The 144179-nt window shown below is 38.4% G+C and overlaps 2 protein-coding genes across 5 annotated transcripts; both read left to right on the top strand.

The window, feature by feature from the left end:
• Positions 1 to 44883: 44883 nt before the first annotated feature.
• On the top strand, positions 44884 to 101298 carry MTCL3 (MTCL family member 3). Of its 3 annotated transcripts, none has more exons than XR_015251534.1 (8): positions 44884 to 45683; positions 47838 to 49033; positions 49493 to 49717; positions 51747 to 51905; positions 81713 to 81784; positions 87655 to 88830; positions 90258 to 90564; positions 99239 to 101298. XR_015251534.1 is itself a non-coding variant. In XM_086707788.1 (8 exons), exons 2-7 carry the CDS (start codon positions 47939 to 47941, stop codon positions 89602 to 89604), a joined length of 2739 nt encoding a protein of 912 aa, XP_086563914.1. In that variant the 5' UTR covers positions 44884 to 45683; positions 47838 to 47938; the 3' UTR covers positions 89605 to 89631; positions 90258 to 90348. The 3 variants fall into 3 exon arrangements, 2 of the variants coding, with proteins under 2 accessions (XP_086563914.1, XP_086563913.1); XM_086707788.1 differs by lacking the exon at positions 99239 to 101298 and adding an exon at positions 89593 to 89631 and having other exon boundaries at positions 90258 to 90348; XM_086707787.1 differs by lacking the exon at positions 99239 to 101298 and having other exon boundaries at positions 90258 to 90568.
• An 8262-nt stretch (positions 101299 to 109560) lies between these two features.
• KIAA0408 (KIAA0408 ortholog) lies at positions 109561 to 126688 on the top strand. Of its 2 annotated transcripts, none has more exons than XM_025925745.2 (5): positions 109561 to 109695; positions 114663 to 115025; positions 115115 to 115194; positions 117399 to 118719; positions 121498 to 126688. In XM_025925745.2, exons 1-5 carry the CDS (start codon positions 109561 to 109563, stop codon positions 121669 to 121671), a joined length of 2073 nt encoding a protein of 690 aa, XP_025781530.2. In that variant the 3' UTR covers positions 121672 to 126688. The 2 variants fall into 2 exon arrangements, with proteins under 2 accessions (XP_025781530.2, XP_086563915.1); XM_086707789.1 differs by lacking the exon at positions 121498 to 126688 and adding an exon at positions 119930 to 120152.
• Positions 126689 to 144179: the final 17491 nt, after the last annotated feature.

Raw genomic sequence — 144179 nt, 5'->3', positions numbered from 1 at the left:
ACTTAAGGAAGGATGTATACTACTGCTCTTTTTGTATAAATTTGCACACCCAGCAATTCTCAGCGATGCTATTATAAAGTGTTATAATCTTTGCCATTCTAACTGATGAAATAAAATTTTAATTGTTATATTTGTTAATTTTTTTTAGTAAGATCAACAACTTTGAAAATGATTTTTACCCATTTCCTCTCACTTGGATTAATTGCCCATTTGATTTCTTTACCTGTTTTCCTATTGGGTTATTTCTTTTCCTTAATGATTTATACAATCCACTTGTATACTATGGAATGGATATTAGATTTCTCTCTGTAAGTTTAAGAAAATATTTCAATTTTGATTATGCTGACTTAAATAAATGCAAAGATTATTAAGTTTTTCTGATACAATTATGTCTTCATTGAATCTAATATGAGTTGAGCATATAGTTTCTCCTTGAATTGAGATGGTAAGAAAATAACAGAAGAAATATTGCTATTCCTAAAATATCTAAAAAAAAAATTATAAGAATCAATCCCTTTTATAAAGAAACTGGCTATTATAATTTAAATTTCCCTTAAACACATATATTTATATGTTCCTAATCCTAATATTTGGTTGAAGTAAGGTTAGCCTATCTGTTCAGGTGTCTCTAATAATACAACTTTATGTCTTGTTTAAACTGTAGTATTATGTTAACATTATTTTACAACTATGAGAAAATCAAGAAGATAGTATCAACCCAATATGATTTTTAAATATTTACTAAATTTGGGGATATCACTTGAACTGCTTTTACATATGTACCCCATTCACCAAAACTTTAAGTTTTCTTTAAAGTTCTAGAGTTCTGTTAGCAAATATTTTTTCCTAGTGTGATATTAACTCTTGTACAGTAACATTTTAAACATGGCCACTAACTTGACTCAAAGTCCTTTTACTTGCAAAATAAATTTTAGAAGAAAAGATTTTTCTTAAGAGATCAACATATTTTTTAAATTGAGAGTAATATTTTTTCTTTAAAAATTTTTTTTTATGTTTATTTATTTTTTGAGAGACATAGAGAGACAGAGCACAAGTGGGGGAGGGACAGAGAGAACAGGAGACACAGAATCTGAAGCAGGCTCCAGGCTCCGAGCTGTCAGCACAGAGCCCAATGTGGGGCTTGAACTCACAAACCACAAGATCATGACCTGAGCTGAAGTTGGACACTTAACTGACTGAGCCACCCAGGTGCCCCAAGAGAGAGTAATATTTTTTCTAGAAATCCTTCAATTGCTCTTTTTCAAGATGAGTTCAGCAATATGTTAACCATTATAAGGCAATCAGCACAAAAATTAAAATACAGTGAATATACCTGTTAGAATTGGGATTCCCTTCCAGGGATTGTTGACTCTTTTGAATTCAGAGACACCCTCCCCTCCCCACCCCATTTATGAAGGTAATAGAAATGACGCAGATCAACAGACTTTTAGTCAATGTTTTGGCCAATTCTGGTCTGTATGTCTTGGGAGATGGGGAGACAATACAGAGGGCAAATAGACTAGTCACAAATCGAGTGAGTTGCCCACTAATGATGTGTTTCAAATCCTGGTGACACAGTGTTCTCCCCATAAAAATTTAATGTACAAACAGACCACAAGTCAAGGATGAGAGCTCCATCAACAAACGTAAGGTTGGGGCGCCTGAGTGGTTCAGTTGGTTAGCATCTGACTTCAGTTCAGGTCATGATCTCGCGGTTCATGGATTAGAGCCCTGCATCGGGCTCTGTGTTGACAGTTCAGAGCCTGGAGCATGCTTTGGATTCTGTGTCTCCCTCTCTCTATGCCCCTCTTTTGCTCGCACTCTGTCTCTCTCTCTCAAAAATAAACAGTGAAAGTAAATTTTAGGGGCGCCTGGGTGGCTCAGTTGGTTAAGCATCCGACTTCAGCTCAGGTCATGATCTCACAGTTCATGAGTTTGAGCCCCGCGTCAGGCTCTGTGCTCACAGCTCAGAGCCTGGAGCCTGCTTCAGATTCTGTGTCTCCCTCTCTCTCTACCCCATCCCCACTCATGCTCTGTCTCTCTCTCTGTCTTAAAAATAAATAAAACATTAAAAAAAATTTTTTTAAAGAAAGTTTATTGTGGTTAGTATAATTAAAGGATTGAAACTTGGACCCAGAAAAAGGTAGGTATCAGTATATAAATCTATACTTCATTGGTTAGAACACATCCTATTGTTCATTGGTCATGAGGGAGTCCCCCATTGAATCTAGTGAGGATCTACTATGTCATTGGCTCAGTATGCTCAAATTTGTAGATATTGATCAACTTTGGCTAATGTAACAATAAACGTACATTTGTTTTTCAGCTTTAGACTACTAGAACCCATTGTGGTTAGACACAGTATCTCATTTTCTTTTAAATACTTAGAATAGTTTCATATTTACATAAAGTAGAGGATGTATATAGAGCTCTTGTTAACATGTAATGCTAGTATAATGCATGTGTCACAATTAATGAGCCAACATTGATATGTCAGTATTAACAAAATATTAGGATTTTCTCAGTGTTCACCTTGTGTTCTTTTTTTTTGTTGTTACGGGATATCCTTTAGAATTACATTTACCTGGCATGTCTCTGTTAGATGCTCTTGACTGTAATAGTTTCTTAGGTTTTGGGATGCCTGGTTGCTCAGTCAGTTAAGCATCTGCCTTCAATTCAGGTCATGATCTCATGGCTTCTGCGTTCGAGCCCCAGGTCAGGCTCTGTGCTGACAACTCAGAGCCTGGAACCTGCTTCAGATTCTGTATCTCCCTCTCTCTCTGTCCCTTCCCCATTGGCACACTGTCTCTCTCTCTCTCTCTCTCTCTCTCTCAAATATGAATAAGAATTAAAAAATTATTTTAAAAAATAGTTTCTTAGGTTTTCACTAATTTTGAAGACTGCAAATGTTTTGAGGAATACTGGTCAGATATTTTGCAAAACGTCTTTCAATTGAGGTTTGTATTACATTTTTCTCATGGTTAGGATGAGATTTTGGGGTTGGGAGAAGACCACACAGGTAAAGTATCACTCTCATGACATCATATCAAGTGTGCATACTGTCAACATGACATCACTGTTGATGTTAACTTTGATCAGCTGGCTGAGGTAATATTTGTGAGGTTTCCTTCCCCATTGTGAACTTATTTCTTTTCTCCCTTCCCCCCCCTTCCATATTGTTCCCTTGGGAAGGAGTCACCCTGCACACTCCACACTTACGGTGTGTTGGGGGGAGAGTTATTTATTCAATCATCTATTTATGTCAGGATAAACTCATGAATATTTGTTTCACATTTTGGATTTAATCCAATACTGTGCTATTTTTCTTTTTTTGCTCAAATTGTTCCAGCCTTAATTATACGGAGCTCTTTCCATTGGTTCCTAGGCCTCTTTGATATATCTACATTATTGTTTTTCATGTTTCATGTAAATTTTTTTTCATTGTTTGTTTTGTTTCATTGGGGGTGGTGGTGGTGATTGGAGCACTTCTTGCTTTCTGGTACCATGTAATGCTCCAGGTTTACCAGGTGTGTTTCTTTCTCCAGTCTTAGAATCAGCCATTCCTCCAACAAGCCTCGGTTCCTTGTACTGATGAATAAAGTTAGAAACCAAGAAATAGGCACTCACTGGATCTGCTCTTTACTACCAGATGTCCTTTCTCCTAGGCCCTTGCCATTGACAGATCAGGAAAAACATATATATATATATATATATATATATATATATATATATATACTAACCCATGTTTCTCTAAATATTTCTATAAGTAGCCACCTGTATCTATATTAAACTAAACATAAATTCATACTGATGTCTCCAACTCTGATCTATTACAACATACACTATCCTAGCCTTCTCCCTTTGCTTGTCTGCAATCTCTTATCACAAAAGAGAGAAACCTCTTACTGTCCACCATGCATTTAATTAGTTATTCAATTTCAGCATATGTATAGTGATTTTAGAATTCCTAACCCATACTCCTATGGAAAGCAATGTTGCCAACTAGACTATAGTGTTGATATACTAGGGGAGACTAAAGGTCTCCGCTCATTTCCACAGTTACTTAGGTTAGCATCCTTTGTCCTCAAACCTTTTTGTGAGAGTATTCATAATTTTGTAACATCACAGTCTGCATTCCATCCAGGGGGCTCCCAAACTTCGAAGCAATTTTTTAAAAATTTAATATATTAAAGTTTATTCTTTGTGCTGTAAATTTCAATGCATAGTGTAATATATCCACCATGACATTATCATACATGATAGTTTAACCTAAAACATCCTCCTCCTTCATCTACCAATCCTCCCCCCCTTCATTGATCTGTTTACCATTTCTATAGTTTTGTCTTTCTGAGAATGTCACCTAAATGGGATCATACAATATATAATTATCAGTTATTATTAATTATTAATTTAAATTAGTAATTTAGTATTTATTAATAATAGCACAGATTGTCAATATTTACAAAAAGATTACTGAGATTTTCATTGTGAGTCTGCTTTGAATAAATAGTTCAAGTTGGGAAGAACTGACATTTGAACAATAATGAACCTACCAATGAATTACCATGGACTATCCATCCATATATTTTAATCATTTTGATTATTTTCATCATTTTATGTAGTTTTCCACCCACACATCCATACATGTTTTGTTAGATTTTTATACCCAAACATTTCAGGTTTTTGGTGCTATTATAAATGGTATTTTTTTCCATTTCTAATTCCAATTGTTTATTGTATAGGAAAGCAATTGACTTTTTTTTTTTTAGAGCAAGAATGCAAGTGGGAGAGGAGGGCAGAGGGGGAGAGAGAGAGAGAGAGAAAGAGAGAGAGTGAGAGAGAGAGAGAGAGAGAGAGAGAATCTCAAACAGGATCCACACTCAGCACGGAGCCCAACATGGGGCTTGATCCAACGACCCTGGGATCATGACCCAAGCCAAAATCAAGAGTTGGGCGTTCAACCGACAAAGCCACCTAGGCACCCCAGCAATTGACTTTTATATATTGACTTTGTATTGTACAACCTTAGTGTACTTGCTGAATTCTACATAGAGAATCATGTCATCTGCAGATTTTCCTTTACTGTCTGTATATATTTTATTTATTTACCTTGTTTCATTGCAGTGGCTAGGACTTCCAATAAAATGTTGAATGGTAGTGAAAGGACATCCTTACCTTCTACCATACCTTAAGAAGAAAATACCTAGTTTCTCACTATTATATATACTGTTAGCTGTACATTTTTTTGTAGATATCCTTTATTAAGTTGAGGTATTCCCCCTGTGTTCCTAGTTTGCTGAGAGGTTTTTTTTTTTTTTTTTATCATGAATGGGTATTGAATTTTATCAAATGCTTTTTCTGTATCTATTGATATGACATAAGATGTTTCTTGTTTAGCATATTGATGTGATGACTGCATTAATTGATTTTAGAATATTGAACCAGGTTTGTATTTCTGGAATGAACACCACTGGTAGTGATATATTAGTGATATATTAGTGTAGTGATATATTAGTAGTGATATATTAGTCTCTTTAATATATTAGTAGAGATATATTAGTCTCTTTACATATTCCTGGATTGTTACTATTTTGTTAAGGATTTTTGTATCTATGTTATTATTATATTATTCTGTAGGGTCCCCCCCCCCCCTTTTAATATCTCTATCTGGTTTTGGTATTAAGAAATGTTCCCTCTGGTACTGTTTTTGAGAAGAGATTGTGGAGAATTGTTGTTCTTTGTTAATTGTTCAGTAGAATTTGCCTGTAAAATCATCTGGATCTGAGTGTTTCTTTTTTGCAAGATTTTAAATTATGACGTTAATTTCTTTAATAGATACAGGGCTATTAAGGTTATTCTTTTCTCCTTGAGTAAGTTTTGGTTGCTTGTGTCTTTCAATAAATTGGTCTGTTTAATTTAGTTAATAATTTTGGGGGAAGAGTTATTCATACCATTCCCTCTTTGTTCTTTGAATGTCCATGGGAGCTGTGGCGATGATCCCTCTTTCATTTGTGCCATGGGAATTCATGTCTCCTCTCTCTCATTTTTTTATTTCTCTCTTCCTTCTTTTCTTTCCTTTTCTTTCTCCTTCCTTCCTTCCTTCCACTGTTTTGTCCTTGATTAACTTTGCTAGAGGTTTATCTATCTTTTTAATCTTGCCAAAAAGTTTCTGTTTATTTTCTGTATTTTCTTATTTTCAACTTTTTAAAGTTTTGCTTTCATTTTTATTATTTTCATACATAGAGAATTTAAAACACAAATTTCAGACAAACTGTGTTCTGAGACCACAATGGAATTAAACTAGAAATAATAACAGAAAACTGATTAGAAAACCCCAAACATTGAGAGATTAAAGAACACACATGGTATTCTAAATAACATGGAGTTCAAACGAAAAGTCTCAAAAGAAATTAAAATATATTTTGAGTAAAGTTGAAATAAAAATACAGCTAATGAAAATTAATAAGATATAGTAAAAATGGTCCTTAGAAGAAAATTTATAGCATTAAGTGTATATATTATAAAAAATTATATTAGAAAATATCCAAAATTAATAACCTACAATTCTACTTTAGGAAACTAGAGAGAGATGATGAAATTTAAGACACTAGGGGCGCCTGGGTGGCGCAGTTGGTTGAGCGTCCGACTTCAGCCAGGTCACGATCTCGCGGTCCGCGAGTTCGAGCCCCGCGTCAGGCTCTGGGCTGATGGCTTGGAGCCTGGAGCCTGCTTCCGATTCTGTGTCTCCCTCTCTCTCTGCCCCTCCCTCGTTCATACTCTGTCTCTCTCTGTCCCAAAAATAAATAAACGTTCAAAAAAAAAAAAAGGCACTAGAAGTAAAGAAATAATGAAACCTATAAACTTAAAGAGCTGAAAAAGCTCAAAAATAAGCAAAAAAAAATATAGCTAGTTCTCTGAAAACATACGTAAAATCCATAAACCTCTAGCAAGACTGGCCAAGACAAAATCAAAGGGTAAATTCCAAGCAATATCAACAACTTTTTAAAAGATCTTTATGTAATAACTTTTAAAAATGTTGTAATTCTAAGTTTTTAATTGAGATGAATTATATATGGAATTTAAGTGATTCCAAAAATGTTGGCCTGAATAATCACTTTTGGTTTCTAAATAAATGGGCTTTATTTAAAGTGGCCTAACAGCATCAGTTGAGCTCAAACAACAAGACTTGCTGAGAAGTGGCCCCTCCACTTCTGCATCCCCACCTTCACAAGATGTCTGAGTTCAGCTATTGTAACAATGTGGGTTCAGCTTTCGGCTTTGTCCAGCAAAGCTGAGGATGGCAGAAAAGATTACTCAACACTCCCTGCAAGTCAAGAATGGTGAGAGAGAGGCTAAGGAAGTCTCCCTGAGCTGCTCTCGAGCTCCTGTATTTATTAAGCATACATTCAGGGAAACATTACGCAAAACGTCAGTGGGCTACGTGCTAGTAAGAACGTATTGAAAACATACGGAGGAACAAGTTAAGAAAAGATAAAATATTCCATGCGATAACATGGTCCGAGGAATTTATGAGCATAAGCAGGACCTAACCGGAGATATATATTAACTAGATAAGCGAAGCACTGCCCGCTGTTTTCAGCAAGGCCAGAAAGCAGTGTTCTGTTTTGCAATGTGTTCCCTATAATCCCCATAACCCAGGACATAACTATTTGATTTCCCACATCCCCTTTTTTTTTTTTGTTTGAAGAATCTCCTTGTTCATGGAGTTTAGGAGGGTAATCACTCATTGTTCACGACATCTTGAGGGGGCCACTATGGTGTCGATCCTTCAGAGGGCTATGAGAAATACAAAAAATATTAACAAGCAGAGAACTCCAGTAATCCAAATACCTAAATTGAGACCATGGAACCAGTTGGTTGGATTCAACCATTTCTCATCGTCAGATAACTCCCGTTCAACTCGTATCTGTGTTCCCTGTTGAATATCTAAGAGTTGTTGATGCAGCTGCAAAGACAGAGCATCAATCTCAGATTGTAAATTGGTGGAAAAAGTTCCTTGTAGGTGTTTTTTTTACTAAATCCCAGGAGTGTTGAGACATGTTATATTGTAAGGGAGTGACACAGATTTTGTCCTGTTGCCAGTCACATTGAATATTTTGACAATCAACAAGTGCCTGTTGGTGGTCCCCCATCCGTTCAAGTGCTGTTCCTGCAGCTTGCAGTCTCTGCATGATACCATTATCAATCTGTACTTCAGTAATCATCGCTTCGGTGATATTAGTCATTATGTGACTGACTACGTTAGCAACATGGATAAGCTCTTTCAGGGAGACCGCTGTAACAGAGGCTGTGGCTAAGATGACAACCGCTGAGATAAGCAAGACAATGAGCCATCCAACAAATCTTGTAGGTCTCCACTTAGAAATGGCTTGGGTTAATTCAGTGACACCGTTGGACCCTTCCCAGGGCCATGTGAGATTTACTGGCAGCTATCGCTTCTCAGTCTTTTGGCTAAGATCAAGTGTAGATTTACTGGCGGCCAAATTTGAGGCTGTCTTTTTAAGATAAACATATATAAGATAGAAAGTTTCATAATATTATAATGGCTGATACAGGCCATGTACCAAGCTAGAGGAGGTACTTCAAAAACATAATATGGGTTGTCACATGTTATATTAACTGGCTTAGTGGAAATTATGAAAACATAGAGATGAGATGTACAGATCATGACACTGTCTGAGACATTCTGTGTGAGATTCATGTAAAAGGTACCACTATTATTAGCATAATACCCATGAGAGAGATTGTGTAACAAAAAGGGAAAGCTAAGACACCGTAAGTTGTAACTCCATGGGCTACGTGAATCTTTGTTTTCAATTCTTAATATTGGTCCTGAAAGTCCAAACGATGGAGGAGTTGCTAGGTTCTGAAAACCGAATAGGCTTGCCTGTTGAGGTTAAGTGTCCTTTAGGACCTGAGTTAATGAGAGTAAGATTTTGCATCAGTTCCTCTTTATTGGCAAGGGAGGTCTGGCAGGGCTGCCAGATGACTGAAGATCTAGGGGACCCTTTCTTCTTTATTTGGCAATGATCATGGGGGGAAGATAGGAATCATTGGTGGAGGTGGATGTAGCAAAGGAGGCTACTGAAACTAATGTCAGATTCGCTTTATGGTCTTTTTATTCAGGCACGTAGTGAAGATATGTCTGTGCTGTGACTTTTAAACATCCAGAAGTGTTCGTAGTGGTTACACAAATAGGAGGGAAAGGTGACACAAAAGGAACAGAAGTATTCAGATTCAGCCAATCTCTCCATTCAGTAAGAGGACCTCTTGGCTGAAGCCAGATGCCTCCAGTCCAAGGAGAATCACTACTGCTTAATGGTGGGTCTGCATCCCATCATGTACCTGGCCTAAAGAAAAGGGGGACCTATGACATGAGCCCAAGAGAGTGATGAAGAAACAATAGCAGTCTGTATTTAAAAAAAAAAAAAAAGGATTAAACAAATCATTATTTTAGCCAAGTTTTGAGAATCCACAGCTAAATATGCTAAAAACCTCTTTTCTGGGGTTGATGGCACTCTGACATGGCGCATGACTTCAGTGGCATGTTGATCAAGCTTCTTAAGTTGTCTCCAGGTGACATTATTTGCCTTGGTCATTCATGGGCATGGTCTCCCCTATTGTCCTTGTAGTGACAAATTGGCCATCTGTGGAAGAGGAGTGAAGGGCTGATCCATCCAACTCATGGTATGGTTGAATCAGATGGACAGGTGCCCAGTGTGGTCCTGATGGGAGAAGAACATGCGCACATCCCTTTCCCCATGTTATCAGTTCATAAGGTCCTTTCCATGAATGTCTTTGTATGTCTTTAAGTAGCACCTTGGCTCTGATATTTGAGCTCCAATATGGTGCAAAATGCCATTTGGCAGCTATGAGGCCATGGGAATCACAATTTTAAAAAATTTAGGTGTGTAAGTCTTTTTTAAAAATTTTTTTTAATGTTTATTTATTTTTGAGAGAGAGAGACAGAGTGCAAGTGGGGGAGGGGCAGAGAGAGGGAGACACAGGATCCGAAGTAGTCCCCAGGCTCTGAGGTGCCAGCACAGAGCTTGACCCAGGGCTTGAACTCACAGGCCACAAGATCATGACCTGAGCTAAAGTCAGCGCTTAACCAACTGAACCACCCAGGCACCCTAAGACTTTATATAGTGAATTCCTAGGGGAGGCATTATGTAAATTTCCCCTGTTTTGTTTGTGAAGCATTTGTTTTAAAGTAGCAAGTGTAGATTTTATAATAGCTTGTCTAGTAAGATTATTTGCTATACCCATAATGTGTCATATATTCCAGTTTTAGAGGAATTCCTTTACCATGGAGGAAAGATATCCAGGCCCATCGTCAGTTTTAATTTGTTGAGGTTTACGGCTAGTGAAAATGCAGGTAAAAAATGATGAATGATATAGTTTGTATTGTCTCCAGTGTGAAGAGAAGCCATTATAAATCCTGAAGAGGTGTCTACAGACATGTGGATATATTTGTGATACCCAAATGGTTCAGAGTGTGTAATATCAGTTTACCAAAGCTAATTTGCATTTAATCCCTGGGGTTTGTTCCCCATTGTTTTTGTCCTCCTGATTTCTATTGACAATCAGGGCAGGCAGCAACAATTTGTTTAGCTTGAGTAACTGTAAGAGGGAATTGTTTAATAAGAGACTTAAATTTTTGATGAAAAAAGTTGTGAGGTAATTAAGCAGTTTTAAAAGCCATATTGTTGGGGTGCCTGGGTGGCTCAGTCAGTTAAGTGTCCAACTTCAGCTCAGGTCATGATCTTACAGTTCATGGGTTCAAGCCCCACGTTGGGCTCTGTGCTGACAGCTCAGAACCTGGAGCCTGCTTCAGATTCTGCCTCCCTCTCTCTCTGCCCCTCCCCCCACTATGCTCACACACTCTCTCTCTCTCTCTCTCTCTCTCAAAAATAAATAAACATTAAAAAAAAAAACCATATTGTAGCCAACAAATTGGTCTGCGATCTCATTTCCTTCTATTAAAGGTTCAGGTAAGCCTGAATGTGATCTTACGTGAGTGATAAAAAGAGGGTGTGCTCATTTATCTAGTAAGGCTTGTAAAGTTAAAAATAACAACAGTAAGGAGGAATCCTTTAATTCCCTAACAGAAGCCTGTTCTATATTGTGTATCACATAAACTACATTTGAGAATTTGCTACAATATTAATAGGTTGGTCAGGAAATTGTTGTAAAGCCATAATAGTGGCCTTTAATTCTGCTCTTTGAGTAGATGTTTGTCCTTTAGAGATTACTTTATGCCATCATCGGTCAAACCAAACAATAGCAGATTTAGTAGTTTTCCCAGAGTCATCCATGAAAACAGTGATTGTGAAATTGGCTGTGTAGATACTTTTTTGAGTAAAGTTATGTTTAAAAGAGGTAATTGTTGTAATAATGTATCTGATCTCAGAGAGTATACAAGTTGGCCAACAAAGTCTGCCATAGCACTTTGGAGTTCTAAAGATTGAGTAAGAATCTGTTGAAAGCATTCATAAGACACCCCAGGGTATATGAAATCAGGATCATATCCTGTTGTTGGCAGCGGTATCTGCCCTTAAACAGTAATTCTGTCATTTGTTGTATATAGGAAGTGAGGGTTTTCTTAAATGAGTGGGAAAGAAAAAGCCATTCTAAACATTGAATTTCCTTTATAAGTTGGCCTAGAAGTCTGGTGGGCATATGAAGGGTAGGAAATATAAATAGATAAATGGGGTAACCTAACTATCAGTGACAGAGTTGCCTGTTTTTAAATGCCTGTTCAATAATAATTAATTCTTTTTCTGCTTTGGGAGTTAAACTACAAGGAGAGTCTAAAACAGTGTCCCCTTTTAAAATATTAAATAAATTAGAAAGTTGTCCTGTAGTAATTCCCAAAGTGGGACAAATCCAATAAATAGCTCCTAAGTTTTTTTGAAAATCATTTAAGGTATGTAAATTAGTAGTATCTAAGGAGAGGCATTGAGGCCGTATTGTCCGAGCAAAGACTATATGTCCTAGATATTGCCAAGGCTCCCACATTTGAAACGTTTTTCAGGAGCTGTTTGATGCCCCTGTTCTTCTCTGGAAAGTTGTAAGTGTTTATATATTGTGAGAAGTAAGGTCCGTGTAGGAGCAGCAAGGAGAATATCACCCGTATAATGATAAATTAGACAGATAGAGTGGGCAGTAAGGCGTGTTAAATGAAATATTGACATATAGTCGGGCTACTAATCATTCCTTGAGGTAATACTCTCCACTGATATCTAGACAAAGGCTCTTGATTGTTAGTTACAGGTAGAGAGAAGGCAAAACATTCCTTGTCTTGTTTTGTTAAAACAAGGCCATGTTGAAGGAATAATAGCAGGGTTGGGCAAGCCTGGCTGTAATGCCCCCATAGGTTGGATAATGGTGTTAATAGTTCTGAGGTCATGGAACAATCTCTAAAAAATCTTCCAAAAAAACAATACCTGATTTTTTTAGGAATTGTAAAAACGGATGTGTTCCAAGGATTAGTGGAAGGTGCAATTATGACCCGCCTCCAATTGCTGTAAAACTAAATTCTTAGCCTGTTTTAATCCCTCCCCTTTTAGGGGCCACTGTTGAATCCAATAGGTGTGGAAGATTTCCATACCAGTGGAAGGGGAGGAATTTTAACAGTGGCCCCTATTAAAAAGACTGAATGACTACTTTCCATTGTTTGTTTAAGTCCTTTCCCTATAAAGACATAGGAACAGGTAGAATAAAGGGTTGAACACAACCTGTTTATCCTTCTGGCCGGACATGTGAGGGGCCTTTTGCTTTATAATGGGATGTGGGTGACTCCCACTCCAGTAGCAATCAGGAGGGTAGGTCTTTTTTTCCCATTATTTAGGCCATTCATGAGAAGCTATGACGGAGGTATCAGCTCCAGTGGCAATTAATCCTGTAAATTGCTTTCCGTTCACAGTAATAGTTTAAAAAGGTTTGTCAGGGGGCGCCTGGGTGGCGCAGTCGGTTAAGCGTCTGACTTCAGCCAGGTCACGATCTCGCGGTCCGTGAGTTTGAGCCCTGCGTCAGGCTCTGGGCTGATGGCTCAGAGCCTGGAGCCTGTTTCCAATTCTGTGTCTCCCTCTCTCTCTGCCCCTCCCCCATTCATGCTCTGTCTCTCTCTGTCCCAAAAATAAATAAACGTTGAAAAAAAAAATTTAAAAAGGTTTGTCAGATTGAATGATCTGAATCCAATAGAATTCCTTGGATCCTATGCTGCCAAATCCTTTATTTCTTCTTTGTTGTGCTAAAGCTCCTGGAATTTTAAAAGAGATTAAAAGTAGTTGTGTTGATTGTGTTCCAGGGGGATAGTATGTAACCCATTAACCTTTATCATAACATGAATTTCCCTGTATAGTCTAAGTCAATGACTCCAGGTAGTACAAGAATTCCTTTTTTTGTCGGGCTAGATCTTCCTAGAATAATCCCCACCGCGTCAGGGGATAAGGGGCCATATAACCCAGTGGTTATTGTATAGACATGATCTTGTTCCTTTAAAAGTAATTCTGAGGTTGGGGCACCTGGGTGGCTCAGTTGGTCGAGTGTCTGACTTCAGCTCAGGTCATGATCTCACAGCTCCTGAGTTCGAGCCCTGCATCAAGCTCTGTGCTGGCACCTCGGAGCGTGGAGCTGCTTCAGATTCTGTGTCTCCCTCTCTCTTCCCCTAACCCACTCGCATTCTGTCTCTGTCTCTCTCCAAAATAAATAAACATTAAAAAAAATTTTTTTAAGTAATTCTGAGGTAGTGCATAAATCCAATCCTGCACTTCCTGTGGAGGCTGCTCAGAAGTCTATAACCCATCTTTGACAAATTCTCCACAAGAATTTGTGCTTTATGTGTTTCAGATCCCACACTTTGGCACGCCCTAACGAATTCAGCGATACCTCTGGCTTGAGTAAGAATGCCAGGGAGAGAAGCCTGACAGTCCACATCACCGTTTCGTTAGGCCAGTTGCTGCAGGAAAACTTGAGCAGCTTCCTCATTATCTATTTGCCTGAAAATACTCTGTTGTAACTTATTCACAAAATGAACATAAGGCTCAGTGGCTCCCTGACGTAGAGTGACAAAGGAACCTGTTTTTGTCTTTGTGTCAGGGACTCTGGACCAGGCAGCAATTGCAATAGTAGAACATTGTTGGAATAACTTGTGATCGTCCTGGAATTGGGCTTGAGCCCTGGTATAACAGCCGATGCCCTGCTGCGTTTCTACTCCTATCGGAGTACCCAATTCTCGATTTCCAATTGTCTGTGTGATGCAACCCTTTTGATATTCTAAAGTCCACACAGCATGCTGAGCAGGAGAAAGTATAGTTTTTGTTAATGCCTTTCAATCCCAAGGGGTCACTTCATATCCATTTCCTATTGCTTCAATTATCCCCTTAGTAAAGGAGCTTTGGACACTGTTCTCAGCAATGCATCGTTTCAATTCCTTAAAAGACAATAAAAGGGAGGGACTCATGCCTAGGTTGCTGTCCAGCAGTGGTAATGACCAGGGAATGCATGAAACTTTCCAACAGCATATTCTTCTAGTAAACATTGCTGCATAACTGATGGTTTATGTGCCTCCAATATAGGTATTGGCTCTAAGTGATGGGGAGGAATTGGGACAGGAGGCAGCGACAAGGAAGTCATCCTTCATGGTAGGAGGTGCCATAGGAAAGGGGGGTGTCAGGTTTTCTTTCTTAATTTGTTATTTCTCTGGAGATACATGTAATGAACATAAATGCCATACAGAATAAACTCCAGGTCACTAAAATGGAAGCAGGAACTCTCTCTCTTTGCATGTTTTCTTTGAAAATATCTTCCCACTTGTTCCCACAGATCTAAATCAACTGTACCATGGCCAAGGAACCAGGGAATCAATTGTTTGTAGCAATTCACTTAATTGATCTTTTGTAACAGTACAATGAGCCGCCTTTAAAGGCTGCTGTAAAGTTTTTAAATATAATAGCTGTTCCTTTGTCATTGTTCCTTTGGCCCGTGGTAAAGAACAGGAAAGAAATACTCTCACTGGATACTAGACACTTTGGCAACTATCCCAAATAGGTAATGCTGTCCCTTAGGGGGATGAGGTCTGTCTGAAGTCTGGACAATTTCACTTTCTTCTCTTGAACGTGTCTATTCTGCTGCCTGAAAGTCTTCCTCTCAAAGCTATCACTGTCACATCGGGGTCACCAGTTGTGGGTTCGGCTCTTAGCTTTGGCCAGCAAAGCTGAGGAGGGCAGAAAGGATTACTCAAGACTCCACGCAAGTCCAGAGAGGTGAGAGGGAGGCTAAGGAAGTCTTCCCGAGCTGCTCTCCAGCTTCCATTATTTATTAAGCATACATGCAGGGAAACATTGTGCAAAACGTCAGTGGGCTACGTGCCAGTAAGAACGAATTGGAAACATGCAGAAAAAAAAAGTTAAGACAGGATAAAATATTCCATGTGATAACACGGTCTAAGGAATTTATGAGCATAGGCAGGATCTAACCCCTAGACATACATTAACTAGATAAGCAAAGTGTGGCCCACTGTTTTCTGTAAGGCCAGAAAGCAGTGTTCTGCCCTGCAATGTGTTCCCTACAATCTTATCCAGAACAGAGCTATTTGATTTCCCACAAACAAGGTGCGTTTTTGTTTCAGAAGTCCCAGCAAGCCTCGGCTTCCCACCCCCTTATTTTACGCTCCTGCCCGTCCTTTCATACACCTCAACTTCTGAACTTCCCCACGGCTCTGTAACCAGCCTACGTGTCCAGTGACCCACAGGGGCAGCCTGGACAAATGAGAGAAAGGGGAAAAAATCAGAAACTCTATTCCACTGTTCAAGTACAATGAGTTCCAGACAATCAGAAATTTCAGTTTCATTTTGCACACACATTCAGATTTATAAATAAATAAACTTTGCTCTGTTTGTGTTTTAACTTCAATCAAATGACGTTTTTTTCATCGATGATACTATCTGAATATTGAGGAATTAGATAACTTCAAACCTTACTCATAGATTATTAAACTGAAACACAGCAGATATTTTAGTCTTCTAAGATATAAATTGGTCTTCATACAAGTTTCTAGAAAAATGGTGTCTTCCAATTATTTTTCTAATTTCCTGGCTTTCCTGACTTTCTAGTAACTCCAGGCCAGTCATTCCCATACTGGATCAATAAAAGGAGGTTCGTCCTTTGGTCAAAACATGCCAGCCACCATCTGGAATTTGATGTTAGGAAACAGACCCTAGATTGTGTGTCATTTTCCCTAAGGAAGTTTATCATTTCAGGTTGATAAAAAAAAAAATCCTCCTCTTGAAGGAAGTAGGGGTCACTTTTTTAACCTTTGATCATCAGGTAGATAAATTAAATGGTCTAGAAGTGTGAACCTGAACACAAGGTAGTGGAACTCCCCCAATCAGAGCAGAAGAAAGAAAAAAAAAAAAAGAATGAAAAAGTAAAGATAGCTTGAGGGTCTTGTGACACATCAAGTGAACTACTATTTGCATTATAAGCTCCTAGAAGGAGAAGAAAGAGAAATGGACAAAAAAAAATTATTTGAAGAAATAATTGCTGAAAACTTCCCTAACCTAGGGAAGAAAAGAAATATCCAGACCCAGGAATTCCAGAGAGTTACAAATAAGAGGAAACTGAAGAGACCTACACTAAGACACATTATAATTACAATGTCAAAATTTAAAGACAATGAGGGAATCCTCAGAGCAGCAAGAGAAAAACAACTTTTTGTATTGAAGCATAGTTGACACACAATGTTACATTAGTTTCAGGTGCACAACATAGTGATTTGACAAGTCTATACATTATGTTAGAGAAAAACAGCTTTTGGGGTATATGAGAATCCCCATATGACTAAAAGATTTTTCAGCGCAAACTTTGCAGGCCAGAAGGAAGTGGGATGATATATTCAAAATACTGAAAGGAAAAACTCCCAACCAAGAATACATTTAGAATTAGAGGAGAGAGAAAGAGTTTTCCAGACAAGAAAAGCTGGAGTTTATCACCACTAAACCAGCCTTACAAGAAATATTAAAGGGATCTTTTTTAAGTTGAAAAGAAAGGGTGCCAATTAACAAGAAAACATGTGAAAGAATAAATCTCACTAGAAAGATGAATATAGAGTAAACATCATAGATTAATCACTTTTAAAGCTAATATGAAGGCTGAAGGACAAAAGTAGTAAAAATAACTGTGATAACAACAATTGCAAAGGACACACAAGAAAATAAAAGATGCAAAATGGGGCTTCAAAAACATAAAGTGTGGAGGGAGAGTAAAAAAATTGAGTGTTAGAATAGGATCAAACTTAAGATGTAATCAACTTAAAATAGACTATTAGAGATGTAAGTTGTTATAGGTAAGCCTCATGCTAACCACAAAACAAAAACCTAAACCACAAAACAAGAACTGTTAGGTAGAAAGTTTAGACATGAGCAGGAAAGGACCTGGGGGGATGAGATGGGGCTGGTTTCCGCGGCAAACCACACCTCTGGTCAGAAGCTCACCTCAGAACTTGCCAAGGCTTTGGTCACCAACATCCTGATAGCCAGGATGTATGTATGTCCCCGAAGGAAGGACATGCTCACAGGAAAGAACATCCATGTGTCCTAGGGTGAGCTCTTGAATTAACTTTGCCATTTACATTGTGGTTTGCCCCTCTCCCCTGTGGCCTTTTCAGGAGGATCATGGGAAAATGGCTGGCTAGCACTTGCACCCTGGAAAAAGGAGGCCCTGTCAATCATGAAAGGGAGGAAACCTGAGAAACCTCCCCCCATCAAGAGTCTTTCAGGACTGGAAAACAAAACACAGTGCAATGCCGTGTATGGGACTTCCAGCTCTCCCTTCCTGAGAGTGTACTTCTGCTTCTGTCAATAAAGCTTCTTGCTGCTTCACTGTCGCTGCCTCTCAACTGAATTCTTTCCTTCGAGAAGACAAGAACGGAGGACTCTACTCAAACCTGTAACAGAACCATGCATTAAATGCAGATATTACAGTTCTTTCATCTGGCTCATTTGTTTGCAAGAAGAATGCCCTACTTTAATTTTTTTTTTCAACATTTATTTATTTTTGGGACAGAGAGAGACAGAGCATGAATGGGGGAGGAGGCAGAGAGAGAGGGAGACACAGAATCGGAAACAGGCTCCAGGCTCTGAGCCATCAGCCCAGCGCCTGACGTGGGGCTCGAACTCACGGACTGTGAGATCGTGACCTGGCTGAAGTCGGACGCTTAACCGATTGCGCCACCCAGGCGCCCCAGAATGCCCTACTTTAAAAAGCTGTAGTAATGGATCAATCAGGAGACCGACCTAGAGATGGTTCTGGCCTTATGGAAGAAGAAACAGTTGATGGGCCTTTCCACCAGCACAGTGGCCACACCAGAGAGGCAATCTGCCAGCAGGGGGCGCACTGCTCCCTTCCTGAAAAGAATTTCCAGGGATGCCTGGGTGACTCAGTGGGTTAAGCCCTGCACTTTGGCTCAGGTCATGATCTCGTGGTTTGTGAGTTGGAGCCCCTCATTGGGCTCTGCCATGGCAATGCAGAGCCTGCTTGGGATTCTTGCTCTCTTCTCTCTTTCTGCCCCTCCTTTGCTTTCATTCTCTCTCTCTAAAAATAAGCAAATAAACTTAAAAAATAATTATAAAACATATTCATTTTGTGTTTTAAACTAAGTTTTAAAGCATATAAACAACTGAGAAAAGAGATACTTGATATGTGGTATCCTTCTGCTGCAAGAAACTAAATTTTTTTATCGAGACTTTTGGAAATATTTTATGTCTCTGTCATGCCCAAGAGCAAATTTTCTACACATCAAAACAAAAATCCAAGCATAAGCTTCGTGAATAAGTTTATCGCTCTCATTTTTCAGCTTCCCACGATTCCCATGGAATGTAACAGCACCATCCTGCCAAAAATGTAATTCAAACAATGACGACATTTCACCGTGAAAGACACAGTGAGACTTAATGCTGCAAAACATAGATCAGAGTACAAATCTGTTGAAAAATCAGGCATTGATATGCACAAACCTACAGTGGCTCCCCTGGAAAAATACTTGTTATTCAGCGAGCATAATAAGAGAGGATTTTGTTCCCCCAATTACGATGCAATGTTGATTTAAAATTCAATGTTGTTCCTTAGGAAGGTTTTTTGCCAACATTAAAAAAAGGAAAATAATTCATAGACTAATTTGAATAAAAAGCACTCTTTCAACACACGTGTTCACTTAGTGTTCACTTTTTGGGCAAAGAAACAATCGATTTATATTCATATTTTCACTTTGGAATCACAGCTCCTAATTTAATGTTAATTAAGTTAAGCAGAATAACATTATAAAGCAAGCTACCACCACTGATGTGTGGCAGGAGCTGAGGTTTAATGTATTATTTCCGTCTGTCCTTATTACTTAAGAGAAGTTTCACTTATGCTTTGATACTCGAGAACTGAACATGATAGATTTTATTTTTTAAAAGAACCATTCACCATTTCAAGTTGGCTGAGCTGATTTGTTTACTTAATTTCCATTCACATTCGAAATAAATAATTTTATTAACAATTTAAGAGAAATCAGAGAAAGGTGACTGCAAGCAATTTCGGAAAGACTGATGAATTTGGTAAATGGCAAACCACCCAGCAGTTCACTAGCCCACCTGGAGAGCCAGTGGGCAGTTTTCAGAGAGATCTGAAAAGACAGGTAAGCTCCAAGGTGCAAGGAGTGCCGGCAAGCCTAACCTAAAGCAGGGCTTGTGATCAGTGATGAAAGGAAAGGGATTTCTCAACCTCACCCTCCATACATCTTACGGAAGTACGTGGAAATGGGTTGGTTCACAGGCTGTTACTTCTTTCTTGCACTTGGCCCAGACGGTACACTGGGAAGTGACCCCAACAGCAAATATTATGCTTTATTGAAAAACAAAGCCAAAACAAATCTAGCTAATCACACTAGAATCATGAAGATTATAAGTAAGATGAGGCTGCACCATTGTCTACTGTTGTTCAGCTTTGTTTAGAAAATTTTAACCAAGAAAGAAGGGAAGGAGAGAAGGAACGAACAAATGAATGAAGGAAAGAAGGAAGGAAGAGAAAGAAAAAGAGGGAGGGAATGAGGGAGGGAGAAAGGAAGAAAGAAATATGAAAGAAAGATAGGGAAGAAGGGGAAAAGGGAAGGAAAGAGGGAGGGATGAAAAAAGAAAGAACATCAATAAGGCATATATATATATATATACATATATATATATATGAAAAAAGAAGAGTCAAATTTATTAGTTACAAACAGTAAAATAATGTACCTATAAAATCAAATAAAGAACTGTCAGGGCAGGTGAGAAATTAGAATGGCAATGTGTTCCTGGGATAAAAATGGACAATTCAAGGCTTTCCTATATCTGAGAAAAATAAAAGAAATAAAATATAAAACAAAAGAATACAGAAAAGTAAATAAGACACTTGGTAATGGCTAAAGCAGATAAATGAGACAGAAAAGAAAGACCAGAAGTTGGCCCAAATATTGGAAGCAATTTGGTACCTGATGAAAAAGAACTTTCAAACCACTTTGGCTTTTGAATAATGTATTGGTCTAAGTAACTAAAAGTCAAGGTAGACCAGTACCTCAGAAAAATAAATTCTACATCAAAGCAAAAAAGAAAAAAGTTTTTCAAAAAAAATTTTTTAGGTGTATATATTTATTTTGAGAGCAAGAAAGAGAGTGCATGTACACACAAGTGAGGGAGGGGCAGAGAGAGAGGAAGAGAATCTGAAGCAGGCTCCTTGTTATCAGTGGGCTCTAACTCACCAACTTTGCCAAAATCAAGAGTGAGACGCTTAACCTACTGAGCCACCCAAGTGTCCCAGAAAAAAAGTCTTTTAAAGAGTTAATGAAAATGTAATTACAGGGGCGCCTGGGTGGCTCAGTCGGTTAAACGTCGAACTTCGGCTCAGGTCATGATCTCACAGTTTGTGGGTTCGGTCCCATGTCAGGCTCTGTGCTGACAGCTCAGAACCTGGAGCCTGTTTTGGATTCTGTGTCTCCCTCTCTCTCTGCCCCTCCTCTGCTCTCTCTCTCTCAAAAATAAATAAACATTTTAAAAATAAATAAAATAAAATTACTAACTAAAAAGCCAAATGGTTTCAATAATGTTCCAGACATACTAGTAAAATATATCACCCACAAATTTATCCTAAAGAAGTACGTTAATGATTAGAGGTATACATTTCATGTTTTGAGACTCCATTTGAAAAAAAAACAAACAAATTTCTGCTTCCATACAAATGTGATTAACACTTAAAGTGTATCTAGTTTTAAATCTTACTACTCAATCAATTGCTTCATTAGCACTTAGTTTCCCAATGACACTAAAAACTGCTCCCATGCTGGTGGTTGATACAGGAATTAAAAATTAAACTAATTAAGAAGTTGGAGTAGCAGTTTTTTTTGTTTTTGTTTTTGTTTTTTTTTTTTACCTGGGGGAAGGGTATGATAATATTTCCACATAGGATGAAATCTTGTCACCTCAAGGTAGGAAAACATCATGTTCAAGTTACATACTTTCTCATGATTTTTCCCCTTGTGGAGCATATCAAGATTTGAATGACCTCATCAAATAACTAGAAAGTCATGAATACTAGCTTGATTTCAGTCTTATAGAACTTATAGAGCTTGGTGAATCTCTAAAGATATGTAAAATCTTGGGGCGCCTGGGTGGCGCAGTCGGTTAAGCGTCCGACTTCAGCCAGGTCACGATCTCGCGGTCATGGAGTTCCAGCCACGCGTCAGGCTCTGGGCTGATGGCTCGGAGCCTGGAGCCTGTTTCCGATTCTGTGTCTCCCTCTCTCTCTGCCCCTCCCCCGTTCATGCTCTGTCTCTCTCTGTCCCACAAATAAACGTTGAAAAAAAAAAAAAAAAAAAAAAGATATGTAAAATCTCTTGTTACACTCCAGGAACAAATTCAGTGATCACATGCACTGTGAAATATCATTTCCACAATAGAAGTGTAAGTTTATACTAAAAAATAATCAAATGATAAACTAAATGTAATCTTAAAAATATTCAGTCAAATGGTCAATATGTTTACATCAGGCTATCAGGTTTCCCTTACCTTAAAATTGTGCTGTAATATGTAGAAATTTAAAATGCCAGGGCGTGCTTGGGTGGTTCAGTTGGTTAAGTGCCTGACTGATGATTTTGGCTCAGGTCATGATCTCATGGTTTATGGGATGGAGCCCTGCGTCAGGCTCTGCACTGACAGCGTGGAGTCTGTTTGGGATTCTCTGTCTCCTTCTCTCTGCCCCTCCCCATACACACTTGCATTCTCTCTCCCCCTCCCCTCTCTCTCTCTCTCTTTCAAAATAAATAAATAAACATTTAAAAAAGAGAAAGATTTTTTTAAATCCAGAACTATATTATTGAAAATCACACATTTATAAAAGAGAACAGTATGGCTGCATTGTATCAAAATTATTGGTAGGACCAGAGTGGACAGGTGGATTCACAAGCAGGTTGACTGTCCAGCTCTGTGCCCTGTGGCTCCCTCTCTCCTATCTTAGCAGCAAACTGCAGAGGAGTTCCAGTGCTGCCTGAGGGATAAGTGAACACGTCCTCAGGAAGGCCCCCAAGGAAGGCTTGTCTTTTTACTTCATTCTTGGTAGCAACTATTTACTTCCCAGAAAGAGGGTTCACATACCACACTGTCACAAACCTTGAAATCTGACTCATTTTATATTGCATCTGAGAGCAAATGCCCGTTTTCTGCAAGAAAATTTCTCCCAATTTTTTTAAATTTCAAAATAATTGTCAGCATCAGCGCTAGAAAGCTAGTTTCTTGAATATTAATTGGAAAAAAATCCTTTAAATGTATGTTGCTCTCTTACTGGGCCCACAAAATATGCAAATATTTGATTATAAATATATTGCCTATAGAGTGCCTTTTTAAAGATTACCTTAAGCAAAATACAATTTCCTCAGTTCGTAGTGTGAAATATGAACAATGATGAAATTCTCTAGATTACCACTAGATGGTACTAAAAAACCTAGTAAATGTAGTCTGCTCCCCCTTGGTTTTGCTGCTGTTTCAGCCTCTTTCAATATGGCTTTTTTTTCAATGATTGCAATTATAATTCATATGTATTTAATAACTTCTACAAACACTGATCAAATAATATTGTGCTAGCTGTGCTGCCTTGGACAAGTCCCTTATCCTTGTGCGTCATCTATGTTTCCTCATCTATGAAATAGCCAGAGGACTCTGGTTCTCTTGCAGAACCCCACATCATGGCCTCTTGGCCCTGGATGAGTACAGCAAGGGGAAGCCTAGAGCAATCAGAGAATAAAAGAGCAACTTAGAATCCTTTCCTGGGATTTTTTTTTTCAAACTAGAATTAGGAAAAGCCAGCTAGTGCTTCCCTGGTACAAGGAGCGCCAAGCAGTGGGATACAGGCGCTGGGGAAATGGGACAGGAAGCTGGTCCCAAATAGGAAAAAATGAAAAGCAGGGAAACAGAGCCAAGGGCCAAGACTGAGTCCTGGTAGTGTTTGTGTCCCCAGTTCCAGCTGTTCCTGGCGTCGGTGTCAGCCCTGCCCTCCCAGAGGTTGATTAGTCACACTGCTTTAACCACATTTGACCACAAAGTGTTCCTCCAATAAATACACCTTTTTGCCCCAGATAGTTTGAATTGAGTTATCGTCACTTTGACCAAAAGAATTCTTACTAATCAAGGTGGTGGCTTACTTTATCCACGCAAAAGTGTAGCCAAGTGGTTTAAGTCCTTACCCGCATATCTGTTCAAGTCTCACTCCCATGGTATGTAATAATACCAAAAGAGAAAAATGCAAAGAAAACAAAAGGTGAAATAAGGAGAGTAAGTTAAAACACTTATGATCCTTTAGGAGTAAGTAGAATCTTAAAGGGATATGCTCCCCCCCCCCCCAAGAAGTGCCAAGCACTTTGTGAATGGATGTTACCTCTTACAGCCATCACTTTGGTCTTACAAGACTAGATGGCTCAGTCCTTCCAGACATTATGCTACTGGGCATTTCAATAGTTTTGAAGGTTCAGTGAGTGGTATGCCTTTATTCCATTAATTTATAATGGTCTTGATTCCTCCCTTATAAACTAATAGAGTAGACATATATTTCTTACATTCTCAGATATTTAAGACTAAACAAAATAGCAAAAGTTATTAGGGTTTCAGTGCAAAGCAGTAAACAAATTGGGATCTCCCTCTCTCTCTTTCTATTTCTGTACCTCAGGGGGAAAAACGTGAGACCTTGAGAATCCATTATGCCAACGTGCTGTCTATAAAAGCAGAGTCCTAAAATGGGCACACTGGCAGGGTGGTAAGACCAGGGAGAACCTAAGGACTCATCTCTTAGTTTTATGACTCTTTCAGACCCAGCAGGAGCATACCCTAAATTAACTCGGAGCAGTACAGACTCACCCCTCTGGGAATTGGTATACGGGTCAAAGTACAGCTGTCTGATATGTGGAGGAGCAATATAAAACACAAAATAAAACATGGTTTGAAAAAGTCCTTTATGATGGTAAAATTTTGTTTTCATTCACTCTTCTCTAACTCATTGCAATAGAGAGTACTATGGGTTCAAAACGATTTTTAAAAAACTATCCGTAAGCCATAGACCTTCCTCCATAACAGCAACGCCATCGCCTCCAACTTCTCCTTGTGGGCAGTGGTACAACAGCTCTCTAAGGTCACAGCATTAGGCGTGTCTATGAAATGCTACGTCTAATCACCCCCTATAGTTAATTTAGCCAACTCACTTGTTGTTCCATTTGAATTCATTACTTTTTCTCCATTTCCATAACCATTCTCCTGAATCAGATTCCAGGGACCTCAGATTGGATGACAGCAACCCCTCCCTTATTCTCTGTCTTCCTGATTTGTTCTCTCTCTGACTGTAGGTAACCTCTACTTCCTTCCTCAAATATCCATAGTGTATCCCTGTTGCCAAAACTCTGTCCTGGCATTTGAAAGCTCCATCAGTCCTTTCTTTCTTATTCAAGCATCTATTTTTGTATTAATTCATTCATTTATTCCATAAGTAAAAACATTTTTGAATGCCTTACTATCATCCTCTGCCCTGGGTGGAAGTGGAAAAAGCCAAAACCCTATCATCTTGGAGCTCTCATTCTAGAGCAGGGAGGCAGACAGGGAACAAACAGATCAATTAATACAGAATCTGTTACATGGAAATAGTGTTGTGAAGAAAAAAACTAAAGCACAACAGAAAGGATCGAGATTGTTGAATAGGCATATATTTATTTGTATAAAGAAGTGAGAATATTGGGACAGTCAGAAAAGATGACATTTGAAAAAGACCAGAGGAGATACGGAGATGAAGCAAGAGACTATTTTGGGGAAGAGCTTTCTTGTTGGAGTGGAAACAATGCTTCAAAAATCATGAGTCTTGGGTGTGTTTTAGTGTCCAAGGAAGAGCAAGGAGGCCAGTGTAGAGGGAGAAGAGAGCAAGACAGAGAGAGCAAGGGATCCAGATCATGAAGGGCTGCCCAGGCCACATGTACGCCCTATATGCGTATTTTGCTCTGGGAGAGATAGCAAGCATTTTAAGGGCTGAGCAGAGGAGTGACATGGTCTGAATTATAACTGAAAAGGTTACTCTGGTCACCGAGTGGACATTACTCATATAAGCAAGAGAACAAAGGTAGAGGCAGGGAGATACTTTTGGGTAAGTTATGATTTTCCCTTGGACTGCAGTGGTAAGAAATGGGTCCATTTAGAATTTGTGTTGTATTTAGAGTTGACAGGACTACCTGATTGCTTGAGGTGGCATATGAGGAGACAGAGAACGGTCAAAGATTTGAACTAAATTACTGGAAAGATGGTGTTTCTCCTGATATTGGAGAACTGCTGAAGACACCAATTTCCCCTTAACAGGAAGATTCTACATCTTTCAGTTTGGCTCTTTTCCTGCTTTTGTCTGTATCTCCTACTTTCTTTGTTTTGATCCATCTGCCAAGCACAACACATTCATTCAATTGAGAATATTTATGAAGAATTCATAATTTGCAAAGCCCTGAGCTAGAAACTAGAAGAATAAAAATATGTAAGATTCCTCATACATTTCTAACAATCCATCTGAGAAAAATAATATATACATTTGGGATAATAAAACAATATAATTTCAACATGCAAATGTTTATGAATAAATTACCTTTGTGAGCAAGGAATATTGAATAGGTACAGAGGTACAGCAGGGATGTAACTATGAGCAAAACATGGCCCTGGTTCTCAAGAGACATTTGCTGAGAGTTCAGTGAGTGTTGTTACCCTTCCACAGCTGACATATAAGAAATTTGCAATAGGCGCTAAGTGGCAAAATGAAAAGAAGGACACATCAGGATTAAAGTGGAAAGAGATCGTGTCAGCCAGGGGAATTCAAGAAACAGGTCAAGCCTGCAGTTCTTTCCAGGCCAGCTTGAATTTTACTGATCCATGATACTGTGCCTAACCCAAGTGCCTTTCTGGCGAGCTTCCTCAGCACCTGCATAAAATCAGTACTAGCCTGATCTGCACTTAAATTGATGCTTTTTTTTTTTTAATGTTTATTATTGAGAAACAGAGAGAAACAGAGCACGAACAGGGGAGGGGCAGAAAGAAGGGGAGACACAGAATCTGAAACAGGCTCCAGGCTCTGAGCTGTCAGCACAGAGCCCAACAGGGGGCTCGAACTCACAAACCGCGAGATCATGACCTGAGCCGAAGTCGGACGCTTAACCGACTGAGCCACCCAGGCGCTGCACATTGATGCTTTCTGAGACGTGTACATTAGTTATATTCTGGAGTGTAAATTTAAAAGCAGGAGCTTCATCTTATTTACTTTTCTCTGAACTTTAGAAACACTACATAAATATTGTGAGAAAGTTATAAAATATGCTGAATATTATCAAATATCTTACAATACATTAAAATGATTCTAGAAAAGAAGTATGGGAGGGTAAGGGGTCTTCCAAAAAGTACAGAAAACTTCATCCTTTGGAGTGTGTGTGTGTGTGTGTATAATATATATATATAACATACATATGGTATGTGTATATAAATAAACTGTGTATATGTGTGTGTGTATACATGTGTGTCATATATCTATGTATCTATCATCTATCTATCTATCTAATTATCTATTTATCTATTATCTATCTATCTGTCAACTATCTATCTTAGCCCAAAATTGGAATCCACCAAATGTTCAAGAGACTTAGTCAAATACTTGTTCTAGAATTTTAGTTCTTAGACTTTAAATCAAGCAATTGTACTCTTTGCACATATTTTGTACAATTTCTATGAGTTATGAGATGTGTGAGGATCTGGGGTTTTTTGGGGGGGAAGTCAACACATTTCCCATTTTACTAAGCATACTTATATACACAACATATTCTTTATTTTTTTAAGTTTATTTATTTATTTTGAAGGGTGGTGGGAAGCAAGTGGGGAAGAGGCAGAGAGAGAGAGGGAGAGAGAATCCCAAGCAGGCCCCACATTGCCAGCACAGAGCTGGATGTGGGTCTCAAACTCATGAGCCCTGAGATCATGACTTGAGCTGAAGTTGGTTGCTTAACCGACTAAGCTACCCAGGGTCCCCAACATATTTTTTTTTTCAACGTTTATTTATTTTTGGGACAGAGAGAGACAGAGCATGAACGGGGGAGGGGCAGAGAGAGAGGGAGACACAGAATCGGAAACAGGCTCCAGGCTCTGAGCCATCAGCCCAGAGCCTGACGCGGGGCTCGAACTCACGGACCACGAGATCGTGACCTGGCTGAAGTCGGACGCTTAACCAACTGCGCCACCCAGGCGCCCCCCCAACATATTTTTTAAATGTGCTTCACAATACATAATTTTATCACCTGGTTTAAAACTAAATATTTTGTGAATATTGTCTCTTCTCCAACAGTTAAATTATCTTAAGCATAGTATGGAGAGAACATAATTTATTAAGCACTCTTGTTGGGGAAATTTAGAGCAAATTTTTTCCAATGAGACTTCATTCTCTTTACAGTCCTTTGAAAAAGAAACGGTATCCTTGACTTATGTAACTTTTTATAAGTGATAGAAACATGTCCTTCAACTTAGTTTTGAACTTCCTTCTCTGTGCCTGTCTAATCATCAATCAAGTAATCCATTTTATTTTTTCTGAGCTTTCTCTCCCATCTGCTTCCTCCTTTCTATCTGCACTTTCTTTCATACACACTCACACTTTCAATATTCCATCCTGTCCCTCACCTAGAATATCTGCCTCCTCCCTTTCAGTTGCTCCCCTTACAGATGCTTCCTTTCCTTTCCTTCTGAAGACACTGTCTTAATTGATTTTGATCAACTCTGCTCAAAACCGTATCATCAGTTCCACATTAACAATAGACTATAATAATCTGAACATAAAATTCAATTTTTTTACAGGAAAATATTAAGTAGCCCTTGGTAGTGTTCAGATGTAAAGATTCCTTTTATCCAGCACTGCATGTTGTGCTAAATTTTTTTCTCTGAAATATTTCTTTTTTTAGTGTTTATTTATTTGAAAGGGGGTGGGGCAGAGAGAGAAGGACATAGAGAATCCCAAGCAGGCTCCACAATGCCAGCACGGAGCCCAACATGGACTCCAGTTTACCAACTGTGAGATCATGACATGAGCCAAAATCAAGAGTAGAATACTTAACAGACTGAACCACCCAGACGCCCCTGAAATATTTCTAATTTAAACCACTATCACTTTGTGATAAAGATTTAAAAATAACAATGTATGAAAACACTGTCAAGTTTGAGGCATTCTGCAAAGGCAGCATATTTTTAGAAATCACTAAAACCTGCTGTTCTGCTAGTTGTCTTCTCCTGCAAAGATGCTCTTGGTTAAAATGGAGCATTTCATCTAAAATGAATGTCACCGGTTTACTGTTTTGCTGATTCTGCACTTCACACATCAGAGGTATAGGTTAATGTGGGATGTGTGTGTGTGTGTGTGTGTGTGTGTGTGTATTTCAAATGAAGTATTCATTAGGTTGTTCAGACCATCAATGACATTCATAGAGTGAAGTTTTTGCCTTTTAAAGAAGCTGAGATTCACAAATCATGAAGAAGTCATTGCACAATGTTGATGTTTTCACTTTGAGTAAGGCATACTTTAGTTGCTTAATCAAGATTTGAGATTACCATAATAATATAAATTGACATATAATTTTTTCTTACACTTTTTCATGCAAAAGAAAAAGAAAAAGCCAAAAAAGGACAGGAAAGAAAAAAATTAAAGTGAGGAAAATTGTTTTACACTCACATGGGCTAGCTCAAGATACATAAAATTTAGTCACTTTAATGGGTAGATTCAGGGAACATAATAGTTCCCTTTGCCCTTCTTTTTTAAATTATTCATTTGTGTAACAATTATATATTCTTCATTTCAAAAGGAAATCCAAAAGGCTTTCAGTCTTCATTTCTAAAAGAAACTTAAAGTAGTAAATGCAAAAACAAATAGAATTTACAAGATTATTCACCTGCATTGCAGAGACAAAAATCAAAAAATTGTAGTTTCCATACATAATAATACATAATTAGAAAGTATAGTTGAAAATTTGCTATTTCAACAGTTGAAATACCCGAAAAATAAAAGCAAATAAAAGTGCAAGACTATAACAAAAAAAAAAAAAAATAGAAAAGAAAAGAAACATTGTTAAGGATCAATTTTACTTATTTTTTATTTTTTTGACATTTATTTATTTTTGGGAGAGAGGGAGACAGAGCATGAGCAAGGGAGGGACAGAGAGGGAGACACAGAATTTGAAGCAGGCTCCATGCTCTGAGCTGTGAGCACAAGGCCCGATTCAGGGCTCCAACTCATGAACTATGTGTTCACCTGAGCCAAAGTCAGATGCTTAACTCACTGAGCCACCCAGGCACCCCTAGGATCAATTTTAAAAAGTCAAAATCAGTGGGTAGATTATGTTCTTATATAAAGATACTCTAATATTAGGGAGACTTTAATGATCTCAAATAAATGTATAAAGTCAGATAATCAAGAAAGTTTCCAAAAAACTTGATGAGCTAATTCTAAAAGTTGCCATGAAGGAGAAAATGGAAATAGACAAGAAAATATGTAAATAAATAAGAGGGGATATGCCCTACCATATATCAATGGTCTTGAATTCATAGTAATTAAAACAGCATAGAGATAATAGTAATACCTGCCTTTATAAAGAAAGTTGAGGGGGAGGAGCCAAGATGGCTGAACAGCTTGGAAACTTTTTGTGCGTCTCGCGTCTGTGGAATACAGCCAGACCAACACTAAACCATCCTACATACCTGGAAAACTTATTGGAAGATTAACACAACAATCTGCACAACCTGAACCACAGAATTCAGCAGGTACGTGACACAAAGAGCTGAACTTGGGGAGCAAGAAGCCATGAAAGGTAGGGAACCCCTTTTGTGGGCGAAGAGAGAACAGAGACTGGGGAGAGGGGAGCATACAGGAAAAACACCCCTCCCCAAAAGCAGCTGGAGAGAAAGTGGAAAATTGGAAACAGCCACTGGGACCAAACTAAAAAGGGAGAAAGGAGAAAGGAGAAGGTTTAAATTTCATTAAGACTGTAAACAAGGGGAGCACAAAGGCTGCAACTCCATAGCTCGATACCTGGCGGTGCTCTGGTGGGAAAGGTGAATCCCCAGGAACAGAGTTGGGTCCAGGAGGCTCTCAGGCCACACGGGGAAAAGGGGTTCCACTGCTGGCAGGATATTTGGTAGAGACTGTTGAAGCCACCTGGTCCCAGCAGACCCCTGAAGGCAGCCACATTCACCAGTGCTGGGGCAAGGTCATTGAGGGTGAAGCCTGGTGCCAGATGTGTGTTGTGATTTTCCATAATCGCTGAAACTGTGATGATACACTGTCTTGTGATCTTTTTGGGGGGCAGGCTGGCGCCTGGCCGCAGTCTCGGGGCACCGGCAACAGCAGGGTCCAGCAGGCGTACCTGGGTGCAGCCCATATTCAGCCATTGCTCATTCATCCATTGCTCAGTGAGACCCTCCCACAGAGGGGCGGACCAGATCAAAGCCGCAGTCTTTCGGAAGTAAGGGGCCGGGGAAAAAGTTGCATCTGAGACAAAACTTGGGAGAGCGGTACTGCCTGGGGCCTGGTCACAGAGAGTGGAAAAGCAGGGAGTGGACGAGAGCTGAAGACGGAGGACATGTGCACGATTGCTGATCTGGGAGAACAGACTGGGTAGGTGGGTGGCACCATTTTCACCACTGCCACACATGTGCATGCACACTTACCAGCCCCACAGCAATACACCCCAGTAGGCTAGCAGCTCCATCTAGTGGAGAGCAGAGCTGTTACACCAAGCCCCGCCCAACTGGGCCAACTTCGCTCTTCAAGAACACAAACGTCGCCATCCGCTTAATTTATGGACTATAAAGAGCTATGTGGACTGACCTCTAGGGGAAAACGAAGCAATTTCAGTCCTACTTCAATCTGTTAGCAGGTTCATCTATACAATTTTTTTTCTTTCTTTTTCTCTTTTACAATTCGTTTCTTTTTCTTGAATAGAGAAGGAGAAAGAACTCAATTTTATTTTCAATTTTTATTAAAAATATTGGTCTTTAATTTTTATTACTATATTTTTTATTTTTGTGTAATTTTTTTCAAATTCTACGTACTTACATCATTTTATTTTAGTCTACTTCAGTGTACTCACCTTTTCAAATTTTCAAACAATTTTCTTTTTTCTTTCTTTTTCTTTTCTTCTCTTTTTCATTTCTTTTCTTTTTCTTCAATGACAAAAGAGAAAAACTTCATTTTTACCCTCAATTTCCTTTAAAAACATTTTTATTTAGGGGCGCCTGGGTGGCGCAGTCGGTTAAGCGTCCGACTTCAGCCAGGTCACGATCTCGCGGTCCGTGAGTTCGAGCCCCGCGTCAGGCTCTGGACTGATGGCTCAGAGCCTGGAGCCTGTTTCCGATTCTGTGTCTCCCTCTCTCTCTGCCCCTCGCCCGTTCATGCTCTGTCTCTCTCTGTCCCAAAAATAAATAAACATTGAAAAAAAAAAAATTTAAAAACATTTTTATTTAATTTTTATTACTATATTTTTTGCTTTTATGTAAATTTTTTCAAATTCTATCTTACTCCCATCATTTTATTTCAGTGTAATACAGTGTATTCACTTTTAAATTTTTCAAACTATTTTTTTCTTTTCTTTTCTTCTTTTTTTACTTTTTTCTCTTTTTCATTTCTTTTCTTTTTTTCTTAAATACAGAAGATGGAAAAATTCATATTTCTTTCTAATTTTTATTAAAATATTTTTCTTTAATTTTTCTCTACTATATTCTCTACTTTTGTGTATATTTTTTCAAATTCTATTTTACCCACATCATCTCATTATAGTCTACTTTAGTGTATTCATTTTTTCAAATTCTCAAACGATTTCCTTTTAACCCTCCCTTTTTTTCTTTTTCGTTTCTCTAATCTGCCAAACCACTTTCAACACCCAGGCCAAACACACCTAGGATCTAGCATCATTTATTATATTTTTGTGTGTATGTGCTTTTAATTATTAATTTTGAATTTTAATATTTTTTTCAATTGTAGTTTTCTTTAATTTCAATTTTTCTACCTCATTAATTCCTTTTCTCCCTTCAAAATGAAAAAATGAAGGAATTCATCCCAAAAGAAAGAGCATAAGGAAACGACAGCCAGGGATTTAACCAACACAGATACAAGCAAGATGTATGAACCAGAATTTAGAATCACGATAATAAGAATACTAGCTGGAGTCGAAAATAAATTAGAATCCCTTTCTGCAGAGATAAAAAAAGTAAAAAATAGCCAGGATGAAATTAAAAATGCTATAATTGAGCTGCAATCACAGATGGATGCAGCCGTGGCAAGGATGGACAAGGCAGAACAGAGAATCCGCGATACAGAGGACAAACATATAGAGAATAATGAAGCAGAAAGAAAAAAGAGGGAGATTAAGGCAAAAGAGCACAATTTAAGAATTAGAGAAATCAGTGACTCATTAAAAAGGAACAACATCAGAATCATAGGGGTCCCAGAAGAGGAAGAGAGACAAATAGGGGAAGGAGGATTATGTGAGCAAATCATAGTTGAAAACTTTCCTAACCTGAGGAAAGACACAGACATCAAACTCCAGGAAGCACAGAGGACTCCCATTAGATTCAACAAAAACCGACCATCAACAAGGCATAGCATAGTCAAATTCACAAAATACTCAGGCAAGGAGAGAATCATAAAAGCAGCAAGGGAAAAAAGTCCCTAACCTACAAGGGAAGACAGATCAGGTTTGCAGCAGACCTATCCACAGAAACTTGGCAGGCCAGAAAGGAGTGGCAGGATATATTCAATGTGCTGAATCAGAAAAATATGCAGCCAAGAAGTCTTTATCCAGCAAGGCTGTCATTCAAAAAGAAGGAGAGATAAAAGGTTTCTCAGACAAACAAAAATTAAATGAGTTTCTGACCACTAAACCAGCCCTGCAAGAAATTATAAGGGGGACTCTCTTAGCGGAGAAAAGATTATATATATATATATATATATATATATATATATATATATATATAGTATAAAAGCAGCAAAGATTAAAAAGGACCAGAGAACACCACCAGAAACTCCAATTCTGGAAGCATCATAATGGCAATAAATTCATATCTTACAGTACTCACTCTAAACATCAATGGATAAAATGCGCCAATCAAAAGACATAGGGTGACAGAATGGATAAGAAAACAAGATCCATCTATATGATGTTTACAAGAGACACACTTTAGACCTAAAGACACCTTCAGATTGAAAATAAGGGGATGGAGAACCATCTATCATGCTAATGGTCAACAAAAGAAAGCCAGAGTACCCATACTTATATCAGACAATCTAGACTTTAAAATAAAGACTGTATCAAGAGATTCAGAGGGGCATTATATCATAATCAAGGGGTCTATCCACGAAGAAGACCTAACAATTGTAAACATTTATGCACCAAATGTGGGAGAGCCCAAATATATAAATCAACTAATCACAAACATAAAGAAACTCATCAATAGTAATACCATAATAGTAGGAGACTTCAACACCCCACTCACAGCAATGGACAGATCATCTAATCAAAAACTCAACAAGGAAACAATGGCTTTGAATGACACACTGGCCCAGATGGACTGAACAGATATATTCAGAACATTTCATCCTAAAGCAGCAGAATATACATTCTTCTCCAGTGCACATGGAACGTTCTCCAGAAGAGACCATATAGTGGGACACAAATCAGCCCTAAGTAAGTACAAAAAGATCAAGATCATACCGTGCATATTTTCAGACCACAACGCTATGAAACTCGAAATCAACCACAAGAAAAAAATTGGAAAGGTAACAAATACTTGGAGACTGAAGAACACCCTACTAAAGAATGAATGGGCTAACCAAGCAGTTAAAGAGGAAATTAAAAAGTGTGTGGAAGTCAATGAAAATGATAACACCACACCCCAAAATTCTGGGACGCAGGAAAGACGGTCATAAGAGGAAAGTATATAGCAATCCAGGCCTTCCTAAAGAAGGAAGAAAGATCTCAGATACACAACCTAACCTTACACCTTAAGGAACTGGAAAAAGAACAACAAATAAAACCCAAAAACAGCGGAAGACAGGAAATAATAAAGATTAGAGCAGAAATTAATGCTATCAAAACCAAAAAATACAGAACAAATCAATGAAACCAGAAGCTGGTTCTTTGAAAGAATTAACAAAATTGATAAACCACTAGCCAGTTTGATCAAGAAGAAAAAGGAAAGGACCCAAATAAGTAAAATCAAGAATGAAAGAGGAGAGATCACAACCAACACAACAGAAATAAAAACAATAGTAAGAGAATATTATGAGCAATTATATGAAATGGGCAATCTGGAAGAAATAGACAACTTCCTAGAAACATACACACTACCAAAACTGAAACAGGAAGAAATAGAAAATTTGAACAGGCCCATAACCAGTAAGGAAATCGAATTAGTAATCAAAAATGTGCCAAAAAACAAGAGCCCAGGACCAGATGGCTTTCCAGGGGAATTCTACCAAACATTTAAGGAAGAGTTAACACCTATTCTCTTGAAGCTGTTCCAAAAAATAGAAATGGAAGGAAAACTTCCAAACTCTTTCTAGCCAGCATTACCTTGATTCCAAAACCACACAGAGACCCCACAAAAAAGGAGAAGTATAGACCAATTTCCCTGATGAACATGGATGCAAAAATCCTCAACAAGATATTAGCCAACAGATCCAACAATACATTAAAAAAGTTATTCACGACTACCAAGTGGGATTTATACCTGGGATGCAGGGCTGGTTCAATATCCACAAAACAATTAAATTGATTCATCACATCAATAAAAGAAAGGACAAGAATCATATGATCTTCTCAATAGATGCAGAGAAAGCATTTGACAAAATACAGCATCCTTTCTTGATAAAAACCCTCAAGAAAGTAGGGATAGAAGGATCACACTTCGAGATCATAAAAGCCATATATGAACGACCCAATGCTAATATCATCCTCAATGGGGAAAAACTGAAAGCTTTCCCCCTAAGGTCAGGAACAAGACAGGGATGTCCACTCTTGCCACTGTTATTCAACATAGTATTGGAAGTTTTAGCCTCTGCAATCAGACAACACAAAAAATAAAAGGCATCCAAATCGTCCAGAGGGAGGTCAAACTTTCACTCTTCACAGATGACATGATACTCTATATGGAAAACCCAAAAGATTCCACCAAAAATCTGCTAGAACTGATTCACGAATTCAGCAAAGTTGCAGGATATAAAATCAATGCACAGAAATCGGTTTCATTCCTATACACCAACAATGAAGCAAGAGAAAGAGAAATCCAGGAATCAATCCATTTTCAGTTGCACCAAAAAGCATAAAATACCTAGGAATAAATATAACCAACGAGGTGAAAAATCTATACACTGAAAACTATAGAAAGCTTATCAAAGAAATTGAAGAAGACACAAAGAAATGGAAAAAGATTCCATGGCCCTGGGTAGGAAGAACAAATATTGCTAAAATGTCAATACTACCCAAGGCAATCTACATATTCTATGCAATACCTATAAAATAACACCAGCATTCTTCACGGAGCTAGAACAAACAATCCTAAAATTTGTATGGAACCAGAAAAGGCCCGGAATAACCAAAGCAATTTGGAAAAAGAAAACCAAAGCTGGAGGCATCACAATCCCAGACTTCAAGCTATATTGCAAAGCTGTAACCATCAAGACCGTATGGTACTGGCACAAGAGCAGACATTCAGATCAATGGAACAGAATAGAGAACCCAGAAATGAACCCACAAATGTATGGCCAATCAATCTTTGACAAAGCAGGAAAGAATAACCAATGGAATAAAGATAGTCTTTTCAGCAAGTGGTGCTGGGAAAACTGGACAGTGACATGCAGAAGAATGAACCTGGACCGCTTTCTTACACCATACACAAAAATAAACTCAAAATGGATGAAAGACCGCAATGTAAGACAGGAAGCCATCAAAATCCTGGAGGAGAAAGCAGGCAAAAACCTCTTTGATCTTGGCCACAGCAACTTCTTACTCAACATGTCTCCAGAGGCAAGGGAAACAAAATCAAAAAAGGAACTACTGGGACATCATCAAAATAAAAGCTTCTGCACAGTGAAGGAAACAATCAGCAAAACTAAAAGGTAACCGACAGAATGGGAGAAGATATTTGCAAACCACATATCAGATAAAGGGTTAGTATCCAAAATCTGTAAAGAACTTATCAAACTCAACACCCAAAAAACAAATTATCCAGTGAAGAAATCAGCAAAAGACATGAATAGACACTTCTCCAAAGAAGACATCCAGATGGCCAACCGACATATGAAAAAATGCTCAACATCACTCATCATCAGGGAAATACAAATCAAGACCACAATGAGATACCACCTCACACCTGTCAGAATGGCTGACATTAACAATTCAGGCAACAACAGATGTTGGCAAGGATGTGGAGAAAGAGGATCTCTTTTGCATTGTTGGTGGGAATGCAAACTGGTGCAGCCACTCTGGAAAACAGTATGGAGGTTCCTCAAAAAACTAAAAATAGAACTACCCTACGATCCAGCAATTGCACTACTAGGCATTTATCCAAGGGATACAGGTGTGCTGTTTCGAAGGGACACATGCACCCCCATGTTTATAGCAGCACTATCAACAATAGCCAAAGTATGGAAAGAGTCCAAATGCCCATCGATGGATGAATGGGTAAAGAAGATGTGGTATATCTATACAATGGAGTATTACTCGGCAATCCAAAAGAATGAAATCTTGCCATTTGTAACTACGTGGATGGAACTGGAGGGTACTATGCTAAGTGAAATTGGTCAGTCAGAGAAAGACAAAAATCATATGACTTCACTCATATGAGGACTTTAAGAGACCAAACAGATGAACATAAGGGAAGGGAATCAAAAATAATATAAAAACAGGGAGGGGGACAAAACAAAAGAGACTCATAAATATGGAGAACAAACTGAGGGTTGCTGGAGGGGTTTTGGGAGGGGGGATGGGCTAAATGGGTAAGGGGCACTAAGGAATCTACTCCTGAAATCATTGTTGCACTATATGCTAATTTGGATGTAAATTTTAAAAAATAAAAAACAAAACAAGTTAAAATAAATAAATAAATAAAAAGATATGCAGCAAATAAGTTGCATATCTCTCACTCAAAAATGGATGAACATTAAAAAATAAAGTTTAAATATCAATATCTCATAAGGTATGTTAACTCACTTTGAATCATGGTTATTCTTTTTTTTTTAAAATGTTTATTTATTTTTGAGGGAGTGCATACATTGGGAAGGGGCAGAGAGAGAGGGAGATACAGAATCCGAAGCAGGCTCCAGGCTCTGAGCTGTCGGCACAGAGCTGGAAGTGGGGCTCGAAATCATGGACCATGAGATCAAGACCTGAGCTGAAGTTGGATGCTTAACCAACGGAGCCACCCAGGCGCCCCTGTATCATGGTTATTCTTGACCCTCACACTTCACATACAAAAATCAAACTGCTATAATTCAAAAAGCAAATTGTGGGATTTTGATTGGCATTCTCTGAACTATTAATTCTCTATTAATTCATTATAAAAATGTTTAAGATACTGAGTCCTCCTATTAACATTTGTGAATATCAATCTATTAGTTGACATAGGCCTAATATAATTTTTCTGAATAAGAGTTCACTATTTTCTTTAAAAAGGTATGCATTTCTTATTTGGTGTATTGAGATACATATTACCTATTTTGTAGGTATAATGATACATATCTTTTTAAATAATATTTTCTATTGGGGCACCTGGGTGGCTCAGTCATTTAAGTTTCCAACTTCGGCTCAGGTCATGATCTCACCATTCGTGAGATAATTTTTTGTGGATACACTATATCAAGATGAGAATGTTCTCATTTATTCCAAATTTAGTAATATTCCATCATCACTATTTTTATTCAATATTGTACCAGAAGTCCTAACCAGTATAATAAGATGGAAAAAAAAATAAATTTAAGGCAAAAGGATTAGAAAGAAGAAAATTGTATTCATTATTTTTACATAATATAATCATCTAATAAAAAATGGAAATGATAGAAGAATACAGCAAGACGTGTGCATAGAAGGTTATTATACAAAAGTCTATTGCTATTCTATACACTAACAACACACAATTTTAAAATGTGCTTATAGATGGAGCTAGGGAGTATTATGTTAAGTGAAATAAGTCGGTCAGAGAAAGACAAATACCATATGATTTCACTCATGTGAAATTTAAGAAACAAAGCATATTAGCAGAGGGCGGGAGGCGGGGGAAGGAGAGAGTGGCAAATCAAGAAATAGACTCTTAACTAGAGAGAATAAACTGATTGTTACCAGAAAGGAGGTAGACGGAGGGTTGGGTTAAATGGGTCATAGGCATTAAGGAGTATACTTGTGATGAGCACTGAGTGTTGTATGGAAGTGCTGAATCACTATTATATACACCAGAAACCAAAATCACACAGTACATTAACTAACTGGAATTTAAATAAAAGCGTTTTTAAAATGTGCTTAAAAAGAACACACTTTTAATAATAGCATAAAAATATCAAATACTTAGGAACAAATCTAATAAAGCATGTATAAGCTTTTTGGGAAAACAAAAAATTATTCATATTCAGAAAGACAATCTAATTAAATAAAAAGATAGGTTAATGTAAAGGTAAAATTAATATCATAAAAATTATAATCTTTTCAATTGATTAATGTGCAATTCCAATGAAAATGACAATAGAGAAAATTCATTACCAGTGTTGGAAGTAATATCTCAAAATGTATGCTTTTTCTGAAAATGGAAATTTTAAGATTTCTATCACATATGAAAAATATGAGTTTTGGGGCGCCTGGGTGGCGCAGTCGGTTAAGCGTCCGACTTCAGCCAGGTCACGATCTCGCGGTCCGTGAGTTCGAGCCCCGCGTCAGGCTCTGGGCTGATGGCTCAGAGCCTGGAGCCTGTTTCCGATTCTGTGTCTCCCTCTCTCTCTGCCCCTCCCCCGTTCATGCTCTGACTCTCTCTGTCCCAAAAATAAATAAACGTTGAAAAAAAAATTTTTTTAAAAAAAAAATATGAGTTTGTGAGAAACAGTAATTTTAAAATCTTTGAGTTCTTGATCATATTGTTGCTTATTTGCTGCACATCTTATTTATTTATTTATTTATTTATTTATTTTAACTTGTTTTGTTTTTTATTTTTTAAAATTTACATCCAAATTAGCATATAGTGCAACAATGATTTCAGGAGTAGATTCCTTAGTGCCCCTTACCCATTTAGCAACCCCCTCCCAAAACCCCCTCCAGCAACCCTCAGTTTGTTCTCCATATTTATGAGTCTCTTTTGTTTTGTCCCCCTCCCTGTTTTTATATTATTTTTGATTCCCTTCCCTTATGTTCATCTGTTTGGTCTCTTAAAGTCCTCATATGAGTGAAGTCATATGATTTTTGTCTTTCTCTGACTGACCAATTTCACTTAGCATAGTACCCTCCAGTTCCATCCACGTAGTTGCAAATGGCAAGATTTCATTCTTTTGGATTGCCGAGTAATACTCCATTGTATAGATATACCACATCTTCTTTACCCATTCATCCATCGATGGGCATTTGGACTCTTTCCATACTTTGGCTATTGTTGATAGTGCTGCTATAAACATGGGGGTGCATGTGTCCCTTCAAAACAGCACACCTGTATCCCTTGGATAAATGCCTAGTAGTGCAATTGCTGGATCGTAGGGTAGTTCTATTTTTAGTTTTTTGAGGAACCTCCATACTGTTTTCCAGAGTGGCTGCACCAGCTTGCATTCCCAACATATCCCTTTTATTTTAATTGAAGTATAGCTGGCATATGACATTTGATTAGTTTCAGGTGTAAAGCATTAGTAATTTGACAATTACATACATGACGAAGTGCTCACTATGATAAAGTGTAGTTACCATCTGTACCATACAAAACTTTTACAATATCATTGGCTATATTCTCAATATTGTACTTTTCATTCTGGTGACTTATTTATTTTATATCTAGAAGTTTATACCTCCCAATCCCCTTCACCTTTTTTGCCTATTTCCCCATTTTACCCCCTCCTTCAACCAACAGTTTGTTCTATTTATGACTCAATTTCTGTTTCGTTTGTTTTTTAGATTCCATGTACAAATGAAATCATATGGTATTTTTCTTGCTCTGTCTGACTTATTTTACTCTGTGCTGAATCTTATATTTGACTACTTTGAATTTGCTCTCCAACCAGGAGAAGCAGGCATGAGTGGATCACATCAAATACTTCCATAGTCCTCTGGATTTAATTGGTTCAACCAAGGAGAGCCCCAGCAGAAGACCAGAGGCAAGGAGGAGAGTCAGGTCATCATGAGCTGACTATGTCACCCAATAGAAAAATCACTGTTCTCCTCTTTAAAAAAAGAGGGGGATGGGGGTGTGAGGAGCACCTGGGTGGCTCAGTTGGTTGAGCATCGACTCTTGATTTCAGCTCTGGTCATAATCCTAGTGTTGTGGGATTGGGCCCTGTGGTGTCAGGCTCCATGTTGAGTGTGGAATCTGCTTAAGATTCTCTCTCTCTGGGGCGCCTGGGTGGCGCAGTCGGTTAAGCGTCCGACTTCAGCCAGGTCACGATCTCGCGGTCCGTGAGTTCGAGCCCCGCGTCGGGCTCTGGGCTGATGGCTCAGAGCCTGGAGCCTGTTTCCGATTCTGTGTCTCCCTCTCTCTCTGCCCCTCCCCCATTCATGCTCTGTCTCTCTCTGTCCCAAAAATAATTAAACGTTGAAAAAAAATTTTTTTAAAAAGATTCTCTTTCTCCCTCTGCCTGTCCCCCCAGCTCGTGCTCTTTCTCTCTCAAAACAAAAAAGAAAAAGAAAAGAAAAAAAAAGAAAAAGAAAGAAAAGAAAAGAAAAGAAGAAGAAGAAGAAGAAGAAGAAGAAGAAGAAGAAGAAGAAGAAAAAGAAAAAGAAAAAGAAAATCACTGTTCTCAAGTGGCATGCTGTACACAAAATTCTTTTTTCTGGGTTCCAATGATCACTCTGTTCTCTTATCTTTTTAATACTATTGTCAATGGTAACTTGATTTTTTTTACAAAGTGTGTGGATAGCTCCAGCCTGGTATTCAACCCCAAGTTATTGAAGTATCCATTATGGTTTCCCCTATATCCAATCTACATCTTATAAATAATCTCATTAAAAAAAAAACCCATTGAGTGAAGAATAAATCAAGTCAAAGCAATCTAGGCTCATCAGATAAAAGAATGCCCTGATTTTTGCATAGCATATTATAATATCCAAAACTTTAGTGACTAGACATTGAATAAAAACCTCACTGACATTTAAGAACAACAAAAAACTGCATACTAGAACATAAAATATAGGTGGGATTTTCCTTATTTTTCTATAACTGGATCAAATAAATGTTAAAATATTACTTTTGCAGCTTATTTAACAAATAGACAGCATATAATAACATAAAAAAAGAGCAAATCCATTTGCCATTAGTAGAATCTTTTCTCTATTATGTCTATGCAGAGGAAGACACTTAGAAACTTTTTTTAGACAGCATGGGGGAAGGTAGGAAGTAGAAAAGAAAAACTTAAACTAAAATTTCCTAATGAAGTGTAAGGTAGTTTAGGATGCCATTCTTGTTGGTTTGGCATAATGAGAATTAGCCTACTATATTTATATTAGGTCAGTTTAATTACTGATGAAGAAGTATTTAGGGGTGAGGTAAAGAGTTATTGAGACATTGTTATAAAAATGAATGATTTTGATATTAGGGGAAATTTAATGGTGATTTTAAATATGTATAGCATTTGCATAATAACTAGCAGACTTCTTAAAATTTTCCACTGAGATTAAGATTGACAATGTGGCTATGTTGAAATCAGACATCTGACAGCATTTCGGCTATGATGAGTGCCTAGACACTGGTTTGAATTACCAAGGGTGAATATTCATGAGCATTTATAGAAGTAATGCAACAGAATTTTGAGTATGCAATACCTAACTGCAAACTTACACAACAGCAAATGCATGAGTAACTAAAGCATTATTGTAGAGTAGCAATTTCTGCCATTCACAAAGCAGCCTGAATCCAAGATATGAATTAAACTACTAGTTTTTGGTCACAAAGCTAAGTTACAACATGCATATATTTACTTTGAGAAATTGTAGACTAGAAATTAGACTAAACACAATATATAATATGGTGGATAATCTGTTTAGAAGGAAAAATGTGAATCATGATGTTTACAATGCAAGGAGTCTAGGATTCATAAATCATTATCTGAAATGTAGTCCAGAGAACAAATGTGACTTGTGACTGCATACATATGTCAGTAAAGGTCAAGACAATAGCATATCTCCAAGGTAAAGTACTTTCGAAAAACAGAGGATGGATCTGAAAATATCACCTTTCTTCTGTCACTTGAAGCCTACGAATAAAAATCCAGCCCCTGTACTAACTATGTGCTAGAGATAATGAGAGAAACAAGAGTATTATTTGAAAACATTTACTACATTTACAATTAATTTTTAGTATAATTATAGTTAACATATAATATTACATTACCTTGGATGGACAATTATAAAATAACCCAAGACTAACCAAGTGTCCTTAAGAAATTCAAGAATGGGAGAATTTGTGTAAACTAATGTAATACTATCCTGAAAATATGAACAACAATAATAGTTAACATTTAATGAGAGCTTACAGTGCCAGGCACATAGTAGTTATCACTTATAATTTGTTAGGATTAGTACATGTCCCATGCATTGTGATAATAATTACCTTCACCAGGACGCCTGGGTGGCTCAGTCAGTTAAGCATGCGACTTCGGCTCAGGTCATGATCTCATGGTCCATGAGTTCAAGTCCTTTGTCAGGCTCTGTGCTGACAGCTCAGATTTGGATTCTGTGTCCCCCTCTTTCTCTGCCCCCTCCCCACTCATGCTCCATCTCTCTCTCTCAAAAATAAACATTAAAAAATTTTTAATGATATTATTTTATTTGTAAAGATTAATGTGAAAAAAATATTTTTATCCAATTTATCCAGTTTGGTTGAATGATACCTGTGGATCTTGATATTTCTTAAGGAAATTACAACTCAAGTTTGGGTACATAATGACAAATTGTCTACTATAAATTCCAAATAAATTGTGATTGCATTTTACTTTGTTTTTTTTCCCTTTATATTTAGTACCCTAGTTGAGGTCTGAACTATTCATTATAGATGTCACAGATACTGCATTTCCACTTTCAAAAAGTACTCAAAGGATTATATGGAAATTATCCTAATTCCTTTCAATATGCTGGAGCCTCGTTTCTTGTTTTAATCTTTGCATATTTAGCACCTTGGACAGTGCCCAGCATATACTAAGCACTTCTCTATTCTAGAGCAGATGAATACATGAATGTTTTTGTCCTGATACTACATTTGTCTTATAGATGGCTGGAGATACTAATCACCAGGACTCGAACATCTTTTTATTTTGCTGTAATTATGTTACTTGTATGCAAACTACTCCTAAATTGTTTTTATTTTATTTTTAGTGCTAGATGTTACGCTCAGAAAATAAAATGTCTTATACTAAAATTCATGTTAGCATAAAAAATTATTAGTTCAATATATTGAGCTCCTTATACCTACAAAATCACATAAGAATATGGGAAAATTTTTAAACAAAAAATACCCTTTCTAAAGCAGTGTTTACTTTTATTCTCCTTGAAGATGAGAATCACCAAGTTCACGATGGAATCCTTTGAGGTAGGAGGGAGATCTTCATGCCAACCACCCCCACCCAAAAAAAAAAAAAAAAAAACAAAAAAAAAAACAGGAAAAGAATTTCTATTCGGATTTTTAAAAATATTACTGTGGAACAGTATGGATTAGTGTACATTGTAAAGACATATATTCTGAATTACCTCCTTCCCCCATGAGTTGCCTTTAATCTCACATTTTATAAACACATTGGATGATTCCCGTTAATCACATGCACTACGGTAAAGATTATGGATGCTAGCAATTACGCCTTGTATTCACAGTTGAAATTAGAACTCAATAAAGGAGAGAAGGAAATGTACCGAGGACAAACCCGTCTGTAAACGATCTCTGTAAAGGGATATTTAGTCGGTTTGTACTAAATTGGTCGAGGCATCACAAGAGCCCTTTGTCTGTGGGACGGTGGGTCTGGAAACCATTATCTACTGGGGAAAGCGATGTGTGATGACTCCGCCCGGGCTGGGGGTGGGGAGGGTGCACCGCGTGGAGAGCTCTACCGGAATTGAAGTGAGCGAACAAAGAGAACTCCCAGCAGCCGTCCGCCAGCTCCTCGCAGCTGCATCAGGAGACGTCAGTCACGCCAGGAAGGCTGTTCGAATACGCCTCCCTGAGAAAAGAGCTCAAGTAAATAATTGATGGAGATTGATCGGTCCAGGACAAAGCTTTGCAGAAAACCAGTGCATCCGATTTCGAGCGGTTTTGGAATCTTCTGCCAAGTACGGGATATGAGAGCGCAGCACGGACTTTGAGCGCAGCCAAGGATCTTCCATCTCGGGTGTGGCTCCGGCCTTTTTGTCTTCCTGCCACCTCCCCTACCATCCTCCGCCCCCGGCCCGTCCCCGCCTTCTTCTCTTTCCTCTTGAAAGTATCCTCTCTTTGGTTACTTCTGAGCTATCCTCCCTTGCAATCCCGCCCTCTCCCCTGCCCAGTCCGGTGAGGTCAGCTCATGAATATCAGTGCACTTCCTGGGGAGCGTCTGGCACGGCTTGGTACCTCTCGTGTTCGCCTGCTCGGAGCCGCAGCTCCAACCGAGTCACGGGCCGCGGGAAGTAACCGGCTCTGGGGGCCGCCGAGTCTGCACGTTAACGCCATTGTTTGGAGAATTGGGTGTGGAACTGAGGCAAGACAGCCCAAAGTCGTGCTCAGCCAGAAAGTCGCATATAATACCACGAAGTTAAACTTTCCTTGTCTTTAAAAGGCATAAAAATAAACCCTGAGGTCGCCGGAAGAACAGAAGGAAAGCGCTGTTCATTTGCATCAACTTCGAAACATCGCGTCTGCTGAGAAGTGAGCAGTTCTTCTGGATTTCTAAAACGGTGGGGATGAGAGATGGGGTGGGTCGGTGGGCAGATAAAATTTGAGATTAAAATTGTTGGTTTGTGCTCATCCGGGGTTGCGTGGTCGGCTATTTCCACGGGGGAAGCCTTGAAGGGGCACAGCATCTTGTCACTTTGTGAGAACCACGTGACAGCGTGGTACCTTTGATTGTGGGAGACGAGTTCCTGGAACCTGAACTTTCTCCTGGGTTAAAGCTGTCTGAGAACCGAGTTTAAACGTTGTCTGGTGGCTCTCAGCTCCGGAGTGATTATGCCTAATACAAAACAAAAATAAGGTTGCTTTGGCAATATAACTTGTTTAGGTGGTCCATATTAGTGTGACCCATGACCATGAACTAGGCCAGACATTCTAGGAGCATGAGGCTCCAGAGAACATATAGAAAATAAGTTGGTGGATAACTTTTCTCCCCCTAATGTCTTCTTTATTCACTATTATTTTTCTTTTTTTTTTTTTAATTTTTTTTCAACATTTATTTATTTTAGGGACAGAGAGAGACAGAGCATGAATGGGGGAGGGGCAGAGAGAGAGGGAGACACAGAATTGGAAACAGGCTCCAGGCTCTGAGCCATCAGCCCAGAGCCTGACGCGGGGCTCGAACCCACTGACAGCGAGATCCTGACCTGGCTGAAGTCGGAGGCTTAACCGACTGCGCCACCCAGGCGCCCCTATTATTTTGCAAATTGAGTTGGAAGGAGACCCTGAAAAAGAAAGACAGGTGGAGAAGGAAACTTCCAGTAATATTTCTTCATAAAATGAGGAATTGATGCATGTTGACTAAGTTATGATACTTAAAATAGGCCATAACAAGAATAATGCTAGTAAAGTAACTGGCAAGCATCTCCTCTCCTCATCGGAGGAATTTTTTAAAGCAGAACTTTCTGCCTAGTCATACTCTTTTCAGTGTGTTAGAGAGAGACGATATTTCTAAGGAAAAAGCACCAAACTGACTAACTAGGTAGATGGATCACTAGGGAGAAGAACCTCATAAAGCAATGGCTTGCTATTTTCCGGATTTTAAAAGCCAGTGATGGATTTATCTTGTAAAAAAATATATACAATAAGGGTTTATCTTACCACCATGAGTGAGGATGCACCAGGTTTCTGGGGTGCAGGGTCATTCTGTCTCAGAATTTGTCTCCATAGAAGGAACTGGGCACTTTAAAAGTAAAACTTTATCTATGATATATAACATGTAATAAGATGCTTAAGAATGAAAATATTTTCTATTTAGCAATTACACTTAAAACCAAAATGACTCACAAAAACTATAAAATTTGGATAAATATAGATGTCATCACCTATAATTTAAGAAATTGTGCAGAGCCACCAATGAACCTTTCCAAAAGTATATATATATTTTAATTATTTGCCAAAGCTTAAAGAAGAATACCTTTAGGGGTACTAATAACTACACCATATAGGTGATTCTCAATGCCATTACCTTCTTGAAACTGAAGTTGATTTAAAGTCATTCATTACTTTTATTTTAGCTCTAGTCTAAAGGAAAATGGGTGCATTTCTCTAACCAAGAACAACATGAAGAGTTAAAGGTGTCTGAGAAAAGTACCACATATCCACGGAAAATTTTCTCTAGAAGCCTACATCATGACCCTTTTCCTCTAATTGAGAATAATAATTAAATAAAACATTTTCTACTAAACTAGGCTTTAAAATACAGATTGAATGAGGAGGAAATCCAAAGTTAAAAAAGGGGATTCACCTTTAACATGTGGACACCTCCTTTTCCTTCTGAAGCTTTTGCCTGACTTTATCCCCTAACCTTTTTCTCCCCTAAATCTCCCTTCCTACCAATTCCTTTCTGATCCATATCTCAGCGTTGCCAGAACCTGCAACCATGAGAATGTTACATTAAGCTGCTTTCAGATCGTCACCATTTTACTGAGATGGAATTAAATGGAGATGGCGCCTCCCTGGGCAAAATGAGAATTGACAATTCTGCACCTATTTCTGAAGTCGGGGTTTCTATTAAGTGCTTTTAAAATCTCATTATTTTCTAGGACTTCTCTTTTCTAGGGAAATCACCCTTTGCTCTGTAACAATGCAGACATGTTGTGTGCTTCCCTTCTTTTGTTTCTACCCCAGATTAGAAAGGAAGGTTGGAGGACTTGAGGAGGGAAGAGAATGAGAATGATCTGGTGATGGACCATTCTAAATCTCATCTGATAGACTCTTCCTAGACCGCCATGAGTCAGCCACCGACGGGGGGCGCTGCCCCTGCCACAGCTACAGCTTCTGCCGCCACCTCTGCCACTGAGGCTCGCCTGCACCCAGAGGGCAGCAGCAGAAAGCAGCAGCGTGCACAATCACCTGCTAGACTAAGGGACAATTCGGTCCGGCAGACAACTACGACCACCCGGTCCCCTGTGGGGACCGGCACTAAACTCAATTCTGTTCGACTGCAGCAGCTGCAGCAGCAGCAAGGCAACAAGACCGGGAGCCGCTCGGTGCCTCCGGCCAGCGCCCGCGGAGGCGGAGGCGGGGCGGAGAAGGCTGCGCCCCTGGCGCCCAAAGGGGCCGTGCCGGGAGCTGTCCATCTCGCGGCTGGTGCTGAAGCGGCCCCCGCGGCGACCCTGGCCCCGGTGGGCGGCAGGAGGCCTGGCCCGACGGAGGAGCCTCCCCGGGAGCTAGAGCCCGTGTCCGCTAAACTCGGGGAACCCCCTCCGCTAGGGGAAGGAGGAGGAGGGGGTGGGGAAGGAGGAGGAGCCGGCAGCGGCTCCGGGGAGAGGGAGGGGGGCGCTCCGCAGCCGCCGCCGCCGCCGCCCAGGGGCTGGCGAGGGAAAGGCGTACGAGCTCAGCAGAGGGGCGGCAGCGGCGGGGAGGGGGCCTCCCCTTCACCATCCTCCTCTGCGGGCAAAACCCTAGGCCCCGGCAGCAGAAACTCCGGAAGCAGTGTTGTGGGGGGTGGCAGCGGTGGCGGAGGGAGCTACTGGAAGGAAGGATGTCTGCAGTCTGAGCTCATCCAGTTCCACCTCAAGAAAGAGCGGGCGGCAGCGGCGGCAGCCGCGGCTCAAATGCACACTAAGAACGGCGGCAGCAGCACCCGCAGCTCCCCGGTCTCTGGCGCCCCTGCCATTTGCGAGCCTCTTGCAGTCCCTTCCGTCTCCCCAATGGCGGCGGCAGCGGAGGGCCCCCAGCAGAGCGCAGAGGGCAGCGCAACTGGAGGGGGCATGCAGGCGGCGGCGCCTCCTTCGTCGCAGCCGCACCCGCAGCAGCTCCAGGAGCAGGAAGAAATGCAAGAGGAAATGGAGAAGCTCCGAGAGGAAAACGAGACTCTCAAGGTGAGAAGGGTGGGGGAACCCGGCTGGGGGAGGGGAGGTGTGGGCTTTGGAGGATTAGGGCGTGTCTCGCGAGGGTGAGAGGCTGTTAACATGTTAGGGAGCCTTAAAGACGGAAGGGAACAGGAAATGAGAGGAGGGGGTTCCTAGGCCTTTTCCAGATTTAAAGCAGCCTAAGATCAGTAGCCTTAGGTTTAATTTAAATCCAAATTTGGTCCTTCGTTTCTCTAATTATCATGGGTTGTCCCACTTTTTCATGGAGAGAGGTTGAGTAGGAGAGCTGGGGAAGGCCCAAAGAAGGCCCGTTTTTATAGTTTCTTCTTCATGCAGCTCTGTCACTCCTGTCTTATGGAGAGGGGGCAATAAAACGGAGAATTTGGAGTTGGCATGGGGTGTACACTTTACATGTCCGAGTGCCGGGGGGCGAGGTTAATTTTGACCCGCGGCCTGTCACCGCTTCAGAACGAGATTGATGAGCTGAGGACCGAGATGGACGAGATGAGGGACACTTTCTTCGAGGAGGATGCCTGTCAACTGCAGGAAATGCGCCACGAGTTGGAGAGAGCCAACAAAAACTGCCGGATCCTGCAGTACCGCCTCCGCAAAGCCGAGCGCAAAAGACTCCGCTACGCACAGACAGGGGAAATCGACGGGGAGCTGTTGCGCAGCCTGGAGCAGGACCTCAAGGTCTGCAGCGCTGGGGCTGGGAGGCGCGGGGTAGGGGCAGCAAGTGGGGACCTCTTTGCTATGAAAGGCCTTCAGTGGTCATTGGCAAAGACACGGAGTTTCGCAGCGCTGACCACAAAGTATCAGGTTCCGGGCAGGGGAAGGGAAAGAACAGACCAGTGGGTCTGAGGGGTCTAGGGTGTGTGGAGTGCCTGGCGGAGAGCGAGCTCTGGGAGCTTTCTAGGGAGTCCCGGCGACTCTTCCAGAGACGGTGGCAGAGGGCGTCTCCCCTCCCCCCCAGCAGAAACGCGGGTGTGGCAGAGCGCAGGCTCTGGCGTCGACCTGGCCTCCAGAGGCTGTCTTCCAAGTAAAGGCCAGGTGAAATCGAGAGCAGCGGGATGTAGACTCCTGCGGAGAGAGGAATTAAAGCCCAGAATAGGAACAGCATTGGGACGATATCGGAGTTAAGGTCTCTCTCAGCAAGTCTCCCTAACCTCCTTCCTTTCTGTACTCACCACTTTGCTAACTCCCTGAAAAGAAATCTTTCCCACTTGCCGCCCCTTTTGGAAAAGTAAAGAGTGCAGTAAGTGAAAGAACCTCGTTTTTAATATGAAGTTGTTCCTTTAGAATTTCCCCCAGTGGAGAAATTTTAACCTTGAAATAAGTTTTGTAAGTGGATGAGGTCTGTTCAGTTCAGTTTGACTGTAGGCAGATCCATTGACAATGCAAACCCAATGTTATCTTCATAACCTTGGACCACCAAACATAATTTTAATTATGTTAACCTCATCAATATATAAAAATCAAGTGTAATTTTCCTATGTTTTAAAGAAAGATGTGAGAAAACATTTAATGAAAGTCATTGTATTATTTCTTTTTGTTTTTTCTTTTTCTTTTCCTATCATTTGTTGAGTGCTCACTATGTCCCAAGTACGGTGGGAAGCATTGTTATATACATTAACATTAGTTATCTATCTAAATGTTAGCTCAAGATTAAAAAAAAAAAAAAAAAGCACCCATGAGGTTAGGATTAGTAATCCTATCATCATCTTATACAGTAGCTGAACCTTTTACAGAGGTTATAAGTGCCCAGTCCCTACCCATGGATATAGGCTAGTAGGTGGCCAAGCTGTCTCCTCACCCAGTATAAAACCACAGTCTATGTCATGAGCCACTACATCATACTACACCATAGGGTTTTGTTCCAAACCCTAAATTTCCAAGATAATCTCAAAACAAAAGGCAAAAAGGTACACTGTAATCAAAAAACAAAAACAAAAACTTAATCTCAAGGACTGACATATTTCTTAAAAGTAAGCACCTGACATTATAGGATTAAAATTCAGGTCCCACTCCCACTAGAAAACTTTGTTTTCTAGTTTTTAAAAAAAACTCCTTAATGTTTACTCATTTTTGAGAGAGAGAGAGAAAGAGCAGGGGAGGTGCAGAGAGAGAGGAATACACAGAATCCAAAGCAGGCTCCAGACTCTGAGCAGTCAGCCCAGAGCCCTCCACTCGGGGCTCAAACTCAGGGACTGCGAGATCATGACTTGAGCTGAAGTCAGACACTTAACTGACTAAGCCACCCAGGCACCCCCGTTTTCCAGTATTTAAAATGAGTGATAATGGAAACATCTTGTTTTGTTGTAGAATTAGAGGAAATATGTGAAATTTTTATACACATGATAAAGCACGATTGAACATCTATTACCATGGTGTAGTGTAGAGGTTGAGGAAACAGAGTGGAGAGCCAGACTACTTGACCACTTGTTAGCTGTGTGACCTTGAGCGTATTACTTCACATCTCTGAGACTCACTTTCCTCACCTGTGAAATAGGAATAATAATAGTACTTATCTCATGGGATTGTTGTGAGGGTTAAATAATTTATATATGTGAATGACTTATATGTAAAGCATCTGGAAAGATGCCTGGTATAGTATAGAAACTATTTGTGTATTGGCTTTTAGTACTTTTAATGTGAGTATAAGTTTAGCTCACTTATTGTACTGTCTTTAACTATATTTTATTGTTAAAACTCTTCAATTTAGGTTGCAAAGGATGTATCTGTGAGACTTCACCATGAATTGGAAAATGTAGAAGAAAAGCGAACCACAACAGAAGATGAAAACGAAAAACTGAGGCAACAGCTTATAGAAGTTGAGATTGCAAAACAAGCTTTACAGAATGAACTGGAAAAAATGAAGGAGGTTAGTATTTGATTATCTCATGGTATGCAACATATATATTTAGCTTTTTTTTTAAGTTTATTTATTTATTTTGAGAGGGGGAGAGAGAAAATGTGAGCAGGGGAGGGGGAAGGATCCATGAGATCATGACCTGAACCAAAATCAAGAGTGGGACGCCTAACCAACTGAGCCACCCAGGTGCCCCCATATATATGTAGTTCTTTACAAAAGAATCCCCAGGACTAAAATGACTGTTAAAATAATTCTGTTTTTTAATGATTATAGAACAGTTCATTGTTCTCACCCAATATGCTAACAGATACATGATTTCATACTAATTAATAATTAGCAAAGGAAAACTGACCTCAGGCCTGCCTCTTGTGTAAAATATATGAGCTCTGACTGAGGTTTAATCCTGTCATCCAAATTTGTGTTAAAGAAGTTACACAGCTATACCAGACACGCAGGATGTCAAAAGTATGAAGGACTAAGCCTTGTGTTAGTTGAGAGGAAGAACTGGTCCTGTGATTATTAATAAGTTCATAGAACCACAGACTTTTGGGGTAAAAAGACCATAAAAAACCATTGAATCGAATTGAGTCAAATCATTGCTTCAATCCTCTTTATAACAAAGCCCCCAAATGATCTAATGCTTAAAACATCTCTTGCGACTAACCTTTAAGATCTTTTGCAGTATCCAATTCTGTCACAGTGTATCTCTGTTTAAAGGTTTTCTTTGTTTTGAGTTGAAATCTATTTCATTGTAACATTAGCCAATTCATCTTAGTTGTTTCTCTTTGGTATAGAAGAGTCAAGAGTTCTCTTCCACATTAGGTGTTTGAAGTTTCTACCATATTTCTCCTAGATCTTCTCAAAGAACAAAACTAGTATCAAAGGAAATAAATCGGAGGAGAAAAGACACAGAAAAGATTTATGAAGAAGTAATTAGCTTTGTGATTAGTAGCAATTTGAATTAAAATAATATTATTTGAAAACCGTCTGAGAATGCAGTGCATTTGTGGAAGCTATTATTGAGCATTAGCTGATACACATGTGGTCCTCTGGACATTTCCCTCTGCTTAACTGTGAAGAATTTAAATGAAAATCTGAATCTTTCCATGGACTAAATGAGATATTGTACCTTTCATTGCTATGCTTATGTCAAAATGGTATAAATATATATTTACCATGTAACAGTGAAAATAATCAAGTCTGCTTAAGGTCAAGGGCATGCCTGCGTGGCTCAGTCGGTTAAATGACATACTCTTGATCATCTTGGCTAAAGCCATGATCTCACGGGTTTGTGGGATCGAGTCCTGAGTTGGACTCTGTGCTGAGAGTGAGAAGCCTGCTTGAGATTCTCTCTCTCCCTCTCTCACTGCCCCTTCCTTCCCCATCTCTCTCTCTAAAGACATAAACTTAAATAAAATATGTCAGGAATTTGTAGAAGATGGTTTCAGTGGGGTAAACTATTTTGTGATCTAAGTTTCTACTTGTTGTTATATTATCCTGATTTTAAACGTTTTTTTAACATGACAAATTAGGGAAAAACTATTTTAATGATATATAATTCTTGGTTAATGCCTAAGGATGGTTGTATGCTCCAATATGGAAGCTGGGAGCCATGTGACTATCTTCACCAATAACCAATGGAGCGATTTTAAAAGGTTTCTAACTTGCCTCAGTTTATTCAGTTGTAAAATGTTGTTTTAATGATTCTCAACATCTCCTGAGGCTATCATGACTTTTATCATCAAATCCAGAACATTATCTTTAAAGAGTAGCATAGATTTTTTTTTCCTGAAGTTAAGAGATCAAATATGAAATTATATATGTACAAGTATATGTTTCTTAAACAATAATGTAGAGTTGAAGTGTGTCAAAAAATGAAAGTTTAATTTGCAGGAAAAAAAAATGAAGTAGGTGACTATGTTAGTTTGCTAGGGCTACCGTAAAAAAACACCACGACACGTTGTGTGGTATAAACAATAGAAATTTGTTTTCCTCACTGTTTTGGAAGCTGAAAGTCCAAAATCAAGGTGTAGATAGGGTTTCCTCCTTCTGAAGTCTGTGTGGAAAGGATCTGTTCCAGGCCTGTCTCCTTGTAGATGGTCATCTTTATGTTCACACTGCATTCTCCCTATATCTATGCCCAAATTTCCCCTTTTCTGGACGCCAGTCGTTGTAGATTATGGCCTACCTAATTTTAGGTTGTACATTGTAGATTGATTGCTTCTGTAAAACCCTATCTCCAAATAAGGTCACATTCTGATATACTTAGGGTTACAGCTTCAGCATGTGAATTGAGGAGATACAATTCAACCACAGCAATTAAACAAAGGAAAGAGAAAGTTCTTTCTTCTTATAGGAAAGCAAAGAGAAAGTTCATTGTCAGTTCCATTAGGCTTCAAGTCAGAACAAACTTCATTTGATTACTAAGTATAAAAGAGAATTACTTTGTGATTTGATATCATGTAAATGTTTTTTAGTGAAGATCTGGAAAGTTGGATTTAAGAATGGTATAAGAGCTTTCTGATTTTATTCTGTTTCCAGAAAAGGGGGAAATGCCTATAGACTGCTGTCCATTAGCCAGACACATGGGACCTCTTCCATTGTAAATAAAGCCAAAATAATCTGGCTACCAAGGAGAAGGGCTGGAACCTGAGAATGTCCTCAGGAAAATCATTATAAAAATACATTTCCTTGATTCTGTTCCCTATGCTTTGCCTTATAACTATTTCCTCCTTCAGGGCTCTAACTCTGATTTGGGAAAACAGTCTTACAGCACCAAGCAATGTGGGTATAAGTTCATGCCAAAAAGGAAACTCACATTCTCTTGGAGTTATAAAAGCCAAATCCAATCCCTAATTGGAAACTACAACAAGAAAAGTATAAGGAATGTAGGAACATATATTGGGGATGTCAGCATTTAAAGTAACCTTTTATTAAAAAGATGGGCTCTAAACTAGCATTCCCAGTTTGAGAATGTGGGTGGCAGTCAGGAAAACATAGAAATAGAGAGGAAGGACAAGAGAGTGGAAGATAAATATCTGGGGGATTCTAAATGTAATAAAGGAAAAATGGAAAGTATCCTGGCAGGAAATTTCTGTAATCATTTATCTGAGGTTGACATTCATAGTGTCTAGAAAAGTGTCAGGAATAGAAAAGGTAGTTATATTTGGAAATCAAAGGTAGTTTCATTAAAATGGGATGTTTGTAATGGTAACTTTGTTATCTGCCAAGAAGATGAATATTGAATATGAATATTGAAACTGAGTTTCAGTAATAAGTGGCTCACTTTGTGGGGTAGGAGGTGTGAGTTTGAAGCCTAACTTGGCCTCGTATAACTGTGACAGCTTCAGTTAATCATCTGCTTCCTTGGTTGTAAAATGAAAACATATTCAAGTCCTTGGATAGGGTTAAACACACAACTGTCATCCCTTTGTGGCATTCTAATCAGTGGAGAAAATAGAATCAGGCCAAGCTTTGCGTTATGAAGAAAAGACAAAAGTTATGGAGTAAATTATAAAATGGCAAGTAGGATATACTTGAGAGAAGCAATCCTCTAACTCCCAGTTTTTAGTTTCTTATATGGAGTCATATAGATGTTGAACTGCGCAACTGGGACCAATAGGCCATCTGCTGGAGTTTGGAAACCATTTACTAAGAGTTTAATTGGCTTCAAGGGTTTTGACCAATTGCTCTCAAGGCTAGTGGTTGCACAAGGTCCTGTGCACCTGCTCACATCCATCTGCTTATCTTCTTCCTCTGAGAGTATGGAGTAGGCACTGGGGGGTAAGAAGAGTTGTGTAGAGGCAGGATAGACATAATTAGTTGAGTCTACTGCAACTCATTGCTTGTATTGAAACAGTTGGTTGTCTGCCAACTGCAAACAAGAGGGACCTCTTAGGATGCTGCCTTAGAATCTTAATGGTATTTTCATCCGATTACAAAACATTGATTGCTACTAGCTCTATGCTTTCTTGCAGTAGAAAAATGCCTTTCTTTTATATAACCTGGCAAAAATGATGGTCTTTCAGCATCACAAACACTCAGAGACTGGTTTTTGCAAAAGTTTTTTCATGGAAATTATGAATAGCTTGCAGTTTGAATTCCTGGACAGGTTAATGTACAAATAGCATAAAGTGAGGAAGGATATGGAGAAAGCTCTGTGTGGCATGGGTCTCTGCTACAGTTAATGGGAGGTCACTGTCCTTCATGAAGTCCTTCTGCTGTAGGAAGAAACTTTGCTTTGAGAGCTTTGAAACACTGTTCTCTTCAGAAGGGAGGGGTCTTCTCATGTCACCTTTAAGATCTGACACTTGGAAAAGCATTGATGACAGACATTTGAGGGAAAAAATAAGCAGTAGAGACCTTTGAAGATGGAAAGGAAGAAAGACTGAGATAATGATGACAAATGTTTATTTGATCTTTTTACTTTAAGAATCTATACTCTTTGTAATGTTTTGTCCCTTAACCTCATGCAAGTCTTAAAGTAATCTTCTTAACTTTTCCTGGTCTTTGCTCTAGAGGGCTCTTAACTTGCCTACTGCAATAGCACTATCTATCTTGGGACGTTTATTTTCTGTGCACTTGGTTAATATATCCTATCTATTACAATGAACTCTCATTCTAGAACACAAAAATAATTGGTACCATAAATTTCAACAGTAGCCTCTCGCTCTCTCTCTCTCTCTCTCTCTCTCTCTCTCTTTTTGAAAAGAATATGTCTGCTCAGACTCTCTTTATGGACAGAACACTTTAATAAACAAATGCTTATCTTGAACATTTACCATTGCCTATTTATTTTCTTATATAAAATAATGAATTGAGGGGCGCCTGGGTGGCGCAGTCGGTTAAGCGTCCGACTTCAGCCAGGTCACGATCTCGCGGTCCGTGAGTTCGAGCCCCACGTCGGGCTCTGGGCTGATGGCTCAGAGCCTGGAGCCTGTTTCCGATTCTGTGTCTCCCTCTCTCTGTGCCCCTCCCCCGTTCATGCTCTGTCTCTCTCTGTCCCAAAAATAATTAAACGTTGAAAAAAAAATTAAAATAATGAATTGAGTATAACTTTACTTGGTTTTGGTAGGGCATGTTTATCTAAGTTATAAAGTGCAAAAAAAAAAAAAAAAGCTGGGTGATAAATCAGCAAAGACGCAGCCCTTTAAGGGGGAATTTCTTTGGCATTCAAATATTTTTCCCCTGGTTCTGTGAGTTATAATTTGAAAAATAGAAGAACAGTCATTGACCTTTTTAAATGAAATTACCATAAATATTTTTAAATGTATCAATTAAACACTATTACTTTAGTCACATCTTTTCAGAGGTGGTAGTTTGTTGAATAACACAGGAATGAATAATACAGACTAAATTAAAAGCAAAAAATAATATGCCAGGTAAACAGAGGAAAGTTCGTTTTCCAGGTTACTGTATGTCGTGACTGTATTTTCAAAGTCGTATTTATTTAGGACTCATAAACTCCTTTGGATTTTTTTTTTCATGAAATTGCATATGCAGCTGTATGCACAGTGAAGTGATTCCCAGGACTCGGTCCTATGTAAATGGCTCTTTTCTCTCACCCAGATGCCAGGCTCCCAGCAAAAGCAAAGTAGTATACACAGATAAGAAAATCAATGTTGGTGGAGTATTTTGTGAGACATACAGAACTTTTATTGGAAACTTCAAATTTCTGCATATTTATGTGAAGAGCACAAGGGTTTCAAAGCTTGGAAAGTAAAGGTTCTTCCTACAGCCAGTTTGTGTGTTGGCTGGAATTTTGCACTTCACATTCTTGAAACAGTAGGGCACTGTATGAATATAAGTCTTACCTAATTAGGCATCTCCTTTTGGTTACATATTAGGTTCCCATTTCAAATATCTACTAAGTTCAATGTTTGCAATGGCATGGCTTCACAGAAAATGTTCAATAAATGCATGTTGAAATGTTTGTTGCATTTGCTGATAAACCATATTGATGAGAGCTAAGTCTCCAGCCGTGGACTCTGCCAGTTTAACAGGGGTCCTGGGGCTCTAGGCTGGACTTTGAGTGATCTGCATGTAAGAGATGAGCAGCTTACGTATGTTTAAATATCTCCATGGGGCTACTTTAGCTACACAGGTATTAAAGAGTTGTTCACCTCTCTGACTTCTTTCTCCCACCTACCTTAAAAAGGAATTTGAAATGGTTCTCAAAAAAATCATAACTGTTGCAATCAGGGTTTAAAATTTTGGTCAAGTAAGAATTCTGGGAAGATGAGGAAACACTTACTCCAAGAGGTATGCATTGCTGGGAAACAGCTCTGAGTTTAAGAGCAATCAAGGCAGGGAGAGAGATATTGAAAGTAATTCTTTCCTAACTGTGACTGGATATGGAGGCAATACCAAGTTTCATAGCAGGTCTTCAGAGCAATCATGAACAAAATTAATCATAAACAGACCTCACAGGACAACCAGTGGATGGCTGAGCCTTCATAACAACTGTCAATTTTCATTTATAGAATCAATAAACTAAGAATTATAGTTTCGCAGAAAATAAAATTTAGACATCTTGTCATTAGCTATGAATTTGAGTGTGGCTTGTTAGAAAGCACATATGTCATGAAGTCTAGAAACTGACTTTGAAGCCCACTTCCCATACCCTGTGACTTTGAGCAAATATCTTGAAATTTATAGGCTTCGGTTTCTTTTTTCATAAATGTTGAAGTTAAACTAAATACTCTCAAAGGCTCCTGTGAAAATGTCATTTTCTGATTTGTCATGTACTCATCTCTGTTCTCCCCGTAAGTTTTATTTATAGCCAGGTATGCCAGTCTGTTTCACTACTATTATTTTATTACTATAATTATTTTCTTTCATTTATTCAACCAACAGATATTTATTGAATAGTAACGTATTACCCACTGTAGTATGGCCTACAGACACCACAGAGGATACAAAGATACAGATATCAGGGTGTTGCATTACACAGACTTTGTACTAAATGAGTACTGTCATCAGTGAAACATCCAAACGTTTTTATTTTGTTATTATTGAAATAATATGATTTTTCTGAAGGTGAAAGTCTTTATGTTTCCAAAAACATAATAAAAAACTCTTTGAGATCGTTAGGCCTTTGTATGTGTGTGACAGACAAAACCCTCATGTAGAACGGATCCCCATTAAACAAGGTCTTTTCCTTACGGGACTCTGATGGGTGTAGCTGTGACCTAACTGGTTCCTGTGATGCCTATAGTTTTGGGGGCTGTGGTTAACACTATTCCCTACCACTCCCCGCAACCTTGGCTGCCTGATAAGGGCTGTGCTTCTAGTGGTGGAGAAAATAGCGTCTGCTGTCTGTCTCAGCAAACCTTTGATGTGACTTTAACTTAGCAAACATTTATTGAGTGTGTATATATATTACGTATAACAAGATAACAGTGTAACTATGAGGGTAGTCTCTACCTGAAGTTAATTACTTATAGAAGGTGTACTTTGACAATATTTACACATATACATTACTGTACTGAATACTTTGATGTTCGTGATCTCAGAAGGGGAAACTCTTATAAGTAGATGAGGCCAACACCTGTTTTGTTCACTGTGGCACCCTCAACAACCGCTTCAGTACCTGGCATGTAATCAGACCACATTCTTCTGTAATACTATAACAACTGTTATTCCATATTTAATTTTTATATATCTTTTTCCCACTCTAGACTGCAAATCCCTTGGGAGTAAGAACCGAATCTTGTCTTACTCATCATAGTGTCCACAACAACCAGAAATTGTTGACACAAAGTTGATAAGCGCTAAATAATTTTGAATGAGAGAATGTAGTTAGGAGAGGTGTTTTGTGGAGAGAACAAGAACTATGGCTCAGAAACAAGGCTTTTTTTGTGGGGCTTAGTATAATACAAACACGCTACAAAGGAGCTCCAGCCTCACCCTGCTTCCAGAACTAGAGATCTCTTGATACTGGTATCTCTTAGAAACTTCTAGTCCTCTACCATGCTTCTCCCAAACCCCAGTAATTCCCCAGAAACAACAAGTCTTCCCTAAAACAAGGTCTTATAGGCTTCTCAGGATGGGGAATGAGTACAAGGGCTCAAAAACGACAGGACAACTCTGACACCCTAGACCTCAGCTCTGCATCTGACTTCTGTATCCTTTGGTGAGACAATATGAAATGCCGCTTTACAGAGTAAGAGAAGGCTGCAGGTCTTGTCATTCCCAAACTATTTGCTTTAAATCTTCAGTGTTGGGATAGTCAATTTAGCAGTTAATTTGACTGGAGAACTAAGGAAAATTACCCCAGGGCCGCCGCTACCATTGATGAGTGCCAATCACTGTGCCAGATATTGTAGGTATAGTTATGTTGCTAACAGTTTCATTTTAGAGATAAACACTCAAAGCTCAACAAGGCTAATGGCACTAGTAAGCTGGCACGGTCCATACTGATCCCCCTGCCTCCAAGCCCATGGTCTCCATCGGCCAGTGCTGCACAACTGCACTATTGGGACTCAGAGTCCCCTCCGCATAGCCACTTCTATCTTCCTGACCCACAAATGACATGCCTTCTTTAGAGACCTCGATTCTCCTAGAATCTCCAAGTCCTGAATCTCTAGCACACATTTAGAAAATGCATGGAGCAAGGACTTCCAAGGTATCTAAAGGGAAACTCTATTTTATCCTAAAGAAAGGAAGTCTTTGGAGAGAACAAAGAAACTGGGACCATAGGTCTAAAAAATGTGTTTTCAGGTCTGTTGATGCTGTCTCTTCTTTTTATAGACTTAATACGTGTGTTATTTCAGATAAGTCACTTAATAGCTGACTCTCAATTTAATCACCTCTTAAAGGAAAATAAATATTTTCCCTAGGCAACCCATTCACAAGGGCAACAGAAGATAATATGCGTGGTGTGCTTTATAAACCGTAAGGTCGTGTGGACGTCAGACGTTCTTGTTATCACATAGTTCTAGATGAGCTGATTAAAACTTAACTCTGCGAGAGAATGTTTAAATCCATGAGAGTGAAATTTTGGATTTACCCAGGAGTCTAATTCTTTTACAGTGGGCTTAGAAACACTTTTCCTTTCTCTTTCCCCATGAATGTGTATGACCGTGAAGTTCCTCTTTATAGGTCACTTCACTGTAGAGCCATTCTAACTTCTATGTATCCTGTTTTGTCTTCCACAAGACATGTCCTTAGTCCTTACTGCTTCACCATCCAGGACCTTACATTTGCAGAGGTCTCAAGGGAGGTGCAAACAATGCAGTTACACTGTCTGCCCCTGCACTCGCCAACGGGACTGACCACTGATTTGTCTGGATAAATGCCTCTCCTACCTTTGCTGCTCTATAAATATTTTTCTTACAGAGAAACATCTTAGCAGAGAGAGGAGGGCTATTGTATTCAGGTTCAAGATACTTTAGATTGCTTTGTGTGTTTTAGTGACTCCACAGCTAAATTCTATGCTCTCTGAATTTAAGAACTGTATTTCTATTTAATTCACACACAAAGACTGCTATAGATACAAAAACTGTAAATGCTTGGCCAAGAGAAGAGGTGTTTAAGAAGATATGATTGCTGTCAGAGGAGCTCATCTTTAGCCCTTAAATTAGAATTTACTCGGTTCCTTTGTTTTCCAATACTTGTGTTACATTGGAGTAAATATACCGTGCAATTTCGCTGTATATTAGGAAGTATTTTCCAAATTGAAAATTCAGTTATATCTTGAAGATTTTAGACTTCATTGCATTTTAATGGAAATACAATCACTTATTTGATGTCTCCATTCTAATTCCATTTTTACATTTCAGGGTCAGTTAAACTGATCTTTATCCAGATGGTAAATGACATTTGGAGATGACATTTAAAGATGTCATTTAGCTTCTCTCCTGACATTTTCCATTTTATGCTTATATATTTCACTTAATGGGGTCATTTATATTCAGCGTGATTCAACTCAGAACTGCTTAAAATTAAAAATTCAAAGTATTCTATATTCATCTGCTGGCTAGCTCAGTTATTTCCAATTTGTCTAGCCAATTAATCATGGTGGTAAGTGGTTAATAAAATTAACTACATTATTTTTTCTTTCCTTCACAAAGTAAGCGTTCTTACCATTACATTGGCCAGCAACCTTGAATAATAGCAGAAATAACTAGACAGCCCAATTGATTATTGTATTCAAGTGCATAATGAGTGGCTAATATGTTGGTATGTGGTTGTATCCACCACGCCCTCGCATATAGAAGAAAAGATTTTCATTGAACTTTATCAAATGGTAGTCACCTGTGTGTATTCAAGAGGATCTGTTTTATGTAAAGTATTGTTTTTCAAGGATAAAATACAGCTTTCAGGTTCATTTCTTTAGAGACATGGCTACATTTAAAATAGAATAATTATGTTCTACAATGATTTGGAAGGTAGTTATTCTGTTATTACTTCCACTAGTATTAACCCTAAGGGTTTTTTGAGGTGGTTTTTTTTTTTTTTTTTTTTGTAATACATATATGATTCTCAATTTTCTCAACTACTAAAATCAAGAATAAAATAAGGAATTAAGAGTTATTTCAGTTAGCCCAACCCCTTGGATTACTGTCTGATCTATAATACTGTAGGATTATAAGATAAGATTGTTACTATTATTTATTGTTACAGTATATAGTTTGAATTTAAAGAATGTCTTTTGCTTCATATGTAATTCAAACAATATACATTCAGTTTGAATACTTAACTATCAATGATTTTAAACTACAACTAAATTTCTGAAACCTCAGTTTTAAATAATCTTTAATTGATTAGGTAATGATCTTGAATTTTTTTTTTAAACAGGAAAAGTTTGTAGAGGATATACTTTTTCTGAGTTTTTGTACTTTTGAAAAGAGCCTTTGTACTTTTGACCTCACACAGGAATGACAAGATGGCATTACTGAGTCAAAATTTTTTCTTTTCACATCATACACTCTGCTCCATTATCTTCTGGCATTTGTTTTGGAGTGAAGAAATATGAGACTAGTCTGACTTTGATTCCTTTGTGGGTCAGATTGTTTCCTCTCTACATATTTATGGATATTTTGTCTTTACCCTTTCTATCAATCAGGATCCTCCAGTAGATGGATCATGTAAATAAGATTACTCACAGTGGTGTGGGCAGGATTAAGGGAACATGCTCTTAATTTGGGCTGGTGAGGCATTCAGAGAAGACTGGCAACACATAGAAACCATCACCACCTCTAGATATAAAAATGCTGCCAAGGAAATGATGTTACAGGGGCTGGCGTAAGCTGGAACTGTGGAGGAGGGGCTACCCGGTGGGAGTTGTCCTCTGGAGGGTTCTCAGCAAGATATGGTGTTGACAAAGTGAGGGAGTGAGGAGAGATACTGTGAACTATCTCTCCTCCTACCCTCATTGCTCAGCATTTCTGCCAGTGCCTTCTATTGGCCAAACTCAACCAGAAGGCATGTGGCAGGGAAGAGAGCCTGGGCAGAAATATATGCAGAGGGCAGCCTCCTGAAGCACAGAGCAGGACAGAGAAGGGGCAAGAATGAGTCTGGATAGCTAAGGAGAATAACCAGTTCAAAATTATTGCCGGGACATATCTAGGTGATGGTCTTTGTGGACTCTTTAATCTGAAAATTAGCATTTATTAATTATCTCAGAGGAGCGTTCGTGTAGTATAGGCTTGTCAATCACACATACTCTATTTTCTCTCCTTCACATTTTCTTCACTTTGTGCCCCTTATGACTATCTTCTTATCCATTCACCTTCTTTTTGTCCTTTTAACCTGTGTCCTTGGACAATTTCTCAAGCTTGTTCTCAGTATCAGGGAGTTTATATTCTGGTATGTCAGTCGTGCTGTTTGAAGACTCCAGTGCAAAATTTGATTCTTGCATTGAAGCTGAGTGTTCTCTGTGAGGTTTCTTATTCCCAACACCTTCCTATTTTTCAGATCTTAATCTCCCCTATCATCTTCTACTTTTAGTTTATAGAGGCCATGTTCATTATCTTATTAAGGATACAATATTCCTAAAGCTATCTTCTGTTTTCCAGAGTAGTTTTTAGACATATACTTTTTGGGTTTTTCCCCCCTTTCTCTTTAACTGAATACCTTTCTCTTACCTTCCCCAATATATTTTATTGCATACAGCTTTATTGAAATGTAATTTACATACCATAAATTCATTTTAGGTATAGAATTTAATGCTTTTTAGCAAATGTGCAGGGTTGTGGAACCATCTCCATAATACAATTTTAGAACATTTCTATTGCTCCCAAAAAGATCTATAGTGCTCACTTGCAGTCACCTCCTGTTCTCACTCCTAACCGCAATCAAGCACTAATCTGTTTTCTAAATCTATAGCCTTGTATTCTATGAATATTTCATACAACTGTAATCATACAAGTTTTGGCCTTTTGCATCGGGCTTCTTTCACTTAGCCTAATGTTTTTTAGGCTTACACATACCTTGTAATGTATATCAGTACTTTATTCCTTTTTTATTTCCAAATAATATTTGAATATACATGTATATATACACCACATTTTGTTTATCCATTCATCAGTCGATGGACATTAGTTTTTTCCCCCCATTTTTATGAATAATGCTACTGTGAACATTCACATAAAAGTTTTTGTGTGGACCTCTGTTTTGGTTTCTCTTGGGTAGGTATCTAAGAGAATTTATGGGTCATACGATGCAGTTACGCTTAACTTTTTAAAGAAACTGCCAAACTGTTTTCCAAAGTGGCTGCATCATTTTGCATTCTTACCAGCAAAGGAGGAGGGTTCAATTTGTCAACACCCTGGCCAACTTTTATTGTCTATCTTTTTTATTACAGCTCTTCTTTTGAGGTTTATTTACGTGGCATGTCATTGTGGCTTAAATTTGTGTTTCTCTAATAATGTTGAACATCTTTTCCTGTGCTTATGTTCCATTCATGTATCATCTTTTGTGTAATATCCATTCAATTTTTGGTTCATTTTAGTTGGATTGTTTGTCTACTTATTCTTGAGTTTTAATATAAACTTCATATATTCTAGATACAAGTCTTTTATCAGATGTGTGATTTGCAATGTTTTCTGTGTTGCTTGTCTTTTCACTTTTTTATGATGCCATCTGCAGTGCAAAAGGTTTTTATTTTGATGAAGTCCAACTTATGAATGTTTTTCTTATATCATTTATGCTTTTCATGTTATATCTAAGAAATCTCTGTCTAACCTGCAGGAAAATGACTACTGTTTTTCTAAGAGTTTTACTACTTTTGGCTATTACATTCAGGCCTATGATCCATTTTGAGTTAACTCTTGTGTATGGTGTGAGTTAGGCATCTGAATTCATCTTTTTGCATGCGGATCTCCAATTGCCCCAGCACCGTTTGTTGAAAGATCCTTTCTCCACTGAAATGCCTTTGTCCAATGCACTTTTATCTCTTTGTCTACTTCTTTTTCCTTTTAGAAAATATCGTTGAATGTCAAACTTTCTTTGTAAATTCAGTGTTGGCTCCAGATACTCACTGTGCAATTTTTGCTTCGTTCCTCTCACTGCTCGCTTTCAGACCCAGAGCTATAGCACAACTTGATATGCACAGCCCTAACCCAACGTCCGATGGCTGGTAGACATCTATCTAGTTCTGGCCTTTTCTGAAGGAATATGAGAAATTCTACTACTGTAGCGCTCAGGCATGTTATGAGGAAAATTTGAATCTTAGAAAAATTTGAAGCATCTTGTAGTTGTTCTTTTCTTACCTTTAGTATGTGAAAAATAACAAACCCCAATTTGGGTGTTCCCAAGGCTTTTCTGCCTGTGTTTCTACCCGTGAAGCCCTGAGTAGGAAAAGAATATATCTGGGGCGCCTGGGTGGCTCAGTTGGTTGGGCGGCTGACCTCAGCTCAGGTCATGACCTCTTGGTCCATGAGTTCGAGCCCCGAGTTGGGCTCTGTGCTGACAGCTTGGAGCCTGGAGCCTGCTTCAGGTTCTGTGTCTCCCTGTCTCTCTGCATCTCCCCCACTCGCACTCTGTCTCTCTCTCAAAAAAAAAAAATAAATAAATAAACATTATTTAAAAAAAAAAAAATAAAAAATATATCTAATGATCCATTGCCCAATTAATCATCTAGCTCTTTCCCTGCTAGAGTATTGGAGTATTGCAGTTTTAACAGCCTGAGAGCTGCTGATTGCAAATGAGCCGAGCTCTTTCTCCAGATACATGATAAAGCAGTACCTATGCAATATCTATGCATGTGCTGGGGCAAGTAGGGTTGGGATATAGAAGTGCTGGCTGGCTAGTTGTCTGTTTTTTAATAACTTTTTTGAGGCATGTTTGTTACATGTCATATAATCATGTTTTTTACATGTCATATAATCAAACCATTCCAACTATGCAATTCAGTGATCTTTAAGTAAATTTTCCAAGGCATGCAATTACTACAATAAATTAGTTTTAGAACATTTTCATTACCTCATAATATCTCTCATACCCACTTACTGTTAAACCCCATCCTTCCCTCCCTCTTGCGACTCCAGACAACCATGAATCTGCTTCCTGTATCTATTGATTTGCCCTTTCTAGACATTTCATATAAATGGAATCATACAATATATGCCTATTACATCTGGCTTTCACTTCACGTAATGTTTTTGAGATTCATCCATGTCATATCATGTATCAGTAGTTCATTCCTCTTTACTTTTTAAAGTTTATTTACTTACTTTGAGGGAGAGACAGAGGGTGTGAGACAGAGAGAAAGGTAAGGGCAGAGGGAGAGGGAGACAGAGAATCACAAGCAGCCTCCGCACTATCAGCACAGAGCCTGATGCGGGGCTCGAACTCAAAACTGTGAGATCATGACCTGAGCAGAAACCAAGAGTCAGACGCTTAACTGACTGAGCCACCCAGACGTACCATTCTTTTTTTTAAAAAATTGCTGAATAGTATTGTATTGTATGGACCCATATTTTATTTATCCATTCACCAGTAGGTGCACATTTGGGTTGAGCTATTATGAATAATGCTTCTAGAATATTCTTGTGTAAATCCTTATGTGAATACAAGTTTTCATTCCTCTTGGGTATATACCTGAAAGTGGAATTGCTGAGTCACATGGCAAACTTGTGTTTAACCTTTTAAGAAACAAGGATGTTTGGTTTTGATTGGTCTGCATTTCCAGTTCTGTTTCAGACAGTAAAGATTACACATAGATACATTATGTTTCTTTGTTGAATTCCACTGATGCTACTGTTGAAGGAAATTTTTCTCAGATTCTGGAAAATGCTTGACTGTTAACCTCAGTTACCAGTGTTACTGCATCTATATTTTTATCTTTGTGTTCAAGTATATCTTAGTAGAGAGAAAGTGATAAATTTGTGTTATATTTGGCCAAAATTCTTTTTTTATTGTTGTATTTATTTTTGAGAGAGAGAGAGAGAGAGAGAGGGAAGAGGAGGGTCTGAAGTAGGCCCCATGCTGACAGCAGATAGCACGATGTGGGGCTCAAACCCATGGGCTTGAACCCATGAACCCCAAGATCATGAACTGAGCCAAAGTCAGCCACTTAACCAACTGAGCCACCCAGGCACTCTTATATTCACCCTAAATTCTTTCTAATTGACCAGCAATGTAAATGGTAAGTTTTCTTTAAAAAATAATACCTGAGGGAGCACTTAGTCTGTTAAGCATCCGCCTGTGGCTCAGGTCATGATCTCACAGTTCGTGGGTTCAAGCCCTGCATTGGGCTCTGTGCTGACAGCTCGGAGCCTGGAGCCTGCTTTGGATTCTGTGTCTCCCTCTCTCTCTCTGCCCCTCCCCAAATTGTGCTGTCTCTCTCTCTCAAAACTAAAGAAATAAACATGAGAAAAAAGAAAGTTAAAAAATAATAATACCTTAAGAAATGAATCTGGTTCATCTGTGATTCCTATCCATAACTTCCTTAATATATGGAATATTTTATTTTTATTCCATTTATATCTCATGCTCTTATATTCATGCGTGTATTCCCCCTAGGTACGTACTTATTTATTATTTATAAAGGCACTACTGTGTGTGTAGCTGTTAAGTTGTTCTCATGTCTAAAAAAGATGCATGTCCACATGTGTATATCCTTTAGGATTATATCAAGGGACTAAGTAGATTTACTTAGCCTAGAGTATGGTCCTTGTTTTTGTTCAAATTCAAATTTCAGAAATCTAGTGATTGTCCATTTATTCCAAAATTGCTTTAAAATGAACTAATTTGGTCAAATACAATACAGTTCCAAAGGATATTACAGTACCTCTTAATATGAAGTAAAAGCAGATTGTAACATTTCAATGAGTATGTGTTCTCTAGTGATGTCTATAATAGGTTTCAAATTGTATGGTATATAGATAGAAGTTGCAGAGATTCTGTTTGTCCCTGTGTTTTATAATCCACTGAGCAGTGTTTAAGATATGCTGAAATTCCTTCCAGGACCTAAAACACATACGTATATACACATGTATGTTCCAACACATATATACATATATTCACATATGCACATAGACATGCACACATACTCATACTCCTTTGCTCTATGAATGTGAACATACACATAAACACAAAACACACTCCATGGATGTATTATTTGATTTTAAGAGCTTGGGTTCAGTTTTTTCCTGTATCTATTGATTTGCCTTTTCTAGGCATTTCATATAAATGGAATCTTACAATATATGTCTATTATGTCTGGCTTCGGATGAAGCTTTTTAAAACATACTCTGTGGTTTTTTTTTTATTAAACCAATTACTTCTGCCCTTACTTTCTCTGTCCTTAAAAATGGAAAAGGTCCAGTTCCCATAAATAGTTCATTGTCACTGAATTAAACCATGGAAACAAGATTTTTCTTTTAATCAATTTAAGAGTTGCAGAGAAAACTCTTGTAATCATACTTTATTCATGATTTTTATTTTCTTGGCACATCAGAGAGACTATAAAGACTGTGATTGTCATGCTTTAGTCATAAATATTTTCATGTTTTCATAAATTCGTTAAAAGAAATTAACTCAGTCTTCTTTTTTTTAAACTTAGTCTTTCTTCTTATGCCATTTGTTTTCACATTATTTCAACTATGTCATAAATACCTATTATACTCTAAAGCATATCTAAGTGGAATCCTCCTTAGTAGCAATCAAGAAAGATACAGGCAGGGGCACCTGGGTGGCTCAGTTGGTTAAGCGGCCCACTTCGGCTCAGGTCATGATCTCGCGGTCCGTGAGTTCGAGCCCTGCGTCGGGCTCTGTGCTGACACCTCAGAGCCTGGAGCCTGTTTCAGATTCTCCCTCTCTCTGACCCTCCCCCGTTCATGCTCTGTCTCTCTCTGTCTCAAAAATAAATAAACGTTAAAAAAAAATAAAAAAAAAAGATACAGGCAAAGACAATCAGAATGATGTCGACATAAGAGAGTGCATATTAATAAGATGAAATTTATATGAATAAATGTGGAGGTCCTATAATGTGATTTTTTTTTAATTTACACAAATACAAAAGGATAGAAATATAGCTATTTACACAAAAAGAGGCGAAGGGAGTTTCACTGACCAAAAGCTATATGTGAGACCATGTCATATGATGAATGCTTAAAAGAACTGGGGAGTGGGGCGCCTGGGTGGCTCAGTTGGTTAAGCGTCCAACTTTGGCTCAGGTCATGATCTCGTGGTTTGTGGGTTCGAGCCCCACATGGGGCTCTGTGCTGACAGCTCAGAGTCAGGAGCCTACTTTAGATTCTGTGACTCCCTCTCTCTCTGCCCCTCCCCCGCTCGCACTCTGTCTCTCTCTCAAAAAAAAAAAAAATGAAAAAAAGAAGAACTGGAGAGTGTGTTTATATATGTATATGTATATATATATACATGTATATGTGTGTGTGTATATACATGCAGTATTTATGTATGTATATATATATACACATACAAAAATACATACACACACACAGACACACACAGAGTAAAATCTTGGATTGCAAGTAACTTGTTCTGCGAGTGTTCTGCAACTAGCAAACATTTCTTTTTTTTTTTTTTTTTTTAATTTTTTTTTTCAACGTTTATTTATTTTTGGGACAGAGAGAGACAGAGCATGAACAGGGGAGGGGCAGAGAGAGAGGGAGACACAGAATCGGAAACAGGCTCCAGGCTCTGAGCCATCAGCCCAGAGCCTGACGCGGGGCTCGAACTCACGGATCGCGAGATCGTGACCTGGCTGAAGTCGGACGCTTAACCGACTGCGCCACCCAGGCGCCCCTAGCAAACATTTCTAATAAATTTTAACTTGATAAACGAGCCATGTCTTTCAATACGAGTAGTACATGAGGCCAAACGTCACATGATCACAACTGAACCAATGGTTCTTGAAATTCACTTTGATATACAAGTGCTTTGGATTACAAGCATGTTTCTGGAATGAATTATGCTTGCACACCAAGGTTTTACTGAATATGTATAACCTGAAGAAGAAAATACTTGACATGTGATCACTCTCTTCTAATGTTTGAGGGGATTTAATATAGAAGGAAAGGTAGATTTATTCTTTGAATCACTTTAAGTGATTTTTAAGTAGATTTGGGATCAAAATACAGACATTTTATCCATCAGAGCCATTTGTAAAGGGATTGGGTGACTTGCCACATGTAGAAGCCCAGCTCCTGGAAAAGCACAAGAAAAGACTAGGTAGTATATGAAGGATTCCTGTAGGATGCTGAATGGAAGATTGCTTTTCTTAGTCACCTTTCACATATGTGACGTTAGTGGTCCAGGTCCACTGCCACTGGAGGGCCAAGCAGGTTATATAAATGAGGGAAGCTGCTTTGTTAAGAGTGATGGAGCAAACTGGATATTGTATGTCTTAGTATTTAGTTCCAACCCAAGGATGTCATGCCATAATCAGACCTAACTTTACCAGACCTTCAGATTTTTCAAGCACAACTGGAGATCTTGATTTTTAAAATGTAAATTGTCCACATTTTAAAAATTGGCAACTAATTCCAAAAATTTTTTTTTTTAATTTTTTTTTCAACGTTTTTTACTTTATTTTTGGGACAGAGAGAGACAGAGCATGAACAGGGGAGGGGCAGAGAGAGAGGGAGACACAGAATCGGAAGCAGGCTCCAGGCTCCGAGCCATCAGCCCAGAGCCCGACGCGGGGCTCGAACTCACGGACCGCGAGATCGTGACCTGGCTGAAGTCGGACGCTTAACCGACTGCGCCACCCAGGCGCCCCGGATTCCAAAATTTTTAAGGCACAACTATGGGCTGTCACCTTTTAACCTAGGGTAGGAATTATTCCATAAATTTACATCTGCTCCTTTTCAGTACATTTCAGGAATGATGGAGAATTCTGACCTTTAAAATTTCATCATAAAATATCTTAAATGTGTAGAAAGAATCATTTTAAAGTACCTAAGTACTCACCCCTTAGCATCCTGCCACTTCAGTGGCAATTGTAATGCACTTTCTGCATATTTCTCACAAGATTCTGAACAAAATCTTCTGTATTAATAAGGTAGAAGCTATTGAGACGCCATATAAAAAAGAGAGGACAGGGGCGCCTGGGTGGCTCAGTCGGTTAAGCGGCCAACTTCATTCAGCTCAGGTCACGATCTCGCGGTCCGTGAGTTGAAGCCCCGCGTCGGGCTCTGGGCTGATGGTTCAGAGCCTGGAGCCTGCTTCCGATTCTGTGTCTCCCTCTCTCTCTGCCCCTCCCCCATTCATGCTCTGTCTCTCTCTGTCTCAAAAATAAATAAAACGTTAAAAAAATTAAAAAAAAAAAAGAGAGGACAAATCATCATTTCAACTTATAAATGCTGGCTGCAGGTTTCCCCCCTTCGGGTCATTATAGAAAAGGGCCATAAAGACCTGCTACCACTACAGAGCCATAATTTTCTAAATGCATTTTAGCTGCCAAATGCAATGGTGCTTAGAAATCAATTCATGAGCTATAGCAAATTAGAAGTGAATATAAAGCTTTGTATTTGCTGAAGATAGTCATAGCTTAGTAAGTATACTAAGTAAGTATACTATATTGTGGATTAAGGGTTTAAGGCATAAAATAATTTTTTAACAAATATTATTTCAAAAGTGATTAACCAGGCTTTCAGATTTAAAAAATAAACTCAACTCGGAAAGCTTTGTGTCTTAAATCTATTGCTTGTGTGAGACTTTCTGAGGCATTTGCATGGCTCCTATCCAAGTGTAATATATGATACGAATAGCAGAGAAGCATTTATTATTATGTTGTCTGCTTTTTAAAAGCAAGCTGGTCTTACTTTGGGATCAATTTACTATCATAATTTGGAAGACCCACTAACAACCTATACCCTGCTCCAAAATAGGGTTTCTACAATGATGTGGGAGTTTCTTATATGAGAAACTCTCTTGGGGCGCCTGGGTGGCTCAGTCGGTTGAGCGTCTGACTTCGGCTCAGGTCACGATCTCGCGGTCCGTGAGTTCGAGACCCGCGTCGGGCTCTGTGCTGACTGCTCAGAGCCTGGAGCCTGTTTCAGATTCTGTGTCTCCCTCTCTCTCTGGCCCTCCCCCATTCATGCTCTGTCCCTCTCTGTCTCAAAAATAAATAAACGTTAAAAAAAAAAAAAAAAAAAAAGAAACTCAACAGTAGCCTTGAGCCCCTTGGGGGTCCCTACAGTAGCTCAGAGAATACAAAGACTAAGTCTTCTTAAGGATCCAGGAGTTGTTTTGATCATATGGTATGAAGCACACAATGGATAACAAGCAGTTACTGGTTCTATGCCCAACGTGGGCTTGAACTCACGACCCTGAGATTAAGCGTTACGTGCTCTACCGACTGAGCCAGCTAGGTGCCCTTATTGGGTCCAAACCTAACTTTTAAAAGGGATATTTTTCATAAAAAAAATTTTTTATAAGACCCAACTATTACAATATGAACTCCAGCTTCCTTCCAAGTTCACTTCCTCTGGTTCTATAGTAACCACATCCCATTAAATAATGAACCTCCATCTCTCTCTCTCTCTCTCTCTCTCTCTCTCTCTTTCTCTCTCTCTAATATTTCTGGGATTAAATTCAAAATTAATTTCCTGGGATTAAATTCAATATTTTGCTCTTCAAGTTACTGGCTTACCTGAATTTCACTGTACTTACTAATCATGGAAAGTGAGTTCCAATGTAAAAACATTGAAGCGCTATTAGCAAGCAATATGCTAGGAAAAAAGCAGAAGAGTTCCAAAGTAATTATTCGTACCAAACCATGACTTTCATGAAAGAAAGATACTGTGCAGCTCTAGAGCCATTCAAAACCATGTGGCCCTGAGATAATCCTGATTCTTAAAAAGACAAAAAGATTCAAATGTTTCTCTTTCATTGGTAGCCTGGCTTCCTAGCATGCTCTACAAAGTTCATTCATTAGTATTCCCTAGCAATAAAGAATTTATACAACTCTCTAGTCAATCTGACCTCTGCTGTAGATATCTACCTTAGCACAAAGGGAGAAAGGTGAAGGAGTCAAGGAAAGGAAAACTTAGTGGATTCTTTTACTTAAAAATAAAATAACTAAGACAAATCTGGCACTGGTTTAAGGTTTTACAGCAAGAAAAGGAGCTTTTCCAGCTTTTAAAAGTGTTCATTTAGGCATTCACTGGAGGTAAAAAAAAAATGAACAACAACAACAACAACAAAAAAAAACCAACAACAACAAAAAAAAACACAAGGTTTGGAAGCTTCATAACTCGGAAGATAGGAATGGGCTTGTAGGATAGAAAAGGAGATGACCTCCTGGCAGAAGAAGGTTGATTTATTCCTGCAGAACTGGGGCTCCGCCTCCATGATATACACTTCTGTATGCCAGATCTATCTCTCCACCTCTGTGACACGTACCTCTGTGTCAACATGCAGAAGGGGATCACTATCTTTCCTAAGAATGAAAAGTGCACAGCTTTTTAAATTTATTAGTATCTTATAGGAACAAATTCCGGATTTAAACTGTTGATCAGTTTCCTTTTCTGAATCTTCCAACGTTGTTTCTTGGAATAAATGAATTAATGGTTTCTTTCTTTTACTCTCTTCTCCATTCTGTTCTTTTCTGAATTCTGGTCTTCTGAACTAAGAATCATTAGAAATTTGCAAAATCTAATCCTTACATTACAATTAAGGATTGTCTGGGTACAGCTTCCTTTAAATGCTTTATGTTTCTATTCTGTAAATCGGCTTAAGTAGAAAGTCTTTTAAAATTAAAGTTATTTTTCTTCCCATGCCTGGGAAAGCTATACAAACAAAAGAACAAACAATTTGATAAAACTTTAGTTTTAGTGGAATTGACAGATATATTTAAGAAACCTAGATCTAAGGAAGCACTGTAAATGTTATACATCACTTCTCCCTTAAAAGGAAGAATAAAAGCTAAGTTCAAATGGAAAAAATACTTCAGAAATGTGCCGAGACAGACTGTGTAATAAACTTGACTGTTAGGATGAACTTTATTAGCTTTTAACTCCTGTCACACCTTTGGTGCTAATTGAACACCTACTTTTATTAAAAGAAGCATCTGCAGTATAGAACTGAAAGGTGACCTTTTATAACAATTTATTTAAAGCTCAGTTTTATTAAAAAATACTTTATGGAATCAAAATATTGTCAAAGGCAGGGGAAAAATAAAAACAAGGAAAATACATTGAGCTTTATTAGTTCCTGTGTTTGATAATCCACTTCTACTCTTTTTCTTGACCTTTTACATGGGCCATTTGCTTTTCTGGAATTTGAATAAGGGATTTTTTTTTTTCTTTCATAAATATCACCTGGGGCTTTTTCAATTCCAATGGTGAAACATAGTTGATAAACGTATCCACTTTTGCTTTGTAACAAACCATCCCAAAATTTAGTGGCTTAAAACAACAGTTATTTATTTCCATAAGTCTATGGTCCTCTATATGGATTATTGTGGTCTCAGTTGGGTCCTGGCATTGACTTTTGGCCAGCTGACTGTCAGCTCAGAGGCTCTGCATCTGGAAGTTTGCGGACTATCGTCCAGGTCAGTGGGAATAACTAGGCCATGTGACTCTTTCCGTCCAGCAAACTGTTCCACCCAGGCTTATCACATGGGGCAGCGTGTGTCCAAGATACAGTGAGCAGAGTGTGCAAGCGTCTCTTGAGGGTAGCGTCAGTGTCACCTCTCCTACCACATTTTACTCCCGCCGTATTTTATTACTCCAGACAAGTCCCAAGTCCAGCCCTGTTTGAAGAGCCACGGAAAGAGACTCTGCCTCTTAATGGGGCACATTGCAAATGGACTGCCTACTGGAAAGGGAGAAATACAACTAGTTTTGTGAACAGTCTTACTGTGGAAAACCTTAATCACTAATGTAAGTCTTAAGTCTAACGTATAATAGACAGTGGTTGCAACCCAAAGGTTAGGTGCCTTTATGCCGATAATTTCCAGACTATTTTTTGTAAACCCTTGGTGAGTTAGATAACACGGAAAATAACTTAGTTCACATCAGAATATTCACATTGGTGAATATTGGTGAATATTGGTGAATATTCACCTTGGTGTTTCTCCAAGGTGAGGAAAAGGGAAAGAGTGGGAGAGTCATTGACTTGGTCCTTCCATGAGTGAGAGCAAAGAGAAGGCACTTTAGAAAGCAACTTGGAGAAGAGTCTCTGTGACCTGGGCTTGAAGCCAAGGCTCTGGAGGCTTTGAAGTTCAGCACCAGAAGACAAACTGTGTGAGAGGAGCTGCTGAGTAGAAACCACAAAATCGGCCACAAAACCAAAGAATGTTGGTATCAGGTATCCTTTACAAAATGAATTTGAGAGCCAAAATCTTAATTTTTGACACTGGGGAAAGTGGGATTGGTAAAAATCAAGAAAAATATTAGAGTGCCGTGAAGGTATATCGTATGTCCCATTTTAAATACTTTTCAGCTCATACATTTTTGCTCTTTAGGTTTTTTCTATTGAAAAGTTTTATTTTTATAAGCTTTAAATGGAACTTTGGACTTTTATTTCTTTGTTTTAACCTTCCACCAACTTCTTGGATTCGAATGCTTCGAAAACAAGTGTGTAAGAAACCAGGTCTAAGTGGTCGTCTCTGCATTCAGTTGATGCTGTCTGAGCAACTACTTCATACCAGGTATATTTCTTAGAGCCGGAGCTGTAAGGAACAACACATAGTTCCTGCGTGGGTGGAGCTCATGTTGCAGAATGAGGAGATAGGCATGAATCGAATACACAAGTCAGATGGTGAAAGGAGCTATGGAGAAAAATAAAGCGAGGTTAGGCCGACAAGCAGTGCATGGAGCAAGAGACTAGAGGAGGTATTTTGTATGGAGTTATTTGTTGTTTTGTATGAAATGGTTGGGGAAGGACTCTGATTAGGGACCCCGAAGGAGTTGCTGGGGTGGATATGGAAGTGTAGGAAGGAAGAGTGCTTGTAGGCAGAGGAAAGGCCCCTCTTTGGAGCATGCTTGGCATGTCTGAGGAACCGCAAGGATGTTGGTGACACTAGAGCAAGGAAAGCAGGGGAGGAGAGTGGCGGCAGATGAGGCCGAAGAGCTTGTTTGGAGGAGGTGACGGAGGGTCTGCGTGGAGCAGAACAGTGATTCTCAGAGCACACTGTACTCACCGTGGGAACTTTGGGGAAAAAAAAAAATGCCTGGGCCTAACAGTGAAATATTTTAATTGGTCTTGGTTGAAGTCTGGTGAAGTCTTTTTAAAACATTACCGGGATAAATCCAGTGTGTAATTGAGGTCTCCTGTGCCTTAGTAAAGCATGGCTCTGATACTGAGTGAGGTGGAAAACTGCTGGGAGATTTTGCACAGAATGGCACGACCGGATAATCCAAGCCACATTCCTTTTGGGCCCCAAGATCCTGTCTTCGTATAGAGCTTGGGATCCTGCTTCACCCTTTTAAGGGAGATGGTGGAGAATGTTTGTGAGCAAGATCTCTGGGCACTCTTGCCAGTCTATCATCTGCCAGACTCTCTGGTAGGCATCCAGGATATAATAGGATGGAAGGAGGGAGGACTCCTAGAGCCTCTCCTGTTCCCCTTCAAAATGGGATGAAGCCTGTTTTAGTCCATTTCAGCTGCTGTAACAAAGCACCACATACTGGGTGGTTTATAAATGACAGAAATTTATTTCTCACAGTTCTGGATCCTGGAAGTCTGATATCAGGATGCCTGCATGGCCAGGTGAGGGCCCTCTTCTAGGTTGCAGACTTGTATGCTCACTGGACAGAAAGGACTGGGGTGCTCTCTGAGTCTCTTTTGGTAAGGGCACTAATCCCATCCATGACCCATCCATCCCCTTATGACCTAAGCACCTCCCAAAGGCCCCATCTCCAAATGCCATCACATTGGACATGAGGATTTCAAGATAGGAATTTGGATGGGGGCGGGGGGGGGGGGGGACGTAAACATTCAGACAATAGCAAAGCCAAGTTCCTGCTTCTTTCAGTTTTCCCCCAGTCTTAAATTGGTAATCCCCATTTCTCCTTCCCAATGTTGCCCTAAGTCGCAATATTTATAGGACAACTGTGAGAATCAATGAGTGTGTCTGTTACTTCTGGTGACTCCTATGTTAAAAATAGAAAAATACATTGATTGTGTGTAATGTATGTAAACTAGTGCCCCAAGCCCATGCAGCAGTGGTGGAATAGCATAGAGAAGAATATGCTCAGAAATAATATAATCCTGTACTTTTCTTCCTTTGGAGGAACACAGTAACGTCATTGTTCAGAACAAGAGCTCTGAAGCTGGTAACTTACCTCGGGATTCAGCCACTTACTAGCTGATGATTTTTCCTTGGTGTGCTTCAGATAATGGTGCCAAACTCCTAAGACGGTTGCGAGATCAAATGAGTACTTTACATACTAAGCAATTAGAAATGTGCACAGCAGACATTTAGTGCTCATAAATCCTAGATATTAATATAGTTATGGTTTCCTTCTTGATTTCATCACTGTACAAATGGATGTCTTTAATTTTATCAAATACATAGGAGACTTTTATATATACTCTGTCTTTCGGTGCCATTTCAGACAGGTTGTTTGATCGCTGAGAACATCAAGATGCTACCTATTAAGAAGCAGACCGAATTTCAACCGAGGAAAAACGGCAGTCTCAAAACAAACAATTGTTTGTTTAGAACACAAACAACCCATTTTATATAATTGCTGTGCAAACATACTTTTTGGGAAAAAGTCTTGAATTCCTGGCCTTCACATGGATAAAAAGAACAGCAGTCTCTTTTGGGCTAGTTGGGGCAGGGAATGCAAAGAATTAAGACATGGGCAAGACATGTTTTCAACATATTTCTCTAGTAGGAAGCGCCTACTTCGAGAGCAAAGATGAAATGTGAGATTTCGTTCTAGCATCCCAAACTGCTTCCCTGAAGAGGTGCCCAGATGACGAGGGGGAGATGATGAAAATTTATACTCACAAGAAAGAGACGGGATTTACATTATTTCTCCAACTTTCCCTATCCAGATGAGCCTCATCTTTGTTTTATTGGAGTCAGAAAGTTAATAAAAACTTGCTGGAATATGAAAAGATGATGAAATATTTATTGAACATTTAAATGTGATTATTAAAGGTACTTGGACTAGAGGCGCCTTAAAGGCTGTGTACCTTTATTCAGGAAGAAATCTTTTTTCAGGGCTGTGGGTTTGACACCTTGCTTGATTGCTGTTCAAATAAAAGTAAAATAGAAAATGCCTCTTAGGAAACGATGGCCTGGTTTCAGCATTTCTCCTATATTAATTTAGAGGGCTCATTTTAACATTGCCCACAGGATAAAGTCTAAATTTCTCAGCTCCACAAGCTGACCTCAGCCCTGTAAGTGCCTTCTTCTGCCTCACCTCTGTAGTGCCTCTGCCTCCATTACTTTTTGTCAGAAAGGCAGTGAATGTATAAAGACACACCCATTCTCCTGACTCTTTGCTTCTTCTTTTATTTGGTTTTATGTTTGTTGACATTTTGTACATCCTTCAAAGATCAGCCATCTTAGATGATTTCCTCTGGTTTCTCCAGATCTGGGATCATATCTGCTTCGTTGTCCTCTCGATCTTTTGTTCTTCATTTATTGCCCTTAGTTAATTCTGTCTACTGTTTTAGTTAATTATCTGCATGCTTTTAGCCATCGTAAAGTTAGCTCTTTGGTGGGGAAGAGAATAAAATATTGCTCAGTCATATTTGTATAACTATGTAGTATCATTTATATGCCAGAACCCAACAAATATCTATGGAATGAATGAAAAATAAAGACCCCCTCCAAAAAGCTCCCAGAATTAGAACATACCTCCCCTCATTTCCCTTGTATGATGGCCCTTTACCTCATGGCCATTGGAACTTCTACTTTTGTGTGTATGTTTCTTCTGTGACAGTCTGCTTATGGACGCTTTTTTCTTGAAACAACCCTATTCAGTATCCTTCAAGATCTGACTCATGCCATCACTGTCATTTATTCTCCTTACATTTTGTTACAGACATGCTGAATTGTTTCCCAGAAATGGTTTTTCCACATGGAAGGCTTTGCTCTACCCTTTCTGCTCTTCTCTTTGACTGGCTTACTCCTCTTTTTCCAGATTCAAGATAAGATATTACTTCTTTCTGGAAATTATCCTTAGCTTCCCACACCATCTCCTCCCCAGAATGACTTAAGCCTTTCTCCTTATGATCTAGTATAATAAAGATCAAAATGACTTGGGTCAAAACCTGATTCTGCTACTTATCAAGCAATGATTTCAGACCAGTGCTTCTCAAACTTTATCATGCCTCAGAATCACCTGGAGAGCTTGTTAAATTGAAGGGATGTTTTAAGAATTAATTGAGATAATGTGTGTAAAGTGTTTGACATGAATTTGTGCTCAGTCGATGCCAGTTAATATTATCTTTACATTATCATTGCTTTCATCACACTGTTGTAAATTGCAGACTGAAAAGACCATTTACCAGGTAAATTAGGAACCTCATAATAAGCAGTGATCATGCTGGTTTTATTATTATTGTATCACAGGTACCTTATGAAGTGCATTAGTAAGCACTAATAAATGTATAAAAATATATTCAAAATAAAAATATTCAGTAAATATTTAATAAAGTGAATTTGAGTGCTTCTTTGTAGGTAGCCCCTATGCAGACTGTTCCAGGATTCCCTAGTTCAGCTTGCTATATTCTTGGGTTTTCTTGGGACTGTTTTTGCTGATTGGTTTGTAAACCACTTTTGGTTATGGCGAATCAGTCCCGACAGCTTTTGTTTCTAAGATTATACAAGCAACATAGCATCTTTCTGTAAAGAAGTGGAAATAAGCACACAGGCCATTCATTTGGCTCTGTAGTTTAAATTTCATACTGAATGAAAACAGTTGCAGCAATGCAGCCTCTGCCTTCTGGGCCTGAACATATGCCTACATTGAACACTGGATATGGGTTAGAAAGGAAGATGGGAAAAATGTAATTTGAAGTTCTTTGCAAACTTCATGAAGCCTCCTCTTTTGAGAAGCCTTTCCTGCCTTTATATTCACTCTATATCCCCATCTTCCTCTTTGACCTCACAACCTCCTATTTTATATTTGTTCATTAGTTCAGCAAATATTTTTCCCAATTTCTGTCATGTGATGAAGTACCATCCTAATAGTGGTGATGCCACGCTAAGACAAAGCCCCTGCTTCACAGAACCTAAAGCATGGCATTTACCAATCAGTATAATTGTTTGCTTCTCTGTCTCCCATGGTGTATTCTGAGCTTCCTGATGATAAGTGTACTATTTAATTGATATTTGGATATCCAGTACAATATTAGGTATATGGTAGGTATTCATACATATGGATTATTATTTATACAGAAGGACCCTTCTTATTATATTGGTGCTGAGAAATGGAACAGAGTACCAGAGATCGTATATTGCTGTTCCGTGAAAGGATTTGGCACTAGATATGTATTTTTTGACCTACAAAGTGTTGTTTGTCTGAATTTCATTTAGGGCCAACCAATACAAAATCCAGATTCCTAGCTACTCTAGGAAAAGCCCACATTCCTGTATTGTACCAATCAGCTGAAGCTAATTCCCACTCAGCCTCCTCCTTTATTTATTTTTTTAACTTTATGTATTTATTTTGAGAGAGAGAAGGGAGAGAGCATGCAAGTGGGGCATGAGAGCGAGGTGCAGAGAGCGAGGGACAGAGAATCCCAAGCAGGCTCCGCGCCATCAATGTGGAGCCTGATGCAGGGCTTGATCCCACAAACCGCAAGATCCCGACCTGAGCCGAAATCAGAGTGAGACACCTAACCGAGTGAGTCTCCCCGTCAGCCTGCTCCTTTAGAAAGAACATGTCCTCTCCATTTCACTGTAACCATCCCCTACATACTACACGTTTGTATGGGTATCTGTGTGTTGTATTTGTTTGCATAGATGTGTGGTGAGGAAAGAGTAAAATTGTTCCAATTCTACACAAACCCAGTAAAAGTTTGTCTTTACAAGCTTATAGAAACCTGCCTTTGACTGGAAATACCCTATTCGTCTTTTTTTTCCCCCTTCGGTGATGTAGAATGCTAACAAGGATTTGCTTTCATTTGGAATATATCGCATATTAGGTCATCAGTCTGAATTTTATCCAGGTTGTTCTCTGCAGCTCTACGGTAGATTTCCTGCCCTTCCTCAGATTATTTAGATGATTGCCACTTACTCTTCTACTGTGAAGTATTTCCCAGTCCAAAGAAAAAATCTACCTGGTTTGGTGTTTTTTCCTCCTTTATGGTTATTGAACTAACACTTTTTATTTGGCTTGGCTTGGTCACATGACATTAGACACTTAAAAACATAAAATGGAGTTAAAATGATAGTTCGCCAAACTAAATACATCCCTGCTTTGTTTCAGCTATCCTTAAAAAGAAGAGGAAGCAAAGATTTGCCAAAATCTGAAAAAAAGACTCAACAGACTCCCACAGAGGTATGTGGAGATAAAATTTCAACTGGTACATCAAGTATTATGCAAATGTACATAATAACGATCTTCGTCTGTAAGTGGACATGGTAGCCAGATACACTCATGCAAAGGAAAGTTTACATCCATTATGTACTATACATACAGGCAGTATAAAGCATTCATTATTGTTGCTTGTAATGTTAACAGTAACTAACATCCCTATTATTGCTTTTACACAATAAGTACATAGCAATATGCCATTTGTACCTTATGTATTGCTGTGTTTGAGAAATGTACGCATGGGGCTAATCTTGTTCACTCATAATTAATAAAGTCAATAGAATGGGTGTTCCTATAGCATTAGGAGTGAGTAAAGAAAGGAATGTTGTAGGAAGAGGTGGTGAGGGGAGAGAGAGGCTGGTGATGAGAGCCCTAGAAGGAAGTAATTATCTATGCCGGTGATTAGAGAAGCAAAAAAAACAAGGAAACAAAGGAATAAAAATAAAACTTAAAAGATGTATTCAGGGGTGTCTGGCTGACTCAGTGGGGCATGAGATTCTTGATCTTGGGGTTTGGGGTTGTGGGTTTGAACTCCATATAGGGCGCTGAGATTACTTTAAAATAAAATCTTTTAAAAAATGTATTCAACATGGGCTTGTTAAGAACTTTAGAAATATAGCCACAGTAAAGACTCTGAAAAGACTCTGAAAGCTCTGCTTTCAGGGTGAGCAGAAGGTACTAATGGATGTAATGAAGGAGATTTTAAGCCAGAAGAGGAAATATTTGGGGGCAGAAGTGACATTATGGCTCTCTAAAAACACTTGGCTAGTCATGGACTTTTAATTGCATAAGTTGGAATCTCATACTATAGCATACCTTTTTTAAAAATTCTTACAAGGCGGGGCGCCTGGGTGGCTCAGTCGGTTAAGTGGCCGACTTCAGCTCAGGTCATGATGTCGTGGTCCGTGAGTTCGAGCCCCGCAGTCGGTTAAGCGGCCGACTTCAGCTCAGGTCATGATCTCGTGGTCCGTGAGTTCGAGCCCCGCGTCGCGCTCTGTGCTGACAGCTCAGAGCCTGGAGCCTGCTTCGGATTCTATGTCTCCCTCTCTCTGACCCTCCCCCGTTCATGCTCTGTCTCTCTCTGTCTCAAAAATAAATAAACGTTAAAAAAAAATTAAAAAATAAAAATAAAAAAATAAAAATTCTTACAAGGCATTTTCTCATTCGATAATAATTTTACCTGAAGCAATGTTTAAATATCCAAAATTTGAAAAAGTTTACCTCCATTTTTTTAAAGCACAGCATAATGAATGTTTATCTTTCCTTTTCTTCTCTCTTCCTGCTCTGTTCTTGGTTAATATTTCTCCTGGTTCCGGCACAAGGACATTGATAGACTTCAGCAGTTCAAAAATCCCAGACAGTCTCATATTAAGATCATTACTCCACTTTCTATCTTTCCCATGGTTTCCTTAATAAATGCAAATATGCTCTATCACTACAACTTTCTCACTCTGTCTTTGCCAGAACTTTAGCCACCTGTCTCCATGTGTTTTGCTAAGGATCATTTCACATGTTGCCATCAATTCTCTCCACCTCATTGAAGGAGAAGGGGCTATATTCTCCCTGTTCTAAAATCCTAAGTCAGCTTTAATCAGCAGTTTGCTTTTTTAAAACCCCACATGTGGCCTATTCTTATACTTCCTGTGTTAAAGTTTATTTATTTTTTTCAACCATACTCTCTTATCCAGGAATGCTTATCTGTTTCTAACTCTTTTGTTTCTAACTTGTTTGTTTCTAACTCTATGACCCTCCCACTCCATGTGCACTTGGGTACCTTTCTGTAAAAGACATCCACAGCTTTCATCAGTTTGTTAGTGGGACCTGGGATCTTACAGCAGTCAAGAAACATTGCAGTCCACCAGTTGTTATGTCATTGCCCAAATGCCTGGGAAATTCCTAAGTATGCTGTTGTGGCCTTTGAAGTCCCTGCTAGTGTTTCCGGTTCATTTATTTTCAGAGATTATTACCTGTAGGGTTTTTAAAAACCCACCCCAGCAGATTGGTCGGAACTGTCTCGGGTGGGAGATTTCAATTATAAAGTAGTCACAGATCATTCTATTGCTCAGTCAGGGTTGAGGACCATTGATTCTTAGATTACTGCAAGCATCCCATTCTATTGTAATTCTTGTTTACATATTCAGCTCCCATACTTAGCCAGGGGAGATTGTAGTCATGGGTCATGTTATTCATCTTTAACTTGTCAGTGTATCTAGTGTCTGACACTGCCACATGTTCAATATGCACTTTTGGATACTCCTGTGTCCCCTTTTGCTAGGTTATGCCAAATGAAATTGTCAACATGCTGTGATTTTGACCCAAGCGGTTTCATATGGTTCAACCTCCGATTATTTGTACAGCTTTGTACTTCATTTTTATTTGCTTCAGCTTCTCTGATGAATTGTTTACATGCTCCTTCAGCAGCACAGTGACTTTACTGAGAAATGGTTTTGCATGACAATTAAGAACAGTAGCATGCCAGCTGTATGGCCTTAGATAAGTTACTTATTCTTTCTATGCCTTTGTTTCCTCATCTATAAAATGGGATCGTAATAGAGCATTCTTGTACAAATTAAATGAGTTTAATGCACGTAATTCATTTAAAGTGTAATGCAGCTTCTGGCAGTGGCTGAGTCGAAGCCAGACTCCTCTCACTTCTTTTGGCCCCTCATCATCTTTATGCTCACCTTCTTCACAGGTCATTTGTGCTTTCTTAAGAGTGAGTCTTTGGGTGCTGGGGTGGCTCAGTTGGTTAAGCATCCAATTCTTGATTTCGGCTCATGTCATGATCTCATGGTTCGTGACACTGAGCCCTGCATCAGGCACCATGCTGACAAAGCAAACCCTGGGTTTCTCTCTCCCTCTCTCTCTGCCCCTCCCCCTGCCTCAAAACAAATAAATAAATCAACTTTAAAAACAAGAGTATGTCTTTAACATACACAAAAATAAGAGGAAACGTGCTTCTCATTTCAAAGCATTACAATGTTTCTTGCCTAGCATTCACTGTGGAAAATGAGAGCAAGCATGTGCTGCTCAGTTACTGTCAACCAGACACTTTCCCTACCATCTCTGATTTAACATTTTCAGCATTTACATACAGTATTTCCCTGCTCAGTTGCAAATGCAGCTACAATAGTTAGGTTACAGGCTGAGCCTGCAGGGCACATTAGCATACAGGGTTCTTAAGTTCTCAGCACTGCAGAAACTATCATTTTGTATCTTGAGAAGATTTCTTTTAAACAAATAAAAAATAGTGACTATCGTGACCATCATTCTCCTTCCCTCATAGTGACTTTGTTACATGTAGTATATGTCCAAGTCTTAAAATAATATTTATGTTTTCATTCCTTTGGGCAGGAGAGCTTACATATACACAAATCAGATATCCTTCTTTTTTATACTTGCTTAACATAGCCTAGTAAGGTGTTACTCTGCTCCAATCTGTGGCTTATATCACATCCACTGCTGTTTGGGTTAGATTCAAACTGCAGCATTTTACTTTTTTTTTTTTTTTTTTACTAGCAAATAAATGCCTTGCCTTGCAATCAAGGAGTTCTATCATACGTGTAGCTCAACCTAACCCCCAGGTCTCCCCTACTCTTACTTCCTAACAAAGCCTAGTCTATATAAAAGCATATTTGATAAGCATACTGCTGCATCACGTTTCTATTCAAACATCGCTTCAAATTCTTACATGATATTTGACTCCTGCCCCCACCAAACCTTTAACCATTTCTTCTGGGTCTCTCTTTTCCTCCTCTCTTTGGTTGCTTTCAAAGCCATTGTCATAGCTTCAACCATCACCTCTACGCATTCTCATGTTCTCCCCTTTGGACCTGAAGTCTCTGCAGGGTCAGAGTATAATCTTTGTCATCCTGGGCCTGAAATTCCACTTGCCTGTTGATAGATGTTTCCACTAGATGGCCCTCCACTGACATCCCTCAAAGACAGCAGTTTAATACACTTAGATCTATTGTGTTCATACCTGCTCCTCTTGGCTCATTCTCTATCCCTGTTATTAGTGGCCTCATCCATCAAGACACCTAAGCTGGAAACATCAGGGTTGTCTTTGCTCCTCCTGTTGCTGTGCTATTAAACACTGTAATGTGTCCTTGCTTTTATCCTCACTGAATTAGTGTGAGGGCCCAACACATAGTCTCTTGCAAAGCACCTTCTCTCTTCCCTTGTGAAATGGATTCTCATGTCAGCTCTTCCTGTGACATACATTCTCATTCTTCTCTCTTGCTGTGCTCCTGAGGTTCTCTCTTGTCTTTTCTCTGTGCTTCTGTCCTTTCTTCTAAACCTCTTCTAGAGGAAAGCATACAGGCCAACACATCTAATTTTTTTTTTAAATTTTGCCCCAATATCCTAATTTTCTTTTCTTGGGCTGCTTTTCTAGAGGCAACATGTACAGTGGAAAGAATAAGAGTTTTGGAATCAGTCAGAATACAGATGTGCTCTGTCACTTATTAACTTGTGCTCTACTGGTTTACTAACCTCTCTGAAGCTCATCTCCCTTTTCTATAAAGTAGACCTAGATCACCTTCCTCACAGGGCTAATGTCAGAGCATAATAATATAAAGAATGGGATGGTCAGGCTCTGCACACTCAGCAGCTCTCAACTCTTTCGTACTAATTCTCATTAGCAGATGGGAGGACAGGAGACCTGTGCCCTGCTCTCTCCGTCTCTTTCATCTCTCTCCATCTTGTCATCTCTTTCATCTCATATTTAATGAGCATCTCTGGCAGAAGCTTATTATTCTCACCTTCACCACCAGTGGTTGCTGCTACTTTAGCACAACTCATCTCAAACACCGCTGACTCATGGCTGAGAAAGGAAGGCATTTTTATTTCCATTTAAACATGAGGAAAACAAAACCCACAGAAGTTACATAAGTGACCCAAAGTATGTACTTAGAAGAGAGTTTTGGGAAACTGTCTCTGGGAGATGTGTCCATGGACAAATGTGCTTTGATATTAGCTCTGAGCCTGTGCTACCGTCCATTTACCAGACAGAACCAACTTTATCCATTTCAGGCTGATGGGGAGTACATTTTACTTTTCAAGTGATCTGGATGAAACACTGTCCAGTTTCTCCTTGGAAGTGCCAGGCCGGTGTTAAAATTCCCTTACTTTAACGCCTTTAAAAGGCAATTCTGCTTTGAATAAAGATGGAAGAAGAGATTACCCTCTTTGACCATTTAGAGTGATCATAAGCTTGAGAGTCAGGCAGAAATGAATTCAAATTTCACCTTTGTCTTTTGCCACTTACCAGCTCTGTAACCTTGAACAAGTTATTGAACATCTTTAAACCAAGTATTTCAATGAATACCACTTAGTAAGTTTACTGACATTAAATTAGGTCACATGTATAAAGAACTTTACAGAAAATGGCTGAGAGTCAGTGCTCAGTAAATGGCAGTGAGCGCATGTTAAGTCCACGTTCCTTCCAGGGAATAGGTTTCACATATATTTATAGACAGGGGAATTCATATCATGTAAAACATACGAAACAAACGTTATTGAAATGACATCCCAACAGTTGTGTGCAGTTACAACATATGATAATCGCTGAATAGTGATGACCACAGTGTTTCTCTTTTTATATTTCTTTCTGTTTTTGTTTCCAGGATGTGCTATTGTCCGAATTTTTTATCTGCCAAATAATTTTAAATGATTTGTAGAAAGTATACGTCATCTACTTTTCTCTCGCGCTTTGTCTCTCTCTCGTTGAATCTTAATTACAAGAAAAAGCCATTATTTTTGCAGGTGTCCTCTTTGTTTTCTCGATTTACATAAAATGATCTATTCCTCTTCCCTTCTTTTCCTCAAATGAGGAGGACAATGAAGATCTAAAATGCCAGCTGCAGTTCGTGAAGGAAGAAGCCGCTTTGATGAGAAAGAAGATGGCCAAGATTGATAAAGAAAAGGACAGATTCGAACACGAGCTTCAGAAGTACAGATCCTTTTATGGGGATCTGGACAGTCCTCTGCCCAAAGGAGAAGCGGGGGGCCCTCCCAGCACCAGGGAGGCTGAACTCAAGCTGCGGCTGCGACTGGTGGAGGAAGAAGCCAACATCCTGGGCAGGAAAATCGTCGAACTGGAGGTGGAGAACAGAGGCCTGAAGGCCGAACTGGACGACCTGAGGGGGGACGACTTCAACGGCTCGGCCAACCCCCTCATGAGGGAGCAGAGCGAATCCCTGTCGGAGCTGCGGCAGCACCTGCAGCTGGTGGAAGACGAGACGGAGCTGCTGCGGCGGAACGTGGCCGACCTGGAGGAGCAGAACAAGCGCATCACGGCGGAGCTCAACAAGTACAAGTACAAGTCCGGCGGCCACGAGAGCGCGCGGCACCACGACAGCGCCAAGACCGAGGCTCTGCAGGAGGAGCTGAAGGCGGCACGCCTGCAGATCAACGAGCTCAGCGGCAAGGTCATGCAGCTGCAGTACGAGAACCGCGTGCTTATGTCCAACATGCAGCGCTACGACCTGGCCTCGCACCTGGGCATCCGCGGCAGCCCCCGCGACAGCGACGCCGAGAGCGACGCGGGCAAGAAGGAGAGCGACGACGACTCGCGGCCGCCGCACCGCAAGCGCGAAGGGCCCATCGGCGGCGAGAGCGACTCGGAGGAGGTGCGCAACATCCGCTGCCTGACGCCCACCCGCTCCTTCTACCCGGCGCCCGGGCCCTGGCCCAAGAGCTTCTCCGACCGGCAGCAGATGAAGGACATCCGCTCGGAGGCCGAGCGCCTGGGCAAGACCATCGACCGGCTCATCGCCGACACCAGCACCATCATCACCGAGGCCCGCATCTACGTGGCCAACGGGGACCTGTTCGGACTGATGGATGAGGAGGACGACGGCAGCCGCATCCGCGAGCACGAGCTGCTCTACCGCATCAACGCGCAGATGAAAGCCTTCCGCAAGGAGCTGCAGACCTTCATCGACCGCCTGGAGGTGCCCAAGTCTGCGGAAGACCGCGGCGCCGAGGAGCCCATATCCGTGAGTCAGGTACAGTTCTGCCTATTGCGAGCCACGGCGATGGCGAGGCAGGTCCGCGGATTCGTGGTCCCTGGCGGGGCGTCTCCGCGCACCGACCTCCACGCCCCGCTTTAGGGACCCCTCCCCCCTTCCCCCCGCTCAGAGCCTCACTGGGCTTGGTGGCCCCACAGCACACTGTTTTCTCACACTGTCCTTCTTCAGGCCTCAGGTCTCCATAACCCAGTCACTTAGTAACGACCTCCCCGCTGTTGTGTTTAAAAAGGAAATGTGCACACACCCCCTCAGTTTTTGTGTCAAGATTAAAGGATGTTGAAGATACATCATTATTTGTCAGCATGTTCGGTACTACTCTACTGATTCTAACTGATCAAGCTGCAAGAAGATCCCAAATGGGAATCTTCAGTTGTAGATTTGCAGGTTCAAGATTAAACCCAAGATTCAAGTTGGGTTTAAAGTAATTTTTTTTTCATTAATAAATATCCAGGAGTATTGTATAGCTACTGACAGATGTACAAACCCGCAGTAAAGAGAGGTGATATTGTGTCTAGAGCCCCACCAAGAGGAAAAACTGGAAGCCTCTCCTTTGCCACGAATGGTGGTAACATGATCATTATTTCTAGAAACACATCACTGCCAGCTCTCTAGCTGAGAATCTCAGGACTGGGGAAGGAGTGTTTTACCTTAGCTTTAACGCAACGCTAATTCAAAGAAATAGTAATAACTATTCCCGAACAGGGAAAACCAGCATTTTTCCTTCATCCTAATTTGTAGAGGCACAACTGATGAATTGGACTGAGCTGCTCTAGCCAGGTATGGTGGCCAAAGACCCATGCATTTTGTCAGAATTAACCACATAAAAGAGAATTTGTAAAACATAGGCACTGCTACCTCTCTGGCAAGCCTCCTGTCCAGTATCCATTGGAGAAGCCACGGAAGTACAAGAGCATGCATGGCTTTTAAGACACGCAAGAAATTTACACTCAAAAATCAGTCTCTACACAGAAGCATGACATTAAATTAACTGCCTGTTGGTCACAACTAGGAAAATTGCAACCCTATTGCTTATTTACCTTGCATGTTGCTCTGCTTTGCTATGAAAAAAAAAGTTTTATGATACAACTTGTTGGATTTTGAAATGTTAAAGCTTATTTTTTTCTCTAATTATTTCAAATAGTTGGTTTTTAGTTTCCTTGTAGCAGATTTTTGAACACGTTGAGCATGTGGGTTTTCAATTATACCTTCAGGGGGAAAAAATAGAGATCAGAGTGGGAGAAAGCACTGTGTATAATAATAAGAGGTTTCAGATTTTGTAAGTCTAGGCTTAAGGGAGGGCTCTTCATCTTAAATTGGATGAATGCTTAGATTAGTTAATATAAATTTAAGTTTTAAAGATTATTAATTAACTCTTCTCTTTGTCTCTGCATTTACCTTCCCAGATGTTCCAGCCTATCATTTTACTTATTCTCATTCTTGTATTATTTTCATCACTTTCTTACACAACAATATTTAAACTTGTCTTCCTTTTTACACTGTTTTTTGTACTGTAAATCTTTCATCATTTACCATTCATTGTAGTATTTTCAGTTTGTTTATTTTGTTCACCCTTCAAGACAAGAAGTAAAAGAAGTATAATTTCTGTAGTAATCAATGCTATAAAAACACTGAAGACTGCTTATTTCTTTAAAAAGACACCTCTTACCACTACCAAATTCAATAAGAAGCCCAAGCATTAAAGTATTTCAGGTAAGGACGTAATTGTGACTTTTTTTATAGAAGTCATTGTAATATTTTTCTTTTGCATGTTAAGCTGTACTCTTCTTGATAAATAATCGTAAGAATGGTTGTAAAAATTGACTAAGTCTGTCAGTTATTTCTCAGTAGTTGACTATTATGATAACTGAAAACCTAGACATTCACGAGTTGGTGTCACATTTCAAAATATAGACAGATTTATAAAGTAACTTTGCTAGATTCTATCAGACTAACTAGTTTTGATATCTAGTAAATGGCAATGAAAACTATGGTGAACAAATGAAATGTGACCATCACAGAAACTCAATAATTTATTGCAATGCTGGTGGTATTCTGTCTAAAAAGATGTGTTCAGAAGCATGAGAGCGAATTAGGCCTTAGTTCATTGAGAAAATGGTTATAGCCCTCCTACTGCATTTAACCAGTTCCAGTCAAAACAGCCATTTCTGCCTTTGCCTATTATACTTGGACATTCATTGCTGATTAGATGTGTTGTCTGGAGTTCTGTCCTCTATAATAAATATATTACCACACAGAACTGCCTCCATAGCAGACAGTTGAGTGAGGAAAATATGGTCATTCTCTAGAATTTCATGAAATCGCAATCCAAGGCCAGTAGCAGAGTTCCAGCGGGAGTGGATCTCTAGTATAAACTCAGGTGAAACTGAACATCCCCCTTTCTCCTCATCCTTAAAATGGCCCAGATAGGTTCCATATATCTGAAATGTCCTATTCTGTCCATCTTATTGACTATTTACCCAATAGAAAGCTGGAATGCACCACTGCCACCAAGATTCAGAAATACCAACATTCGTGGAAGTTATGTACTCAGAAATGTTTGCAGGTTGGTTGGTGAATACGAAAATCTGTGGTAAAGTGAGGTATCTTGCACTTCAGCATCAAGAATAACATTGGAAAATTTTTGCTCTACTACGAAAATTGGTTCTAGTAACAATCTCCTGAATCCTCATCCCCCAGTACCTCCATTTCCCTTTGAGTATTAATTAAAAAGAAGAAGAAGAGGAAGAAGAAGGGAAAAAACTTCACAATAGTTGACAATTCAGTTTAAAATAACTGCTCTTATTCAGTCATCAGTTGATGAACACTTGGGTTCTTTCCATAGTTTGGCTATTATTTATAATGTTGCTTTTGAACTTTGGGGTGCAAGTGTCCACTGACTGATAAATGAGTAAAGAAGATGGAATGGAATATTAGCCATCAAAAAGATGAAATCTTGCCATTTGCAATGACACGGATGGAACTAGAGTGTATTATGCTAAGTGAAATAAGTCTGTCAGAGAAAGGCAAATACCAAATGATTTCACTCATCTGTGGAATTTAAGAAACAGAATAGACGAGCATATGGGGGGTGGGGGAAGAAAGAGGGAAATAAACCATAAGAGACTCTTACAGATAGAAAACAAACTGAGAGTTGAGGAAGGGAAGTGAGTGGGGGATGGTCTAGATAGGTGATAGGTATTCAGGAGGACACTTGTGATGATGAGCACTGGGTGTTGTATGAAAGTGATGAACCACTGAATTCTACTCCCCAAACCAATATTGCCCTGCATGTTAACTCACTAGGGTTTAAATAAAAGTTTGAAAAGAAAAAATAAGAAAAAAAGGGAAAAAAGAAAAAATAAGTGAAAACCACACCCTTTTAAAAATACATGGATATATATATATATTTAAACTTACAAGGGAAATCTCAATATGTATAAATTACTAATAATTAAAATAAATAGTAAGTTGAAGAAAGGGACCTCCTCTAGAGAGCTTTCTAACAGTGAAGGTAATCCATTTACATGAAATAGCTTTGCCAGATCTGGTCAGAGCCTGCTCCTAATCCTTTATCTACATGATGCTGAAAGAGAACATAAATACATCTTACTTTAACAATCAAATAACTAGATGATGATAATAAATAATAGCTAACATTTATTGAGAACTGAAAATTGTATGTTAAATTTCATTTAATTCTATAAAGCACAGAATTGTACTAAAAATAACTGCTCTTAATCTCCATGTTTTTAAATTTCTTTTTGGTTTTTATTTTGTTTTATTCTGGAAGGAAGAGAGATCTGGAGTGAGGAGTAGTTAGTCAACAGAATCTGTCACTATGTACTTCTGACTTTTCATCTTAGAGATTCAAAAGGCTAGGTAGATGGGACGCCTGGTGGCTCAGTCAGTTAAGCGCCTGACTTTGGCTCAGGTCATGATCTCATGGTTCATGAGTTTGAGCCCCGCATCAGGCTCTGTGCTGAAAGCTGGGAGCCTGGAGCCTGCTTCAGATTCTGTGTCTCCCTCTCTCTCTCTGTGCCTCCCCCACTCACTCTCTGTCTTGTCTCTGTCTCTCAAAAATAAACATTAAACAAAACAAATTTCAAAAGGCTAGGTAGAACGTCACGAGCCACTTGGGTGGCTCAGTTAAGCATCTGACTCTTGATCTTAACTCAGATCTCACAGCCACGAGATCAAGCTCTGTGTATGGCTCTTTACTGACAGCACAGAGTCTGCTTGGAGTTCTTTTTTTTTCTCTCTCTCTCTCTCTCTGCCCCTCTCCTGCTCATATGCACTCTCTCTCAAAATAAATGGATAAACTTAAAAAAAAAAAAAGAACTTAATGACAAGAAGAAATGAAATAAGGTAAATGCTATATTTAATCAATCATTCAATCACTGATTCGATCAAATCATTCAAGTTTACTTTACAAAAAAATCTCAGTGGAAACAACCACTTTAAATATCAAAGTCTGCGTGTTAGATCCGTGATAAGCCTCAAGTCTGCCATCTCAGCGAGACCATTTTGTCAACAGAACTGAAAGTAAATATTTAATGGCTGAAATGTATCTGAAATGTTTATTGCCTTTGAAGCCAGATACATCCACCAAAGCAATGATTCTCAGGTACTTATGGAACATTTGGTGGTTAATGGAGGTGTTATAAGTTGTGACAATGATGGAGAAGCTCCATTGGCAGTAAGAGGAAACGAGTCATAATCTCAAATAATTGTCCCACCCAAATTGTTAATATTGTCCCTCTGATGAAGCATGATATGCAGGGCACATGTTCACTTCAGAAGTATCATGGATATGAACTACACTGTGTGGCTTTAAGAAACAGGCTTGAGAATTTTAACTTTCTTTATTGTGAGAAGAAGGATCAAGAACTAAGTATCTAGATCAGTGGTTTTCAATCCTATCTGCACATCAGCATTCCTGGTATGTTTCTAAAATTGAGGCCCTACCTCACTAACTGAAACTGAATTTTTGAGTCCAGGTATTTGTATTTTCTTAAACCCTGAAGAATCATTTCTTGAGATGTTTGAGTTATCTAAAATATGTACACACAGCCTAAACCAAAGCTAGGGTAAGCTATGTGATACCCACTATATACAATCAAAAGTTGTCTAGGTTTGAGTAGACCTTAAAGTTTCATTATTTGCCCTTGCCACTATGACAAAGTGGTTCTAATTCCACAGTGGTGCAGTGTTAGAAAACTCTTAATACAGGTTCTCAAAATCAACATACATAATCAGAGTAGACAAATAGGAATAATATATGACAGAAAGGAAAATGAACATGGGCAGTGTGTATGTGCAGGGTCATGCACACACCTGGCGATATAGGCACATGCATGTGCTCCATTAAAGCCTCAAGATGACCCCACACATACACCCTGACAATCTACCATTTTGTGGATTTTTATACAGTTATCTCTGCCACAAAGCTTCCCATGTGGTGCACTACAAACGCTCCGGGAATGATGAGTGCCAACTGACTCTACCATCCGAACCAAGATGAGAAAGCATACACAAGAGATGTGATAATGCAGCAGATTACATAGATCCTTTGTCTGTTTAACAAACATTGTATAGTGATGGCTGTTAGGTACAAAGTAAAATTTGGTTTTTACTCTTTTAGCACTTTTTATTGGTTGCCTGACCAGGACAGATATGTAAACAGCTAATTGTTTAAGTGTAAAACCAGTGTAAAAACAAAAAGGCTCGTGGTTGCAATTTATTTTGGACACTTGACAGCATGTTAGATTTCCCCAAGAAAACAATAAAATCCTGAGGCTTTCTTGGATGGAATGATACTGTAAATAAACAAATACAGGGGTGCTACATATACCTCAACATGTCTTGTGGCCTGAATAAGAAAGGAGAGGCTAACCAAGACAGGTCTGGGCTGATCAAAACACCAGCCTCATCCTTAGATCTGAAGATAATTCAAACAAGTAAACCTTGTTGTAGAAAATTCCCTTGCATGCACATTCTTGGGCGTAGGAAGGAGTGTCTTTGGTAATTTGGCCTGGATTTAAGAAAAAAATTTAGTTGGCTATTTTTAAGCAGAACTACTCAAACTCATAAAACAAAGGAAAATTCAGTGCTGAGCCTGGAATGTGTATTGGCCTGCATTCTCCAACTTTCACTTCAATTCGTGTGGTAGAGTGGGATATGGTTATTTAATCGGCTGCCAGGGAATGTCAGCTTGGTAACTAAGTCTGAACTCCATATTGGTGCAGCATTCGCAGCTGTCTTCCAGTAGAACTACAGCCTGCTTCCATCTCGGAGTCATGCTTCAGGTCAGATGCACTCATTGAATGCAAGGACTGAGGAGAACGTAGTGGAGGATGATAATCACAAAGTGAGAAAAGTTGGCTGCTCGTTAAACTGCTGGAATTTGGTACAACTCAAAAATAGTATTCACGAAGACACTACTGCTTAAACTCTAGTTATAAACCAATCAGGTCTAATGAGAGATCATTTTGATTCTCTGTAGTTTTGAACTAGCTTTGGTAGGGGAAGTGATTGCATCCATATTTTGATTAGATTAACCTTTGAGTACGTCCTGGTATTCTCAATAGCTTGTGGGATTCCAAAGGGAAACTCATACAGAGTAAGAAAGCTTTATGGCCTGGACATGACAGGAAATCCTTTATAGAGGCAATAATAAATGTGATAACATACCAAAGGCTTCTCAGTAGTACTTTTGTGTGATCAGTTGGGACACGGGGAAGTGATGGTAGCTGTTTTAAATGTTGGTCCTTCTGACAGTCTGTTCAGAATCATAGAATCTTTTAAGATCCTTTCCATAGAACCTAATATATACATTTCAATCCATGCCTTCTCTGCTTAGAGACTCAGTCACTCACTCTACACTACTCACTCTCAGTTTTAAAATAACTCTGTGACTTTCCTAGTGAAGCTGTGAGTTAATTTTTAAACATTTCCAGGAGCAACTTTCAAGTACTGTTATAACTTCACTTGATCAGAGAATAGGAGCAGTAGGGGTGACAACCACCTCTTTAAAAAAAGAGGAGAAATTCAGAAATTTCTACTTTTCACTGCCCGTTGTTAAGCCAGGCTATATCGTCCTAAAGAGCTTCATTGTATATCTCAGATGTTTATATTTAATAAACTTAAATATGCTGACATTTCCTGATTATTCAGTTTCACTGTTAAAATTACAAAATGCTTTTAGTTCATAGTTGTATAAGTTTTTCTATAGCTATTTTTCAAAATAGGGTACCATCAAAACTCAATATCTGAAAATAAAAATCACAAAATTTTATAAATATAAACTTTACTGTGATATAAGAATATATAGTGAATTTTAGCAGTTATTCAGCCTTTTAAAAAGTATTCATGTTGTGTTTTAGAATGTTCTAAACCATAATTCAAGCTCAGTTCATAATATTTGCTTTTGTTTTGATTATTTTTCTTTTAAGTTATTAGTATATTCTTAGATATGTTAAATAAATAAAAGTTTTTATCTTATACCAAAATAAATATTAAATATTAAATATGGAGGATAGCACAAATTTAAAAATTAGAACCTTTTAGAAAACTTTAGAACCCTAATTCACTTCCTAAAATGCAAATATCCTGACAGCATTAAGAAAAGTGCAGCAGGGCACTGGGGTGGCTCAGTCAATTAAGCGTTTCATTCCTGGTTTCTGCTCAGGTCGTAATCTCGTGGTTCATGAGTTTGAGGCCCGTGTAGGGCTCTGCGCTAATGTTCAGAGCCTACTTGGGATTCTTTCTCCCTCCCTCTCTCTGCCCCTCCCCTGCTTTTGCTCTCTCTCTCCCAAAATAAATAAACTTAAAAAAAAAAAAGAGAGAGAGAAGAAATGATGCAACTATTTCAGGAATTTTTATACTGCATACGCCAGAGATGGAGCTCTGGAAATGATTGATTCTGAAAAAAGTGTGTTCTTTATTTTCTGTAGTCCCTTCTGAGTTCTTTGAGTTGAGTTGCTTAAATGTGTACATTAACAAACAAGACGCATTAAGTGATTATCAAAGGCTGGCAAATAGCATTTGTTCCTCTCTGAGGTTGTCCAACATAATGTACCTTGAAAGTCCACAAGTCAGCTCTTTTAAGTTCATGTTGAAAGTACCTGCCTTAACCTATGCGTTGAAAATTAAGAGGGTGTGAGGGGCAGAAAGAAGCGTATCAGTTTCCCTACTGGCCTCAAATTCCCTCAAAGGAAAGGGAATTTAAGAGCTTGTTTTTTGAAACATACCTGATAGAGTCTATTATTTCTTAAAGTCAGAAAACTCCACTTAGCATCTACTTTATAATTCCCTTTCTTGTTTTTCATGAACATGTGCAACTTTTGCACAATCCATCTCATTTCCTCTGTATCATTAACTCCCGGATAGGGAAAACAGACCTCAACTTTTTAAATTTTTGTTAATGTTTATTTATTTTTGAGAGAGAGACAGAGAGAGCATGAGTCAGGGGAGCGCGGAGAAAGAGGGAGACACAGAATCCAAAGCAGGCTCCGGGCTCTGAGCTGTCATCACAGAGCCTGATGCAGGGCTCGAACTCACAAACTGTGAGATCATGACCTGAGCTGAAGTCAGGCGCTTAACTGACTGAGCCACCCAGGCGCCCTCATATACCTCAACTTTTTAAATAGAACAACTTAGGTGTCAGCTTCAGTCAGTCATTTAGAACTTCAGAGGGAGAAGTTAACAAGTCAGCAAAACTAATTTACTCTGGATTTTAGGTGACTCCCAGGAATCTGAGCTCCTATACCTTCTGAAAGGAATTGCATATCTGCTGAGGCACCAGGGCCACTGCATGGAGGGTCTTAGCATTACTCTAACTGCTTAGATTCCATGTAGGGAGAAAAGCCACAGTGAAGCAGCCAAAGGAGGTATTGATGGAAATTAAGGATCCCTCAGCCTTGGATGTCACAAATCTTGACGTGAGAAAGCTTTTCAAGAGAACAAACTCATGTCCTCACCTTAGAGGGAATATAGTTTGCTCATAAGTAGCTATTTGTTTGAAGTACTGATATTTGTAGAAAGTAGATAGATTCAGACAAGCAGGGTAAACTCAGAATAGATAAGAATGAAGTCATGGGAGTTTTCCTGTGCAAAATATTTCAATGGCAACAACATCAACAAAAGAATATAGTGTCAGGGCAAGCACAGCCTTGTGGGTACTGTGTTTTTGTCTCATGTGGACTTATTGAGAGGCCTTGGTGTGGGCCATGAGTCTGGGGGCTCCAGAGAGTGCTCTGATTGAGTAGGGGCAGGGCTGCACTGAACTGGGGCTTATGGCCTGTCTATACCCTTATCTTTAGATTTTTTTACTGTAGCCTTCCCACACCATGATGTCACATTTCTTTCCACCTGGGCACCCACCCATACAGCATCCTGTTCTGATCTTCCCTCTGTCTCCCCACTCCATGTCTTGTGAAATGGATTCTTTTCCCAGGCTGCAGTCAAAGCTTACCTATATTTATTTGTTCCTTCCAGTCGCTTCTGTGTTCTAGCTCTTCTTTTATGTGCCAAGATGTGACTAGCCAAGATGTAACTGCTTCTTCTGTCAATGAAATTTTATTAGACAGTCACAAACAGGAAATATAGTGCTACCACCTAATGATGATAAATTGAACATTTGTGGTAGAAGATATATGTGGGCTAGCAACTCTCGGAGAAGGCGGGGGACTTATTGCTGTATCTTCAAATTATACTGGCTAAATGGCCTCTCTCAGCCCCACAGTATTGCTAGAACTTCCTTCCAGACAGAAGTGACTCAGGGCAGCCCTCTTGTGGTGGACCGACGTTCCCAAGGTTCTTTTCTAGAATAAGAGGTAGCCCTAGAACAGTCAGTCCTTTTATTTAGATATTGTTGTCATCATTATCAAAATCTCCTAACTCAAGAATCTGGAAATAATATAATGAAATGCTAAAAACTAATTTGAGAACAGTAAGCAAGATCTATCTCTAGTTTTAAATAGCCCATACTTCTAAAATGTTTTTATGTTTTGTTTCTTCAGAATACAGACCAGTACTTAAAAAGAACAGATAGTTTAAAACTGTTTCTTTTTTTAATATTTCTGTCATCTGGAAATGCCTGTACATAAGCCCCATGACAGATCTGCTTGGCTAAAAACTCTGTTGACATGCCACCAGCCCTCAGAAAGAAGAGAGAGCCAGCATCCCATGATTCCAGAGGGAAGACATCCAGCACTGGGAAAATAAGCACATTCACTGAAACACAACAATCTAAATATGTAACTTTCATGGGTAATAAATACTCTGTGTGTGACTCTTATAATTTTATAAACCAAAACAGACTCTTGTATAAGTATCAAAATTATATTTCTATCACTAACACAAAATCCAAACTCTGTCATTCTAGGACTAAAATAACACAGGACCAAATTTGACAGAATTAGCTGTGGAACTTTATAAAAATTAAGAAACCTTGGCCTCATCACTGGATGACCTGATTCCAAAAATCTGAGGGCAAGTTCCAGCTTTCATAATTTTTTTTTTATATATAATTCTCTGAGTGATTTCAGTGTCCAGTAAGTCTGGGAGTGCCACAAGTTTGTGGTCGCCTTGATGGAATGGGGACCACCAGGAGAGGCTCTTTGCTTTCATTTATAAGTTTATTTCAAGGTCGTGGGCTGCTCAGAATGTGGACAGTCAATGCCACAGGTTACATTTCAGGAATCTTCAGAGTTGACCAAGCTTGCTGCAAACAAGGATTTATCTTATTCTTCTTCTGGGCCTTAGGGTCTGACAGTATACCTGGCACAGAGTTGGTGCTCACAGATATTTGTTAAATGGAATGCTAATTGGAGTGCCCAAGACCTCTCCCTAGAAATGGAAGATAATTTAAGAGTCAAGAGAGTCCTGCTAAGCAACTGAGATCCTATATCATAATGTATTATGAAAATTGCAAAACGTGCATTATTCTAAAGGAAAGGATTATTTTAAATATGACATCTGTAAGAGCATCTAAATTTTAATATGCATTAGAATGGGTTCAGTTTTTTTTTTTTTTTAATGTTTATTTTTGACAGAGAAACAAAGCATATGGGGGGAGGGGCAGAGAGAGGGAAACACAGAATCCGAAGCAGGCTCCAGGCTCCGAGCTGTCAGCACAAAGCCCAACGTGGGGCTCGAACTCACAGACTGCAACATCATGACCTGAGCCAAACTCAGACGCTCAACCGACTGAGCCACCCAGGCGCCCCGAGTTCAGTTTTTCAAAGTCATCATTTTTCCAATTTTTTCCATCTCCTTGCCAAGGAAAGTAGAAACACAGTACCCTTTCAACTGGTAGATATGGTTCAAGAAGAAAAGAAAAGGAACAGAAAAACTATACAAGCAAGAAGTCAGAAGCCACCCAGCCTCATACACAACCATAGTTGTCACAGCATAAAGAGACTAAATAAATAACTACTTTGTGATGCTTCAAAATCATCACTTAGATGCAAACTATAAATTAAATGTGTACTGGCCTGCTAAAGGCAAAATTGGAGCGTCTATTTCCAGATTTCCTTCAACCACTAAATGAAAATCCATTTGTCTTTGCATTTTGACCCAAGATTTATATTATCTCAAGACACAGCCTCTTTAGACAAGCTGTCATCAAGGTAAATACTCTGCTATTTGATTCCTGTGTTGTACTTGGAAGATGGAATGTCATCTCCCTCGTATGGACTTAACAGAAAACTGCATTTAAAAGTTGACAAGGCCAGAATTCAACCTCTCATGCCCCAACCCCCTATCCCTGGGTTCTGTTCCCTTCCCTTGAACTCCATGGAATTTTAAACTTCAAGGCACTCCACCAAGAATGAGAAGACCAGAATTCTATTCCTGGCTTTGCTAGTAAGTGGCTCTGTGACCTTAAGCAGATGACCTAACATCAAGGCCTCTTTCCTCAGCTATAAAATGAGAGCGTTGACTAGATGATTTCAGAGGTTTTTTCTGGCTCTAGAATTCTCTAAATCTAGAAACACCTTCAACTAGAAACATTTATGTACTCAATATTCCTTTTTCACCCTTTCCAAAATGTTTTAGTTTGTGGCCTAATATCATTATGCATGTAGACCTTTTCAAATCCTTTTCAGGATTCTCTTTTATGATTCTTGAAGCAGCACATGTTGCTGCATTTACTTTACATTAAATATTATGTTATACATGTCCTTATCCCTTAGCTATACTTTGAATTAGGATCAGTATGTCACCAGATATGCATGATTCTTCCAAATTCTCTTCAATATACAGAGCAATTATTTGGGCCAATTTCATATTTGAAGGTGTAAATATTGAAATGGTTTAAAGTAATCATCTAGAGTATACAACAAATTGCATTTTTGCCATAATGTTTTCAGCCATTCTGATAGCTGCTTGAAAATGTCAGGCACTTCAAGATATCTGAATATCATTAAAGGGCTGAATATACCAGCATCGGTCTTTTTAATCCATTCGTTTTACATACATACCAGTAGGAATGTTTCTCAAAGTTTTCTTAAAAGTTTTTAGTGGAAAGATTCAAAAGCATCTGCACTGAATATTTATTGCCTTTGTATGCTTTCATCTTCTGGGTATATAATACAGCATGGAAATTGAAGCTACTACATACAAAAAAAATTATTCCACAAAAGGGTTGGTAAATACTAGAATAAGTGATATACCTGGAGTGAAATTCTTGTCAGTGTCTCTCCCTAGTTTTTGATTCTGTGTAATTTAAGGTCAGTTTTACCATGAAAAGAAGCAGATGGAAGCACCTGCAATAAATAATTATTGGGGTTTCCATGGAAGGGGGGCATTCGAATAGGTACTATTGAGTGATACTATAGAGTATAGCCCAACATCATTTCTCCCACACTTAGCTGCATATTATCTGAAGTTCTGATAGGATTTAGAAAAGTCTTGATTCAGTTCACAAAGGACTCATGGATATTAAGAGGTTTGGAATGGAAGAGAGTGTAGGGGGAACAATGTTATTAGATAATTCTGTAGAGGTCCTTTGGGGCAATCCCTTGCCCCACCCCAGGATTATCCTCCTGTCCTGGTAAGGTTAGAGGCAGAAATAAACCAACTTTTTTTGTGTGCTTGGCACTAAAAGTGTCCCCTCATACTCTTACAACAACCTCATGAAGTAAATATAATTATCCCTTTACAGACGAAACACACTTGAAAATTCACACAGATAAGTGGTGGCAATAGAATTGAAACCAAGACCTTGGGGCGCCTGGGTGGCTTGGTCCACTTAACCGCTTGGTCGGTTAAGCATCTGACTTCGGCTCAGGTCATGATCTCACAGTCCATGAGTTCGAGCCCCGCGTCAGGCTCTGTGCTGACAGCTCAGAGCCTGGAGCCTGTTTCAGATTCTGTGTCTCCCTCTCTCTCTGCCCCTCCCCCGTTCATGCTCTGTCTCTCTCTGTCCCAAAAATAAATAAATAAACGTTGAAAAAAAAATTAAAAAAAAAAAAAAAAAAAAAGAAACCAAGACCTCTGTGGCAAAATTCTCGCATTTCCAGTTAGAAAAACCAGTTCTGGGGAGCCTGGGTGGCTCAGTCTGTAGACATCTCACTCTTGATCTCAGCTCGGGTCATGATCTCACAGTTCAGGAGTTCAAGCCCTGCATTGGGCTCTGTGTTGATCGTGCAGAGCATGCTTGGAATTCCGTCTCTCCTTCTCTCTGCCCTTCTGCTGCTTGTGCTTGCTCTCTCTCTCTCAAAATAAATAAATAAATTGTTAAAAATTTAAAAAGAAAAGAAAAGAAAAACCAGTTCCAAGCTCTATTCCTCCACATGTTTTTCTACAAACTTCAGCAAGATACTTGACATCTCTCAGCCATGGTTTTATCAGTAAGATCAGGGTAATAATATCTACAGATATATTTGCTATGAGGGTGAACTAGGATAAAGATATATTCTAAGTACTTAGCCCAGAGCTTTGCAGAGAGCTGTCTCTCTATGAGTAATCACTATTATTGCTATAACTATTATTACTGTTATTGCTTTTGAAATTATGATGCCAGGCTTTCAAAACACAGAGCATGATTTCCTTCAATTGTACTGTATGTACTAAAGTGTTACCATGGGCAGGTTACTATAATTAAACTTTTGAGGTCTCCATGAAATATTCATATGGAAGCAGGCAAAAATAACGTGAAAGTGAATATGTAACATTTTAATGACCACACAGAGGAAATTCTTCAGACTTGAGGATAAGATCTTAGTATTTAAACCCTTAAATGGCTTATTTGCTAAAATAGACACAGAATTGTGTTAGACACTTTCTTTAACTCAGTTAAACCAAACATGAGCAGATGGATGCATGTACAAGTTCACATGCAACCTGCAAATGTTGCTGGAGAGTGGCATCTTCCCTGGCATTTCCAGGAGAGATCAATTTGGCCATGGTTTAGGGAGCCTCTCCATATACTTGGGCTGTGGTACACCTCAACTGAAAACAAACACATGGGCATCTCATTGGTTTTTTTCCCTCCCATAATAAGTGTTATTCTTTTCTATGGTCTCTGGTTTCCTCTGGCAGAAAGACATCACTATTGTAGCTACAGACAGCAAGCTGTCATAGAAACACAGAGTATGAGGCTGGTCTTTATATATGTCCCACTCCTACTTTATTTAAAGACAGAAGTTTGATACATTTTCACAAATCTTTGGAGATTAAACATATTACATACATATACATATATATATATTAAATATATTACATTATATATATGTGTATGTGTGTGTGTGTGTGTGTGTGTATATATATATATATATATAATTGTTGCACATGTTGTTATGCCACATCCAGACACCAACTTCTCAAGGCACTGAAAAGTGCATTCTGATTCTCACTGAAAAAGGGAGAGAGAGAAGTATGCAAGGAAATAATTCTTGACTATAAAAAAGGAGGTGACTTTTTCAAATAACCTCTAAAATTGGCCATTGTCATTGTGTGATATTAACACCAGCCCTTTTGGCAAGTTTGAAAATAGTGGGCTCCATTATAAAAGCTAAAAATGTCCTGGACCTGGAGTTGTTTACCCAGAGTATGAGCTGCTCTAAAGTTACAGAGCTCTGGTTGGAAGAGTGGCTTGAAGGCCGCCTCCAAGTATCTGACGTCACAGGAGTCTCAGCTGCTGCTGTGACACTGACCTGAGCGGCTTCTTGATTTGTGAAAGGAGTGAAGGTTTAAAAGGGATTTGCAGTACTGCTCTCTTGCATGGTTGGACGTATTTTGCATTCCCATTTTCTGCAAAGAAGCAAAATTCACCGAGCTGAGACTTTTGTCTTTAAAAAAAAACCTAGCTATCCTTCCATTGCTAGATTGACCAAATGGTGGAACATCCATAGGATTTCTCCCCAGAGCTAAAAGGTATGTTTCTTCCTAACCTTTTGAAATCAAGTGATTCATTGTGGCAAAATATAGAGGGGCTACTGCTGAAGTGTTTTAAACTATGGGCACTGTTTAAGTGCAAGATTATTTCAACATCCGCCTGTTCCAGTGTCTGCGTCTGGGCTGTAAAAACAGTGGGGCGGGGTGCATAACGGATTTTACTGACGCCCAGGGATGAGAAGGTCCAGCTGCTGTGAGTGGATTTCTCAACTCTGGACTGACAATGACATCCGCCCTCTGAAACTGTTTTTAAAACACTGCTTCTCGGTACTTTGAACAGCACTTTGCCTACTGTAGGATTTCACTAAATGTATTTATCAGAATGTTCTTTTTAATTAGGGTGAAGACTTCTTACATTTGCAAGTAAAATTCAAAACCCATGAGGTTATTGGTATTTGAAAATTACAAAGAAAAATAAATGTAGTTCATTCAAGATGACGGCGTTTGCTCACTACATGAGTAGTGTTTCTGTAATTTTAGTGGAAGTGTGTGCCATGCATAACCAACTAATCTGTAATTAGAAGGGGACCTTACCACTACATCTTCTATTGTTTAAGCGAATTAATTTTAGATACTTAAAGTCTCTTTCAAAGCTTTTCTTTTTTAAGAGATGTAAAATCAGTACACCTATATTTTGGGTGTTTTCTAGTTTGAGTGTCTAACTGGGGGAAAAACAAGGAAGAAGAAGGTAATAAAATGAGAAGACAAAAGTATTTCTTCAGACTTGCATGTAGTAGTATCTCTTTGACCCTTTTGGAATATGAGGAACATGTTGAAATAGCAAGAAATAGCAATTAAAAAAATATTCCTTTTTGCCCTGCAATCAAATCAAATCATTGTCTTTGGAAAGATGCATTTGCTAGTAAAACAATAGGGTAGGAATAGGTCTGTTAATTAGCTGAAATGATGCAAATGATTGATAGCCTGGAGGAAGAGCTAGAGAATCTTGATGCATAACTCTGATGGGTATAGGCATGGGAATTCTAAATCCTTCAAAGTTAGAAGCAAAGCCTCTCTAGGACCAATGATTCTTCTAGGAATTTTGAGTAGCACGGTGCGTAGCATGCCAACATTCATTTGTAACCTCCTACAAATGAAAAATCTTTGATGATAGGAAAAGTATGTTTAGAAAAAGGAGATGGGAGAGCAAGAAACAATACTCTGAACAAAAATCTCAGAAGAGAGAAGTAGCGAGAGAGTCAGCTCCCGTAATGCTGATTTGTTTGGCTAATGTCCAGTTTCCAGTTGGGGAGATGGTGGGTAAAATGGTACTGACCCAGGTGTAGTGAGAATGGAACACTCCTCAAAGAAGTGCTCCTATGACCACACGGAGGCTAATTTGAGAAATTAAAATAATTTATTGTGAGATTCCTAAGTTGCTCTTAAATGCTGCCTGCTAGTGGGGCCAAGTAAGCAGAACTATTTTCCTCCCATCACCATACTCATGCAACCCACTCACAACCCAACAATTCTGACTTCCAGCCTCGGCCTCAGGGGCTCGGAAGTAGGTTACACGGATTGTATAATGCTACCTTGGAGTTGTTGAGAAAAGAACGTGTGCATGACTGAGTAATGCAGTTCACTCTACCCTTTTACAGGTGCTCTAATAAATTTTTATTCTGAATGAAATTGTGCACGGAGTGAATTGATAGCGACACAGGGAGGGATGCAGATAGCAGTAATCCTTCCTTCTCTCCCACATAGATGCCAATATCTGTGGGTGAAAAAGAGTGACAACTAGAAACAAAGAGAACTTTTGTATTTGCATCAGTAGAGAGCAGTGAAAATGAGTTTTAGAATCTGCTGAACCACTTTACCCCATAACTTCTCATCATAGAACATTAAGTCCCTCCAAAGCTGCCCCCATTAGTTGATTTTTTTAATATTTAAGGAGAATTATAATAAAAGCAGTTTTATATAAGATTTATCTATCCAAATCTTTGCTAACAATACAAAATTTTCTGAATATTCAACTTGCCATGTATCCTAAAATACTTGAAAAATAATGAGGGCAAATGAAAGTCATTGAAAACATGAGAGTTCACACAATTAGATTTGCTTCTATTAATTTACTAACCAAAAAAAAATGTGAAAATCTTCAGTTTTATTCTGGAGAAAGAAAACATAAAGAAGGATAATTGAAGGCAAGGAGGGAGGGAGGGAAGAAAAGAAAAAGAGGGAAGGACAGAAGGAAGAAACCAAGGAACAGGCATTTATTGAGCACCCACTATGGTTCAGAATGATGTGAGAGACTTTTATTAAGCATTCTCTCTCTTATGTTCATGTAATCCCTGCAGTGACTCTATGGACCCCATTTTACTTTTGGAGGAGAAAGCAATAAATTCAGTCATACTATATTTGACACTTATAACGAGACATAGATGCTAGGAAGGCAAAATAAATCCTCCCACAAAAATTGGCACAGATATTGCTCTATAGGAATTTTCTTTCAAAGGCTTGGTTTTGATCCATAACCATTACATTTCCTGGCACTAGATAGGGGCCTGGCCCTGGAGAGGGGAAGCTGTGTGGATTGGCCCTTGTCCATAGTAAATGATGAGTGGTCTTTGCAGTTAAGTGCAGGATTCTGTCTGCTTTGGGAACATTACCTGGGTTCATATATAGTGCCGTTACAAGGAGCAAGCCTGAGTTAGACTGAGTTAGACTGTAAAGAAAAGAAAAAAGAAAAGAAAAGAAAGGAAAAGAAAAGAAGAAAAGAAGAGAAGAGAAAAAAGAAAAGAGGAAAGGAAAGGAAAAAGAAAAAAAGAAAAGAAAAGAAAGAAGAAGAGTCTGGCATCTTTTAACCTTTTAACCCTGGTCTGGAGTGGTTCTAGAAGAGTTAGCAATAGAAAGAAAAATTGGGGCCATTTGTACATAACTATAGGAGAAACTTTATGATGATTTCTGAACATTTACAGTGCTTAAAGACAGGATGAATCATGGATGGTCATAGCACCTCTTTTCCAGCTAGCCTGAAAGAAGTATGCTTTTTTTCTATAATTTCCTTGGTTCGTTTCCAACTATCTCTTGAGGTCTTAAACCACTCATTCCACTCTTCCTAAGAAGTCCTAGTGTTAACTACCTGCTAGTGAGCAAGATAGTTTCAGCTCACAGTTAATTACATATGGTTTTAAAGCAGTCTACCAGTCTAAAAATAAGCACTGTCTGCATTTCCTGTGAATAATTATTAGATGAACTTAAAAGATTACTAGGTAATCAAGATTAATGACAGAGTCTCCAAAACAAACAGAAAACAAAATCATGTATATTCTTTACTATCTTCATTTTGTTAGGTCTTCACTGACATATTTATTTTGGGCAACTAGCATTGGTAATGGCAGGTACATGTGGTCCCTGGCTCATTGGTGTGGGAGGTAGTCAAAGGAAGGAAGGATGACAGAGAAGATGGAAAATGGGATTAGAAAAAGAGCATGGCTAAGTGGATAAAATGAGACATGATAACATCTCAAGTGGCTAAATCTGAAATTACTTCTTTTTCTTGACTGGGTTAGTCATAGTATTGGGAGTGTCAAGAAGTAGGTAAAAATGACCAAAGTGTCTGTGGGAAATAGTTTAAGAGAAAAATAACAATGTAGATCTCAATATTTTTAGGCTGTTTTTGAAGGTGGAGCCCTCATATAGCACTGACATTTTTTTATCCTTATTAGTCTGTTATAATTCATTGATAGCTTGCAGCTCAAACTATGTTTGGAACAGTTTACCACTTGGATATGCATGTTCAGAACAGTCTGATAAAAATAAAATTAATCTTCAATGTTTATCTTATATTTGGGACATGAAATATGCAGCCATTTTCTGCAACTACAAAATGGGGCTTGCTGCCTGGTTATGTTGGCTTCATTCCACAGCACCAACATCCAAGCAGCTATAGACCCTGGGGGCACTTTGCTCATAATTAGCATAAGCCACTACCTGGTAAATTAACACATTTCGGTCATGGCCTAGAAACCTGAAGATATAGACTTTTAATAGACATGATTATCTTAGATGATGGTTTAAACATTTTAAACATGCTTTTCTACCCACTAATAAATGTCTATGTCTTTCTTTCTTTTTTTTTAAGTACGCTCTGCACTCAACTTGAACTAATGACCCCAACATTAAGAGTCGTCTGCTCCAATGACCCAGCCAGCCTGGCACCCTATATGACTTTCTTAATAAAAATTATTTTTAGTAGAAGTCAGACCAATATCTTTTAAAGCAAAAAATAGGGAAAATGTTTAAAATTTTCAAACTATCTTGCATGCCATATGTCATTTAATCTTTATAACAACCCTGTAAGTATCTTCCATTTTAACATAAATAAACTAAATCTCAGAAATTTTAGATGACTTATAACAAAGTTACCAATGTGGTATTTTAAATTTCATCTTCAAACCCTAAATACGCATACCCTAAAAGCTAGAAATCTATTTCAGTCACAGCTTAATGTGATCAAGGATATCCTTGCAAAATGAGCAAAACCTTTTCTTCAGTGCTCTGTATTCAGCAGCCTAAACAGATTTGAATATATGGTCCATTAGAAGAAAATGAGAGATAAGTTTTAACATGTGGCTCCCAGGATAACTTTGTTGTTTTTACATTTTCCTTGATGAAGTAAAATAATGAAGATATTTTTATGATTTAGTTTGTCTTTTTTTGCTGATACATCAGTCCCAGATCAACTGCCAACTCAGGTTTCTTATTAATACAATAATCCCATTTGGCATGGGCTTTAACTCTGAATATAAAATTGAAACTGTAGTCCAACACTGTTTCAGGACTTTAATTCATAGAAACATGTATTCTGGTTGCAACAGAAAAGGAGTAATTCTGTTGCAGTAGAATTTACCACGGTTGTGTAGATATATGGCCATACAGTTGAATTTCATATTACCACTCTTAGTCACAGAAAAAAATCCATCTTTAGATTAGATAGTTAAAAAAAATGCTTACATATCATGTATGTATTTAATTTTGCTGTCTGATTTCAGAAAGGGGGAAAAAAGCCTTTGGACAATACTTACTTTTTGACTGTGCTAGTCCTTCTTAAGCAGATTGTTAATCATCTCTCTTCTTTTAAGGGCAGTGTTCCTATGGTTTGTTTATGTCATGGCTCTTAATAAAATGATAATGTGTTTTCAAAAAGCAAATGGATTTGGAACTCTTTCTTGTTATGTTTATATTAGGCTTTATTTTAAAGGCAAGTGGGACTGCTTCAAATAAAACAACTCCAAGCTTCCAAGAAACAGTTAAGAAGGCAGAGACAAGCAGAAATACCCCTTCACTAACACTCACACGGTTGCCATGGACCTGCATAAGCAGTGGGAGAACACAGAGACTAACTGGCACAAGGAAAAGATGGAGTTACTGGACCAATTTGACAATGAAAGGAAGGAATGGGAGAGTCAATGGAAAATCATGCAGAAGAAGATAGAAGAGGTACAAGTTGATTTGTTTTGAATATATTGAAGCTTAAAGCTCAGAATGAAAATTCTGTTTCAAATTTGTGTTGTATTGGAAACTATTTCTTTTTTCCTTATTCCGCCTAAGAGATGCATGTCTCAGTGATATTTGCTAGGTCAAAAATAGCAGAACCTTATCCAGTGGTATCCAAAGGACTATGCTTTTTTATAGCCCTGCATGAAAATTAAGGACTTAAAATGTCAATCTAAAGTATATCAATTTATTATTTTCTGACTGAAGTGCCTTGGTATCAAAAGTGAAGTATGTATTTTGCATGAGTTTTCAAACACAGGGTGCAGGAGGAAAATCTAAGAAAGGCATAATTGGTGGAACATATATTACAAATTGGGCATTAAAATACAGATCTTTCTTGAGATGATTTATGGATGATATCTACTAAAGGAAATTACATATTAGATAAGTCAGTATAGTCAAAAGGAGTGCCATATATCAAACAGAAAATGGCAGCGGGCGTGATATTTAATCTGGCAAAATGTGCCAGATTTATTGGCACATTTGTGAGGAAAGGGTTATGAAAAACGACGTGCTGTGACTCTGATACAAACAGCCATTTTATCCCCATTAACCATCCCTCGGCTTGTTGGCCCTGGAATATTTCCTCTAAGTGTTGACATTGATGTATTTTTAAGCTTGTTTCAACTGAAAATTATTTATACTTACCTTGCTTTCTTCTAGTGACATCCATGGTATTATATGGTTTGTGCACATTGCCTAAGTGATTATTTTTAACAGACACTTTGGCCTTTATTCACAAGCAATCACAGCTGGTGCTTTATGTGTTTATAGCACAAATATTTTTCTCATTAACAGCCACGTAATTGGTTGTGAATAAGATATAAATTGGCACACTACAAGGAAAAATTAAAAGGGGTAGCTATTAAACTATTTCTCTAACATAGAACTGAGAAGGCAGGTATGTAGTACATGATTATATTAAAAGGAGACTCCACTGCTCATACCTCTATAGTTTAGAAAATGTGTTTTGCTTACTCTCTTAACTCGTTTACCCAAAGACTGAGATTGCATCAACAAGGAGATGTCTAAGTCAAATAAGAATCCAAAATTCCAAACAGAAACCTGAAGTCATGGGTCATTAGTTCCCAAAGGGTTGGAAAGTCAGTTAGTAACACTCAGATAAGTCTAGCATCAAAGCAAAAAAATTTAAAGGAGTCAGGATTAGTCTAGCCTATTGTTTAAGCCATGTAGCTAAAATAATCTGCTGTCTGGTTAAATATTTTAAGGTCAAATAATTATTCTGAAAACTCTGTAAATTCTATCTATGGTAAATATTACCCTTTTGATTAGCAGGCATTAAACATATTTTAAAAATAGGATGATGGTTTGTAGAAATACTATTCCTTTCTGCATCAAGGAGATAGAAGGCTGTAATATTTTTTTCTTCATCTTGGATAGTAACTGTAAGCTATTTATGTCTTGCAGCGTGAAATATATAGCTCCATTACTGAGAATATGTTTGGATAATGTGCTTACCCCAGAATACTGATAGACAATGCTTTCTAATACCTGAATACTAACATTGTGCTCCCCTTATCATTCTAATATATATTTTTCTACTTCCAACTTTGTAGCCTATGAGAATGTACTTTTAATACAACCATCTTGGAGTACCTGGGTGGCTCTGTCGGTTGGGCAGTCAGCTCTTGATCTCAGCGCAGGTCTTGATCTCAGGGTCATGAGTTTGAGCCCCATGGGACTCTGTGCTAGGAGTGCAGCCTACTCAAAAATATATATACTCATCTTACAGGTTACAAATGGGGGTAAAATAATTTTGATGAAGACAGGAGGAAAGTATTTTCACATGTCACAGAGAATCAAGACATTTTTTAAAACTAAACAACACTTGAAAAAATTATATAACATGCCACAAGCATAACAGACTGTATTTGTTTAGCATATATCACTAGGTTCTGTGTATTAATTCAGACACAAGTTATTAAGCCAAGTACTAGAGAATTTTAGATTCCCTAATGTGCCCATGTAACCATAGTGATTCCAAGTGATATCTTCCAGTGAGAGGACCCAGTGTTGTGTATTAAGATGCTAATGATTCTTTGCTCAGCCACTATCCACAATCATTGCATTTGCTATTGCAGAACCAACATGTACATACTTGGATCATTTGAAACCTGGACTAATCCACATAGAAGCCCTAAATAGAGTTCTTATATACCTGGGAATTTTTTTTTTTAATCATGTTGCAATTTTTCCTATTTGTTGCCTTGTTTCAAATAATCAGATAACCATTGACAATTTTTTGGGTATGAAATAAGACAGATTTCCTTATACAAAATAAATTTGTTTTTCATCAATAGCATGATATTATTTGCTTCTCCATACCTCACTTAAATCTCAAGAGAATTTAAGGTGGGATATAAAATGTTATATAAGGTAAAGTATTTCAAAATAAAAAAAAAGAGATGAAGACAGGAGGATTTTATGTGAAATGCATGCAGCTAGCCTTTCTAGTAACTAACAGAAAAATTGTCAGAAACATATTTCCCAATATTCAGAACAAGCAAACCTATTTCCCAGAAATAGCACTTTTGTTCCTGATTTTGAAACTAAAGCAATTTTGTTTTTCACCCATAGCTCCTCAAAAAAAAAGAACAATGTCACCAATATCACGATAAGCATCCTTAGATTCAACAACTAAGGATTCCCAACTTTTGTGGGCTGCTTCCTATGATATTTCTCAAGATCAGCCCAAATCATAATGCTCACAATAGCTCAGAACAAGTAAGTTTATGAGGGCTAAAACAGTTGAATCATGGCTGTAATTTGATGTTATCCTGAGATTATCCAATGATAGATATATAAGTATCCGTGGAAATAAATATATTGTATATCCTTCAGACACCAATTATGTTTAGTGCTTCCTTCATCTGAGATTTGGGTAAATATTGAGCAGCAATAAATCTTTTGTTATACTCCTTGACTAAAAGATGTCTGTAGATATAGGTTGTGGCTGTAAAATGTAGTCATTTTCTTCAATAGTTATCTGACAGAAGCCTTTGAAATTTGCCAAGCTTTCCCACAACTCAAGCCTGAGGAGAAAGCCACTTCTTCTATTTAGGGGTAAGCCGAGTGCATGCCTGCAGATTAAACTAAACTTTCATCAAGAAATAATTTGGGATGGGGGCACCTGGATGACTCAGTCGGTTGAGTGTCCGACTTTGGCTCAGGTCATGATCTCACGGTTCATGAGTCCAAGCCCCACGTCAGGCACCCTGCTGTCAACATAGAGCCCACTTCGGATCCTGTGACCCCTCTCTCTCTCTGCTCCTGCCCTGCTAGCACTCTCTCTCTCTCAAAAATAAAGAAACATTAAAAAAAGAAAGAAAGAAAAAAAAAGAACAAATTTGGGATCCACTCTAACATAGACTGAAAGATAATAAAGCCTTAGAATTCTAATATCACATAGCACAGGGTCACATTTATTTTAATCAAGGTAAGAAATCTTTTTTGAATGTGTATAGGCCTGCCATTAAATAAATCTTAGTAATACCTAGTGTTATGCCCAGAATTCGTGATCCCCAAAGACCACCGGGGAGCCGAGTCCGATGCAAAAGCAAAGAGCCTTTATTCGAGCTAGCTCGAGCTCAATCCCCTACCTGCAAGGACACAGTGGTGAGATACCAGAGAGAGAGAGAGAGAGTTTCAAAAGGACAAAGGTTTTATTGGGGCCTAGGGGCAGTTGGTGAGGTAATGGCTGTGGCCTCAGCCGATTGGCTGGGGAAGGGTCAGAGTCCTGTTAAGCAGGTGAGCGGGAGGTTACTCAAGGGGAGGAGGCGTGGTCAAGGTGAAGGACACAGAACAGGATGGAGTCGGCGTAGGCCCGCCCTTTCACCTAGTAAATACCTGAGTAACACCAACATAACTTCCAAAGGAAACATCTTTTGATTTCACAATATCTACTTAGGCAATGAAATGAACTGACATACTATATGATATTGTCAACTATTTAGACACTGGAATGTTGGCATACAAGTGCAATCATGCATTTTTTTAAGCATTAATATCAGTTGAACTCTTGCTTTTCTCCAAAAAAAGTTAGAAAGCATGACTTGTATGCTCTCTCTCCAAAATAAATAAACATTAAAAAGAAAAAAGAAAAAAGAAATACTACTCCTGAGATCATGATTACACTATGTGTTAACTTACTTGGATTTAAATAAAATTTAAAAATTTTAAAAAAAGGAAAAAAAGGGAAATAATGTGGGATCCACTCTAACATAGATTAATAGATGATCAAAGCCTTAGAATTCTAATATCACATAGAACAGGGTCACATTTGTTTTAATCAGGATGAGAAATCCTTTTTGAATGTGTATAGGGTTGCTATTAAAAAAAATCTCAGTAATTCCTAGTAATACTTCAGTAGCATCAACACAACTTGCAAAGGAAACTTCTTTTGATTTCATGATATCCACATGATATTGTCAACTATTTGGCATACAAGTGGAATCATGTATTTTTAAAACATCACTTTAATATCAGTTAAACTCTTGCTTTTCTCTGAAAGCAGTTAGAGAGCATGACCAGTAATTGATTCAGGACATTTCAACTTGGTAACAGTGCTTCTACATCATCATGATGTACCTCTATATACATTTATATAGATACAAGTTGTTTGTTTTTAATTTTTGAAGAGTTGATTTCTACACAAAGATACAAAAATTACCATCCATACCTTGACCTACTAAAATTAGTCTTTATGGTTCATCCAAGTTGTTCTGGCTAATCACATTTGAGAAGCACTACTCAGAGGCATGAACATTAATACCCCAGAGCAGTATATCATGAAATGGCAAAGAGAACTCAGAATGGTGTGCTTAGTATCAAAAAAAAATTGACAAAGTAAACTAGGGGGATAAAAAGTTTTATCTTTGTTTTCCTTACAGCTTTGCCATGAAGTAAAGCTTCGGAGGAAAATCAACATGAATGAACGTGCTAAGATCCTTGATCATGATCGTGAAAAAGCGATTCAAGATAAAGTGGTGGAATCTTCTCCAAATTACCCCAATTCAGGACAATGCGAATTTACGGGGATGAATCACGGGGATGATCTGGAAAAAGAAAATAAAACAGAGCAGAGCTTACTCCGTGAAGGAAATCAAATGTGTAAGGAACAAAAAACAACAAAAAAGTCAAAAGTAGGGATTATGGATCCTTTGGCCACAGATAACCAAAAACAAGGTGGGGTGTGCCCTGGCCTGAGGCCTTCCAGGGTAGAGGACAGGAGCTGTTCTGGCGCCCTCAACACAGTAAGTCGGACTGTGATTAGCCTAGAACTGTTTCTGAAGAAATATTTACATTTCAAAGTGCTAACATACTATTGCTTATATGTATAAAGGCTCTGGAAGAACTTGCGAAAGTTAGTGAAGAATTATACAGCTTTCAAGAGGAAATCCGAAAGCAGTCTAACCACAGAAGGTATGCTGGTACATCTATGATTATCTCATATCAGAAAATCAAGAAAAATATTGTTTTCAGTTAAGGAATCCCAACTGCCTTTTCCTTACACTTTGTTAAGTGAGAATTAACAATGAGTTATTAAAGTCTGTTATTTTAGATAGGAAATAAAAACCTTAATTGAATATATCTCTGTTTTTGATTTCTAAAAAAATTTTTTTTCAACGTTTATTTATTTTTTTGGGACAGAGAGAGACAGAGCATGAACGGGGGAGGGGCAGAGAGAGAGGGAGACACAGAATCAGAAACAGGCTCCAGGCTCTGAGCCATCAGCCCAGAGCCTGACGCGGGGCTCGAACCCACGGACCGCGAGATCGTGACCTGGCTGAAGTCGGACGCTTCACCGACTGCGCCACCCAGGCGCCCCAGTTTTTGATTTTTAAACCAAATCTTCTCATTCTTTGTAATTTGTTAAGAATATTGTACTCTTTTGGTATTTGGTTAAGATATACTATGCATAATACATTAACAACTATATTCTAATGTAGTTCTTTTTCATTTTGAGTGTTTGGCCAGTGGAAGAGCCTATAGCTGGGCTAATCCAGTTAAATACACCTGTAAAACATGTCAGACTTAACAATGTGGAATTTTAATTATATAATGATGTTCTACTGCAGTCTTTTGTACCTAAGAGTCGTTTATTTCCCTACATTTATTTGGTATATAATGGAAGCATACATAATTCTCAACACAACATATTGTAAATATGTGTACACACACATATAATGATATGTTAAAAAGCCGTTTCAATTTAGAAGCACCTATATAATTGTAAGTTTTCACCAAATTGAAAAATAAATTGGTATGCTCTACAAGGTAAGTAAAGATAGACTGTTCTAGGATCAATATTTATCTCATAGTGAGGGAATGTGCTTTTCTTAAAAAGCAACAGCAATGTATACCCATATTTTTCTTTAGCTGTTAAGAAGCTCAGAAAGAGGGGCGCCTGGGTGGCTCAGTCAGTTAAGCGTCCGACTTCAGCTCAAGTCACGATCTTGCGGTCCGTGAGTTCGAGCTCTGCATCGGGCTCTGGGCTGATGGCTCAGAGCCTGGAGCCTGCTTCCGATTCTGTGTCTCCCTCTCTCTCTGCCCCTCCCCCATTCATGCTCTCTCTCTGTCTCAAAAATAAATAAAACGTTAAAAAAAAAAAAAAAGAAGCTCAGAAAGAATTTTTGTATTGACCTCAATAGATTTTCTCATATAACCATGTTTTATACATAATTTTGCCCTCTACCTGCCCATTTCACTTTTGCCTACCATTCTCTACTAATGAGTATTTATCTATACTTTATTGTAATCTGTTTCATAATACTTTACAAGTTGAAGAAATATAAATACTATCTATATTTATCAGTATGATCAATTAACTTTAATTGATATTGTTGAATTTATATTGTTGCTATATTTAGGTTTTTTGTTTTGATTAAACTTAGAAAAGACTCACCTGTCAATTTTCTTTTACAAACCACACCTGGTATACAAGTTCTCCTTGCTACTCCATAAACTTTAGAAAAAAGTTCAAAATCCTTAGTATGGAATTCAAATACATTACAATGTAACTTAATGTTTCTTTCATCCTCCACCCTCTGCTTTATGATCCATCCATACCAAAGTGCTCCCTATACCTTGAAGAGCCACCCTATTTTTATTGTGGCTCACTTTGCCCACATGATGCCCAAATGACATCTTCCATTTGGTAATGCTTATGTTTCACTGAACTTTTATTCAGATTTCTGTCATACTTAGCTTAGAATGTCATTTCAAAGTCAAGAGAAGGAACTTGAGCTCACGTGACATAATGAATAGGAATTGAGCAGGTAGAGCAGAGGTAAGGAAATGGCTGGAGGGAACCCATAGAAATGGAAATCCCAGTAGCAGACACTCAGGAGACTACACAGTATAGTCTAAGTGTAAGAGACAATTTGAGAATATAATGGAAAGATAGTTTGGGTCAGAGCATGTAGGCTGTGAGGGCAGTACTGAGAGGTGGACTTGATCCTACAGTAAAAGGACTTGGGGGTTTTGACTAGAGAATTTATATGAAAATGCTGTTTGGGAAGTTGTGAGTCCTTATAGCAGAAATTCATTGCTTATGCCATGGTTTCTTTTGAGAACTTGTCCTAAATAAAGTTATCACTAATATATCTTGTTTTATAATTGTTTAGAATGAAGTCAGATTCTTTTCTTCAGGAAATGCCCAATGTAATTCATATGCGTCACAGAGACCACATGATCAACGATGGCCAGGGCATTCTTCCGATTGATTTAGAAAAAGAAAAGCAGAAAAATAGAAAGAATCTGAGCTGTTCCAATGCGCTCCAAAGCAATTCTATGAAAAAATATGAATTTGATACAATTGATCTGCAAAGAAATGAAATTCCACCACTTCCTCCTCCAAGAAGCACATCTCGAAATTTTCCCAGCTCATTTTCTGAACAAGCTCATGAAAGTTTGAAGGACAGTTTAGACCACAACAGCCACGTGGCCCAAGAGGGTCAAGGTGAAAGGAACTACAGTCCTGATTTCCTTTTGAGGCTGTGTCTAAATGAAGGGAAGACTTTGAAAGATGGTATCATGTTCCCTTTGTTGGCACCCAAAACCAAAATAGATAACCAGCATCCATGTGATGAAAGTGTTGGACTTGGCATGTGGTCATATGACACAGGGATCAGTGCAAAAAATAGTCCCTCTACATTGTGGTATCAGAAAATCTGCTCTACTCCCAATAAGCCAAAACGTGAAAAGATGATTCCAGATCATTCTGCTAAATCTCATCCTGATCTTCATATAAATGGTGACTGTAGCTCTTCAGTGACAGAGAGCAGTGGGTCACTTAGAAGTTTCAGTTGTGACTTTAAGAGGACAACTAGGAATGAAAAGCTGGCAGCAAAGACTGATGAATTTAACAGAATTGTATTTAGAACAGATAGAAATTGTCAGGCAATACAGCAAAATCAAAGCTACTCAGAATCATCTGAAGATCCTAAGCCCTGTGATACCTTAATTACTCATACAGGTAACATATCAGAAAATGATGATGTGTCTGATATTCTGAAAACCAGTGTCTACGTGCCCGTGCCTGTGCCCAGAGAAAACGTGCCTGACAATCCCACCAAAAAATCCACAACAGGCCTCGTCAGACAAATGCAGGAACACATGAGTCCTAGCAGTTATCGGAGTATGCTCCAAGAGCACGACTGGAGACCAAGTAATTTGTCTGGCAGGCCAAGATCAGCTGATCCTAAGTCAAATTATGGTGTTGTGGAAAAGCTGCTGAAAACCTATGAGAAGTCAACAGGGCCTGCATTGCAAAATTCTAAATGCTTCCAGGATAATTGGACCAGATGTAATTCTGATGTCAGTGGTGGGTCCACATTAAGTCAGCATTTACAAATACTTCAATTAGAACAAGAGCTTCAGCAAAACACAGCTATGTATGGAGCACAGCAAGTTAAACGACGAGTAGATTGGAAAAAGATAACAGAGGTGAGAAAGCAATTAACATATGTTGGTAGAACTGTGTCCATATTTAGCAGTGGCTCAGAGTTCAGTCAATTGCCCATTTCTATAAATAAAATGTAGGCACATATTTTGGCATCTTCTTAACTTTTCAACCCTTTATTTCTGAATAAGCATAAACCTTAGGACTGTAACTTAACATGAACTTCTTAAAATACAGTTTTTAAGACTGGGAATAGTACATGACAACTCTTTTAAAATTCTGAAATGGGACAACATAAGTAAAATAAATGGGCTTAAGAACCTCAAGAAGATCAAATGTTTGTTTTAAGTTTCTTTCTTGAAAAAAACATTCCAAAAATGCATGGATTGGTTTATAGAATTTTATTCTTCTAAAGTTTTTATATTTTTAAGAAAAGAGTATTGGAAATATTTTTAAAATAACTCTTCACTTCTTGGCCATGATTACTGCAGTCATTCCCAGCATTTGATTCATTTTCCTTCTCATGGGATTAGTCACATGAATGTGACTATGGGTATAACACATCATAAAATAGTGCCTCATAGAGTTCTCTTATTTGTGGAGCAGAAAGGCAGTACATGGAAATAAAATTATGTTATAGCTTAAAATTTTTTAAGGCCATTCTTACTTGTGTAAATCCTTAGCATGAAAACTGCTCCCCCAAAATAAGTATTTAAAAAACTGTTATTCTTTCTTTGTTCCAATTTGTTCGCAAAAGAATATATTCTTTGTCAGTTATGGGAGAAAAAGAGGTTGAAGAGATTGGTGTTTACAAAAAAGAGCTCTCCGACAGTCCCTTTTTATGCATAATTTACAAAAAGTTACATGGTGACATATTGTTATCATTTGCTAATGCTTCAAAAAATCCTAGTTTTGCAAAGTGCAGTGTGTGTGCAGCATAGTTTTAAGCTATGCAGGTTGCCTTCTTCTGGTGTAAAAAAATTATTTTTATATGGCTTTCAGACCCCATAAAAATATCAGTTTGGGGGTGCCTGAGTGGTTCAGTCCTTTAAGCATCTGACCCTTGATCTCACCTCAGATCTTGATCTCAGGGTGGTGAGCTCAAGCCCTCCCTTCAGGCTGGGCGTGAAGCCCACTTAAGAAATAAAATTAAAATAAATAAAAACATCAGTTTTTATCTATTTTATCAGAAACCTTGCCTGTTTGTACAAGGTACAAATAATTACCCTGCTTTTGTATTTCTCTTTGTTTCAGTTGAGCCCATAAATACCTGGAAAGCCCTATAGCTTCAGACGGCAAAAGGAAACGTGTTGTAAAATAACCAGCCAAATATTGATCCGCTACATTTTTGCACTGGTCGAGAATTTGGGAGGGGTCCTATAGTGTAGATTCTTAAGAGTAGTTCTTCATCCCCTCCCTCACCCTGCTGCTGGTGGAAATTTTAAAAAAATAAGATTCCAAAGAGAGAAAAAGAAAATGCAGATTATTGTCATAAGAATAGAGACCATCCTCACTACCCCTCTCAGCTGAAAGAGCACAGGCTTTGTTAAGAAGGTCAGTAATAATACTCTGGTATAATGTGTGTCATGGAAGCTTTAAAAAAATTTTTTTTTTTAATGTTTGTTCATTTTAGAGAGTGCAAGTGGGGGAAGAGCAGAGAGAGAGAGGGACAGAGGATCCCAAGCGGGCTCTGCACTGACAGCAGCAAGCCCAGTGCAGGGCTAAAACTCACAAACTGAGAGATCATGATCTGAGCTGATGTCAGCTGGACACTTTGAGCCATCCAGGCGCCCCTTTTGAGTTTTTTAAATATTTTTTTTATATTTTTTAATGTTCATTTATTTTTGAGAGAGAGAGAGACAGAGCGTGAGTGGGAGAGGGTCAGAGAGAGGGGGAGACACAGAATCCAAAGCAGGATCCAGGCTCTGAGCTGTCAGCCCAGAGTCCCAAGTGGGGCTCAAAACCAGGACCCTTGAGATCATGACCTCAGCCAATGTCAGACGCTTAACCAACTGAGGCACCCAGGCACTTGAATTTTTTTAATTGCAAGGGTCTAAGAATGTTTTTCTTCCATTAAAATAGAAAGAGAGAAAACAAGGAAGAAATGAAAGAAAAGAAAAGGAAAGCAAGGAAATGGTTTAAGTCTTCAGATAATGACCAATATAGTGATTCTTTATTAGCATTTATAATAAAACTATATTTTAAAATATGTTAATGATAATTTTGAAACTTGAGAAATAGTGACAACAGCTCTTGGAAAAGAAGATAGCATCAGATAAATCATTTGGTGATCTGTGTGCAATTTTCCTTATGATTTCTGAAAGTTCCAAAAACTTGACATAAATGAGCACAGTTTCTCCTGTAAATTATTATCTTTTTGTTTTTAATAACACTAAAATATCCTAATATCCTTCTAAGAAACATTTAGGGCTCCATCATCAAGTTTATCTAACATAAACTTTTGAATCCTGAACTCATCGTTTTAAAAAATTGTATTAAAACAGTTGTATTAAACTGTATTAAACTTTTGAATCTTGAACTCATCGTTTTAAAAAATTGTTGTATTAAAACAGTTGTATTAAAATTTGGCAATGTGAAAAGATCTACAAGATTATCAAATGTCATATTCCATATTAAAAATGAGCTGCTTTGATTAAAACATTTAAGACCACAAATATTAGACAATTACCCTCTTTAGTTATTGATGCTTTTACTTGCTTATAAATATGCTAATACATTAACCCTGTAGTTGGGATCCATAACATATTAAGCCCATTTTTTGTGCTTGTAGAGTGAGATAAATGTCTTCCTTTGTCTCCTAGGAATCCATGGCAGTGAAATCTTCACCTGGAAAAGGATTTTCCCGACCTGCTAGACCAGCAAATCGCCGTCTCCCATCCAGATGGGCCTCGAGATCGCCATCGGCGCCCCCCGCCTTGCAGAGAACTACCCCCAGCTATACCATTTCTCTGCAATCTGCAGCATCGATGGTCTGAGTCTCTGGCCTGGATTGCTAGATGACAAAAGTCCTAATTGCCAAACAGAGCATTCCGAGTGTTTACAGCCAATCCGGTCTCTTCTCTGTCTTCCAAGATCACTGGGACAGACAGTTTAAATCTTAACTTCCCATCAGTCTTCAGTGTTTTTAATCTATGGAATAATTATCTTCCTGTATTTTGATTTCTTAGATCAGAATTTTTTAATGCCATCTTCATTAATTTGCCAATATGATTTAAGTCAAAACAATGTACTATATTGTATATTCTATCTTTCTTGCAAGTGGCAGAAAGCAAGGTTATGTGCATGGCCATGTGTTTGTAGGTGCATGTGTTGAAACAGGAAGTATCCTAGTATGTACTTAGATAAGAAAAACTTCTGTGCTAGTGTTGACTTTGAAATTATAATATGTATACCTATATATTCTTTGTGTTTATTTAAAATTTTTGAAAATATACAGTACTATTTCTATTTTGTATACCTTTTAATAGGTATCCACTTAAGGCATTTGAGGTACATATATTAACTAACCACTTTCTTGGTCCCAACTACATTGAAAAATAAGAATTATACACATTAATAACACTTGGTAGATTTCTATATACAACTCATAGTTTCTTAACCAATGTAAGGATGGACTAATGCCATTGATCTCCTTGTTTATTCTTTTAATAAATAAAATTGTCACAGGTTTAATAGATCAGACTTCCAAAGCAAACATAAAATGTTCACAAAATCTTTTGTATATCATTTGGTAGTCTATTATGGCTTTAACTGTGTACTTGATCCCCAGAGCCATATCATGAGACTGCCTTAGAAACAACAGAACTTAAAAATGAACTTATTTTGTCAACTTCAGTAACAAATAATCCTTAAATAGGATATGAAAATAAATTCAGTTATGTTGAATTCTACTTTTTTCTTAAATTGTAGTAAGCTGTTAGTTAAGCTCCTTCATTTGAAGTCATATTTAGAGGTAAGTCATTTCCTTTTTTTTTTCTAACTTTCTCTAAAATTAGTAGTAAAAAGCTAATTCATCTTTTTATTAACAGGGAAGATTAGAAATGATATTTCATTGAAAGCCGAATTATAATATATTTCTTATAGTGTGCTACATTAAAAAAAAAAGCCTTAAAGTAAACTTTGGCATCCATGAGTAGGATAAGGAAAAGAAATGTGTATTTTGGCCACAGTTTACACACAGTGAACATGTAAGATCTATGTTGAGAACTGAAAGAAGTATGAATGCTGAGGTGTTTGGAATTCTACATGGACGATCTTAGAAGCACCTTTGCTCTCTCTGGTCTCTCTATAAAACCAACTTCGTTAGTAGATACTTCTATGTAAGCTTTTCTTTTACTACCAGAAAGGTTAAGAAATTCCTGTGGTATAAGCACCCATGACCTTCTTCTTATGATATATTCTAACAATTAAGAGTAATTCATTTCATTATACATCATGACTTGAGGTAAAGTAAATAATTTCCAAATCCCAGACTCCCTTAAAATGCTCAAGACTGTTGCTTGATGATGGACAGATTTGTACTTTCCAATAAGGAGAGTTTATAGGAGTTGAGCTGAATTAAACTTCTAGAATGTGAGGATGGAGCAGATGGTAAGTAAGGGCTATAGATCCATTCTTTTTTGGAATAGTTTGAGAAGAACAGGTATAAACTTTTCTTTAGATTTTGGTAAAATTCGCCTGTGAAACCATCTGGCCCTGGACTTTTGTTTGTTGAGAGTTATTGGTTACTAATTCAATTTCTTTGTTGGTAATTGGTCTGTTGAAATTTTCCATTTCTTCCCTGTTTCAGGTTTGGTAGGTTATATGTTTCTAGGAATTTATCCCTTTCTTCTAGGTTGTCCAATTTGTTGGAATATAGTTTCTCATAATATTCTCTTATAATTGTTTATATTTCTGTGGTTGGTGTTTAGATACACTCATTTAATTCTTGTTTCTTTCAGGAATATCCTTTTCCATAGGAAACCTATCAGAGACAAGTAACCTAGATGCCAACTGATGTCATTTATGTTTTATGCTTTTCATCTAGAAGTGGGGAAACACTAGGACAATGGTAGTTTTTGGCATACAATAATAGACCCGCTAGGAAGGTGCTGCTATGCCACAGTGGAAAGACTGCCCGAGAACTGGGCAACATCCCTGCTCCCCTCCATCACTGTATCCCAGGTAGTCTGATGTAGATCTGTAGTTCCTATCTTTAACTACAAGTCAGAATATTGAGGATTTCTTTAAAAAAAAAATTAGATTCCTGACCTCATTTCATATTTACTAGAGCAGAATTTCCAAGGGTGCAGGGTGGGAATCTGGAGTCTTTAATAAAACAATAACAACAACAACAGCAACAAGAAAGCAAAATATCTAATGATTACAGAGATTTGGAAGCAGTGACATTGATGCCCCAATAGATGGGTAATATTGGGTAGTCACATTGCTTCCCTGGGACTTGCTTTTGTTACCTATAAAAGAAAAGGATTATATTATCAGGCATACAATTTTAAACCACCTTTTCTATTACCATTTGAATGAAACAGTGGGACATATTTTAACACCTTCCTATGTTGACTAAAATCATAGCATGGTAGAGTTTAAAACAAAAAACTTAGTATATAGTCCAACTCCTTGATTGTAACGATAAACTAAAACAAAAGTTATTGAAATATTCTGTTTTCTCTTTTAAAATATTTTATAATTTTTTATGAAAAACCTATCAGGTAAATGGCAATTATCCTTGAAAAATATTTTTTTATGTATTGTGATTTTTAACTGGTAGTTTTTCTACTTTGGATGAGCATGTTCTTCCCAACAACATACCCTTCATTATGCTGTCATTGCTGGATTTAAGACATTTGTCAACATTTCAGAAATATTTGCTTAGAAACACTTGTGTTAATAGAAGTTTTCCTGAGCAGACTATTGGGGAGAAAACTTACATTATTTCAACTGAGGAGTCTGCTCTCAGAAAGGAATAAGAACAAGGCAGAAAAAGTGCTTGAGTTTTTGTGCATGTGTGTGTGTGCACACAATCCTTGCACGAGTTCTGTATATTGCCTTATCACCAAAGCCAAATATAAATATGTACATTATGTTTGCATAATTCACTTTATCAAAAATTAACCTTAACTTTCATTTGTTTTTACGTAGACAATGAAGATGACCAGATATTATCATGCATGATTTACCTCTACATGAGGATTTAGCCAGACTCCATGTCATTCTGAGAAAATATCTGGACCTAAAAAAAGAATCTGTTTCCTTACAAAGATTTTTAAAATTATTTCCAGGCATAGGCACATTTACTGACAAACAACTACTTGACATTAAAATCTCCTTCAGTGATTGGAAGTTATCAAATAAAATAGATATGGAAACACCTGCTGTGGCATGTGCATACATTGAGAACATTTTGATTTTCCTCCTTTTCTATAGTGATCTCCAGTAAAGCCGAAAGTTTTATGAAGTCTAAAATCACACTTCAGCCTAGCTTCTCTTAAAATATCTCTACATAATAAAATCTAAAAGCCACGTCTGTATGAATTCCTGCACCTGGCCACACAAAACCCCATATGATTTCTTATACCGGACAGCCACTCTGCCCATTTAACCACTTATTGAATTTTTGTTTGAAAAATATTACTCCTTTGAAACTTGCCTTTACACGTGGAATTAGTTTAATTATTTTTAGATAGATTCAGATTTCTATTATAGTACTATTTTGCTTCCAATTCTGCATGTTTCTTCTTCAGTAGCAAGTATCATTATTAGAATTTACAACTATGATATGCTTAATATAGCACATAATATGGTCTTTCAAAAAAATTGGCTTCATAAAGTAAAAAAATTAAAACAAAAAAAAAGTTGGGGGGGCAGCTTTCATGCAAGTGTCTACTCAACATTTTTCATGCAAGTGTCTACTCAACTGTAGGAATTTTTCTTCTCATAGAAAATAATTTTTGTTCCAGTGAGGGAAAAAACCAAAAAATTTAAAATCTGATACATATTGCAATGATCTTATTAATCCAAAATGTACAATTTGGCAAATTCTGAAAAAAAATAGTATGCTTATATGAAGCTGTGATGTAATCTAGAAATGAAGGAAGAGTCGAGAATGGGAAGGACCATAAAAGTCATGCAGAACAATCTCGTGGAGATGGGAGAAACTTGAAACTCAGAGAGGTCTGTGTGCTTGCCAAGGTTATAAGGATGGGCAGCAACCTGGCCTCCAACACCAGTGTCCTGCCTTCCTTGTACACCTATGTGCATCTATGATTTGGTGGTTCACAAAGCACATTTATATTCCTTGACTTGTTTACTTACAACAAACTTCAGGCTGGCCTCTGTGATTTCTCATTACAGTTGGAGAAATTAAGTAATGAAGATAATAGAATAAATATTTCCCAAGATAATACTGAGAAATATATAGGTGGTTGCCCAGACTCCTGATGCAAGCTCTTTCCCCAAAAAAAAGAGGAAGAGCAGTTCTTTTCCACTTATGTTTTATGCATGAAACAAGTTGTTTATTTTGCTTTCATTGAGAGTTTCTCTTAATTTTGCCTTTCAATTTTCTTAATCAAGGTTCATCATTCATGATTTATATGGTTTCAATGGTTTCAAGAGTTAGTATTAAAGAAGTCATGAAGAAGGCTCACTTTATCAAAATATTTTTTTCATTTTTTGATGCCTATCCTCTAATATTGTATACATTTTGTATGTGGGCCAAAATGTTGAAGGTAAACTAATAAGTAGCCAAAGCAATCCTTGTCTATAGTACCAAGTGAATCCTGATCTCCTCAACCTTCAAAAGAATCATAGAAAAATTTTCATACTATAGGACTTAAATGTACTCCAAAATAAATGAGAACTTTCCCTTCAAGCTTGCAGTTATTTCCAATTTATAATCTTACTCTGAAATAAATTGTATCTGCCAATTTCATTTTGAGGCTTTATCCTCTAATTACTTATGTAATTTTATAAAAATCATTAAACAAATTCAATCCAGCTATTTGGGATCTGTAGATTTTTTTCCTATATAATGCCGTTCAGCCTCAAAATAATGCCAAATTATTTAACCTGAATTATATACATTTTTTAATCTTTGCACAAAATTTTGTGTTAAAGTTAACCCAGTAAAAAATTCTCTGAATTGATACCTGGAGTGAAATATTCAATATGCAATGAAGGCCAGAGAACCATTTATAATATTTTTTAAAAGAAGTCGCATGTTGGAGTAAAAGTGGGCAATAATATAGTCTCTACCTGCTAAAATTCAAGAGGTAAATTGTTGGGAATAAAGATTCTTCCTAGGAGATCCCAGGCAAGGAGAGAGGAGCTGAGACTAAGCATGTCACTTTGTTAAAAAGGAAGCTGGTCATGGTGCAGCCCAGGGAGCAAAAACTATATGAATTCATAAGTTACTCAACTCAGCAAAAGCAAGCACTAGACTTTCCCAGACAAATCGAGGGTCTGGGGAAAGCTCAACATCAAAGATTCCAATGCTTAATCCATGCGTAGGATTCAGGCAAGTGGTCATCTACAAGAAGATTCTTCATAAAGCAGCTAAGACCCAAAACTGATGCTTGGGCCAAGGTAGGAATGAATTGACTCTGAAAGGAAACTGTCAAAGACAGGACTCTAGATCAAAGAGCGTTGTCCTAGGGACCAACATGTAAGAAATTGAAGAGATGCTGCTAGAGGTAGGGAGGGGTGTTTCCATTGGAAATAGGAATGGACAGGTCTTCATCAGCACACCACATCTTTACTGAAGTTGGGAGTCAAGGAGACTTGGATAGCAAGTTAAGGACCCAGTAATTGCTAGCAGACAACTAGCAGTGTAATCGCTGCAGAACTGAAATAAATGGAGTTTCAGTGCATCTTGAGCTCTCATCCAGAATATTTTTAGGAACTAGAATTGATAGGAGGGCATCAGAAGACCTCACTATGAGGGATTTAAAAAGACAGGTAAAGATGATTACGTGTGGAATGATACTCTTTTCTCTCCACCTTTGCTTTATTGTTGTGACTGTATCAGCAAAATCTAAAAATTTTATCCAGACAATCTGATAAAATAAGCCACTTATACCTTCATATAATAGACCATAAGAGCAAAATAAGTATCCCAGAAATTGGAAGCGGTATTTTTCTCCAATAGTAATATAGAACAGGCACGTAATCAGAGTAAGACCTTTTTTTAAACTTAGAAAATCACTAAAAATTGTCTGTATACATGATAGGGGTAAGCATAGGGAACACCCAAATTGCATCTGAGAATAAAATATTGTCTCAAAGAAAAAGAAATACAATGCAATTAAAACTAAAGATAAAACTTAACTACTCCAGGGGTGCCTGGGTGGATCAGTTGATTGAAAGTCTGACATCAGCTCAGGTCATGATCTCACAGTTCGTGGGTTTGAGCCCATTGTCAGGCTCTGTGCTAACAGCTCAGAGCCTGGAGCCTGCCTTGGATTCTGTGTGTGTGTGTCTCTCTCTGCCCCTCCCCTACTTGTGTGCTGTGTGTGTGTGTGTGTGTGTGTGGGTGTGTCAAAAATAAATAAACATTAAAAAAAAATTACCTACTCTAAGCTCTGTCTGAATGGAAAAGACATGGGCTTCATGGAGCCAAAGAAAAGGTAGCCCTAGAGAAGAATATTTAGTATTGTTCCACTGCCCTCCAGTGGAAAAGGCCCGGGTCTGAAAAGATGAAATTCCTGGCCATGGCCGATTCTATTCTGGTCATGGGAGCAGTAGGTTCCCCCAGAATGATCTGTGCCACACAGATATCCTTCAAGGTCCCCCAATACCCGAAACTCACTTTTCCCACTCACACTCAAGGAGTGTCAGAGTCTCAAATTAACTATCTAGGTATTCAAGGAAGTAAAAGAGCATCTAGACCAGTGTTTCTTGAATGTTTCAGAAAATGCTATAATAGCAGAGAAAGGAAATGGGTACCCAAAGGTCTGGGATGGTTTCTACAATTCTTGAAATGAGCGCGGGGGGGGGGGGGGGGGGGGAGTGGTTATAACCTGAGCATTATTCAGCTCTTATTTTTTTATTTTTATTTTTTAGCTGCTTGACTTTCTAATAACTTTATTTTTATTTACTTATTTTTTTCCATTCTCATCAATTTTACTTATTTATTTATTTTTAGCCTCCAACCCTTTTGCTTCTCTTTCCTTTTCTTTTTTTAATATACTGTATTGTCAAGTTAGCTAACATACAGTGTATACAGTGTGCTCTTGGCTTTGGGAGTAGATTCCCATGATTCATCACTTACATACAGCATCCAGTGCTCAACCCAACAAGTGCCCTCCTCAAAGCCCATCGCCCATTTTCCCCTCTCCCCCAAGCTTCCAATCAACCCTCAGTTTGTTGTATGTACTTAAGAGTCTCTTATGCTTTGCCTCCCTCTCTGTTTGAAACTACTTTTTCCCCTTCCCTACCCCCATGGTCTTCTGTTAAGTTTCTTAAATTCCACATATGAGTGAAAACATACATCAGTCTTTCTCTGACTGACTTATTTCACTTAGTATAATACCCTCCAGTTCCAACCATGTTGTTGAAAATGGCAAGGTTTCATTCCTTCTCATTGCCAAGTAGTATTCCACTGTATATATAAACCACATCTTCTTTATCCATTCATCAGTTGATGGACATTTAGGCTCTTTCCATAATTTAACTACTGTTGATAGCACTGCTATAAACATTGGGGTACATGTGCCCTGTGAGTCAGCACTCCTGTATCCTTTGGATAAATTCCTAGTAGTGATATTGCTGGGTCATAGGGTAATTCTATTTTTAATTTTTTGAGGAACTTCCACACTATTTTCCAGAGTGGCTGTACCAGTTTGCATTCCCACCAACAGTGCAAGTGGGTTGTCATTTCTCCACATCCTCGCCAGCATCTGTTGTTTCCTGACTTGTTAATTTTAGCCACTCCAACCAGTATGAGGTGGTCTCTCATTGTGGTTTTGATTTGTGTTTCCCTGATGATGAGTGATGTTGAGTATCTTTTCATGTGTCTGTTGGCCATCTGGATGTCTTCTTTGGAAAAGTGTCTATTCATATCTTCTACCCATTTCTTCACTGCATTATTTGTTTCTGTTTCTTGGGTGTTTGAGTTTGATAAGCTCTTTATATAGTTTGGATACTAACCCTTTATCCAATATGTCATTTGCAAATATCTTCTCCTATTCTGTCAGTTGCCTTTTAGTTTTGTTGATTGTTTCTATTACAATTCAGAAGCTTTTTATCTTGATGAGGTCCCAATAGTTCACTTTTATTTCTTTTATTTTATTTCTCTTGCCTTTGGGGACATGTTGAGTAAGAAGTTGCTGCAGCTGAGGTCAGAGAGGTTGTTGCTTGTTTTCTCCTCTAGGGTATTGATGGTTTTCTGTCTCACATTTAGGTCCTTCATCCATTTTGAGTTTATTTTTGTGTATGGTGTAAGAAAGTGGTCCAATTTCATTCTTCTGCATGTTGCTGTCCAGTTCTCTTAACACCATTTGCTAAAGTGACTGTCTTTTTTCCATTGGATACTCTTTCCTGCTTTGTCAAAGATTAGTTGCCCATACATTTGTGGGCCCAATTCTGGGTTCTCTATTTTATTCTATTGGTCTGTGTGTCTGATTTTGTGTCAATACCGTGTTGTCTTGATGATTACAGTTTTGTAGTAGAGGCTAAAGTCCGGGATTATGATGTCTCCTGCTTTGGTTCTCTTTTTCAACATTACTTTGGCTATTTGGTGTCTTTTGTGGTTTCATACAAATTTTAGGATTGTTTGTTCTAGCTCTGAGAAGAGCTATTGGGATTGCATTGAATGTGTAGATTTCTTTGGTCAGTATTGACATTTTAACAATATTTATTCTTCCAATCCATGAGCATGGAATATTTTTCAATTTCTTTGTGCCTTCTTCAATTCCTTTCATAAGTTTTCTATAGTTTTCAGCATACAGATCTTTTACATTTTTGGTTAGGTTGATTCCTAGTTATTTTATCATTCTTGGTGCAATTGTAAATAGGATCAATTTCTTGGTTTCTCTCTCTGTTGCTTCATTATTGGTGTATAGAAATGCACCTGGTTTCTGTACATTGATTTTATATCCTGTGACTTTGCTGAATTCATGTATCAGTTCTAACAGACTTTTGGTGGAGTCTTTCGGATTTTACATGCAGAGTATTATGTCATCTGCAAATGTGAAAGTTTGACTTCTTCTTTACTAATTTGGATGCCTTTTATTTCATTTTGTTGTCTGACTGCTGAGGCTAGGACTTCCAACACTATGTTAAACAACAGTGGTGAAAGTGGACACTCCTGTCGTGTTCCTGATCTTGGGGGGAAAGCTCTCAGTTTTTCCCCATTGAGGATGATATTAGCTGTGGGATTTACATATTTGGCTTTTATGATGTTATGTTCCTTCTATCCCGACTTTCTCGGGGGGTTTTATTAAGAAAGGATGCTGTATTTTGTCGAATGCTTTTTCTCCATCTACTGACAAGATCATATGGTTCTTATCCTTTCTTCTATTAATGTGATGTGTCACATTGATTGATTTGCAAATATTAAACCAACCCTGCAGCCCAGGAATGAATCCCACTTGATCATAGTGAATAATTCTTTTAATATACTGTTGAATTTGATTTGCTAGTACCTTGTTGAGAAATTTGCATCCATGTTCATCAGAGATATTGGCCTGTAATTATCCTTTTTTTGTGGGGTCTCTTCTGGTTTGGGAATCAAGGTAATGCTGACTTCATAGAATGAGTCTGGAAGCTTTCCTTCCATTTCTATTTTTTGGAACAGCGTGAGAAGGATAGGTGTTAACTCTGCTTTAAATGTCTGGTAGAATTCTCCTGGTAAGCAATTTGGCCCAGGACTCTTATTTGTTGGGAGATTTTTGATAACTGACTCAATTTCTTCACTGGTTATGGCTGTATCCAAATTTTCTGTTTCTTCCCATTTGAGCTTTGGTAGTGTATGGGTGTCTAAATTTGTCCATTTCCTCCAGGCTGTCCAGTTTGTTGGCATATAATTTCTCATAGTACTCTCTGATAATTGTAGTTCTGTGGTGTTGGTTGTAATCTGTTCTCTTTCATTTGTGATTTTATCTATTTGGGTCTTCTCTTTTCTTTTTGAGAAGTCTGGCCAGGGGTTTATCAACTTTGTTTATTCTTCAAAAAACCAGCTCTTAGATTCATTGATCTGTTCTACTGGGTTTTTTTGGACTCTGTATTGTTTATTTCTGCTCTGATGTTTATTATTTCTCTTCTTCTCCTGGCTTTGGGGTTTCTTTGCTATTCTGTTTCTAGTTCCTTTAGGTTTTGTATTTGGGTTTTTTTCTTGTTTCTTGAGATAGGCCTGGATTGCAATGTATTTTCCTCTCAGGACTGCCTTTGCTGCATCCCAAAAGGTTTGGACTGTCTTGTTTTCATTTTCATTTGCTTCCATAGATTTTTAAATTTCTCCTTTAATTGCCTGATGACCCCATTCATTCTTTAGTAGAATGTTCTTTAACCTCCATGCTTTTGGAGGCTTTCTTGTGGTTGATTTCAGGTTTCATAGCATTGTGATCTGAAAATAAGCATGGTATAATCTCAATTCTTTTATATTTATTGAGGGCTGTTATGTGACCCAGTATGTGATCTATCTTGGAGATTGTTCCACGTGCACTCAAGTAGAATGTGTATTCTGCTGCTTTTGGATGAAAAGTTCTGAATATATGTGTCAAGTCCATCTGGCCCAGTGTATCATTCAGGGCCATTGTTTCTTAATTGATTTTCTGCTTAGATGATCTGTCCATTGTTGTAAGTGGAGTATTAAAGTCACCTGCAATTACCATATTCTTATCAATAAGATTGCTTATGTTTGTGATTAATTGGTTTATATATTTGGGTGCTTTCAAGTTGGAGGTATAAACATTTATCATTGTTAGCTCTTCTTGATGGATAGACCCTGTAATTATGATATAATGCCCTTTTTCATCTCTTATTACAGCTGTTAGTTTAAAATCTAGTTTGTCTGATATAAGTATGACTACTCCAGCTTCCTTTTGACTTCCAGTAGCATGATAGATGGTTCTCCATCCCCTCACTTTCAATCTGAAGGTGTCCTCAGGTCTAAAATGAGTCTCTTGTAGACAGCATATAGATGGATCTTGGTTTTTTATCCATTCTGATATCCTGTGTCTTTTGATTGGGGCATTTAGTCCATTTACATTCAGAGTTATGATTGAAAGATATGGATTTAGTATCATTGTGTTATCTGTAAGTTTCATGCTTGTGGTGATGTCTCTGTTCCTTTGTAGTCTTTGCAGTGGAACACTCACAAAACTCACAAAGTGCTCCTTAGAATCTCTTGCAGGGCTCGTTTCACGGTCATGAACTCCTTCAGTTTTTGTTTGTCTGGGAAAGCTTTTATCTTTGCTTATATTCTGAATGGCAGCCTTGTTGGATAAAGGATTCCTATTCAGCACATTGAATATTTCCTGTCACTCCCTTCTGAACTGCCAAATTTCAGTGGACAGGTCTATTATTACCCTTATGTGTCTACCCTTGTAGGTTAAGATCCGTTTGCCCCTAGCTGCTTTCAGAACTCTCTCTTTATCTTTATATTTTGCCAGTTTCCATGTGGTATGCCATGGTGAAGACCTATTCTTTTTTTTTTTTATTTTTTTTTTCAACGTTTATTTATTTTTGGGACAGAGAGAGAGAGAGCATGAATGGGGGAGGGGCAGAGAGAGAGGGAGACACAGAATCGGAAACAGGCTCCAGGCTCTGAGCCATCAGCCCAGAGCCTGACGCGGGGCTCGAACTCACGGACCGTGAGATCGTGACCTGGCTGAAGTCGGACGCTTAACCGACTGCGCCACCCAGGCGCCCCAAGTGAAGACCTATTCTTGCTGAATCTGAAGGTCGTTCTCTGTACCTCCTGAATTTGGATGTCTACTTCCTTTCCCAGATTAGGGAAGTTCTCAGTTATCATTTGTTTAAATAAACCTCTGTCCCTTTCTCTCTCTTCTTCCTCTTCTGGAACTCCTATGATTTGGATATTATTACATTTCATTGAATCACTTACTTCTCTAATTCTCCACTCATGGTCTAGTATTTTCTTATCTCTCTTTTTCCTGGCTTCATCTTTTTCCATAATTTTATCTTCTATTTCACTTATTGTCCCCTCTGCTTCCTCCATTCTTGCTGTCACTGCACCTATTTTATTTTGCATCTCACTTACAACATTTCTTAATTTGTCATGATTATTTCTTAGTTCCTTGATCTCTGCAGCAATAGATTGGTTCTCTGCTGTCTTCTATGTTTGTTTCAAGCCCAGTGATTAATCTTATGACCATTATTCTAAATTCTTGATCAGGTATATTGTTTATATCTGTTTTGAGCAATTCTCTGTCATTTCTCCTTGGAATTACTTTTGAGGAGAATTTTTCTGTTTCATCATTTTGGGTAGTTCTCTGTCCTTTACGTATTTTAATAGCTTGTTATGTGTCTTGCACCTGTGAGTTCTACTATATTAAAAAGAAAGGGGTTATAATCTGTCTAGGCCTGTCCCTTCAGGAGGTATTTTTGGAGTGTGTTGTGTGTTTTCTGTTGTTTTGACTCTGGTTTCTTTAATTTCCCTACTCATAGTGGTGGTTTGGATCTTCTACCAAGTGTGCTTTAATTTGTTCATTGAAGTAACCCTGGAAAAAATTTAAAAAGAGGATGGTGGTGGAAGAAACCTTATCCCATACAAAAAGAGAAATGACAGGGGTGGGAAAAAGAAAAGAGAAAAAAAATTGTTCAGGCAGAGAATCAGATAAACCATACAGCTTAGTCCAGAGAGAGAGAGAGGAAAATAAAGAAGGAGCTACAGAAGAGATGTAATAAGAATAGGTATAAAATGTCTGCTTAAACAAACCAACAACCAGAATAGAGAAGGGAAGAAATAAGAGAAAGAAGAGGAAGAAAAATGAAAAAAAAATATATATATGTCTACATAAAATAGGAATTGACCAAGAATCAAATCAGAAAATGCAAAACAACTGGACAGATATTTGATGGTGCCTTGGAACTGTGGCTGCGGTGGTTTGGAGGAGGTGCTGTCTGGTTCAGTCAATGTCAGTCTCATTCTGGTAGAGACGCAGTTTCCGGACTTGGAGAGGTGGGGTTTGGTGTAGGTGAGTCCATCTCCACTGTGGGCCTGCTATCCTGTTCCCTGAGGCCCCACCTTGTTGCCAATGGGAAGAAACATGGTGACACCGCAGTCTCTCCTCCCTGGACTGGGTGTCCCAGACCACTCTGTTCAGGCCATCCTCACAGTGCAATGCAAGCACAAGCAGGCTGGTTCTGTTCTGCTCCACTATCTCCTGTGCCTCCCAGGTGCTTGGCTGGAATTCAAGCCCTGATGTCTTAAAGAATCCTGCTCTGTTCCCCCTGGTTCTGGCATAGTGCCACTCTGCCTAGTCAGCTGACAAAGCACTTCTGGCTGGAAGGCATCTGCAGGGTCTTTAGTCTTTGGAGGGGCCTATATACCTTCTTCCCACAGCACTCAAGGGAGGGGATTACTTTCTCCAACTGTGCCTCTCAGCTCGCTACGGAGGCTTGGGCTATCCCTCCTCCCCACCAAGCACACATGCAGGATGGCCTGCCCCAGTCCGGACAAAGTCCCAAAACCCTGGATCGTTTGCAAGTTAAAAATTGGTCTTTCTCTGTTTTTTTCTGTACCCCTGTCCATGGTCCAAAGAGGTTTTTCTCTTGTCCAAATACAGTCCTACACTTCCATAGCCTCTCTTTCTCTTCCTTTTGTCTCTTCACAGAAAGGAATTCCTTCCCTCAGTACCTGTGCTGCCTGCTTTATCTCTCCCAGTTCGCAATCATGCACCTATGGCCTGCCCATCTTCATGGGCCCCTGGAGATGTTTCTATTACTCTGTAGTCCGGATTCTTGGAATTCCAAGTCTTCTGGCCTCAAAACTGCTGTGTTTGAGAGACAAGGGAACTTTGGATCACCCTACTTGTCCACATTTGGCTCCTATCCCCATTTTTTAGCTCTTAAACAGGGACTTTTTCTGCTTTTTCCATTGACTGTGCCAAACACTTAGAAAAGTGTCAGCAAATAGTAGGCTCGTAAATATTTGTTGACTACATTAATACAAATTTTAAACACTTCATAGTTTGCTATCAGGAAAAACAAAAAAGGTTTTCCTCTCTGCTTCCCTATTTAATCACAGCTGGTAATATACTTATTTTATAAAATTGAGCCAATCTGAATTTACATTGTATAGTAACTTCTTTTCCTGTCATAGTGTCATTGTATTTTGGGACCATGAACGCGTTTAAAAAATGTACACACAAATCAAAATAGTTTAGGGCACCTGGGTTACTCAGTTGGTTAAGGATCCAACTCTGGTTTTAGGTTTAAGTCATGATCTCATGGTGGCGGGATCAAGCCCCCTGGGGGGGGGTTCTGTGCTGGTGGTGGATTCTCTTTCCTTTCGCTCTGCCCCTTACCTCACACATGCGCATGAGTGCACACTCTCTCAAAAAAAAAAAAAAAAAGAATAATCCTTTTCGTTGTTTTGCAAACTTTAAAAGCATAATAAGTATGATGACCAGAACACTATTAAAGTGATAGTACACTGGAATATTTGACATGATTACTGATGAATAATTTAAGTATCTTTTAACTGAAAAGTCAAGCGATTCATGTCATAGAAAATATTGTAAGGATATCTCTTTTCTTGTCTTGAAGGAAGAATAGTTGAAGCGCCTCTTTTTTCTTTTCTTTTTTTCTTTATTTCTTTTTATTTTTTCTGGGAAAAGCCGACTGCTTCATGCAGTGCCTCATTTGCATGTGTCTGGAGTCTTGGAAGTTTGACTACCCTACATTCTCCTACAAATGGACCTTGAAAGCTTGCTGGAAGGTTTCAACAGGGGAGCACAACTACTTCCATCCCATTTATGGAAGACCCATCCTCCTCTATCATGGAAGTTCCTCCTCTTTGACCCAGCATGCTGCCTTGGGAGGGACACCCAGGAGTGCTGAGGGTGGAAGGGGACAGCTGCCTAACCAGTCAGATGAGCCAAACAAACCCTGGTTATCCATGGGGTAATGGATGTCACCCACACATCCTGAAGGCCCTTTTCAAAGGAAAAACAAAATAACTTTTATCAATGTAATTGAATTAAGTTTCCAAAATTTCATTGTCAATAAAATCAACTAATTATCGCTCTCACACTTTAATTCTGCTGTGTCTTGTCACACCCAGTGACAACTTACGTGATTTCCCATCTACAAACAATTTACCTTTGAAGTGTTTTTGCTGAGCAAGCCAACTCTGAGAATTGTTTATCATTAGGCAAAAATGTAATTCAGCCTTCTAACCCATGTTTTAGCCACTGTTACAATGTTTTTAATTCTCCATTAAGAAAAGTATAATTTCACTAAATTAAAAATTCAATCAGCATTTTTCTCTGCCTAAGTCAGCACATATATATGTCAAAGAGCAAGTTTTCAAACTCACTTCCCATTTCTTTACAAATTTATCTAAAAATATAAGCATCTAAATAATTATTTCTGCAAATTTACAACAAAAGCCAGCATTTTTTTTTTTTATTTTTTATTTTTTGGCAACCCATTAATACACAAGGAAAATCAAAAAACAAACTCTTTGAAAGGAGATATTATTGATGTGCCGGTCCAGGGCTGATGACTCATGCAAAATACAAAAGGGTGACTTTTCTACCAATGTCGGCATCATAGTTTTTTTTTTTTTCTCTGCATGCATCTATCAATATGTGTTTTTACCTTCATTAAAAGTAAATATCCTATATCTTTTAAAAATTATTTGTACTGGCTATTATACTATAAAGTATCCTTTTAAAATTAGGGGAAAAAGTCAATAGCTGATCAAATTGCTAGATTATTAGTGTCCATCTTTCCAACTTAAGATAAAGAGCAAAGTTAGCATTCATCTCTCAACCAGCACATTCTAAGATATCCTTCTGAAGTGTTAGAACTATTGAGCACAAGTTAATAAGGGTATCATTTTCACCTCTTTTTAAGCTCCCAATAGATTTGACCATAACTATGGCATGGAGTCTAATGAAGATTTTTTTTTTTTTTTTTAATTTAAATAGACTTTGGGGCACCTGCCCTGGCTCAGTCAGTGGAGTCTGGACTCTTCATCTTGGGGTTGTGGGTTTGAGCCCCATGTTGGGTAAAGATTACTTAAAAAATAAAACCTTGGGGCGCCTGGGTGGCGCAGTCGGTTAAGCGTCCGACTTCAGCCAGGTCACGATCTCGCGGTCCGTGAGTTCGAGCCCCGCGTCGGGCTCTGGGCTGATGGCTCAGAGCCTGGAGCCTGTTTCCGATTCTGTGTCTCCCTCTCTCTCTGCCCCTCCCCCGTTCATGCTCTGTCTCTCTCTGTCCCAAAAATAAATAAAAAACGTTGAAAAAAAAATAAATAAAACCTTTAAAAACAAAAACAAAAGCAAAACAAACCTATTGAGCAACAGCCAGTAAAGACATCTTTTCCATCTCTTTTTAAGCCCCCAACAGATTTGACCATAACTATAACATGGAGTTTTAGCAAGTTTTTTCTTTTTTCTTTAAATAGACTCTAAATTGATCATCAAGCAATTTTGTCTTTTTAGTTGTGCTTTCCATACCTAGCCAGTATTGTTGTTTCCTCTATTGGTGCAACATTTTCTGGTTGTTTGAATAGTTCATTTTTAATGTTACCTAAAAGAGCAATGATGGCTTATTGCAATTATTCCAGGGTTGTATCCACTGAAAGATATAAAAGATTAGACCCTTTGGCAGTGCTACAATATCACAGCTCATATTTTAAATATGCTTCTAAAGGTATCCCACTATTTTTAGTTGACAGCTACCTACCACCCATTCACTAGTGGTCTATGATCTTTTTTTACCATCAATGTCACTGGTAAGGCTGACTGCTGACTTCTGGCTGTACTAAAAAATTGAAATAACCTTTCCTATTTTACCCAATATCCAGCTTGTGGTCCAAACTTCCTGTATTAAATCATATATTTCTTGTTGGAAATCGAATTTTAAAATTATTATACTTTAAATGTATCAGTGAAAAAAATGGTAACATCACACACATAGTACAGACCTTTGGGGTACTTATTTGCTATTGGCAGGAAGAAGAACTAAAAGAAATCAAGCATTTGTAAAACAAAATATATAATGAGAGTAATGGTTACAAATCCTTAAACTACATTTTGGAATCAGTGACTTTCCGGGCTGGGGTTGTGGGGTGTGGTGGTATAATCTAAAGTTTAAAAACCAAACACTGATTCCTGCAATTGACTGTGCAGGTCTCTGAGGACACATGGGGAAATCACACTTTTCAGCTTTTTCAATCTAGCAGCTAGTGCCATGAGCAACCTTAGCACGTTCTGTTCTAGTCGCAGGTCCGGACCAATTTATTGGAGCTGCAATATTGACATTACTTTTTTCCCCAAGCACAGAGGTATCACATTTTTCAGTCAATAATTGTGCATAAAAATGTTATGCTTTCTGGGCTTACATAAAATTGACAAAATATTCACCAACAAAAAAAATGTAGATTTTTCTTATTTTCATTTTTTTGGCAAGTAGAAAACACAGTTTTTTATATTTTTTATTTTGAAATAATAATAGACTTATGGGAAGGTGAGAAAATAGAATGAGTCCCACGCATGCTTTATCCAGTGCCCTCGATGATGACATCTTATATAATAAAGCTGTAGCATAGTCATTGACATTGATACATTACTGCTTTAAAATCTGCATTCATTTGTGTGTGTTTGTGTGTATAACTGCATGCATTTTCCATGTATAAATGTGTGTAATTGTCATCACAGTCAAAATTCAGATTTTTTTTTCTGTTATCACCAAAGAATTCCCTGTGTTACCTCTTTGTGTTTGTACCTACCTCCCACACTACACCTGTCCCTGTGTGCTAGCAACTGCTAAACTATTCATCTCTGTAGTTGTGTCATTTCCAGTATGTTATATGAATGGAATCATCAATATGTAACATTGTGAAATTAACTTTTTTCACTAAACACCATGTCTTTGAGACCTATCCAGTTTGTTGGATATATCATTATTTCATTACTTGTTATTGCTGAATGGTATTCCATTGTGTGGATACACACAGCCACTTAAAGACACACAGCCACTTAAAGACATTTCAGTAGTTGCCAGTATTTTACTATAGAAACCACCCTGCCCATTCATGTACAAGTTTTTGTGTGAACATAGGTTTTCTCTGGGGTAAATGCCCCAAAAGAGTACAATTGGTGGGGTCGTATGGTAAGTGCATATTTAGTTTTGTAAAATCTGGAAGACTATTTTCCAGAGTGGCTGTGCCATTTTATATTCCCAACAGCAATGTATGAGAATTCCAGTTTCTCCACATTCTCACCAATATTTATTATTAATGTTTTTTATTTTAGGTGGTCTTATAGGTATGCAACGATATCTCATTGTGGTTCTAGTTTGCATTTCCTTGCTGCACCAGAATTGAGGAAACCAGAGTGGCATCCAGCCCACCTTATACCACCTTGGTCTACCTTGATGTCAGGTGAGGGTGGAGGCTCGGCTCCCACTGGGTCCTGATGACCACAGGGTGAGTGGGAATACAGAGTAAAGACCAGCCCAGCTGGCTCCTCCTCATTCTACTTCACTGATGCCAGGTTAGGATGGAGGCCTCCTCTCAGCTGGACCCCAATAACACTACTGTGGCAGGACTAGCAGATCATTGCCATCTGTATCCATTGAGTAGGAGGTAGAATTGGCTCCCCACTCGTCGCTGCCAAAACCATGGAGTGTGTGCTGTGGGTGAGGTGGACAGAGTATTGAATGTTGATTTTTTGCTTGAGTGCAGTAGGAATTGCCAAAAAGGTTTTCTGTTCTGTTGTTTTTTTTTCCTGGTTCTTTGACCAGGGTAAATAGTCTTTTCTTGCAGTTATTTTTGTTCATGCCGATTGATAGTTCAGGTTGCAGGCTTCCCCCGTGCCCTGTCTGGGATGTATGGAAGGCAGAAAGAAAATCCAGGGAACTCAACCTTGTATTGTGTCTCAAGTCCCAGTAACTGGTCACTTTTCTGTCTTCATCCCAGTTTTCAGAGACTTCAGATATTTATTTATAGTATTATGTCCAGGGTTTTTAAAGAAGAAAGACCTGGAAAGAATTGGGCTATTTCATTTTGGCCAGAACAAGCAGTCTTTCCCAAATGATTTCTTTTTTATAATAGCTTTATTGAGATGTAATTCATATGCCAGACAATTCATCATTGTAAAATGTAAAGTTCAATGGTTTTTAATTTATTAACAGAGTTGTACCACCATAACTACTATCTAATTTTAGAATATTTTCATCATCCCCAAAAGAAATCATAGGCTAATAGCAGTCTACACCTCACCCCAACACACACAAACATACATGCCTCAGCAACTCTAATCTACTTTCTGTCTTCATAGATTGGCTATTCTGGAGGTTTCATATACATGGAGTTATATGCTATGTGGCTTTTTGTAACTGGCTTTTTTTTTTACTTACATAATGTTTTCAAAGTTCATTCACATTGTAGCACACATCAGTACTTCACTTCTTTTATTGCCAAATAATATTTCATTATATGGATATATCTTTTTTCCATTTATTAGTTGAAAGACTTTTGGGTTGTTTCTATTTGGGGGTTATTATGAATAATGTTGCTAAGAACATTCAGAAACAAGATTTCATGAAAATATGTGCTTCATGTCTCTTGGATAGATACCTAGGAGTGGAGTTTCTGGGTCATAGGTAAATCTGTTTAACATTCTGTGGAGCTGCCTGATATTTTTCCAACATGGCTTCATCATTGTACAATGATCCCTCCAACAATGCGCAAAAGCTAAAATTTCTTCACATCTTTGGCAAACACTAGAAATTATCATGTTTTTTATTTTAGCAATTCGTTTTGAATTCACATCACTGGATGTAAAGTGGTATCTCATTGTGGTTTTGATTTTTATGTTTCTAATGACCAAAAAATTTGAGCATTTTTCATGTGCTTATTGGCTATTGGTATGTCTTCATTGGAGACCTGTCTATTCAAATTTCTCCCAGTTTATAATTGTGCTGTCTTTTATTGTTGACTTCTAAGAATTCTTTAAATAGGCTGGATATAAGTGCCTCGTTAGATATATGATTTGCAAATATTTTCTCTTATTCTGTGTGTCGCCTTTTTATTTTCTTAATGGTGTCCTTTTGATGTGGTTTTGGAGTGGTGGTGGAAGCCCAGAGCTGACGGCCAAGAATTCTTGAGACATCTTTGGTGCAAAAGGTGATTTTACTAAAGCACAGGGACAGGATAGTGGGCTGAAAGAGCTGCACTGGTGTTGTGAGGAATGGCTGATTATATGCTATGGAGTTGGGGGAGATAAAGGCAAAAGGGAAGTTTTCAAAAGGACTTTCATATGCTAAAGCAGACTCAAAAGATAGAGGCCTAGCTATTGTCAAGCTAAGGTGGTTTTTCTGTCTAGCAAAGCATTACCATTAAGGCAGTAGGGAGTTATACGCCTCCATCTTAGGTATTTGTCAATGGACTGCAGGTTATAAGAAATTTAATTCTATCTACCATTGCCTTCTTGCCTTTGTTTCCCACATCACCATGGAGTGGCCCCCAGGCCACAGTTTCCAGGGCCTCAGGAAACTGAGTCTATGAGTTTCTGGAGGCTAGGCTATTGATAAGAGTGACTTTTTCTTGTAATTTACAGTATTAAACTGATGGAGACTCAAGTCCTGTGTGACTGTGATCTCTATCAGTTAACCACAGGTATTTCCCTTTCCTTTGTTCTTCTGCAGCCAGGAGTGCCTGAGGAATGTCATAGGTATCCCACCGAAGGGCAGTGGTTTTCGGGGTGTCAGCTTGCCTTATGCTCCCTCTTCACTTTGAAACACAAAAGTTCTTAATTTTGATGCAAATGTCCATTAAGAGATTATTGTCTTTTAACACTTGTGCTTGGTGTCATATCTAAAAAACGATTGCCTAATGCAAGGTCATAAAGATTTAATTCTATATTTCCTTATACACATGTTGTTGTTTTAGCTCTTACATTTAGGTTTATTATTGATTTTTAGTTAATTTTTGCATATGATGTGAGATGGGGTGAAACAGTACATGATTTTGCATGAGAATACACAATTTCCCCAGTATCCCTGATAAACATTAATTAATTTCTGGATTATCAATTTTATTCCACTGATCTGTATGTCTTTGTGTCAGTACCACACTCCCTTGATTACTGTAGCTTTATATAGTAAGCTTTTGAGTCCCTTACATTTCCAGATTAATTTTAAGATCACCTTAGCAATTTCTGCAGAAGAATGCAGCTGGGTTTTGGTAAGGATTGTACTAAATCTGTACTAAATCAATTTGGAGACTATTGCCATCTTAACAATATTACATCTTCTAATCCATAAACATGTGATGTCTTTCAATTTATTAATTTCTTTCAATAATTTTTTATAGTTTTCAGTGTATAAGTCTTGTACTTCTTATGTTAAAACCAGTTCTAAGTATTTTATTCTTTTTGATGCTGTTGTGCATGGGATTGTTTTCATCTTCAAATTGTTCATTATTAATGCACAGAAATGTAATTTATTTGTGTATATTTTTCTTTTATTCTGTAATCTTGCTGAATCCATTTGTTAGTGCTAGTATTTGTATGTGGGGGGAGGTAGGATTTTCTACATACAAGATCACAGCATCTGCAAATAGACATGGTTCTACTTTCTTTTCTTATCTGGGTGTCTTTTCTTTCCTTTTCTTCACTAATTGACTTGAAAATCATCCGATATAATAGTGAATGGGAATGATAAGAGTGGACATTGGATACTTTGAAAAGTTGATCTCCATGGGAGACTAATGGAGCTCCTAGTTGTAGCAAGATGGTATTGATATATATTTTGCAGGGTAGAAATGGAAAAAATGGAACAGTGTCCAAGTCAAAAGATTTTGAGCAGAGAGGAGCTTATAGCTTAGAGTAGGGTAAATCATCAAAGTAGTTGCAAACTAAGAACAAAAAGATAAAGAAATCATCCTTTAGGAAAATGAAAGCTAATTATAAAATAAAATATTTTTCCATTGCAAGCATAATAAAGCTCATTACATAAAATTTGACATTGTTGGGACACCTGGGTAGCTCAGGTTAAGTATCTGACTCTTAATCTCAGCTCAGATCTTGATCTCAGGGTCACGAGTTCAAGCCCCAGATTGGGCTCCTAGCTAGGTGTGAAGCCTACAAAAAAAAAAAAAAAAAAAAAAAAAAAAAATTGACATTGTTGAAGAAATATAATTTAAAACACGATGTTTTCCAAACCCAAAACACTAACAGAGAAAGAAAGCACTTTTATTACTGAATAGGTCTTAAACCAGAATGCAATGCACATCAGAGGTAATCTGCTAAGAGACTGCAGAAACAGAAAGGAATCTCACTCTCTTCTA

This window comes from Puma concolor, chromosome B2, assembly GCF_028749965.1.
Source record: "Puma concolor isolate L17-30 chromosome B2, mPumCon1.1.hap2, whole genome shotgun sequence".
In the NCBI taxonomy this organism is placed as follows: domain Eukaryota; kingdom Metazoa; phylum Chordata; class Mammalia; order Carnivora; family Felidae; genus Puma; species Puma concolor.
Note: the sequence above shows the minus strand (reverse complement) of the source record. Positions and strands in the feature narration are given on the sequence as shown.

Bases quoted from the DNA above. Each gene is read 5' to 3' on its own strand.
- MTCL3 (XM_086707787.1), top strand. From the start codon at position 47,939: ATGAGTCAGCCACCGACGGGGGGCGCTGCCCCTGCCACAGCTACAGCT. The intron at 49,034-49,492 runs GTGAGAAGGGTG...TCACCGCTTCAG, and splicing joins AGGAAAACGAGACTCTCAAG to AACGAGATTGATGAGCTGAG. The intron at 49,718-51,746 runs GTCTGCAGCGCT...TCTTCAATTTAG, and splicing joins GCCTGGAGCAGGACCTCAAG to GTTGCAAAGGATGTATCTGT.
- KIAA0408 (XM_025925745.2), top strand. From the start codon at position 109,561: ATGGACCTGCATAAGCAGTGGGAGAACACAGAGACTAACTGGCACAAG. The intron at 109,696-114,662 runs GTACAAGTTGAT...TTTTCCTTACAG, and splicing joins TGCAGAAGAAGATAGAAGAG to CTTTGCCATGAAGTAAAGCT. The intron at 115,195-117,398 runs GTATGCTGGTAC...ATAATTGTTTAG, and splicing joins AAGCAGTCTAACCACAGAAG to AATGAAGTCAGATTCTTTTC.